We start from the raw sequence: 144179 nt of genomic DNA on the forward strand, positions 1-144179 counted from the left end.
GTGTTAGGGCATTGAGTTAAGGAAAAGAAACTTTCTTTTTGCGTCTATTGTGTGAAAGGGAAGAGAGAATTGTTATAGCGGGAAGAATATCAAAGGGTTCAAGTTACAATTGCATAATTTGGCAAAGGAAGGAAGAGGAGAAAAGATGGAGAAGAGATCTCCAACAATAGTCCCATCACCTCCAACACATAGGTATAACTCTAAATCCTTTGTTTACTGAATGCTACTCTCTTAGAATAGGCTAGGTTTTTTTTGTTTAAACAAGTAAGTGGCCTTTCGATCAACTATGTTTACTTGATATATTTGCATCCAATTGTATAATAAATTGATTGTACCAATGTGCTAATCTCTTTTAGATTACAAATTTTAAGCTTATAAATGCCATCAAGATACATAACATGACTGGATTCTTTCTAGAGTATGCAAGTGCAGATGATCAACTTGTCGGCTGATTATTTACATAGATCATGCCAACATGATAATCTATGAAATTTTTCAAAATTCATCAATGTCCAACTTGAACAAGCATACACTAGAGTTCACATAACCTTCCCAAAAGCTAACTTGCAAAAAATCACACTCATAAAAGGTTTATGCAATCATCATTTATGCATAATCTAACAATCCTTTGGTCAAGTGTGGGGATACCTCCCATATATAACGTTACATGCCTTGAGTACTTAATAAAGTGCCACCCTATGGCTTTAAATGCCTCACGCCATGATAGTGACTTGGCACATGATTGGCCCCACCACCACCTACTAGGCCATGTGGCCTTAGACCAAGACCCTCCACAAGGGTTGCAAGGTCACAAACACATTGACTACCCTACAAATCCCATTGGCCACCTTGCTTGGGACATAGGTACTTGGCCTAAGAGACATTGATTCCATGGTCATCCTTGCATGGCACTTGGCCATCCTACTCATCTGAACAATCCTAGAATCTCCATTAAAACCTTGGCCCCACCAAACCAAAACCATAAAGCACCATTAAACTTTGTCAATGCACATGTGTAGATCTACATGCATAGTTGATGGTGTAGCTCGATAATATATAGACACTTGAATCCACTTAGCATGCTACTAATCCATATGCATGCCAAGTCAATCACCTTAGTCATGCACACACCACCCTAGTAGCACTACTATCACATGCACACTCTTTACACTTATGCATTTATAATCACTTAGGTCCTCGGCACACTCTAAGGATACTTAGGCACAACATAACACTACACATGCCTTGCATTAGCACAAGTAGGAATGAGCGCCATGTAGTTCTTTGTGCTAGACACATGCTTTAGGGCACCACATTAGGGTATGTAGAACCCTTAGGATCATACTCGTCACATTGAGTTGGAGCACATCTCCCTTGCATGACAAACCCTAGGCCACATAGCCTTAGTACATCACATGAGGAAAGAGATTAAGACTAAGGAGCTTGTTAGATATCATTTTTAAACTGTAGATTGGTAGCTCTTTGCAAGAGCTTAAGGATCTCATTGAGAGTGTAGGAAATTGAAGGCCAAAACCTAAAAGTCTCACCAAACACATAATGTTAGAACCTTAAGAGATTGTAAGCCCAAGTAAAAGCAAACCACAAACCAATAGAAGACCAAGCAATGTGCTCAAAGGGACCTTATGAGGTTGTCACTAAATATTTTATGTAATGAAATCCCAAGGTATGATGCAATTCTTTGCCCTCTAACAATTATTAGGCCACTTACATCCCTCTTAATCCCTATGCTGACATGAGTAACAATTCCTTGAAAAGCATCCCCTCTATCAAGGTCAATACTAGCAATCATGAGGCTAAAGACCTAATGCATTGGATGTGAATCCCTTAAGCATAGAAAATCCTACTAGGACTTAGTTGAAGTGGACCCTAGTGGCAAGGCAAAAGTTAGGCTTCCACGTGCTAATTTGAAATGGACACAAGTATTGACCATAAAACACAACAAGTTACCATCTTTGAGTAGACTAACAATAAGAGAACACCTAACCACAACAAGAGGTAATGGTAGGACAATGATTGTACTTAAGAGAACATTATGGAGTTTGTGGAAAAGTTACTTGTTGACAACACTTTTGATTAGAAAGCAAAAAGTCAGTCTAAGCACAATTGCATAGTAAGTCACATTTGTCACATTGAAATACTATTTTCGGAAAAAGCAAAAGCCCAGTGGTGCACACAATGTGAGAATGTGCAACAGAAGAGGAAACATAAACATAGATAGAGAAGGGAAGAGGAAGAATGCAATGGAAGGAGAAAAACTACACTAAGCTAAATAAAAATTGAATATGAAAGAGGAGTGATCACTTCTTGCATGCACGCTAAGGCATCCATGAGGGAAATGGATCATGCTAATGATTAAAGACAACATTGAAAGATGGAGGAATGACCTGGATGTCAAAGTGTGTTGGAAACCTGCAAAACAAAAAGATATGCCAAATGTGGGGATTGCATATAAATAGTAACAGTAGCCAAAAACTAGCTCATGTAGAAGCCATAAATGCTAGATGACTCCATAAAAATTCAAAAAAAATGCTAATGAACATTATAAATGAGAGCATTGTGTTAGAAAATGACCAACTAGTGTGAACACACCTAAAACCTGACAGAAAAAGAAATGCATGCTCTATAGAGCTACCTCCTCCATCAAATCACATGATAGACTTAGTACCAAAGCTCCTAATGTCCCCATCTATGAAGCACATAGGTAGGATGTGACTATGCATGACAAAATGATTGCTAATACACCCTCTTAGATCGTGGATGTGGTAGATGGCCAAAGAAGATGGAATGGATCCATGGGTGGTAGAAGAAGTGGTAAAGCTAATGGTCCACCGATATAGTTTGTCAATGAAGAAGCTCCTAATGATCTTCGGAATCCCCCTTTGAAACACAAGGGGCTAGGAGATCCATAACCGCATGGCCAATATCATTCCCCCTTGAAAGGGATGGGAAGTATGGGGGAACTACTAGAGGAGATGGTGTAGGATGGGATGGAACTTGTGGGAAAGATGGTGCACAATTAGGAATGGCTGCAACTATAGAAGACTACATCAAAGGACCTTGTACAATGACAGGGAAATGGAGCTTGTAAAGCCCTCTCTCTTGCCAATCTATCACCAAAATGGCTTTGAAAGAAGAATTCTCAACAAAGATAGCCTTCTCAAAAGCGACAACCCAAGCACAGGTCTAGTAAGCCCATGAATAGAGAGGAGTAGAAAGCCCAAGTTTGGAACATGTAGGGTTTCTAAAATGGAGCTTGATGGACAATCATGCAATAATAGCAAGGTTCCAACACCACTAATAGGCATTGATGAGATATCACTGAAAATGGATGGACAAAGATCCTACAACAAATCTCCTTGAGGAGTCATATGACTCGAAGCACTACTATCAATGAGCCAAGGCCTATCTGAAGATGAGGTAGATGCAAAAGAATGCTCCTCCATCTCATGGATATGAAGGAACACAGATTCATAAGAAATTACTGGTCTAGAGAAAGCGGAAGACTCAAATGCTTTAGCTCCACCCTTTGCTTCCAATCACAAAGTTGTGGGTATTTCTTTGAACACTTCTTTTTAAGTCTTCCCACGATGTGGGTATGTAGGCTTCTTTGAATATGTATCAAAGCCCAAAGAAGTCTTCGTAAATTTTTCCTCCTTCATGTTGTTCATGACCTTCTTGTCCTTATTGTTTCCCATTCTTGAACTTGTAGCAAAATATTTCCTAGAGCCAAATCCATGCACTCCAATCTCCTTAAGAGGCTCTTCATGCTCCAAAACAAGTGATGCCAACTCCTCCCAAAGAATAGTCTCTTGTACCATCATGGAGTCCAATAAACTAGTGTAGAAAATATCAAAACTTGGGAGATGGTAGATGAGTAAGAAGGATAATCACCATATCATATCCTTTGAAGATATTGTCTGATAACCTAGGGATGCAAGCTCATCCTAGATCTTCTCCATTTCGTTTATGTGCTCATGCAGAGAAGGGAAATCATCAATTGAGAGCATTCAAAGTTTCTTCTCTAGGGTGATGTAATGGGCAAATGTTTTTTGATGGTATAAAAAGGCTAACTTTATCCACACTTCCATTGTGGTATGAAGTCTATGCACATGGACAAGGATAGAATCCTATAAGCTTATGAAAGGAAAGACTAGGATCTAGACTTGAGCTAATTTCTTAGAGTGGCTTGGTTTATTGTAGAACCAATGTAGGGATCCTCCACTGGACGTGGAATAAAGATCGGAACAAAATCTCAAAGATTAAAGGTGTCAAGGATGCACTTCACTTTACATGACCAAAGGAAGTAGCTTAACCCATCAAGGCAATCTTCTTTTGGTAAGGAAGGAAGCATGAGCACCTGAACATAGGAGGTGCCATCATAGTTATATGAGGGTGGAAGGCATAGGCCCTATGGGAAATATAGAAAGAAGCAAAGGAGAGAAGGGGGCTTCGATCTTCTTGATCTAACAAAGTGAGAACAAGGATTTGAATGTTGATCTTCACGTCACTCTCTATGAAATTCTGACTGGTGTGATTGTGTATCATGAGAAGAAGGGAGAATTCCAAACTATTAAAAGCATCAAACTGATGGTAATCCATCTTTGAAAACTTGTAAATACACTAGGAAAAATTACATTTTGGTGTCAAGTGAAGGGAGGGAAAATTACCTACACCATGCAAAAGGAAGTTATACTTGCAAACTTCATAGAAGGCCAAAAAAATATAGAAAATCTATATTTTTCATGATAAATCTACTCCAAATAGGAAGTGGAGTGTCGTCTTCTCTTTGTAGCACCTCTAAGTCCTCACTTTGGTGATGATACCATGTAAAAGTGCACAACAGAAAAATAAAATGAACACATAGAAAGAAGTGAAGAGAAGATTGCAATGGAAGGAGAAAATTAGCACTAAACTAAATGAAATTTGAATAGCAAACTAATCAATCCCTGCACATATCCCAAGGTGTCAATGAGGGCACTGGACCACATTGATAACAAAGGATAGCACTACAAGATGACGGAATGACCTAGATGTCAGGTGTGTTGGAAACTTATCTAATAGAATGATATATGGGGGTTGCATATAAATAGTAACAACCACAAAAAACTAGCAAACTTGCTTATATAGAAGCCACAAATGCTAGATGACTGCATTAAAAAAATGAGAAATATGCTAATTGCCATCATAAATGCTAGTTACCCTAGCTTGGACATTGTGAACATAGTCCAGACCTAGTGAAAAAGAAATGTATTATGTTGGAAAATAATGAACCGCTATGAACACACCTAAAAATTGACCGAAAAAGAAATGCTTGTCTAAATAGAGCTGCCTATTCCATCAAAACACATCAAAGTTTGAGTGTTAGAGTTCCTAATGTCCCATCCAACTCAGGCTAAGGCTCATAGGTAGGAAGATACACATGATTGCTAACACATAATACATGTGTTGGGGGTAAAGGCACCTATGCCTAGCCGCCTATGTATTACTACACTGAAAATACTTGCACACCTGTACCTTGCAGTCCGGTGATGGGTACCTACCCATTAGTAATTCCATGACTTGACAAAAAGGAAATAGTGCTTGAGCCTTTTTATGAGCAATTTGCATCATTATCCATAGCAATCATGATGTCATCTCCTATTGGATGTAGTAAGTAGTAGTGTTTGTGAGACTAGTTGTGTGTTGTGTGGCGTTGGGATCAATGATCCAACAATCATTTTCTTTGAAGGGTGAACTATTTTTGCACAAATGTCTTCAATACCAACCCACTATTCAAGCTCTTTTTTGAGCATTAGTGTTTGTTGGCCGGTCGTGTCGATTTGACCTCGTCATTCCTCTCATCTACATCTTTCTTCCAACAATTACTTTGAATGTGTCCAATATTCTTACAATAGAAGCACTTCATATTCTTCTTCTTCTTCTTATCTTTTGAAGAAGATGAGGAGGGTTTACCAGAGTCCTTACTCTTGCCTTTCTTTATATTTATAGAGAAAGCAACATCCTTTTCCTATACTTACTACCTTAGTTTTTGTTATAGTTCTTCCTCTTGCAAGATTGAATATTATTCCCCAAAGTTGAGCAAAGGAACTTTGACCTTGTAATTTAGAGAAATAACCAAAGCATCAAATTATGTGCAAGATCTTCACTTGCACCAAATTTTGGAGGAGCATTCCAAGGCATCTTTGTGCAAGATCTTCACTTGCTATCGATATTCATTTAGCTTCCATTTGGTCTCTGAAGTCCTTGACTTGAGTGATGAACTTTTCACAAGCTTTAGTCTTAGACATATTCTCTAGAGCTAGTTGATTTTCAAGATTTGCTTCCTCCTCTCATTTTTTAATTCCATACTAAGATTTGAGAATTCCCCATGCTTCTAAAATAGTATCAATATGCTTTATCAATATAGGTTCAAGTTTTTGATGCTAATCACACTAACACAGGGCATCTGCATCCCTTTTGCTCCATACCATCACTTCATTAAAGTTGGATTTTATTGTTGCAATCTAGGCATGGAATGATCTACAAATACCAGCCTTATAACATAGCCCACATGTAAGCACTTAAGATTTCCTTCTTGTTAAATATTTGTAGTATATAGTTTGTGCAATTAAGCGTCCCTTCACTCCACCATGTTGGAAGTCAAACATGAGAAGGTGCGTTTGCAAAAAAAAAAACAAGGTTATGCAATCTCTCTATCTCTTATAGTTTACTTGCTCAAAGCGTAAGCTCTCATACCATAAAAGAAAAGAGAATATAATAAATTATAAGAAATTTGTAAGCAAGTGATGAATAGAGAATAAAATGAAATACTTTGATAATTCTAGATGATTACAATAGATATCCAATGCTTGATAGCCAGATGCTTTTGTTAAGAAGCTCTAACAGCACATAGAAAATAAGAGAGAGCAAAGGCTATGTATACAAAAGCATGGCCAAAGCTTGTAAAATGAGCCAAAAGTTGTTACGCGAAATAGTATTATATATGTGCTTTTTCAAGCACGCAACCAAAATTGACATAACCAAACACATATATGATAGGTCCATGAATCATGCATAATAGTCTAACAACCCTTTGGGCTCGAGAAGGGCAAGATGAAGGGGGAAAGGGCCACCCCCTTCCCCTAAGGTGACCCATCACAAAAGGGGCTCTACCTCTAGATGCACCTCCCCCCAAGAAGTTTGGTGGGAGAAACCATTCCATGACAAGCCCTCCAAATAAGGACCTTATGTGATAATGACTTCTACATGTGCATGTATCTAGGTTGGTAGTGTGTTGACCTCCTCTAGGGTTTGCCCTCCAAATAAGGACCTTATGTGATAATGACTTCTACATGTGCATGTATCTAGGTTGGTAGTGTGTTGACCTCCTCTAGGGTTTGTCTCTATCTATTTGGCCATCTTTTGCCATCTTCCAATGTTGAAATTGGAACCTATTAGTAAATATACTTCTCATAAATTCATTTTCCTCATATATATGGGGGCCTCACAAAAATAGAGTAAGTGATTACCTACATAGTTACCTGAGGCATCAAGCATTGATTTCCAACAAAAAGATCAATCCAAGAATAAAGATAGATGAGTGAATGATGTGCATGCTTCTTCCAACCCAAAAGATAAATCCATGTGCAAAGGAAAAGGAGTAGCCAAGGACAAAACTATAAGAGAATAAGAGAGACAAGGACAAGAACTAACAATGGGAAGCAAAAAGACCAAGGAGCTAAGACAAAATAGGATGAATCTAAGAAAAGGAAGAAATGAAAGAATAAGGAAGATACTAAATCAACAGACCCCAAGGAAGCATCGGAGCTCTAAGCCACACTAGAAATGTCTAACATAGAGATATTGTATCTCCACACCAGCTTTAATAGCAAGAGAGGAAGAATTACAAGAAAGCCATACATATATCATATGAGGAGAAGTTGTCAAAAGAAGGAAAAACCTTGAATAAAAATATGAAGAAATGATTCTTATGATGTAGGGCCAAGATGAAGCAACATCAAGTAAAGTAACACGCAAGGGCAAGGATCCCATGGGGGAGCCAAAAATTGCTTATGGTGTGCCTCCAAAGAGCAAAAACCTCCTTAAATGGACTACTGCCCTCACTTGACTCACATGCTTAACTCAACATCTAATAGCAATAGTGGAAAGGCTAGAAAGTTCAATCCCTCCTACACCCATTGAGCCCATTATAGATTTTGCACCAAGACCAAATTCCAACATGATCTAATCAATGCTTTAATTCCATGAAAGTTTGAAGATCCCATGAGGAGTTTGATCAATAAGAAATCTAGTTCAAGGAGGCAATCAATGAAAAAGAGTCAACGACCACAACTTTGAAATAAGCACGGGAGCAATTACAAGAAAAAGAAATTGAGAGATAGAGATATATAGAAGTTTCTACCATTGAGTTACAATAAGCCAAACAAGAAATTGAAGAATTAAAGATAGCTCTAGCTCATGTAGAAGAGGCAATAGGGGCCTTAAGATAGGAAAAACAAAGCCCCTTAGGTGGCTTAAAGGAGACTTAATTAGGGTCAACATCAAAAGTTGGACATAACTTGATGACAAAACATTTCATATTTGTAAAAGTTAAGTGAGACTGGGGACCACCCCTATGCAAATGGTAATATCACCCACAACTCATTAGAAGGCCTACAATTAATGTGAGGGTTACAAGCTTGCTCTGTGAAATATTTTCTTAAACTAGGTCTAATTAAACTAAGCTATATGCATAATTCGAGAGGACCTATCAAAATAGTTGCAAGAAGGGGTGGACTACCCAACTTTAAGTGGGGAACTCTAACCTTACCCACCTTCAGGAAACCCTAACCCTAACTCTAATTTATATAACATGTAAAAGTGAATAGAAAGCTCACTTTTGTATGCAACCTTTGGAGCTCTCACTCTTCTACCTTTTTGTCTTTCTTGTGCACCATTGCTTGAGAGAGAGAGAGAGAGAGAGAGAGAGAGAGAGAGAGAGAGAGTGTGTGTGTGTGTGTACGTGCGTGTGTGAGCTTGCATGAGGGACTAGTGAGGGTGAGGCTCATGCTTACCTTTTGCTTCCTAACTCCTTTTCCCCTCTAGCTTTCATAGCTTGTTGGGTAAGAGGTTTAGGTTGATGAGAAGCTCTCCTCGTTCCTATGCTTCTTCTTCTTCATAATCTCTATCTTCTTCGCTCAATAGTGGAGTTGCTTGATGAGGATGTGAAGGAGTTGAGGCAGCAACTTGAGGAACACATCATATAAATTGTGAGAGCATCTATGAGCCTTCAAGATTTTTAACTACAAGGGAAGATAAGTTAGTGAGTTTACTACAACATTGAATCTCCTCGTTTCTTGCTTTACGAGGAGTGTGAGAAGAAGGTTTGATTGTTTTGAGTGAGAGTATAAGCCAACAAAGTAAGAGATAGTTGAGTCATGGGAGAGTTTAGACCTTGAACCAATAAGAGTATTTTTCCAATGTCCCACATTGAGCTCTTGTTGAGCCTAACATTTTGGTTCTATTGTTAGGGAATATTAGGAACTCAAATCATCCAAGGTGCTCAAGAATGGTGAGGAACTGATCTCCTCCTTGTGTGCCTTGCTTACTCTAAAACATGTACATCTAGATTAGGAGATTGAATTAGTGAGGAATTGGTTTGGAGACTAGAGTAGGTAAGAAATCAGTAAATAAGAGGAAAGTCATGTAAGAGAGATACATGCTTTGTATTCAAACCATGAAACACATGATGTACATGATCGTGGTAGGGAAGGCTCGGATGTTTTGGACTCATTGCATGACAACCATGGAATTGATGATGTTTAGGATAGTGGCAATAAAGGCATACTTGTTGAAAATTCATTACACGAGAGCCCTAGCACACATGATGGGGAAAAATAAGGTAGAAAAGTCATGCACGATTGTCAAGATATTATTGTAACAAATTCATTGTCATCGCATGGTTCCAATGCTCTAAATAGTGTTGCTAGTCATAATCGTGGCATGCATGTTGAGTAGAATCATGCTAATGAGGAAAAAAAATCTTTACAAAATATTGGTATAATGGATTCTTTGTCATCCCATGGTTTGTAAATACCACATGCTAGAGACAATGAAAGTGGTAGGTAGTAGCTATGACTTGTATGGAGCACAAAATGAAGGTGGTAGTAGCCATGACTTGCATGGAGCACAAAATAAAGGTGGTGTGCTTATTTCTTGTGATGTCTTGGAAAACTCTCAGAATGTGTTTTTGATGTGTTAGAAATAGCTGGAGTCAACACAAAGACATGCCATAGGGAGAGAAACATGGTGAGAAAGATTCCACATCCTCAATTGTATATAAATAAAAACCCATTTAGATTGTACATTATAATTTTCAAATAGGAAAAATATCAAGCACATAATAGGAGTCTTGACTCACCTATGGCTTGACCTATTACCTTTAGTCACTTGTACTTGTACTTCCTTCCTCTACACCCCTTCACTCCAATGACCTATCACCTTGAGCCACTTGCACTTCTTGAGTCAATGTTCCACACCATTGAGAACCCTTGTCCAACCTAATCAACAAGTCACAACACGTGTAGAAAGATAGATGAAGCAACATTGAGAAACAAAGTTCACACATGCAAGGGGTAGGATACAAAGGTCCATATATTTATTACCTTTCATATTACTTAAGCTTCCTACCATGTGCATGGATTGGTAAGGTCTCTTTTGGTCCTTTAGGACTTGTAGATTAAGGAATTCTTGGGTCACTCTCTCTATCTTATGGTTTATTTTTCCTTACCATTTCCTTGATTTTCTCCTAACTCAAAAAGTGGATGCAAATCTATAGAGTTGAGCCCTACTTCTTTGTAGCTTAAGAACTCTAAAAATTCAAGCCATTCTAGATTTGCTTCTCCATGCATTGAAGGAACAAAGATTTGCTTTTGATAACCTATCCATTGGTAATGCAATCTATTATCGCATCTTCTAAAGCTCTCCTCTTTGATTTATACTCATGAAATTCTTCTTCTTTCATTTCTTTGTTTATAATTCTATCATTACATGACCCCATCACAAGGGTTTATGATCTAGAATGGACATTTGTGTACGATAATATTGGAAACTTATCTCACACACTTTGCCCAACAACTCTTTTAAGGGCTTAAGATTGGCTAGGGTATTGTTTTTCATCCTTACCTCACAAGAATTCCAAGGCTTTTACTAACCCAAACATATTTTGATATATTTGGAAGGGCATTCCTTCTGTCCTAAATCCCTAAAAGGAACTCATCGTAGAGACTGGAACTGAGGGCATTTGATCTATTTTAGCCAAGTGTGCAATTACCACATCTTCTTGAGCTCCTATGATCAACCTCTCACAAGCTTGCCTATAATCAACCTCTTTCCTCAATGGTAAGTCTAGAGTTTCAAGCATGTGCATCTAATGTTCATCTTATCAAAAAGGGATATACTTTTTGAGTAGTTAAGTATTGTTGGAAGCATTGCAAAACTTCCTTTTAGATATTATAGATGAAATTTAAAATCACCTTCATTGTCTTCCAAGTATTCATCTATATTTTGACTATGTTGGTTTTGTTACCAAAAAATAGTAAGTCGATTGTCCCGATCTACTATTAATCTTGCATTTTGCATCTAGGATCTTGCTAACAAAAGTTTGTTACTCCTTCATTACTACAAAAGCAAATGAGAGTTGCATACCCCTCAAATATTGACTCACCAATCCTTGAGGACTCTTACATGTTTTGACAACCAATCAATTTGTTGCAATGAAGCTAGTATAATTTCTTTATCAATGAACTTTCCCCAAGATTAAAGCACAATTTCATTGACAATGTTGACACACACACTCACATATCTGTGTTCCACTTTTTGACGGTGTCACCTAAATTGGGTATAATAAAAGAATAGTGTACTTCTTGGATCCTTCCTAGGAGGTATTTCCTCCTTAGGGCTCCATGGGTTTTACTAGGTGTGTCAAGCTAGGAACATCACACTAGGATATGATCCTTGTGGATTACCTTCTACTGTTGCTCCTTCAAGTCCTATCCATGCTTTGAAGGCTCTCTATAATGTTTTATTACCTTTCAATAGCATTCTTAAGGGCATGGATATGATTGCAAAGCCCAATGGTACTATGATGCTTGAATCTATTTCATCAAAGCTATTGATTTTGGCTATCCATGAAATATGGAATTGCCTTTAATGGTACATTAATAAAAATTTCTTCACTTGATGGGTCAAACATGGACCTTCCATAGGGTTTTTGATCCTATGGGAATCAATGGTGGTGTGTTGTGACAAAGATTCTTGAAGTACTATAGCCCAACTCTAGAGCTTGGTCTTGAAGTTCTTTTTGAGCTTCCTTGACCTAAGGCTTCACTTTGTCAATTATCTTCAATTGATTCTTAAGGTTATGATATTCTCCTACCTTAGCACTTTCAAGTTTGTTAGCCTTGGGGGTTTGTGTTCTTTGCATGTAAGATGTCCCTTCTTGTTTGTAACATTATAGCATTGCACTCTTAAGAGAGATTTTAGTTATATCTCATCTCCTCGATTTTGTGGCACCTTTCTTTCCTATCTAGGATTTGTCAATTACTAAAGGTCCTAGAAGGGTTTCACCTACCTTGCTTTGAGATCTCGTCATGATATTTAAGGGTATTGGACTTGGATCATTGTCTATACACCCAATTTTGATTAAGAGCACAAATTCTACTTAAGATTAATTGGACTTGGATCATTTCCTTTATAGCAATCCAGATTGTAGTAGCTTTACTTGTAGCACGTGATCTTAAAAGATTGAAACTCATCAATGACAAAGCAAATAAAATAGTGGATCTAGAATGTTGCTACACTAGAACACAAAGAAAGATTGATCCCAAACCATGGTGCCCTTTTGGTATTCATTTATCATTTTATTGAATTGTTGGTGCACTAGGACACAAATAAAGATTGATCCCAAACCATGGTCCCCTTCTAGTATTCGTTTATCAATTAATTGAATTGTTGGTACAAGAGTTGGGGAGACCTACTCATTGGAACTTTGATCTCATTCTTTGATGCCAACTCAATACATCTACTCAATAGATTTGTAATGGTTAGGGAATGCCTCCAATTCCTCTCACGAGCAAAGACATAGAATACTAGATACGAACATATCTAGAATATCAATTGAGGAATGTACAAAAGGATAAAAAGGTTGATCAATCCCAACGCTACACCTTGTCAACTTCTCTTGCACTACCAAGAAAGACTAAACTTGTCTCGAATCATAGAAGGCTAACTTATCCCAATACTAGATCTTCTCAACTTCTCTTGCACTACCAAGAAAGCCCATACTAGACAAGAACTCCACTACCACACTCCACACTCCTGCCTTCATGTGGAATCTCATAATCTTGTTAAGGCCCTTCACAATGGTTACGATAAAACCCCTCTAATAAGATTTGTTGGAGCAAATCTCTTTTAAATGTCATGGAACACTACCAACAAAAATATAGGCCCTAATAGTATTAGCATAGGTGAGTACTCACATCCGCAACAAAGCCACACAATCTTGACTAGAGAGATTATCAATCCTCCAAACAATCAACTCCTACTGAATCAAAATCCTATATATACAACTTTTGAGAATGTATGCCATTTCAATCCATGTACTAAATTTAGAATAAAAGCAAGTTTCAATCAAGGATATATGCACATACAATGTATGTAATCGATGTGCTTAGAGAATGATATATCTCATATGCGCATATCACTAGATTTGGTAGGCTTTCCCATCCATTGACAAGCATCACAATGTTTGTAGTAGTCATAGGCATCCTTGTGAAGGGTCAACCACCAATATCCTACAAGCAAGGCCTTTTCGGCTATCACTTCTCATGAAAAGTGTCCTACACAAGGCTCGTCATGACATGCTTTCAACACGATTCCAATCTTGTCTCCTTCTACAATACATCTTTGTAGTACTTCATCCTTGTAATTCTTGTATAGAGTGCCACCTAACAAGGTGTAGGAACTAATTCCAATAGAAGCTTCTTCTTCTCATGGTTGGAGATACTAGGGGGATATTGTTAAGTTGCTAAGAGGTTGGCTATGTCTACATACCATGGAGTTACAGTTTTGACTAGAAAGAGGGAGGCATCAAGGAGGTCTGGATCATCTTGCTCCTCGTCATTGCTGTGAGGGGATAGAATACCACCACTCTAAAGTATAGAAAAATACATCTCTAGATTTAGGATTGAAAATGTGCTTGATCACTATGCATACAAAGCTCCTCTTTTATAAACATTAGGCTATGCATGGCCTTTTCTACCATCTAAGATTTCTCTTAATTTAAGTGGCCCTTGAGGTTGAACCTTAAAACTGTGGACAGCTGGTGAAAAATAAAATTTGAAATTTAACTTCACTCCTAATTTTATGTGTGTTTATAGCTTCATATGAATGATAGCACTTTAAAAGCTCTTCATAAATGTTACACAAGATGGTGCAAAATCTGGACAAGTTTGTTATTGTTCTACAAAAAACAGGGGGGTGGGCTCTAATCACATATCAAGTTTCAACCACAATGTGTTGTGATTGAATGATAAAACGCTATATACTCTTATGCCTCTTCGTCTTGGAACAAGAGAAGATGCACCTAGCAAAGTGAGGCATAACACATACGCACTTTACAATGAAGCCTATCAAGTGAAGCTATCACCATGAATCCAAAGCTTATGGTTATGGGCTCCCTAGAACTCCAATGTGACTGTTGGATTGGCTTGCTTCAACGACTTAACGCAGACGACTACTTACACTTGATTCCAATTTTCAATCAATGCTTTATTTTAGTGTTGACAATGTGCTTTAAGAGCTCTAGCAATTGTGCTCTAGCTCTAGCTTTGAGAAGGGATGGTTGCAAAGTTTGATATGTGAATGAGGTGAAGTCACCACCGTGCAATAGTAGTAGTAGTAGTAGTAGTAGTAGGCCAACTTTGCTTTACTCATGATGCAATATTGCTCGCTCGCAAGTTGCTGCGCGATAGCTTTGCACATTCCTAGGGGGGTCCTTTGTGCAATCACTAACTTATTCTCATGAGCAAAGTTCTCTCAACTTTCAAGAGTAACGCTATCCATCTTCCCTTTATAGCAATAGCTATATCTTATGTAGTCCAATGCTTTTATGGCTCCCGCTTTCATGTTGAGGCTTGCATGGTAAAGATATTCATTTTAATGTTCCTTAGTGATCTTGTTATGAACCAACTCAACAAATACGGGTGATGGTTGGTCCCATCATCAAGAAATTTTCCATTGAGTACCTCAAGCTGTCAAACCTTTTTCCTAAGCTCTGTAGTAGAAAAGTGCAGCGCACAGTAACGTGCTTCAACGACCTATCTATTCCAGTGAAAGAGTTTGTTGGTCTCTGCAGGGTAAATGGGAAGGGGCCAGTGCTATGGCTGCTTAACCTGGCCTGTTCCGATGTGGCGTTTCAGTTATAATGGCCTTTGCAGCAACACATTGATCACAGCTTCAAAGAGTGCCACCCTTCCACAGTCGAGCAGCTGCAAGACTTCATGAATGTTTGAATTAGAAATCCCTGAGCACTTTGATGTCATTCCTCAGGTGTTTCTGAAAATTACGGATTGTCAAGCCTGTTTCTCAATTCATGACATCCATTTGGGATAGTGTTAGATCCAGGATTGGCCTGTCTGTTTAGGATGAGCAACAAAACGTCACTGTCGTCTGGTACTTACCTGTCAAAACAGCAGAAAGTAAGTCAGCCCTTTACCCTTCAAACACACCGATCTATGCATATTAATACGTGGGGAATTATAAAGATCCAGTACCCACAAGGTACATTCTTCACCTTCACAACCATCATCGCATTTATTTTGAGCTCTCCTATTCCCTTCAATATCGCATCGCAAGCATCGTTGCAGCATCTGTGGCGTTTTTATAGTACTCTATTTCTGACTGCAAGAGACAATATTGCATAGGTTAAATATTTGGTCTATCATCACTTTCTGTTAGCCACAACGTACTTAAGTATTGTAAACTTTAGAACTCTTTTTTTTAACGTTCACAACTCAGAGATGTGCACTTTCAGGGCTAGAACTCCCTTGTGCAAGTCACATGGATGTGTTGATGTATTGGAAATTAGGTTTGAACCAGTTTTGTCTGTTCAAAGTTTTATGCCCTTCTTCCAAGCGCACACATGCATTCATAGCAGTACGTGTGTGTAATGAATTTAAGTAATAAACTTCATGATGAAACATCCTCTGCTGCTGCTCATTGCAAATAGGCAACATCAACTTTTTAGTTTGTCACGAAGCTCAACCTTTTATCTCACACAGAAAAAGATATGGCAGACATTTTGAATGGGACTAAGAACATTAAAAAGAGAGCATACATGGCGAATTGCGATGATGGCATCTGTTAATGGTAGGCCTAGAAGTTGTCTGAGAACTTTATCATTCTCAAGGGCTGTTACAGATTGCTCAAGTGAAGTGGGCAACATTGGCACCTTTCCTTCTTCCAGCAAACTAGGGTCCACATCTGCCAGAAGACAAAAAAAAAACTCAATACTCTGCCTCAATCCAGGGCTTGTCAAAACTGTGTACTGCAGATGTGTCGGTAGCAGAAACCAATTATGTACACAGAATGTAAGTCCACCTCCATGAGAATTCTAGCATCCCAAGTTCCCACAGTTAGCTATATAAACAGGTTCCATTCCTCAATAAGACCCTCGTGCACACAACGAAACTTTTGAAGCAAGCAAGCAAGAAACTATCCAGTTTTTATATGATCTATTCAAGGACCAAGTTGACCACTAACAAACACATAAGAGTTAGTAATAAACCTATGGGTTCTGGAAGCGCCAAATGTGACCGTAAACCATCGAGGCCAGCAGCAAGAATAGCTGCCAGACCCAGATGAGGGTTCGCACAACCATCAAAACTCTTCAGCTCAAAGTTACTGACTAAGTTACTCTTTGTCCCTGGAGGACATGCAGCCCGTAAAGCAGCTTCTCTGTTTTCTCTTCCCCAGCAGTGATGTGCACCACTCCATGTTTGAGGCTTTATTCGATCGTAACTGCAGGAACACAAATACAGCATCGCAATCAAGGAAGCCTCCCAAAGAAGAAAAGCCAAATGCACTACCCTGTTAAAAATGATACTTACCTGTTTGGCAAAGGAGCTGTCAAAGCAAGAATGGAAGGAAGGTGATGAAAGACACCAGCCAAGAACTCTTGGCCTAATTTCGAAATTCCCAATCGATTATTGTCCTCCATATCAGCCATGAAAACGTTCTTGTCTCCTTGCCATATACTCAAATGTACATGAGATCCTGAACCAATATCATTAGGGAAAAACCTGGACAATCCAAACGCAAAACTCAGTGTTATTACCTGTAATCATTATATAGTTTTATGCTATTGAAGAAACAATATGTTCGGTCTTACTTGGGTAAGAACGTTGCTAGAAGCCCATGTTTTTGCAAAAGGGCCTTAACAGTCTCTCGAAGGAGCAGCACATCATCTGCAGCTCTTAAACATGATGAGTAGTGAAGTGCAATCTCAAACTGGCCGCCCCCTGCTTCTGCATGCAACTGTATGAATCACAAGATAAAGTTAAATATCAGTAACTCAACCGTGAAAAAATACAAGCATTGCAGTGGAAGATAACAGCTTTGCTTTCTTGAAGCATTATTTTGACACAACAGAGTTAATAAAACTAGCAGATTCAAGAAAACGATCGAATAGTGTGACTATATCCTCAACTCTCACTACAGATGGAACGGTCCTCCTCACCAGGTATTGGAGACAGGTCACTAGTTTCGGACATAAGATGGCAACTGTACTATTAAAGTCACGAGAATAAATGCTGTATTGAACCCAGTGCACAAATGCACGCTTTCTCCTGTCCTCAGGACGAATCTTGACAATGCTGTATTGACTTATACATTTAGGGAACTAATATGAGTCAGTTCTCATACTTAGAAGAAAGAATCTTAATGAAATCCTTGTTGAAAAAAAGAAACAATTCAAAGATTCAAGCTCAAGAGCATTACTAATAGCCAACTCTAAGACTCATGGCAGAAAGATGAACAGAATCAGTAAAAAGAACTTCAGTAGCTGAGTCCATGTCAATTTATGATGCATGCAGATGTAGTAGGATTCATGCTTTTTTGTCACCTGCTCAATTTTCAGCCCCATCAAGCCAAGAGCTTCCGAAATCTCCAGCATCATGCCAGAAGCAGCATCAAAGGCTGAAGATGAGCAGTATGGAGTGGAGTCCAAGCCCACCCACTTATCACTGCCCCTGCTCAAATTATTAGGTCCTAGGTGAGATAACTATCTGATTATACATCAACAAATTTATCAGTTCTCATACTTGAGATAGCCAACTGAAGTCCTGCTCATTATTATGTCTTAGGTGTGACAGTTCAAAAGAAAATAAGAGAAGGCATCGTCAATAAGCTTCTTATACCTACTTTGCACTTGGCTTTAGGATGTAAAATTCTTTCTCAAAGCCAGCCTTCAACACCTACAATCAGCAGACCATTGTTGGAAACTATTAGGTATATCAAATCTTGTGACCATAAGAAATCAAGCAGAAACTCTAATGATTTTTGACTTACCAGTCCAAATTCCTCCAGTAAGACATCAGAAAGACGTTTCAGAGTGGATCTTGGACAATATTCCCATGGAGTCCATGGAGTTGAATGCATATCAACAAGAACTAACTCTTCTTCAAGTGACCTGCATGCATAAATATTAAAAGAGCGCAACACAGTTAAGGTGACATCCTCTGATGCTAAGTCCAAATTCTTATGAGCAGAGTCTATGTCTTAAAAAATGCTGATACCATGGCAATACAAGTTGAGTTGCAATGTCAGGCATAAGCCTGATTTCTCCAACAGCAGTGAGGCCACTTCCTTCAGCAGGACCATCAGTATGTGAGGACATCCCCATGCAGCACATTGTCAGACCCACACCATGGCCCTTTATGATGCTTTCATATCGTTCTTTGGGGACAACCTAATTATTTTGAACTTTTAAAATCATTCTCAATGTTATTGTATCACGTGAAACAAGCAAGGAAAAAAGTATTCGAAATATACATTCCATATGCTTGAAGATGTCAGTGATGGAGCTACAGTTTCCTTCTGCCTTTTTCTATTCTGAACTTAATCAGGCTAGAAGAATCAATGCCTAGCACAATTATTGAAATTAGCAAGACAAATCTTCATCATAAGACAACAAGAACACTATTTATGTAGTGAAAACTGATGGCAAGTTGACAGACAGTTTGCAGAGAAATGTCACCGCAAAGAGTTGGGGTAAGAACGGTTAAGACTCAAGAGATGGTGGATAGCTGATACATGTATATACGAGCATGCATTATGGACACAAACAAGATCTCAATCAAACTGAAACAATCAAAATTGAATTGGATCACACATTTGCCAGATGTTGACGGCTGATATTAGGATGTACATCCACACATTAAACACACACCATAGTTGATGGGAAGTCCAAAAACGGAAACAGCAACAGAAAATTTTGAGGGGGAAACAAAAATGCCACATCATCAAGAAAGGGGATAAAAGGGAGGGAAGGGGATTCATTCTTAGACCATTATCACAGTGGTGGCTTTTGTTGGGCAAATCATGATTGCTACAATGAGAGTAGAGTACAATCTATTTACTTCACATTCCAATATCTATTTTGTGTGGAAGGGAAGGTTGAGAGAGAGAGAGATGTGTTACAGTCTATTGTGACACTGTCAAGGACTGGAGTGCCTATTAACTTTAGAGAGAGAGAAGTGGAGAGAATAAGAAGGAGAGAGCTTGATCTAGTGTGGCTGAGTTTTAACTTCAAAGATAAATGGCAGCATAATATTCATCATGGAACGTGTAAAGGCTTTGTGGCCATATTTGCACCCATTTTCAAAAACTGCATGCCCACACTCTGGGCAAGGGTTGGGCATTCATCATTGGGTGTGTAACCAGCCTCGGAGTAGGGTTCACCACTCATTATGGATGGTGGCTTCTCTTCGGACTATTGCAAGACTTAGCCATGTTTCTCTTAGCCTCATCTCCATCCTTAGTACGATAGGTCTCTTTCAGTTAGATATAGTCAAATTCAAGCAAATGGACTTTTCAAATCTACATTGGATTAGATAACATTTGCTTGACACTTTGTGCTTTTACACTCTATTGTGTACTTCACGACAAGGTGTTGTCTGCAAATGTAGTACAAACTCAGCTCTTGTAAGTCTTTATGGCCTTCTACATATGTTAATTTCTTCTTCTTCCTCCTCCTCTTTATCTTGTAAAGAAATGCTTGTCTATGGAATACAAACACAATTGCACGAAAAACACATGGACTAATAAAGAAAAACAGTTAGGGTTAGGGTTAACACACAAACAATGAATACAAAAGATGAAAGAAATCTCAATAATGAATGAATAGATACAATGCTCAATGCAGCAAACACACTATGCAAGGTGAAAACTAACCCCCAAATTCTCATGTCTTGAGGAACATGGTAGAGAGTATGAGCAAAAGAGTGTTGTACTTTGACGGATCCCAAACATAGCAAACAACCTCCGAAGGTATCAAACAGCCACAAATGCAGCTCAGGAAGACTAGATCAATGATTGACGAGCAACAAGCAATGGAATTCTGTTGAAGAAGAGCAGGCAACAGCTGTAGCACCAAAAGCTGAGAGAATGGAGAGGAAGCTGGAGAGAGACAAGTTTCAGATTTTCATCGCCAAATTTGGCTGAAATTTGATGCTGCCCTCTTGTGAATGATTGACTTACTGCAGCCCACTATCAACAACAGCCCCACGTGCAATCACTTGCCCTTGTGGATCCCAAACTAATTGTCACCTACCCTATAGACAGCTAGTATATATCAGGTATTAAATTATACAACTTTTGCCTTTGACACCCCTGTCATCTCAGCTTCCTTGGTCCATCGTAATTCACATTTGCACATTTGATTAACAACTTAATCAAATAGCAAGCAAAGTATCAAAATTTCATGTCCTTGTGACATGATGCCTAGTCAAGAAGGCCTCAAATTCATGCAATATCTATGATTCATCATACAGATTTCATTTCACTGATATAAGATACATTTATACTTCTGATGAAGAATTTCAAGTCATTGGTGAAAGTTTATAGCTTTCTAAAAAGATAAGTTCCTATGTTATTAAAGATCAATTTCTTTTGATAAAGAAGTTGTATGTCACAAAAGATTTCAGACCTAAAGTAATGTAAGAATATCATGTTGCTCCCTACATAGCTCGTTGCAGTATTTTGGCCACAACCCAAGAGCTTCAAGTGTATTTCTTCCCACCAAGCCTTCAAAGAGATATTCATCAATTTGTTAAAGAATATATTGTGTTGAAAGATAATTTTTGATCGCCAAAATCTTGCAAAACTTTTGCAGCCATTACCAATTCTAAGCCAACCTTGGGAAAGCATTTCAATGGATTTCATCTTTGGCTTACCAAAATTAGCAAATGGCAATGATGACATGTGAGTACTATTGCCACGAAGCCAACCAACAATGGAAAAAGTATTTGCCTTTGGTAGAATATGCCTATAACAGCATTGTTCATACTTCAAGTAGAGCACCCTTTGGAATCATGTATGGTATACCACTCTTATTACCTATTCTCAAAACAAATGAGATATTTCATGCTGATGAGTTCATGCGTAATATGGATATAGCTTTTGCCCAAGTCAAACAAGCTATTCAAAGATTCAAGAAAAACAAGAGAAAGCAACAAGAATAACCATAGAAGATACTTTGTTTTTCAAGGAGAAAAGTAGATGTGTCTGAAATAATAAAGCTTGGCTAAGAAAGTCTAACAAGCCATTATCGAAAATCACTAAGGTAGTAGCAAAAAATTATGGGCATTTCAAGTTAGTTAAATAATTAATGATGTTTGTTACAGCTAATAACTTTCAAAGCGTTGGAGATCCACAATGCTTTTCATATTCATTTTTTAAAGCCTTACAAAGGATCTCCACCATTGGAACATGTAGCAAAAGAATCCACTTGAAGTAGATGAATTGAAAGAGATACTTCAACCAGAACAAATAGTCTTTCATACAATCACGAAACAACTTCAAAAAGTCTTTGTTGAAATTTACATTTTATTCTCATTTATTTTCTAAATGGATGCCAGAAGAGTATTTCAAAGATTATCTCAAAATACTTATAGCTTATGAAGAAGTTGTAAGATCAGAAGTACTTACAAGTAACAACTTGAGGATAAAATAGATTCAAGAGGGAGAGAATATAACCTTTATGCATCAACTATTATCAAGTTTAATACTTATGGACCATGAAATGTGATTTATTTGAGTATCTCAACATATGGTTTAATGCTCAACTTTCATTTAAGAATGGCCAAATGTGATTTATTTAGGTATCTCAACATATGGTTTAATGCTCAACTTTCATTTAAGGATGGCCATGGGCCAGAATACCCTATAGTTACATTTGGTTCGTCATGGACAAGATGCCCAAGAGGAACAAAAAAGTTTAGTCAAGTGATCAAATACACAAAAAAGGCCAAATGACTAAGACTTTTTCCACTCAGGTGATCAAATTGACTAGAAGCCCACATAATGAGTGGTTTTAAAAGGAAAAACCAAATGTTCATGATCAAAGCAACAAACCATGTATTGGTGAACCTATATAGTAAAGCTCTCTATAAACCAAATTTGGCAACTCTGAAAATTTGAAAGGTTACTAGTTTTAAAAGTTACTCCAATGGAAATTCAGAAGATAGATAGAGAGAACCCCTTTATAGGATTTTCTTGAAACGAACTATGGGAACAAAGTGTTGGAACCATATACAACAAGGATTTACGGAAAATTTAAAAATTAGGATTTTAAAACCCTAATTTGTGCATATATCTGGCAATTAGCTGATTTCATTATCTTATGCTTAGAAACTGCTTCTCGAATGAGTATTAGATAGGAGTGTACAAAGCATGTGACTAAAATTTCAGTATTAAAACTTCTGGAATTGAAGAGAGAGACCTCTAATATATAGGTGTGAGACTTAGGTGCTCAAAAGTGAAAACTGGGGGAAAATGTTTGTTGAAAATGACAAGTGCTAAGCAAAATGACAACTGTGGGGATACTTATCACTTTCAAAACAACATGTCCTATTCTAGATGCCACATGTCAACTTTCTAAAGAAAGAAGCTTCCAAACCTTGTACTTGAAAAATATCTCAATTGGTTGAGAATTTGAAATAAGACAAAATCATTCCTTTGCAAAATTCCGAAGCCTTTTAGAGCTGTCCATCATTGAGAAGCGAAGGTACTAGCTCCCTAATGAGCATCAAGTAATACTATGAAGCCTTGCTTTGCTGAACCTGACTGAGCCTGATCCAAAGGCAGCTCTAATTTGAAAGCATCAAGATAAAGCTGCAACAATTGAGGATGGTCTTTGGCCAACCATTGCAGTCTTTGACCATAGATTCCCATATGCAGTCTTTGACCAACCATTGCATGAAAAATGATGCCACCACCTAAGTATCCTTGTTATCCCATGTTTGCATTTGTGTGAATACCTTACTACCCATATTCCCATGGATTGGCACTACCAAGTTGGCTGTGCATTTGTACTTGTCCCACGAGTACTAACTGTTTGTACTCATCACCAACTCCCAATGGAGGCTTAGGCATTCCCTTCTATTCTTTTGGATGTCCAGAAGCTCTAGAAGCTGTATTATTCTCTTTGCCTTTGCTATCCTTCTTTGGGGCATTCAAGAATTGAGTAAACTGAGGATCCTTTGCCAATTCAACAAAGAGGTTTGTTGCTGTCCTCATCCCATCTTTGAAACTATAACCAAATTCTTCACCCTCTTGCTGGTCATCAATATCTTGAGGCATGGAAGTCCCTACATTTGGGTCATTTCCTACATTTTCAGCTAGATATTCATGCTAAGAAGCTTGTCCAAGATCATACACTGCATGTCATCCTTCAGCACATGAATGACCAAACTGAGATTCATCATTACTGCTTGATCCTATATCACTATGTTTAGAGTCAAGATATACTCACTGTAATTAGCAATTGAGTACAATTTCATCAATAATGCAAAGCTTCTGACTTGGAATTAGGTGCCTCGAGCCCACCAATTCAAAGGATTTAATGGTATCTTGGTAATGGAACCATGAAACCCGTCTTCCTTCTGTGGAGGGGTGGTAACAACCTGACTATAACTTAGTTATAGCAAGCAATGATTAATAAAATGCTAACACAGTCTTCCTTCCATGGAGAGGTGGTAACAACCTTATTGTAGCTTAATTACAGTAAGAAATAATTAATAGAATGCTAAAACACAAACATTTACCAATCAATCTTGGACATTGGACACCTTCTTGGCCCCAAAACTTGCACCCATTTCGGTATTTCTTTATCTTTAATTCATAGTTGCATTCGTACTACATACAGACTAGTTCATTCCGTATGGTTCATACCGTACTTTACAATATGTATCCGTACCAATTCGTACCAAAAAACAGGTTATCTTTGTCCTATGAAAACTAGGCCACGTAATATCTTCAAACTCCCAAGCCTTATGTTTATTATCATAATTTCAAGCCTCTCTCTCTCTCTCCCAACTTCCAAGATGAATATGCAATTCCAAGCGTATCTCTCTCTCTCTCTCTCTCTCTCTCTCTCTCTCTCTCTCACTCTCACACACACACACACACACACACACACACACACAAAAAGAATGAAAAGCCTCTTTGTCCATCCACCCTACACTTTGCTTTGTTGTCTGATGTATGATGTATTACGTATACACTCCCATTTATCTTCTAGTAGCACATTACGCATGTTGCGCATGAGGTTTTGTCTTATTACCCTCACATATCCATCCTATTAACTCAAGTGACATTGCTATGTTAGCTCTAAACATGTGTTCTTGTCAGAGAGAGAACTAGGGAGAGAGAAAGAGGAGAGAGAAAGACTGCAGAGAGAGAAAAACTGCAGAGAGAGAAAGAGAGAATAAGAGTGACGAGGAGAGAGAAAGACTAGATTTAGAGAGAGAAAGACATGAAAGATGAAGAAGCCATGGAAGCTGTAAGCAAGAAGAGAGAGAAAGATTGTAAATGTATTGATTTGTCAAAAGATGTGAAAAATTACTTCTTCTCTCCTTATATACCAATGTCTGTGTGACATGGCATATTATTAACATTCTAACTATTCCCAACTTCTTACAATCCATCCCTTCCCAAAAGTTTTTGTCCTAAAAAACAAACCTAGAAAGAGCTAAAGAAGAGATGGATAGAACAGAGTACTACTCTGTTTTACAGCTTTACAAATGGGAAATGAATGAAGAATTATCATTACAAGGGCTGAATTTGAAGAACCGAAAGAGGACCCAACTATATACATGATTTGAAGAACTTCAGAAGCAAATGGAGCCATAGAATCTTCAACAAATAGTTCCAGAAGAAAGTAGACAGCTTGCTGAATAAACAGTCCCTGCTGGACCAAATCTGCCATAACTTTTGATAGAAATGTCCAAATGAGATGTACCACGTATCAAAACGAAGCTCTTGAAGAGTACTTTAAGCTTATGTAGATAGCTTAATTCTGAAAATGAGGTATGATAAAAACTGTTCTAAAACAGCGTGCTGTCCTGAACCAGTCTACATCAATACTAGCTCCATAAGCAATAGGATTCAGCCACCAATGTATCCCTCAAGTATGGATACTCATCCAATATTGAATCAGGTCTCCAAGAAGCCTCTTCAGAGGGTAAACCTCTCCATTTAATCAAATATTCCACAATGGAACGTGATCGAAGCTTCTTTTCACGCTTACCTATAATAGCCTCTGGGATGTACTGAACAAGACCATCTTCATCAATAGGTGGCAGCTCATCAACTATATCCACCGGATCACCATAATAGGGCTTGAGCTGACTAACATGGAAGACGTTATGAATCTTTGTAGCAGAGGGAAGCTCTAGTCTGTATGCCAAATCTCCAATTCGCTTAAGGATCCTGTAAGGGCCATAAAATCTGTGGGCAAGCTTATTACTGGATCCATCTTTCAATGTAGAGTACTTGGATTTGGGCACCTTCAACAAAATCAGCTCTCCTTCCTGAAACTCTAAAGGCCTCCTCTTCTCATCAGCATACATCTTCATCTGATCTTGAGCCTTCCTTAGATTCACCTTGCATTGCTGAAGAAGGGTCTGCATTCTTTCCAACTCTTCCTTCCCATGAGGGTTGATCTTTTCATTAAAAATGACTGTGGGTAAGGGCACCTTGTAACCATACAAAGCCTCAAAGTGTGAAACTCCTATGCTCGCATGAGTGGAATTGTTATAAGCAAACTCAGCCAGGTGTAACCAAGAATCCCATGAGGTTTGGACATCATAGCAAAAATGGCGAAGATAAGTCTCCAACCATTTACTAACTCTCTCTGTCTGTCCATCAGTTTGGGGATAATAAGCCGTAGATGGAGCCAACTTAGTACCCATAGATGTAAATACCGCTTGCCAAAAGTTACTCATAAACTTTGAGTCCCTATCATGGACAATCACCTGCGGTAATCCATGTAATCTGAAAACATGCTCCATAAACTGATTGGCCACTTGAGAAGCAGTAAACTGAATTTTTGTTGGGATAAAATGAGCTGCTTCGGTGAGTCTGTCAACCACTACATAAATACTATTCCATCCCTTCTTGGTAGTAGGTAAGCCAGTGATAAAGTCCATAGTAATATGAGTCCATTTACCCGTAGGAATAGGCAATGGCTGCAACAAACCTCCTGGCTTATGGGTGCTATCCTTATTTTGCTGACAAGGCATACACTTCATAACGAAGTCCTTGACATCTTTCCACAGTCCTTTCCAATAAAAGCTCTTGCTGATCTTATCATAAGTCTTGAAAACTCCCAAATGTCCAGCTAAAGGCGAAGAATGTAACTCCTCCATAATTTTCCGCTTGAAAGAAGAAGTAGAGGGAATAACAATCTTGCCCTTCCACCAGATAAGACCATTTTTAAGCTGGTAATGCGAGTTTTCTTCCATAAGACCTTGCTGTAATTTTTGAAAGATTTGGCTGAATTCCTCATCTAAGAGATATACCTCTTGTAGCTCTTCAATCCAATCACTATGTAGTTCTGTTATGGCTAACACTTTGCAGGCCCACATACGAGAAAGAGAATCAGCCACTATGTTATCTTTGCCCCTTGTATGAGTGATGTCAAAGTCATAATTTTGTAATGTTGCTACCCATCGTCGTTGCTTTGGAGTGAGATTTGACTGAGTAAGGAAATACTTGAGTACCCGATGATCACTATGTACTCTAAATCGGCTACCATATAAGTAATGGTGCCATTTCTTGATTGCATGCAGGATAGCCAACATTTCCTAGTCATAAACATTCATGGCCATCTCCTTATCTGTAAGCTTACGGCTTTCAAATGCAATTACTCCATGCTCCTGAAGCAAAACAGCCCCAATGCCACAGCCACTAGCATCACACTGTATAGTAAACTCTTTGGAGAAATCCGAACATACAAGGATAGGAGCAGAAGTAAGTAATTCCTTTAACTGGTTGAAGCTGCTGTCTGCAAGAGCATCCCAAAAGAAAGCCTCTTTCTTCAACCTGTCAGTTAAAGGGGCTGCAATTGCCGCATAATGCTTTATAAATCTGCGATAAAATGAAGATAGACCAAGAAATCCTCTAAGAGAGGTAGTAGTAGTAGGCATTGACCAATCTTTTATGCATTGCACCTTCTTGGGATCAGTCTGTATTCCTTTTCACTAACTATATATCCCAAGTATTCCACTTCAGTCTGCATGAAAGAACACTTCTTCTCCTTCGCAAAAAGCCTATGATGTCTCAACACATCAAAAACCTTCCTCATATGTGACAAATGATCCTGCAAAGTCTTGCTATAGATCAAAATGTCGTCAAAGAACACCAGGACAAACTAAAAGAGGAAAGGTTGCAGAATCTTATTCATCAGGCTTTGAAAGATAGCTGGAGCGTTTGTAAGCCCGAATGGCATCACCAAGAAATGGTAGAGCCCACGATCAGTCCTAAAAGCAGTCTTGACTTCATCACCCTCTCTCATGCGAATCTGATGATACCCTGATCTCAAATCAATCTTCGTGAAGAATTGAGCCCCCTTAAGCTCATCAAGCAAATCATCAATCCTGGGTATAGGATACATGTTCTTCACTGTTATCTTATTGAGATCCCTGTAGTCAATGTACATTCTAAAAGATCCATCTTTCTTTTTGACTAACAGGACTGGGGATGCATAAGGTGAAGAACTTGGTTCAATGAATCCCATTTCAAGAAGCTCTTTGATTTGCTTGGCTACTTCCTCTCGTTCACATTTTGATAGTCCGTAAGGTGTCTTATTGATTGTCTTTGAGTTGGGTTCCAAATCAATGGGGTGATCCACCTGTAAATACCCTGTAAATAACCTGTAAATTCCATGTTTTACCCTGTTTCAGCCCTGTAGGTACTTGAGTCGTTGGAAAGTCTTCAATCTTCAATCCTCCACTCGCTGTACCTGTGTGAGGGATAAAACGGCATGACAAGCTCCCTACACGGGCTCCGAATCACCGGGAGGTGGGCAAAGTTCCCCCCGGGTCGGTTGGTTGCACCCCTTCGGGATCTTCGATAGTGAGGGAGGGTCACCTCTCTTTTGTCCCACTATCTCCCCCGGCATCCACCTTTTTCCTCGGTGGGAATATCAACATGGCAGAGGCTAGTGTGCTAAGCAATCAGCATGATATGCAGTTCAAAAATATCCATTCAGCCTTTCATGAGATGCAATTGATTGAGATAAGAAAACTTGAGATAGGAGAAGGGTTTTACCTATGCAATTCAGTGACTCACTGATTGCTAGTACTTACCCTTTTACAATTATCCAATTTAGGCAAAAGAGAATCAACCAATCAATTGGATTAGAGTAAACAAAGGCACCAATCAATGTATTCAGTCAATAAGATTCAAGTGTTATGCTGAAATCTCAGATTGAGGCCTTTAATTCACTGATTGAAGCTAATATGCATTAGGCAAGCATTGCATTCATGAATAGATGAATTCAAGCAAAGGTTGGCTGAGAATTTGATGAAAATGTTCAATTCTTTAATCTCTCAGTCAAATGGCTTAAGCTCAGCAATTGGATTAATGAGAGAGATTAAAAATTGAAGAGAAATACCTTGACATGGCTGAAAATGACTTGCCAAATGCTTGTTAGGGCTTCCGGTTGTCCAATGTTAGCAAAATAATCCATAAGGCTTGCTTATCTAATGGTTGAGACCAATCTTGAAGCTTCAAATGCTTGAAATTGAAGCATTAAACCCGTTTCCCCTAAATTTTTGCTCCATAGAAGCTCTTGATTCTCAATCTTTAGCCATCCCGTGCTTAATCCTTGCAATTTGTTGAAGAATCCTTGCTGAAATGATTCCACGGGCCAAAAGGATGAAGAATCTTCAAGAAATTATCAAGAAATGGAAGCTTGGGCTGAAGCTTTCATGGCTGCCCATGGACTGTTCACCTAGGGTTCAAGAGAAGCTGAGGAATCATGAATGGAGCTGAATCTTCCCTTCTTACTGAAGATTTCTCTTGCCAAGGATCAGGAAGAATGTCAAGAGCTAGAGATGAAGCAGGCTGAGCAGGGGCAGGGCTGGAATCAGCCTGAAAATTGCGCCGCAATTTTCGGGGCTGCTTCTGGCCTGAATGCTGGCTCAATCTTGAGCAATCTAGTGCTCAACCTAAAGCTCTTGCTGAGTAGGATCTATTCCAAGTGGTTTTTGGTCAAGAAGATCAAAGGTGAAAGAGATATGAACAGATCTTGGAGCTGAACTTCCATGGAACCTGCAGGAATTTCCAGGAAAGGGGAAAGAGAAACCCCTCTTTTCAAAGTAACCACAGTTTGTTCTCAAACTAAGCCCGGTTAACCATCTTTTACCCTAGTTACCTTCAATTTTGCATAAAACTTGGTGACGTCCAGCCATTTAAGCCTTTACCCGCCATATCTGACCTTGGATATCTCCAGATGTAGTCATTTGCTGACTGTAGTTGTCCTGCAGCACTCCACTAGTCACTGTCTTGTACCATTTTTGTCTGAAATTGGTTTTGAAATAGGAAAATGGGACTGAAATTAGGAGAAAATAATGGATCCAAGATTGAAGCTCTGATACCACTTGTCAGAGAGAGAACTAGGGAGAGAGAAAGAGGAGAGAGAAAGACTGCAGAGGAGAGGGAAAAACTGCAGAGAGAGAGAATAAGAGTGACGAGGAGAGAGAAAGACTAGATTTAGAGAGAGAAAGACATGAAAGATGAAGAAGCCATGGAAGCTGTAAGCAAGAAGAGAGAGAAAGATTGTAAATGTATTGATTTGTCAAAAGATGTGAAAAATTACAACTTCTCTCCTTATATACCAATGTCTGTGTGACATGGCATATTATTAGCATTCTAACTATTCCCAACTTCTTACAGTTCTATTGTCTGTAATCCAAAATAACCAAGTTTTTTTTTCGTACTAATATCATACCGTACCTTATAAAATCCTAAGGTACCAATTAGTACCGAATTTATCGTACCTATACCATATTGTACTTTTCGTACCTGACAACCCTACTTAAAATACCATTGAATTCGAATACAATGGGGTTCCTTCAATCCCCTTCGCAATCCAAAAACCCCCTGCTATCAATAATGATCAGCAAGTCTTTAAATTGGTTGCCATTACCAATTATTTTCCTCTCTCTAGCACCTTTCAAACCTGCATTTACACCTCCTGCTGCTAGTCAACTAGTTGTTGCTTTGTCCAGTAGGTGCATTCATCAATACACCCCTCCTCTAGCTATCAACCTGCTATTTACAGCTCCTTTGCACAATTTTCAGCTTCCGATCGGCGGTACACTACTGTGTTTACCAGATTTCAAACATAGAGCCAAACCGGTTCACCCCCAAGCCTGGGAGCTAGCATTGTACCGCATCCCAAGAGTAAGCATCCCATACCACCAACCTATACTGTCCCAGTCTACACAAATGTCGAAAAATGAGTCTAAGGTCACATAGTAGTGATCACACAATGGCGTGCACAATAGCACCTTGAGTCCTATAAATAGTACTTCATTCCCTAACCCTAAGGTTCCCCTAGTGCATTCACATTAGGTCACTTTATGACCAATGATCACTGTGTGACTAACTAGTGACCACTATGACCAATGCTACTAGCGACCATCTAGATGTCCAAGGATGTAAAGATTAGAGGAAGGTCCGAAAGGTCCACCATCTCTTCTTGTGTCAAGGGCATAGTTAGCAACATGCCCTCCAATACAAGGTGGCTATGCTTGGGAGGCTCTACCAGTCATTTATGTGTTTTTCATGAGCTCTTCCCTTTAATGAATGGATTTTATAGATTCCCAAATATGTTTTTGGCATCTAGATACACATCATGTTTTGGGAAGACCTCTTTCTAGTGTAACTAACCACAAAAAGTGTACTTTTTTTGTGCCTTTTTAGTCATATTAAGATCATGGTCAATATTTAGCAGATCTAGATAGCTTTTGGTCATGTTGGGATCGTGAAAAGCTTTTGGCCAATCTTGATGAGATAATAGTACCCCATGATGGTATCTTTCACATGCATTATGGTTTTTAATTTTCTATCTTCGTGTTTGGAGAATATAAAACATGCTTTCCTTAAAGATGAAATCAGCATACATCAATTTGCATTGCGGAAACATGAACCTTAGGAGTTTTTGAAGAAAAGAAAAACATGGGAGTTCTTGGAGCTCAAATGCCTACCAATATAATTGTTGGAAAATGGCAGCTAGCTATGAAGAGAGAGAGGAGAGACAATGACAACAAGAGAGTGAGCTGAAGCAAAAAGAGAAGAGTGTACTTGCTAGAATGAAAGATAGACTGAAAATACAACTTATAACCAGCCTTCCACCAACTAACTAGAGTTAGGTTTATTTCACTCTAGAGCCTAGTGTCACTAATTTAAGTTTCTAAGACAATAGGTGTACACATCTTACATTGACACTTTAATAAGTGTCCACACCACACAAATTATATTGGGTGCTGCCCATAGAATCGGCAAATTCTAACACCCCCTACAATGCCAATGTGATGAAGTACAAGGATGATCAATCATCAAAGGGTAACAAGTTTAAGGACTTTCGAAAAGCCTCAAACTTCTCGCGTGATAGTGTCTTGGTGAAAATGTCTGCAACATTTTTCTGTGTAGATACATACATCAAGTTGATCTCTCCTACATAGCATCTCTCTCTAACATAATGGTAATGCACCTCTATGTGTTTCGTGCGAGTATGAAACACAGGATTTTGTGCTACTGCAATAGCACTCTTGACTATCAGAAAGAAAGGGTGTAGGACCCTCCAATGGTAAATGTAGATCAGCTAACAATCTGCGCAACCATACACATTCCACTGTTGCCGTGAAGGCTTCCCTATATTCAGCCTCACAAGACGAGGTAGCCACTGTAGGTTGTTTTTTGCTTAGCCATGAAATGCATGAACGGCCTAGAAAGAAACAGTGTCCACTAGTAGACTACCTAGTGTTTGCATCACCAGCCCAATCTAAATCATAGTAAGCCTGTAATTGCAAGTCTCCCCCCCCAGGAAATGATAATGCATGTGACTGAGTACCTTGCAAATATCTGAAAATCCGCTTAACATCTTGCCAATGTATGGTATGTGGGCTATGCATATACTTGCTCACTTGAGATGCTGCATACTGAATGTTAGGGCGTGTGTTGCAAAGATAAATAAGACAGCCAACAGTGGCTATAAATTGCAACATCAGACATCTCTTCACCATCATGCATAGACAACTTTAAGCCTAGCTCCATAGGAGTGCACATAGGTTTGCAATCTTGCATACTAAACCTATGTAATAGCTTATCCACATATTGTGACTGTGACATGATGATACCATGCTGATTTTGGGTGAATTGAATCCCCAAATAATAGTGTAGGCAGCCTATATCTGACATAGCAAATGCATATTTTAATTCAGCCTTAAACTCTGCAATTTTTTCTTCTGTAGGTCCAGTGAGCAACATGTCATCTACATAAAGAATGATAATCTTCAAGTCCCCCCCCTCATTCTTAATGTATAAAGTGGGAGCAATTGGACTATTTTTGAACCCTTTGCTAGCCAAATAAGCATCAATTTTGGAGTACCATGCATGAGGAGCCTGTTTGAGACCATAAAGAGTTTTATGCATCTTGCATACCATGTGCTCTTTCCCCTTAACCACAAACCCTGGAGGTTGTGACGCATAAACATCCTCATGCAAATCCCCATTCAAGAATGCTGTCTTAATGTACAACTAATGTACTTTCCAGCCATAATTTGCAACCATAGCAATCACACATCTCACCGTACTCATACGGGATGTAGGAGCAAACGTTTCTTCATAATCTATGCCCTTCTTCTATGCATAGCCCTTTGCTACCAACCGTGCTTTGTACCTGTCAATTGTACCATCAATCTTGTGTTTGAGTTTAAAAACCCATTTTGTGCCGATGGCCTTCTTGCCAGGTGGTAAATCCACAAGATCCCATGTAGAGTTAGTGGCAATAGAGTCTAAGTCATCTTGCATGGCCTGCATCCAATGTACATCTTGCTGAGCTTCGTCCAAGGAAGTAGGCTCATCATCATCCAATGGTGAGCTCATAAACACATGCTCATCACAATCATCTACTTCCGTAAAATCAATCAAATGTGTCCCCCCCCCCCCCTGCATCATTTGTTGCATTTCTGGCAGTCCTTCTAGTGCATTGAGGTATAGGAGCATCCATTTACTCTCCTGGAGAGTCTGCAACAGCCATCTTGGGACTGTTTTGGCTGCATTTACAGCAGCCCTTTCATGTTGTACTACTTCTTCCACTGCATGTGGCAAACCATCATCGATACCTTGCTGTTCAAAAGCATATGATGCAGCAACAGCTTGCTGTATTAAGTCTGTCCTGCCATTTACAACAGGCACGGACTCCAAAGTAAGTGGCAAAAGACCCTCAAAGACATCACCAATGTCATGGGTGGCTGGCATTTGAAACTGATCATATGAAAATGCAGCATTTTCAGCAAATAGGACATCCCTACTGACAAAGACTTTCTTCGTGCGTGGGTCGTACAAGCGATAGCCCTTGCTCTCTAAACTGTAGCCAATAAATATGCATTTTACAGCCTTGTCATCAAGCTTCCCACGAAGCTCTTTCGGAACATGTGCATAGGCTATACAACCAAACACCCGAAAGTAGTCTACTTTGGGTTTCTTGCCATGCCAAGCTTCGAACGGTATGATCGTCTTCAATGCCTTAGTGGGTGCACAATTCAACACATGATTTGCACACTGAAGGCCTTCTAGCCAAAATTTATGAGGTAGCCCCTTGCTTTTTAGCATACAACGAGTCATCTCCACAAGAGTCCAATTCTTCCTTTCACCAACACCATTTTGCTGAGGAGTCATTCTAACAATGGCTTGATACGTAATGCCATGATCAAGCAAATATGTCTCAAAAGCATGACACATGTACTCCCCCCTCCATCTGTGCAAAGTGTTTGCACTTTTAAGTGAGTTTTAGCTTTAAGCTTTGCAACAAGATGTTTGAAATGCATAAACACATCGGATTTTTCCTTTAGCCCATACACCCATGTATACCGAGAATAGTCATCAATAAATGTAACAAAGTACTGATGACCTCCAAGTGCACATGTACTCATGGGACCACAAATATCAGAGTGAAGAAGCCGCATTTTTCGGACAACACACAAGCACCACCCTTTTTGAAGGCAAACCTATGCATCTTGCCCAAAATACATTCCTCACGTGCATGAGGAGGTGGAATCTCCACTGGAGGCAATGCATCTACCATATGACACCTCTGAAGGGTCATCAAACTCCCAAAGCTCATGTGCCCATAGCGGGCGAGCCATAGCTCGGCATTTTGCATAGTGGGCGAAAGAATAGTGATTGCTAAAGCATCATGAGATTGTCTATCATATGTATCCAACAAAAATAGACCCTTATGTAGGGTGTCGGGCAGCCTAAGTACATAATTCATCTCTCTATCTCTAACAATGCATTTGTCATCCTCAAAGATGATGTGAAAGCCATGCTTATTAAAAGCAGAGATAGACAACAAGTTCTTTGTAATGCCAAGTACAAACAAGACATCTAGAAGCATGAAATCACAACCATTTGCAACAGTAATAGTGATTGTCCCAATGCCACATACATCATAACTGTTGTTGTTTGCACATGTAACACGCTTCCCAGTAGGGGTTGAATGCAAAGAGGTAAACAAACACTTCCTGGAAGTGATGTGCTTTAACGCCCCACTATCAAAATATTATGTTTGCTACATTTCAGCAGCATTAAATGCTGAATCAGTCATTGAACAATCATAACTGCATGTGAGAAACGCATAGTCCTCTATAAAGTTAGCCTAATTATCATCATCACTAAATTTGATCGCTGATGTTTCTTGGACAACCAAACCAGAGTTCTTTTTCTTCTCTTTGGCCAATCTCTTTCTGCATTCATCGATATAGTGACCAAGCTTCCTGCAATAATGGCATTTCCCCTTCTTTTTAGTCATTTCTGTGTCTTGGAAAACCTTATTTGATGGCCGTCTAGCATTAACCTTTTGCTGATTTTTTACATTTTCCTTGACTTTTCCTTTGCCTTTGAATTTGGAAAGCATAGCCACATCACCTGAACGCAATGCCACATTCTTCTGAGTTTGTTCCTCTTGCAGCAAGAGGCCTTCCAACTCCACAAATATAAGCGGTTACTGCCTCCCTCCTTCCCCCCCCCCAAAAGACAACATCAAAGAGGTGTGGAAACCAAGATATGACTCTAGAAGAGAGTTCAGTGTGATGTTTACCAATTCAACATCTTGAATGACCTCATCAACATTGAGTAGCTACTCACACAAATCCTGTATGTGAGTAAGATACTCTGTCATGCTATCACCTTCATCCATGGTCACATTGGCCAACTCTCTGCGGAGATAGGATATCCTGGCCTCATTGTGTGCTGCAAACATACGCTCAAGTACATCCCATGCTAATTTTGAGATCTTACAAGACCAAATGTGCGGAATAATTACCATTTTCACTAACAAGGCAATCAAAGAAAGTGCCTGTGCATCTTTTGAGTTTCATTTCCTCTGATCCTTAGCAAGAGAGAGAGGAGAGGCAATAGCAATAGCAACACCAATACCACCACGAGCAGCACCAGCAACCTATCCTCAAGGGTTACGCTGAGGTGTCTAAGGTGCAAGACCTCCTGGTCGCTGCAAATCACCTGTAACATAGTCCCAGAAGTCCTTCACCACAAGAAGGTTACGGACCATAAAACTCCACAGTGGGTAGTTTGAGCCATCAAGTTTGTTCTCCTGAGTGAGAACACCAAGGATGTTGCTCTGACCATTATTCCCTTGATGTGCCATGCTGTCAATGATAGACAAAAATCTACAGCCAAATACTTCAATGCTGAAGTATAGAGTATACTCCTCAGAGTACCAAAATCCCCCGTGGGATTAAGAAACAAGTACCAAACCATCACTCAAATGCCAAAGTGTGCACAATGCCACCCAAATCATCACACTCAGCCAATAAATTACAGAACTATACTGTTGTACCACACCCGCCTCAAAATGTGTGCCCACAAAAGTACAAAATACAACTTAATGCTGATTCTTACCAAAATTTACTAAATTTTTTCAAAATTCTTTGCTCAATCTGACTGTAACAGCAATTAAATGTTGTTGTATTACTTGTTACTTGCCTTGGAGTGTGTTGGCCAAAAGCCCCAAATTTCTTTCTAAAATTTCAAAGAAATTGAAAAAATTTGTACCTTATAGCTGGAATTTCTGTAAAAATGTCACCTCGGGATGCGTGTTAGCATTGAACAATAGCTGAAATCTACCTCATGATGCGTGCCGGATCCAAATTTTTGAAAAGCCCCAATTTTTCTTGAGCGAATGTGGAAGAAATTGCGCAATGTCTATGAGTTTGGTAACAATTTGCGCAAAGGGCCTCCAATCGAGCAAAAGCCCTAAATTTTTGGTGGGAATGTCCAAGAAATTGAGAAATTTCTTCAAATTGGTTATCAATTCAAATTTCGGGAGTAAAAATTGGCAAAAGCCTCAAATTTTTGGGCAACACTAGCTGAGATTTGAGAAGACATGGCTGAAATAGACTGGAAATTCCAAAAATTTTGAGAAAACCCCAAATCAGAAAATTAGGGTTTCTACACTTTTTAGGGTTTGCAGACATTGGCACGCAGAGCTGAAAACAGCAACAGCTCTTCCAAAACAGCAGTTCCTTGGGCTACGTGCGAGGCCGCGTGGGGGACTGCACGTTGGAGTGTGTGAAGGACTCCACGCAGGCTGAAAACAGCAGATCTGGAGCAGATGACTGAACTGGACAGATCTGGAGCAAATGGACAGATTTGGAGCTAATGGCTGAACTGGACAGATATGGAGTAGACAAGAGACGGCTCAGCTACAGCTCCTCCTCCACTTCAGCAACACCTCACAGCAGCTGAAAACTCTTCCTCGAGCTGAGAACCAAGCTGGCACCAATAGGGCCTTGGGCAGGATGGCATCGGCTGATGGTGGCTGAACAGAATCCGTGCGTACGAGCTGCTCTGATACCAAACGTTGGAAAATGGCAGCCAACTATGGAGAGAGAGAGGAGAGACAATGAGAGCAAGAGAGTGAGTTGAAGCAAAAAGAGAAGAGTGTACTTGCTTGAATGAAAGATAGAGTGAAAGTACAACTTATGTTTAGGTCAAGGGTTGACCTAACCAGCCTTCCACCAACTAACTAAAGTTAGGTTTATTTTACTCTAGAGCCTAGTGTCACTACTTTAAGTTTCTAAGACACTAGGTGTACACACCTTACATTGACACTTTAATAAGTGTCTACACCACACAAATTACATCGCGCATTGCCCATAGAATCGGCAAATTCCAACAATAATGACAAGCCCAATGCACTATAGAGCATCATTGGTGATTGCATTCATCCTTTCGCCATGATCTACCTCCCCTATTCTCTTTTCTTGTGTCTATACACTACCCATAGCTTTGGCCTTAGAGCTTTTATGTATACTTGAGCAAGCCAGTTGCATGTATCTTCACAAGTATGTTTGTCTTTTGCAAACTCAAGTATGAGTTGTGCTTGGATTTGTGGAAGGCTTTATCCACAAATTAGTCAAAGCTTTATCATAAGATAGCTCATAGTAATTTGTCAGCTCTTTCCTAGTGTTGGGTAGAGCTCAAAACCATGGGGCTTTGTCTTTGTGCTCTCTTTCCCACAACATTCCCCAACTCCTAGCCAGTATGAATCTAGGAAAGGCTAAAGTCACAATGTCAATGCATCAACTATTTGGGTCACCACTTTAACACCAAACATCAACTACCACGGTGATATAATTGAGCAAGTGTCCCCCCTATGTTTACCTTGGTTGAACAAGAACCCAGCACAATTGTGTTGCTGCCTCTTTTGCGTGAGCATGTAGAAGTGTGTGATAGGAAAGCACCAAACAAAAGGCATGAATGAGTTGTGTACGTATTGTCAACACATATGATGACAACAAAGATGAGGGCACATTAGAGAGACCTAGCACATGTGGAGACTACAAAGAAATGCAAATTTCCAACTCAGCCTAGTGCAGATGCCTCTATACATAGGGCCTAGGCAACCAATGTTATTACAGTGGGCAATCAATAATATGGCTAGTTGGCAAGTAACTCTAAGCAAAAGTGGTCAAAGAAGCCCAAGTAAGATGGAACACACCAAAGCTCCTAATGTTACCAGCTGATTCCATGATGGGGTTGGAAGCAAGAGATGGATACTCACGACACACTACTAATACTTTGCCTTAAATGCTAGATGTATGTGAAGGCCTAAACCTGAAGTACAAGTAAAGAACACCATCTTCAAAAAGATCCCATAGGGCAAGGTGGTCCCCTCTGCAGAGGTCATTAGGCTGATATTTGTACAAGTTTGTAACATTGCTACTCCAAGAGACTCCTGGTCCAAGGAGTAGTCACAAAGAAATCACATCACATAGACACCACTGATGCCTACAAACACTAGGAATGAAAACAAAGCCTCCAGACGAGAAATACAGGTCTCCAGCCATGCATTCTATCTAACAGTGTATGCTAGGAGGCAAAGGAAGGTGTCCTGCTCGTCTCCATCCTGGAGAAATCATCTTGCAGGATGGTGCCATGCTGTCTGGTGGAAGAGAAGGGAAACCCAGCAAGTCCGATCCCCTAAATTGTGCGATCGGTGACCCATGCACCACAACTAAATGCAGCTCCAAATAGCCTCATTGTGCTGTCAAGCATCTAAGCCAATTGCTATTCACACTTACTAGCTAATGCCACACATGTAAGAGGACAGACACCAACAGGGATGTCAATATATGGATGGATGCGGATGTAAAAACACCACTCCTGTGGCAACCATATCTGGATGTAGCAACCTGTAGTCAAAATGCAGCAGCAAGAGTATCATTTCTTTCCAGTCAAAAGATTCCACCTTCAGGTGCTTTAATACCATGTCAAAGTACGCCTGCCCAGAAGAAGACATGAAAGCAGTAAATTACATTGCATAGATATGAAACATGTGGCATGGAAGCTTTGATGGGGAGAACCAGCTCAAATGGAGAGTGGAGGAAGAAATCCTTCAACTGTCCTATGGTAGGATGTCTGTACATACAGGCAACCTCAGTTTCTAGAGTAAATGGTCACTGAATATAACTGCCATGGAAGTGGTCAAAACAGCACCAAGAACAAGTCAGAGATACTAATGTTTCCCACTGACTTGGTGAAGGGCTCACAAGAAAGAGATGGCTGTCCAAAAAATATCACTATTACAATGTTCTATGCTTAAATAGCACTCTGGGTATAAGTATCATTTTGATACACTAAATAAAATAGCTTCTAATTTTGAAAGATAATATTGCCTTCAAGAAATTGTGAATGGTTAGAGATGCATGGGTCAATCCTACACCTGAAGTATATACTATGGCATTCAATATGAACAAGTGTTCACTAAACCTTCAAGGACGTCCAAACAGCACCTCACACAAGAAAAATCATTATGTTCTAATGTTCTTGAATACCGACACTTTTGACATAACATATTAACGTTAAGGGACCAGTTCACACCATACACTTACTCTGCATCTCCTTTGGCCTGACCCATCACACCAAAGTAATCGAACTTGTTTAGTGGTTGAGACATGTTTAGAACTACTCTGTAAATCATCCCGCTGGCACACACTGTTTGAGTCTTCAGACTCATTACTTGCTAGTTGCAGTTCCAGCTTATAGAAGGCTATCGCATTATTTCCAAGGATATCATCTGCAGCTTTTAATGCTTCCTCAAAGGCAAGATCTCCACCAGCACAAGACTCGCTGAGTACATGTAGAAGTGTTGCACGAGCCCATTTCACTCCTTCATGTCATAAACTGTTGTACTCAGTCAAAGGACAGGCTGAAAAATGACTACTTATTTAGCACAGTCATACAAGCACAAAAAGTAACATACCAAGAAAATACGTCTCAGGAAATGCATATCCATCAGTGCTGAACATTATCTGCACAATCAAGTTAGGGAAAAAGTAACACAAAGCCACAGCTTATTATACTGGTCTGTACTAAGTCTAAATTGTGCTTCGAACTTCTCATACCTTATTCAGTGGAGCCAACTCAAATAGTTCACTCACAGCAGAGTGCATACCTGAAACACTCAGTTTAGGTACTGCCAACCCAAAGTCTAAAAATACCTGCAGTAATATTACAGCTATTAGCACCAGAAGAACTTGCTTGATTTTTAAAGTACAAGAGTATGCAATAATCTGTCAAGTAATACCTGTGAGTAAACGCTGGCTAGGTATGATGCTTCCTTTGAAAATGGGTAAGATGCGTGAAGTAATACCAGACGACTCTCTGAAAAGCGTTTGTCTTCTAGGACAGGACGGAGGTGAAGAGGGTTTGCCAACCTTAGGTCCAGTTCTCTATCTCCAAACCTTTTTGAGGAAAAATAACATCCAAACAGATAAAAGTGAGTTGCACCAGCATACAATCAGACGAACAACCTTGTAGAGACTTGCTCCTTATCCTCATGTTCCAAACAATAGTAAAGATTAGCATTGCATTTGTTTGTCAAGAAAAAAGAAGCTCAAGGAGGCAAAGTGGCATTAAATAACATATGGACCACCACCATGGCTTTGTGTCCCACTTTCTTGTCGTTCAACCTGAACCTGGGCTGTAGTCGGTGATGGCAGGATATTCTCATTTTTATTGTTTTCCTGCTCTATTTTTTGGCGTGGTAATATAGCAACCCTAATAGAAGAAGCTTTAGCCATTATAGAAGCGAATAGCAAGGTACACTTCATGTGTTAGACAAATAATCGTGAGTGCTTTACCCAAGAAACCGATAGTTTGCCTGGAGTTGTAACTTCACTTGCAAGATGTCTTGATGTTCTTTTTGAGCTCAAACATGCTTTTCAGCTGATTAGCCACCTACCATCTGCTGTCCAGCCATCACCGACTACAGCCCATCACTATCCAGCCCTAGGCGGCCTATTTTCAATAATCATGAGTGCATTACCCAAGAAACCGATAATTTGCCTGGAGCTGTAACTTCACTTGCAAGATGTCTTGATGCTCTTGTCGAGCTCAAACATGCTTTTCAGCTGATTAGCCACCTACCATCTGCTGTCCAGCCATCACCGACTACAGCCCATCACTATCCAGCCCTAGGTGGCCTATTTTCAGCCATTGCTTGTTGTTTGGAGGTCTCCATCTATTGCATCATCATAGCACCTGATCAGCTTACGTTTTTAGTATCTGGTGCCAAGCGACACGTTGTTATCATCTCTCCCATCGAATGACTACTACAGTACTTGCGTTTTTGTTGTTCAGTAGGCCACCTATATCAGCACACACCTCTTGTTGTTGCCTGACAATTCTCTGCCTCAAGTGATCAGTTTTTAGCCTTCTCTGGTCACACACCACTGTGTTTACCAAATTTCAGCCTCTGATTGTTGTGTTTGGTGACCAGCCTGCTGCCCTTCATTATTCAGCACTCTCTCTCATCTCCAACTAGTGGTTATAGCACTCCAGATCTGTCTCCAGTGGACATCCCTCTCCAACACTACATTGCTCTACCCTTGGGCATTCTATACACTCTTACATTCATTTACAGCATTCATTCACTTCAAAGTTTCTTGTCTCTATGTTTGTCTTTGTGTTTGAGTTTTGAGTTTTGCATTTTGTGTTTTGCGTTTAGGGTTTGAGTTTTGCTTGTCAGTCTGAGTCTTTATGTTTCAATCTTGGTCGTACATGCCGTGTTTCCTCAGTGCAAACCCTAGCATATCTTCACAGTTCTTTTACTACAGGAAGACAAGCTCCCTTGCTCACAGGCACACTGCATCAAGAAGTACTCATATGTGGATCCTTTACGTACTAGAAATATTTGTGATCTTATACCAATGGCCTGAGTCGAGGGGTGTGTACCTCAATTGGACCAAGCCTCATTTCCGCCTTGAGAGACCATATGATAGGTGTCACAAGGCATGCTCTATCAGTCACATTTCGTAAAAGTACCTACCAACATTGATTCTAGGCTTATTGGAGGTAACTTCAACAAACTAGATGTTACATTTTTTAACATTCAAGATGGGTACCCAAGAGATTGGTCACAACCTTGGGTCATTCAGTGAATGCACCCTTAGACTAGGATGGTTAAGGCCTTTGTTGCTCATTTAATGTACATTGTGTATGATCAACATGCATGGACTCTAGACCCAATGGCTGTCACATGACTACACCAAGATGGTGTGAGCTAGTGGTATGGGACACCAACCCTTGTGACGTGAGTCTGACCCGTTATATTGCTCGTCCCAGACTCAAAAGTGAGCATGTTTGGCTCTATGAATGGAAGGTAAGTGTAATGTCCATTCTCTTACGGTTATTTCTACATGGCTATGGCTCATATTGTGTGCAACTTGGATCGTAGGAGCCTGGAGGATATTTCAACTTGTACCAAAGCAATAAATTGTTCTTTTATGCAAGATCCAACAACATACACAAGACCATTGGAAGGTCATTGAAGAATATGTTGACAAAGTTGAGATTGGCATGCAATTAGGACTATTACATACAAAGGTGGTAGGCATGGGCGCACTAGTTGAGTCAGTGAAAGCACAAGTAGGATGAGGTGACAATGCATCAAGACATGACACAACAAACCATGACAAGTCTAATGGGTTCATTGTTGACTTAATGATATTGGCTTATATCATGAAGCAGTGGAAGCCTACAAATCTGTTGTAAAGGACTGCACAACACATGAGAGAAGGGAAAAGAGAACCACTACAAAAGAAACGAATAACATTGCAAAGAGAACTCAAAAGAATGCTCCCTGCTCAAGGAATGGAATCCATATACCAAGAAAAGAGACAATACAAAAACAACACTAAGTCACCAGCTATAATGGAGTGTGTCTTCACTCAGGCAATGATACCATGTGAGAGTCCGCAATAGAAGAGAAACACGAACACAGAGAGAAGTACAAAGAGAGAGAGAGAGAGAGAGAGAGAGAGAGAAAGCAGAAGATCAAGGAAGAATACACCACTGACTGAAGAAGAATGTTGATACAATGGGGATGGGCTAATCATTCCCTGCGCTCAGCCCAAAGCATCATTGAGGGCACCAGATCAGGCTGATGACAATGGCAGCAACAAGCACAGAGAGTTGGAGTATCAAAGTGTGCACCTGCAAACGGAAAACTAAAGACTAAAGAGTGTGTGTGTCTGCCAAGTGGAGGATACAATTATAAATAGCGAAAACACCAAACAACTGGCCAACTTGCTCTTGTTAGGACCATAAATGCTGGTCACTGAAGAGAAAAATGCTAGAAAAATAGAGGAGACCCCGAAAATATACCAAATGACAATGACAATGTCCGGTAAGTGTAGGCAACGACTGTATAAAGCAAAAACTAACTTAAGAATGCATAGAGAAAGCCGACAAATAAAGAAAATGCACCGAAACTGCCAAAGCTCTTATGTCTCCATCAAACTCTGACAAGGACTCACAACCAAGAGATGGTAGACTGGCATGACTAACATAGGCAAGCTAACAATCGCCATCAACACCTACACTGTCGCCATGAGTTTCCATCTATAACCCAATATCAATCTGCTTGCGTTTGCCTCTTCCTTCCTTCTGCAAAATCGCTAGGTTTTCTCTCTCCTCTAGAGTTGCATTTGCTACATATTCTCTCTCCTACTGCCTATCTGCATCAAATCCAATCTTCCCTAGCTGCATTTATTGGTGTTCAACACACAAGGGCTGCCTTGCTGCATTTCGAGATCCATTCACAGTATGACACACTGTCCAACTCATAACCTCTACCTTGATCCCAAAGATATGACAATTCAAGGTTCAATATTGATTACATAGTGTGCTTGCTGCATGAGCATTGTATATTTAGTAGTCATCCACTTCATTACATATTATGTTCACTATCTTTGAGTTATCCTAACTCTAACTATGTTTTGTGTTATCAGTTTGTGCTTTGTCATACGATTGGTTTTGTGTTTTCTCTGCTTCGAGCATTTCTTCATAACAACTACTGCACAAAAAGATAAAAAAAGAGGATGAAAACACAGATGTTGAGGATCAAAACACAAACAAGACAGGCATTAGATACAATCGTCCAGGCTGAAAACTGATCCTTGCAGCAAAATGCAGGTACAGCTGGTCAAAAGCGCAAGTGTCTGGGACTGAAAACAGGCTGAAAATTGGAAACAGGTGGTCACCCAGGCTGAAGGTCAGTCACAGCAGACAGTAGATAAATAGATCAGTATGAAAATAAGTAAAATGCAGGCGTGCAGCAGAGGAATCAGCACCACATGAGCTTACATGGACGTTTGATACCATGTCAGCCCCGGTACAGCTGGTCAAAAGCGCAAGTGTCTGGGGCTGAAAACAGGCTGAAAATTGGAAACAGGTGGTCACCCAAGCTGAAGCTCAGTCACAGCAGACAGTAGATAAATAGATCAGTAGGAAAAGAAGTAAAATGCAGGCGTGCAGCAGAGGAATCAGCGCCACATGACCTTACATGGACGTTTGATACCATGTCAGCCCCGTAATCCGAAATCTGATACCATGTCACAAGTGGGTGCAGCAATGGAAGCATGTAAATCTGTTGGAATGGACTGCACGACACAAGAGTGAAGAGAAAAGAGAAACACTGCAAAAGAAAAGAACACTACAAAGAGAACTCAAAAGAATTCTCAAGAAATGGAATCCATGTACTGAGACAAGAAAATACAAAAACAATAGTGAATCATGGTTACGTGGGCACTGGCACCGGCTCCCTCTCTGCAATGGAACCTACTGTAGAAGTATGCAGAGTGATGAATGAGGAGGGAACCGTTAGTCCTATAAATAGGACAAGATCATGAACTGGTCAGCCAGATTTGATGGTCCTAGAAAATGCTGGTCAGCCATAAAATAATGACTATAGGCCTCAAAATCAGGCACCCAAAAAAAAAAAGGACAAATCAAATCATGGCTGGTAAAATAATGCCCATACCATTGGAACATGCACAAACTCACACATGAACTGACAAATCCGCTAACAGCTTACACCATTTAATCAAACTTTAATGGGCAGAGTGCCCATAATTTATCCATCTAAAAACATTTTTTGCATAATTATTATTCATTTTAAATTGAAGGTGGGACCCGAGAGCCATGCCCAATATACTACCTATCATGTCAACATATCCATGATCCTCCCTCTATCTATGCACAAACAACCACCTGGCTTGCTCTTTTCACCTACTTGCCTAGTTGCACAGCAGCTTAATTAACCCCACCTTCTATGCATTAATGCGTACATCTTGCTCACCAAATGGAGGAACAGCAACACATTTTTAGTAGACATGGTGTAGTTATATAAGAACTCAAGGACACCATATCCAACTCTTTGGTTAAAGGTACATGCCTTATCATCTCTTATCCAAGAATTAGAGAGGAAAGCCAAGACAAATGTCCCTTCTTGCAAAGCTAGTATTCACTTAGGGCCTCCAAGGAATACATTGGATTTCAATTAATGTGTTGAGCAAATAACAGCCATAAAAATGGCTGAATAAAACGCTATATATGTAGCATCCACATCTCCGAGAGTGATTGCAGTAGCATGCAAAATTCCTCAAACCCCAAAGCTGCCCAATCATCCTCTTGTAGACAAGCTTATCCTAGAAGAGAAAATGCATATTGTCAACTGCCTAGACCTCCGTAACCTCCTGGATGATGCTGTAGCTTTATCTCCCATAGCTCATCTATCATTATCAGAGACTGCCACCTATTGAGCCACTAATATTAGGGTTTCCACTCTCAGATAATTATGGTGCACAAATCCCTGATTCAGCCTCCTTAAAACAGCCCCAAACAGAAATCAATGCAAATTTACCAAAAATAAACAGCTTTACGTTTGATAGTATGACAAGGCTCCAAAATCCTCGATAAATAGGAGTCTTGTGTTTTGTGCATCCCTCATCCTCATAATTATTGGTCTCAGCTCTCAGCAACTAACCTCCCTCCCAAGCTCCCTCACATTCCTCTCATACCCCTTCTAGAGGACATCACCAAATAATGGAGGATCTTCACCGGCTGCTACCATGCACACATAGAGCTGTCCAGCCTGCCATGACCATTGTATACAGCAGGTGACATCATCCCTCAGCTGATGACTGCTTCCAGATTGCCCCAGCTGCTGCATTTGACCGTGCCATTATTGATCAGCTCCTTGTTGCCCACCTGCCAACAACTGCATTTTGCAGTTTTCAGAGCCATATACCAGCCACTAACACTTTTTCAGCTGCATTTCTGTTCAAGACAGGCTGTCTAGCAGTCAGCTTGATTGCTGCCCTCAGTCAAAATAATTGCATTTTCCACCATATTTGTGTCTCAACTGCTGGACATCTGTACATTGCTGCCTTCATCAGTAATCATCATCCACTAATAGATTTCATACTGCTGCTACTTATTCGGCATCTATTTGCATCCATCTCAAACACTCAGAGGTACATATAGTATAGGTGCTTGCATGCCAAATATGATTTTCCTTCTATGGCACGGTCCATGAAATCCCAGCAATTACATGTTGGATTCTTTGCAATGTGCACATCATAACACTCATGCATGACACTTGAGTTAGCTATCTCTAGTTTGAAAACCTCATGCTTCAAGGCCTTCACCACTATGTGGCCCTTCACAGTTGCATCTAGAGCCAACGCCGAGTCTACCCTTTTCTCTGCAGCCTGTGAAAGACCTCTTTTATATCTCCACGAGCCCTCATTAGCATCCGCCTCTTGTGCCGCCTTTTGTAAAATAAACCCACCACTCTCCAACATGTGGATTTCTTCTACGGTCAAATTAGTGCCTCGTGCCACTGGCCATACTTCTAGAACCTTGGGTGGTGCATGTTGACTGGAAGAACAAATGTTCCATGCATGGTCCACACTATCATTACAAAACCACATGAACTGGCACTGTTGTCATGGGATTCTTTGCCCATGGTCTAAATATAAAACTTTTATCCTTTATATATATCACTTAGTCACTTACAATCTAGACATGCTACATAGAGACTTGCCTAGTGCAATAAGTCTTAAAAACCTAAGTCCACCAGCATATGGCATGGTTTAATAAAGATGGGGGGCTCTCTGCCTTCAAATACATGAAAATGCACTACAAACTGATTAGCTCTTTTAAACAGCCCCAAAACATGTAATTACCGAAACGTTCATTAAACACGAAACATGTTCCTTGAAAGCTTCTATGTCCCATAGGCGAAATCCTAATTTGAGAAGATCCTCCTGCATCTATAAATAGACAAGCTACCCACTATTCAACTCATCCCTTTTATCCTGAATATGATGTTGCCTATCTGAAACAGCCCTCAAACCACTGTCCCATACTGTTGTAGCCTCTTCTAGGCATGTCACCAGCTCATGAAGGGTCTCCAGCTGGCTGGAAATGGCCTGTCAAATGCTGCAGCAACAATGGCAACCTTCTCTGCGTGTGTGCGTGCGTGTTTGCACATGACTCTCTCCCTTTTTCGTAATAGGTAATTGTATTAATTACAAAAAAATGCAAGATGCAGGATGGCTCTAGGCCATTGTACATAAACTCCCCTTATAGAATATCAACTAAAAGAGTACAAAAGTGACGGCAAAGTAGCACAAATTGCCGTATGCCAAGGAACTAAATCCTCCCTAGGGAGAAGATCACCATGCTGCACAAGATCTAACTGCCAATGTAGAAAACCCTTGAGTTTGGATGTGTCCCTAGATGCCCGTAGTAGAGTCAAAGATGAAAGCATTCCGAGTGATCCAATTATGCCAGCAACTCCAAAATCTTAAAAAATGAAACAAGACCTTCATGTGGTTGCATCAGTGTGGAACAAGACCCTCTCTCTCTCTCTCTCTTTTTGTGAATAAGTGTACATTAATATTCGAATATTTACACCCAACTTGCAAGCCATCCAAATAGAAAGGATGAATACAAGATGTGATAACATGTTAGGCCTTTTGGTCAGCCAAGAAAATCTTGTGAAGCAAGTCAAAACCAAAAGGCTACTAGAAAATAACACATAAGTATCATGTTGGTGGCAAGATAATTGGAGTAGAGCAAGCAATATCCAACCAAGGAGCAGCCACATCAGGGAGGATAACATTTGCTACAATCATGGAAGAAATCTGCCATAAGAAAAATCCTCAAACACGGGCTACATGATAGATACGCCAAATGTGCAGAGCGCTGTCCATCTAAGGAATCAGAAAAGGCAAGCACAATCCAAATGCAAAGAAGGTAATGAAGGTGTCTTACCCAAAACCCAAGAACAAATGGACATTTGCTACTACCGAGTCGCTGAGGTCCACACACGGAAAACTAAGCTCCAAATCTATCTCACCAAAGAGCAAGAGATAAAAAGGTGAATTTGTGTGTGCATCTGTGTGTGTGTATGTGTGTGTCTCTCTCTCTCTCTTTTTCATGAAGATAATTGAATTAGATAGTGAATATTTACATCAGACCAACAGGTCAACATTCTCTCTCTCTCTCTCTCTCTCTCTCTCTCTCTCTCTCTCTCTCTCTCTCTCTCGCGTAGCTAAACCCCTAGTCGCGACCACCCCAAACACTACATCTCCTACTGATAGACGTTATCGAGATACAACATCAGGAGGCATCACAGTTGACAGAGCTACAACACTACACAGAGCACGACGCCCTAGAGTACCTACATGGCAACATAGGCGTGTCCATATGCACCACATACGCATCACGCTAGCTCGGCACAGAGGCAGATTGGCACAATGACTCAGTCAGAGGTAGCTTGCAGAGTCTTGGTGGATTCCATACACTGAGTGGGAGATACCCTACACTCTTGATCTTTTTAAACTTAGGTCTTTTTCCAACTTTTTCAGTTTTTTTAGTTTCCATACATCTCATTCCAATATACCATTTAAACTTACACATAAATTCTATCTCTTCTTATTTGGTGAGAGATGATGATACCAGTTGTATTGGTTATGGTCTCATAGGCCACTCTGGCCTTTTAGAGACGTTAATAGATATCTCTCTCTCTCTCTCTCTCTCTCTCTCTCTCTCCTAGCCTCAAAAAGGTTTTCCCACTTGCATGGGCAAGTTTTGCCAAGCGGTAACCTTCTAATCCCATTTCCAACATTATCCAACTTCTTAAATTAATTTTCAAAATATTAATTCTGAAAATCAATTTAACAACTATTATTGTGCCAAAAAAAAAAAAAAACACTAGCGAGTACTTAAATTAGCTAAACAATTTGTCTTCCAAATATCTCTGCGCAGCTATTAACCCTTAGATAGGCATTAATTAATTAATCAATGCCCAGTCTCTAATGTCACCACTAACATTAGTGGCCAATAAATTAGTCTATGCCCAAATCTCATACCAGGTTCCACCTAGTACTCATCAAGCATAACTTATTACAACATTTGCCTTTGGCATTACAACTGATACCTCAAGGTCCTAGGTCCCACATGATGAAACGATTAACTTGCAACTTAAATGTACAAGTCACCTTTGCACATTTGACTATTTAATCAAATGCTAAGCAAAGCATTAAAATTTCACGTCCTCGTGACATCATCACTCCTCTACAAATTTCAGCCATCAACCCACATCATTCAGTGGGTGTTTGTCTAGCCCTCGTGACTACTACCACACCTCCCTCAATTTTGGCACCTACCTTGTTGCTGTCCTAGCTGCTGCATTTACTGTTGGCACCTACCTTGTAGCTCCCCCTGGCTCCTACATTTACTACTGCTACAGGCTGCCCTGTTACACAACACCCTAGGCAACAATGTCCATCTTGTGTTTGGCTACTGCATAAGCCACCCAGCACCTAATCGCCCTCTACTAGCCACCTCCAGCTTCATATTGACAGCTGCATGTTGGTTCCCAGCTTGTGCCCTTCAAGTTTCAGCTTCAACTAGTGGTTACAAACCTCAAAATCCATCTTAAGTGGACATCTATCTTTGACTACACTCATTGCTCTACCTTTGAGCATCTTCTATATTCTTTCCATCATTTACAGCACTGATTTGTTCACTTAAGAGGTCTCTTTCTTCTCTGTTCGTAATTGCGTTTTTGTGTTTTGCATTTTAACGTTAGTTTGAGTTATTGTGTTTTAGTTATGTTCCTACATTTTGTGTTTTCTTGTTGCAAACCCTAGCATATCTTCACATGGTATCAAAGTTGATGCTCTTGTAAAGAGTATCCTATGGCTATTGTGGAGAGGTTGGTTTTGTGTAATGCTTCACCTTCATCTTATTCTTGGCCAAATACACATTTCAAGAAAAATGAGGAGCTCCAAGAATACTTGCACATCAAGTATGGTCACAACTACCACTCTCCAACTCCTAAAAACATTGCTCCTAATACATCCGATCGGTTGGTGAGATTGGTCACCTCTCCAATCAAGAGAACATGTGGCGTTTAGTGTCAAAGTGTAACAAATGCGTAAGCGTATGACCAGACTTAAAGAAAATAAACACAAGAGAGGAGGAAGAGAGAAAAGAGACAGTAGAACACAGAAATCTGCAATAGATGAATGCTGAAATGAAGGCGGCAAACGTGTCCATGTGAAAACCAAGCAAATGATGACCAGAGCAAGCCAGGCAATAAATAGGCTAAAAATACAAATAAAATAATCAAGTAGGCCAGATTAAAACTGGCCGACTGCTGCACAAAAGCAATCACTGAATAAAATAATGCATAAAATGCTGTGCAATAAAAACAGACTGCCACGTGGCATTCTATGTGGCCTCTCTGGCCTACCCAGCTGCCCAAATATGCTGGAAATGACCTGAAACCTGCATAGAACTGTCCGACTTGAAAATGGGAAATGTGTGGCAGTGCCTAAGAGCACTAACTATACAACAATAAACTATCAATGCCTATCCAAGGGATGAACAAATCTCTAACACCCCCTCTTTGATCCTAGACGGGGCATAAAGCTTAAGGAGCTGGAGTGCTATTGAAGAATGGTTTGAGGAAGAGCTTTCGTAAACAAATCTGACAAGTTATCCTCCATCTTGCAATAAACCACTTCTATGGTCTCATCCAAGATCCTCTCTTGAATGAAATGGTATTGTATCCCAATGTGCTTCGACCTAGCATGGAATACAAGATTCTGTGCCAAAGCAATGCAACTCTCATTGTTGCAATGCAAAGTAGTAGGACCTATCTGAGGACAGCCAAGCTCTCCTAGCAATCACCAAAGCCACATTGTCTCACATGTGGTAGAAGAAACCACTCTATACTCCGCCTCTGTAGATGATAAGGCAATAGTGGGCTACTTCTTACTACTCCAAGAGACAGCACATGTACTCAAAGGGAGGTAATGTCTCGTTGTTGATCTCCTATCGTCAACATCTCCATCCCAATCTAATCCACCTAGCCTTGTAGAACCAAGGCCGAATCTCCTATACTTGCTCGATAATAAATACCTAGATCAGGGGTCCTCATGAACAGTAAAATCCTTAGAGCAGTCTACCAATGAACCAAGTTAGGTTCATCATAAATCCCACAAGCAAACCTACACAAAAACAGAAATCAGTACAGCTATTAAGAAGCCATATCAATGACCCAGTCAATTGCCCGTAGTGGGTAGCATCCGTCACCAATGAATCTACATGGGTCATATTGTAGCCTTCTAGTTCGGATCCATGGGACTAGAAAGAGTCTTACATCCCTCTATCTCAAACATAGTCAAAAGCTCTTGCACATACTGATGTTGGGAGATGAAAATCCCCCTCAGAGTACTAGATTTCATGATCTAGAAAGAAGTGGAGAAGATCCATATCCATCATCTTGAACATCTCGTGTAGTGCCTCCTTTGTCTACTTAACCTTCTGGGCATGTTCACCTATCAAGATGAGATCATCCACATAAAGCATGAAGGATATGTGCCCTCTAATTGAGGTATGGATATACAACTCGAGATCGACAGAGGAACGTTGATACCCTAACTTCCCTTGGAGAAACAAGTATATCTTCTCGTTCCAAGCACAAGGAGCTTGTTTGAGGCTGTAAAGGGCCTTCTTCAGCATATACACTTTGCCATTCAATGAAAAAAAACCAAGACACTGCTCAACATAGATCTCCTCCTTCAAATTTCCATCAAGGAATGCAAACTTCACATCAAGATGATAAACCGACTATCTGCTATGGCTAGCTAGGGCAAGAATGGCCCTAATGGTAGCCATCCAAGCCCTACGTGCAAAGAATCATGGAAATCCATTTAACGCCAATCACCTTCCTATGAGCAGGCTAGAATACAAGATTCCTTAGCCTTCTTTCAAATTTCAATGTTGTGACTGCAAAGGCTCCATGAAGGTAAGACTCCCTATCCTACATGACATGAGATATCAAACAATAGTTGGTACAAACAAGATCAATGGAGTGTGGTTGGTTCCTTTGAGATCGCCGCAGGCCATCCTATGGATGCTGCTCCTTAAGAAGTCTCTCAATCCCTACATTAAAAAGTATATCACGTGCCCAACAAGGAGGAGGCCAATACTCCCCTCGTTGCTTTGCCTCTATCAAAGTCTTTGGAACATCCATCAGTGTCATCTCAACGAGTCAATCTGGTGGTGAAGCAATTTTCTCCTTCACTGATAGGGGAGCTACAAGAGACATAGGCTCCAAAGGTAGTGGATCAAGTGCCCAACTATCATCTTAATCTCCAAGTACAGAATACTCAACACCCCCCTTTGCAACTGGAAACTCCACAAACCGAATATCTCAACTCATTTATATCTCTTGTGAAATGGAATCATAAAGCATATATCATTGGGACTACATGCTATAACCCACAAACACCTACTGTTTGAAAGCCATCTCAAACTTATCCCTCTATTTCTTCAAAATGTAAACATAAGCATCACACCCAAACACCTTGAAGTACGAGACATCCAGCTTTTGACCAAAGTAAGCTTCAAAAGATGTCATACCAACCACAACCAATGTAGATGACTGATTAAGGATGTGAATGGTAGTGGCCACTACTTTGGTCCATAGACACTAAGATATCTACCGATACTCCATCATAGTCCGCATCATCTCAATCACACTATGTTCTTCTAATCTAACATGGCATTCTCTTGAGGTGTGTTCATGTTGGCGAATTCCTGAGATGTGGTATTCGCTATGTGTAATGAATCGTAGCTCCACTAAAGCATTGGCTGATTATACGCCTTGTGAGGCTTGGAATGGCCAGAAACCAATGGTATCACGCATTCCTGTCTTTGGTTGTTTGGCATATGCTTTGATGCCACGGCCACAATGATATAAACTACAAGACAAGGTTGTCAAATGCATTCTTATTAGTTACAAACTACAAGACAAGGCTATCAAATGCATTTTTATTGGTTACAGTGCAAAAAGTAAAGGGTGGCACTTTCATAAATTCTCCACAAACAATATTTTTGTTAGTAGAGATGTGGTATTCACTGAACTTGTTGGTCAGCCCTTCATGGACTGCAAAAATCAGCCCAATGTGGGGCCTATGGACACGTTTGATAGTTTGTTGCTATTGTTTCAACAAAGTGCACCTAACTTCAGTCAATTTCAGCAACCTATTGAGGGCTTCCAGCAACAAAATCAGCAACCAACACATGCTGAACAATGGCTGATTTTCAGCCCATTGATCAAGGCATTGCTAATGATGAAGTGGCTGATGAGAGGACTGCTATTTGGGAAGCTAAAACAGTCCCTAGATGGCTGTTAGATTATGGGACAGCAAACAATCCATTCCACTTCCCAATAGAACTAGAGCAGCCACTCACCATGCGCAGGGTAACTACTACATGCAATGAGAAACCTGTCTCTTTTCATGGTGCTTTACAAGATGAACATGGGATAGCAACTATGCAATCAATAATGGGCTCTATTAATAAAAATGGCACATGCGAGTTATATGACTTGCTTGTTGGCAAGGGTGCTACAAGCACAAAGTGGGTTTACAAATTAAAACACAGATATGATGGTAGCATCAATCGCTACAAGACACATGTTGTTGCCAAAGGGTATGCATAACAACATGGGATTCACTATGATGAAACATTTGCACCCACTTCATGTATGACCACCATTTGCAATGTCATTGCTTTGGCTGCTCATTTTGATTGGCATGTGCATCAGTTGGATGTGAAGACTGATTTTTTGAATGGTAATCTGCATGAGGAGGTTTATGTCACACAACTCCATGCTTTGTTTAGAAAGGCTCAAAGAGCAAAGTATATCGGTTGCATAAAGCCCTCTATGGTTTGAAACAAGCACCTAGAGCAAGGTGTGAAAAATATAGAATCGTATGTGTTAGGTTAGGATTTAGTATCACGTACACCCTTACACACACTCAAGTGAACAAGTGAGCAACAAGATATGAGTGCTAGAATGTCACATCCACTATGTGAGAATGATATAAAAGTACAACCCCTAAGGTACCAAATACCACACTCATTGATGGTCAAAGATGGTGCTGAGACACTCGGGAATGGAAGTTGCCTAGCCAATTTAATTATTAGCCAATCAGATTACTTTTCAAGACACTAAAATAATTATCAAACTAATTTTCAGTATTTAAAGACTAAAAAATAATATTTAATTATGGATAATGCTGAAAAAACCATTTGGAAAAGCTGCCACTTGTCAAAAATGCCCATGCAAGATTGAAAAACGTCTTTAGAGACTGGAGAGAGGCATTTTTTGAATGGTAATCTGCATGAGGAGGTTTATGTCACACAACTCCATGCTTTGTTTAGAAAGGCTCAAAGAGCAAAATATATCGGTTGGTTTGAAACAAGCACCTAGAGCATGGTGTAAAAAATATAGGATCGTATGTGTTAGGTTAGGATTTAGTATCATGTACACCCTTACACACACTCAAGTGAACAAGTGAACAACAAGATACGAGTGCTAGAATGTCATATGAGGAGGTTTATTTGCATGAGGAGGTTTATGTCACACAACTCCATGCTTTGTTCAGAAAGGCTCAAAGAGCAAAGTATATCGGTTGCATAAAGCCCTCTATGGTTTGAAACAAGCACTTAGAGCATGGTATGAAAAATATAGAATCGTATGTGTTAGGTTAGGATTTAGTATCACGTACACCCTTACACACACTCAAGTGAACAAGTGAACAACAAGATATGAGTGCTAGAATGTCACATCCACTATATGAGAATGATATAAAAGTACAACCCCTAAGGTACTAAATACCACACCCATTGATGGTCAAAGATGGTGCTGAGACACTCGAGAATGGAAGTTGCCTAGCCAATTTAATTATTAGCTAGTCATTACTTTTCAAGACACTAAAATAATTATCAAATTAATTTTCAGTATTTAAAAACTAAAAAATAATATTTAATTATGGATAATGCTGAAAAAACCATTTGGGAAGGCTGCCACTTGTCAAAAATGCCCATGCAAGATTGAAAAACGTCTTTAGAGGCTGGAGAGAGGCATTTTTAGTGTATTTAGCTTGCAAGAGAGAGAGAGGAGATACTACTAATCTGAATTGCAGCCATTGGAGGACCTTTTGAGGCAACCACGGACAAGAGAAGACCAATCAACAACAGGTGACAGCATCTACACGATGTTGAGACAAGGCAGCAGTAGTAAATGACTGATTTTCTTCAGTTCTTTGCATCTACAAGCTATTGAGACAGGGCAGCAGCAATAAATGACAGATTTTCTTCAATTCTTCGCGAAGAAAGTCTCAATTTTCTCTCTCCTTAGCATTCTCTCTCATCTCCCAGCCTTCTACACCCTTGCTCCCAAGATTACAGCATTGAGATCACCAAAGGCTGAGAAATTTCAGATTTCTCTGCTGTAAACCCTAATCTGCAACAGCAAAAATTAGAGTTTAGCAACAACTTCGGAAAGTGTGTCAAAAATTGGAAGCTCCAAGGCTTGGATTCAACACGGCTGAAGCTCTTTTTAGCCTATTCAAGTGGAGGGACCAACAAATCATTGAATTTGGGGCATTTTCCATCTCCATCAAAGCGGGTGAAGGCCAATTGATTGCCCGAATCAAGGGGCAAAGCAGATTGAAGACTTGTTGGTCATTTTGGACAGCAGGGGGAGTTGGAATACTAAAAGGGATTGGGAGAATCCCACTATATGTCAACTTCTTCTTCAATTAAGTTAAATAAATACCAAAAGGGGCGCCAGTTTTGGGACTAACAGGGTGTTCAATGTCCAAGATTATATGGTAAAGTGTGCATTTCGATTTTGTGAATTTGCTAATTGCTGTAAATAGTGCTTAATCAAATTATTTACCACCCTAAGGAGGAAGGCTGATTACAATTCACACAGGGAAAAAACCCTTCCTTAACTAGAAGGCAAAATGTCACATTCACATACCCTCATAGTGAACAAGTGAAAAACAAGAGAGAAAAGAGTGTTGAATGTCACACCCACTATGTGAGAAAGATATAAAAGTACTAAGTACAACACCCACTTATGGGTGTTCAATGTTCACACGGGGGAAAAACCCTTCTCTAGCTAGAAGGTAAAAAGTGCATGTGAATAAGAGAGCGTTCACACCAAAACTTAGGAGAAACACGATAAGTGTAACAAACCCCCCTTGAGTGAATGACATGAACGTGTATAGGGAATAGGTAGATTAATCCCTAGATGATATCAAGCCTAGAGCCTTGCGAAAGGCTTCAAACTTCTCTCTAGAGAGAGCTTTTGTAAACACATCTGCCAAGTTGTCCTATGTAGGGATATAAACCAAGTCAATCTCCCTTGCATAGAAGCGAGTCCCGTCAATGGGTGTGGTATTTAGTACCTTAGGGATTGTACTTTTATATCATTCTCCATAGAGGATGCGACATTCTAGCACTCTCTTCTCTCTTGTTGTTCACTTGTTCACTGTGAGTGTGTATATGTACGTGCTACTAAATCCTAACCTAACACATACGATCCAAGCGAGTCCATATTGCCGTGTGCTACGCTGAATGAAAGATAATGCCCACAAATGATGGACGGTGCCAAGACCAAAGATCTTGTTTGAGAATAACTAGTGCAAAATCATACCAAGCACAACTCTCTAGTGCATCTGTTGCTCAATGCTCAAAAGTAGACTGTGAAGGATCAACACACATATTAAAGTCACCCATGAGCAAACAAGTTCTATTAAGGGACAGACTTGCTTTCATGCAATCCCATAAGTCACAAACCCCCACCAATAAAACGTCACCTTCAAAAAAAAGCCAAATACATCATTTTTTACAAGCATTAACTGAAATCTTTCCTGAACAACCATAAGGACGTTGGTGTAATGCATTGCAATGCCCCCAACATAAAACAATCGAAACTCATAACATTCAATGATTCTACCTGCTTCACTATGACTCTTATGCTCAACAATACACAATGCATCCCACTTATTCTCATGCAAAATATGCCACAAGTCATGTTTGCTACAAGAGCAAATCACATGTACATTCCAAGTGGCCATCTTTGTAAGCTTAGCAAAAGAAATAAATTTTGAGGCTGGTCCTACCTCGATGTCACTTTTTCTACCAATGCCTCAAATCCCATCGTCTAGAAAATCAACTAGCACTACAAAGGTATTTTGCCTATGACGCTTGTCCTCATTTTTAGAGGCTGAGCAGAGGTATTGGTGGTCCATGATGTAATTACTTTACTCTCCTATCAAAAGTGAGATGTGTCGTTAGCTCTCGTGATCACTCAACATGTGATTGCAAATATGCAAGTGGCTTAGAATTTGCCTTTTTTACTCCAGCTTGTCTCATCAAGAATCAAAGATAGCACAAGCTACTTACCTGTGGCCAAAGTTGTTTGTATAGGCCATTCATCAATGGCCATTGGATCAAACATTGTGCCAAGCTACTTACCCTTGGCCCAAGTTGTTTGTATAGGCCATTAATCAATGGCCCGTGCATCAACCATTGTGCCAGTGTCCATAGCATGACCGGCACTTGCATCTTTCTTTTCTGGGCTACTCTACCGTGAAGTGGCCAAGCTGGCAACAAGAGAAACTGTGACCAGCAAAGGTATCCCATTTAAGCCTAAATCATAATGGATGCATACCATTGCAATTCAACATTAACCAATTAGGCCTCTTCCATGCAGTGTTCCACAACATGCACAAGTGATTTCTATTTGCTGCCCTCGTACTGGTAGGAACCAAAACAGTACCAATTACTGCCATTGCATCCTTTAATAGAGGCCAACAAACTACTGGGCAGTTTTCAACCTCAACCCATATTGGGCATTCCTATCAAAGTAAATGCTGAAAAGACATGGGTCTCCATGGCACCACATGCACTAGCCATCTATCAAAGAAGAGAGGTAACTGACCCAAAAGATCATCCTGATTCTTCATCGATCTCAGCATGACCTCATAGAAGCCCCAAGGACCCACAAATATCTCTCCAACACAATCCCCCTACAAGATGGATGTCATGCATTGGCGAATCCAAGAAAGCACTAGAATTTGGCCAATAAAAAAGAGAATGACTCCACACTCAAAAAAAACAAAAAAGGAGCGAAGCACCTTCTGCATGTCCACGAGTATCCAAAACATCCTCTATATCACATTGCAGGTGATCATGATGATTATGTTTAACATATTCACCCAGCAAAGAGTTGGCAAATTCCAACAAGTGGGCCCAATCTACGTCCTAGAAATCCCCAAATTGGGTGGTCACTTTCACATAAGAGCACACGGGGGGGCCCTCCCCTCTAGGGCACTCAGGACCCGTCATGGGTTCTCATCTGCATCATTCGAAGCATGTTTACAGCAAGTAACAGCTGGCTGCACCTCAGAACACGATACCATTTCCTCAATACCTAGTACCATTTCCTCTTCCTCATTAAAATCCGGTCCCAAGGCCTCGACTACCTAATCAATGAAGGCAGTATTCAGTCCAGCCATAGCATAGGCTGATCACAAAATATCTGCGCAGCTCGCTTTTAGACTGGCCAGCAAGAGACAACCTTTCTCTATCTGCGTGTGCTGATTCGTCTCTGCAGCCCACTTGACTGAAGTCTGTACCACTGCAGGCCACTAGGTCTGTACCACAGCAGCCCACTTGACTACAGATCTGTACTACAGGGCCTATGCTGAACTTTTCTCTCTCTGATTATGGTCGGACAATCCACCCGAACTGAAAGGCATGGATTGAGTGCCTGCTTTGACACCTATCCACAGCCTGTTCCATATACAGCCGCCCTGCAGGAATCACTCACTCACCTGGGCTGAGTGCACTCAAGCAAACCACCTTGACCGAAGATAGGAGCTCTATGTGTTGAGCAAAAATATGCACTACTTGCTGATTAGCCTCTTAAACAGCCCCAAAACACACTAAAAATGCTCTTTTAGAGTAAAACCCTAAAACGGGGAGCGGTTCGAGAGAGTTCAATGGAAACCCTAAAACAGGGAGCAGTTCAAGTGAGTTTAGTGGAAACCCTATTTTTTGGGCACCCTTCCACATCTATAAATTAACAGGCTGCCCCATTCAGCCATCATCCTTGTTTGCAGGTTACACCAGCCCACACATCCTCTGCTGCTGTTGGCGCCCAGTTTCCAACCTGCAGCCCGCCTCCATCTGCTGTCCAACCATCATCGACTGCAGCCACATTATCTTCAGCCTGTCCATTGCTGTAGGCGACAGCTCTCAGCTGCTGGCGACTGCTCCAGACTGTTGTTCAGCCTGCTGCCCATCATCTCCAGGGTTAGCCAGCCTGCGTTTTCAGCATTGCAGGCCCTAACACTCTCAGACACTGTTTCAACCTGCTATTTACAACAAACTGTGCACAATTTCCAGCCTCCGATCGGTGGTACACTGCTGCATTTACCAGTTTCCAGCCTCCAAACTACTGCATTTTGGTAACCAGCCTGTTGCCATTCACTATTCAGCACTCCTACACTCCGACTAGTAGTTACCTTTGTGTTTCTGTCGCAATCATACACTCTGTGTGTCCTCAGTGCAAACCCTAGCAGTTTCCTTCACATGGTATCAGAGCCGGTGCTCTTGTGAAGAGCATCCTATGGATATTGTGGAGAGCTAATCTTTGTGCGAGGCACACAATACGACTCGTAACCGAATCACAATGTCCCAAACACCTTCTTCTCCAGATCCTATGATGTCTTATCAGGCTTCTCCATCATTGGAGGCCCTAAGATGGCATTATGGACTCGGTGAGGAGGACGACACTCCACCTTCACCAGATTTCACTAACATGACACAGAGGAGGACTTTGAGGAGTACTATCGCAACAAGTATGGTGATGTTTACACACCTCCTACCAATTTTGCTACCACATCCGGACCGGTTGGTGAGGCTGGCAACCTCTCTGATCATGGAGGACATACGGCACTTGGAACGTCTAGTGATCCATCTTCATCATCTCAGCCAGGTCCAATGTCAGGTTTGTACAATTCTTTTGTTTTGCATGAATCAAAACCCTCGCATGTTTCTTCTTTTCAGGTACAGGATCTGGATGGCTTTGCGTATGTGAACTTCAATAGAGGGGGCTCACGAAGCAAACAAAATTTAGGTACATCTACAGCTTCTATTTCATTTGAGCATATCACACACACTTTTCACTTCTCTCCCATCCCACCCTCTTCTATATCACACCTCTTATCATCTTTCCAAAACCTTGGATTACACTTCACATCTGCATCACATACCCTAGGGTTTGGATATTCCCATAGTGACAGGAAACGGCCGGAACGGCCCCCTGGCACGTGGAATCGCCGTCCCCGGAATGTATCCGTCATAGACCGCGTTTCCAAATGATGGAATGTTCCCTGTCCCGTTTCAGACAGGGAACGCCACGTGGCAAAACTTACCTGCGCCCGGTCGCGTCTTGCTCCTGCCTGCATCCTGCCCCCAGCCACCTTCATTCTCTTCCTTCTTCTTCTTTCTTCTCTTCCTTCTCTTCCCTCTCTTCCTTCTTCTTCTTTCTCTTCTAAGTTCTTTCTCCTCCCACCTCCAACCTCTTCCTTCTCTTCCTTATTCTTCTTTCTTTTCTTTCTCTTTCTTCTCTTCCTTCTCTAGGTTTGGCGTTCCCGTTCCTACTTACTTCATGAATTTTGATTTTTTAAATGCCGTTCCCGTTCCCACGTCCCCATTCCCTAGGTTTGGCGTTCCCGTCCCCGTCCCCGTTCCCCGTTTCATGTTTCTATGGATCATCCATCTCCGCTCCTAGCACCTTTTTCCTTCTCTTCCCCATTCTATACCTCTTTGCACCATGGTACTTCATTAGGGGGAATGCCACCCTTTAACACAATGCCTCTCACCTTTTAGCACATGAGCATACCCATAACTCCTGGGACGATTGTGATGGGCATCCCCCTCACTATCCCCAGCTTCACATCTCCCACGACCACTCATACACAAGGGTTTTCATCCTCAGCTTATGGTGCGTCTTCACACTCTCCTTGGGTTACACCTACGCAAGGATTCCCATCTTCTACTCACTGTATTCCCGTCCCACCTCCTTGGGTTCCTCATGTGGCTACCATACCCATGCCTAGTCAACCCATCCCTACCTATGGATCCACCTTGCACACAACATGCATGCCTGGTGGGCACTCTAGGGCCCATTCCCAAGTGAACTCCACTCCCCCATCCTACCAACACTAGACTTTTTCACACTATACATCTCCGTGCACTACCACTCCAATTGCAACGGCCAAGAATGCATTCATTGATAAGACGCGTTGTAATGGGAAATTTCACCACTTCGTTTAATTTCATGCAACAAGTGCTTGAATCTCAAGGTCTTTGGGACCTCGTCATTGGTCTAGAGCCTATGCCAGACCTTCGACTAGCTCACCCTGATCACATCTGTCAATGGAGAGCCTGCAATGCCACAATCAATATTGAGCTGATGCAGGGCTTGCTTCCTAAGTTTCACTCTCAGTTGCATCACTTCCCGCTCGCGTCAGAGCGTTGGAGCCACCTTCTTGACCCCTATGCGGCTCGTGATCGTACTTGGCACATCAATCTCGACTTTGAGCTTCAAGAGTTCTCTATTAAGAAAGGGGATGATCTGAAAGTCAAGCTGGCTGAACATAGGCGATTACTTGCCGAGTTCGCCACTACTGGCTCTCCAAAGTCAGATGACGATCAAGTTACATTCTTCTTGAATAAGTTGCCCGACAAGTACTTCAATTTCATTCAACACATCATCTCCCAACCTAGATTGCCAACCTTCTACGAGTTCGAGTGCCAATTCTTGCGTTACGCGAGGTTGTATGCTCAAGTCCATAAAAAATCCTCATCACAGTCTTATTCACAGCAAAGGGGGTTAGTTGCCTTTTCTTCAGGAGGGACAACCACTAGTGGCAAGAACTCGCTAGATGCGAAGGCAAGCCAATCAAAGGGTGCTTCCTCAGATGGAACCAAAGAATCTAGACCTATCTGGCAGCAATGCCCTAAGAAAAACCGGTTTTGCACACATTGCCAAAGAGCAAGCCATGTAAACAAGGAGTGTCACTCCAAGGCCCAAGGTCTTCCACCTAAAAAGCCTCAACAGACCGCTGTGACTGCACAGTCTAGTGGGGCTACACCTTCCGCTCCTGCTTCATCTGCTCCTTCAGCACCCATTGTTGTTGTTGCTGGACATGTGGCTCGAGTACAGCCTCAACGGCCCATCTCTTTCACTACCCCTGAGGGATTGGCTGATTGGTCTACAGGTTCCAATCCCATTGCACTTCATGCATCCATCTCACCTTCCTCTCCACCTCGTCAGGCGTTCCCCTGGCAGAGCCCTCCTACTAGACATATGTGATGGTGGCCACCTTCTTCGACTCGCATACCTCTAGGTCCTTTTGGATACCCTAGGTCAGGGTAGCATTCATTTTTCGCACTCTTAGAGTCGAACCCATAGGATTCATTATCCTTAGTTTTTCCATTTTTTTGTCTTCTGTTGCATTTACTCACACACATACATATTCATTGCATTTATTTTGAGTTAGATTTTCTTTATGTTCTGTTTTGCCTTAGAGCATCTCACCACTAACCTCTGTGTTTGCAGATTCTCATCTCTTTTGCAGGGTTTTTTCTTTCAATGTAGGGCTAACTTGCAAATTGCTTTGGTCCTCCCTGGGCGAGAGACGTGGGAATGCGCACCATTCCATTCATGGTTTCATCATCCTAGGAGTACTTGGTCTTCTTCCAGCATGGCGGTTTTCCCTCTCGAAGCAGATCGTGCAGCATCTCTCTCAATGCTATCATGGCGGTAACTTCTCCCTTACTCTTCTAGCGGGGTGCTTCATCCACTTCGTCAACTTCATCTTCTTTCATTTCTTATGGTTCTCGACACCATATGAAGACCAACATCAGGCTCCTCTTCCTTCTTCGGCTTCTACATCCAGGTTGAGAGGGGGTTCCTACCCTTCTTAGTATTCTACAGGCTTCAGCACTTTGTCTTAGATATCGGCTTCTTCCCCCTGTTGTACCTTACCCTTTGTATTGCATGAATACATCATCCTTGTACTAGGGCGCTTGGGCAAGTGAACAATTTTCCCACGAGAGACGCTGTCAAAGTGGCACCTGCTGCATGAGCATTCTTCAACATGTAGCATACTTTGCATCTCATTGTGCAGAGCACCACTTGTGCCGATCCTAAGTTGTTTCCACCGGTGGCTGTTGTTACCACACCACCATCCTTCTTCATCACATGGATACCTCATCACCTATTTCTCCTCATCATCGATACGCTGAGTAGATGGGTTAGCTTGTACTGTTTTGTGATGTGTTGGGTGTACCCTCCCTACTCCCATCTTCTAGGTCACTTTTACTCAATCAGCCGCATCCCATCAAATTTACTTTACTTATTCAAACAAAAAAAAAAATCCATGTAGTTCCATCCGCCTTTGTAGGGCTTGATAGTCATTGGGCAACCGATGTGCACCATTTGTCCAATGCCCTGTCCTCTCTGGGGTGACTACTTGAATTCCCTTGGTAAGATAACCATCACCTCTATAGTCTTGGTAGGCCACTAGATAGCCAACGTGCACCCTTTGTCCAATGCCTTAGCTGCTTTGGGGTGAGACGTCTTGGGGCACATAAACATCACAATGGCTGGCCTAACCTTTCAGCTCAATTTTGGGCCTGAGAGGGGGTGTTGAGCTAAAATATGCATTACTTGCTAATTAGCCTCTTAAACAATCCCAAAACACACTAAAAATGCTCTTTTAGAGTAAAACCCTAAAACAAGAAGCGGTTCGAGAGAGTTCAGTGGAAACCCTAATTTTTGGGGCGCCCTTCCATATCTATAAATAGACAGGCTGCCCCCATTCAGCCATCATCCTTGTTTGCAAGTTACACCAGCCTACACATCTTCTGCTGCTGTTGGCGCCCAGTTTCCAGTCTACAGCCCGCCTCCATCTCCTATCCAGTCATCATCCACTGCAGCCACATTATCTTCAGCCTGTCCATTGTTGTAGGCGACAGCTCTCAGCTGCTAGCGACTGCTCCAAACTGTCCCAGACTGTTGTTCAACCTGTTGTCTATCATCTCCAAGGTTAGCCAGCCTGCATTTTCAACATTGCAGGCCCTGACACTCTCAGACACTGTTTCAACCTGCTGTTTACAGCAGCCTGTGCACAACTTCCAGCCTCCGATCAGTAGTACACTGCTGCGTTTACCAATTTCCAACCTCCAGACTGCTGCGTTTTGGTGACCAGCCTGTTGTCATTCACTATCCAGCACTCCTACACTCCGACTGGTGGTCACAAACTTGGGATCCATCTTTGGTGGATGTCACACTCCAACATTGCTCCACCCTTGAGCACACTGTATACTCTTACATTCATTTACAGCATTCATTTACTTCAGAGTTGTGTTCTCTCTCTCCCTTCTTCTATTTGTGTTTGAGTTTTTGTGCTTGAGTTTTGAGTTTTGCATTTAGGGTTTGAGTTTTTGAGTTTTTTGTTTAGGGTTTGAGTTTTGCCCTCTGTGTCTGTGCCTGTGTCTATCTCTTTGTGTTTCTATCGTGATTGTACACTCTGTGTGTCCTCAGTGCAAACCCTAGCAGTTTCCTTCACACTGTGCACCTAAATGACAGCTCCTGCACACAGTCCTCCACCTGCTTGCATCTCTTAGCCTGTGCCTGTTTTGCTGCCTGAATATAGCACCTTCCCCTCTCTCCTGGAGCACTTCAGAATCCCCCGTCTCCTGCATCTCAGAATCTTGTTTCCTGCCGTGCATCAGACCTGGATTTAGGCTTGCCACTGCCTGCCTGCACATGCATGCGCGCACGCGCTTTTCCTAATATTGCCAAAAGCATGAGTATTTTTAGCAAGAGAGAAGCCTGCATACTTTTACGGCACGTTAAACCAATGTCAGGAGCATCCTAGGTAAGAATATGTGATCTGAAATGCATACCAACTCCCCCAAGCCTCAATTCTTAGAGCCACTTAAAAAAATAGAGTGTGGTGTAACAATAGAGCTTGCTTTTTGCTTTAATCACAACATGAATTAATGTTAACTCAATTATCTTTTCGCAATATGGCAAAAAGCACGAGTACTTTTACCAAGAGAGAGTCATGCAATCCTTCTCTCCCTTTCCTATATAAACCACCTCTATGAGGTCACTTCTGCAATACTCCAAATTAACCTGCATAGCTTCTGTCATAGCTTGAGGAGGGAAGAAGTAGCCTAGTCTACTCCATTGCCACCCTCATCTCATTGATTTTACTAATCTCCCCTCCTCCTCAAATCTTAATGGTGCCCTGTTCTACTTTGTTTTCTTCTTCAACTCACCCTTCTTATCGCTCTAAGTTAATTTTAAAAGCCATCTCACTTATCTTACACACCTTCTATTTCTTCTTTGTAAGCTTAATGATATGGCAGGTAGGCTTCTTCCTTTAAATGTAGCTAATAAAAGCATAAAGAAGAAAGAGAGACTTATAACTTCATCTTTTGCATATATTGATGAATATTCAGTGAAAAACCAACCAACTTAAAATATTTACTCCATGGCCACACCTCAGCAAGATGAATAGAGAAATACCCTGTATGTACTTGTAGAGGAATGCCATTTGATGTTGCCACCTCCAAACCACACAGGAACACAAGATCCCCAAGATGTTTATCTGTGATACGAACTGATCCTCCACCAGCTGAAATTTTCAGAAACAATACATTAGAAGAAGCCAGCCAAGTTTCAAATTCTTTTTACTACCTTGTTGCCTTTTTTGAGCCGATCATTTGTTGCGTCATTAAGTAGTGACATAAAGGTAAGTGAAATTACCTCTCAATACTTTTTCAAGTCCCTCTTCTGCAGACTGTTTTGTGACCAATGGATTTATATCAAGACCCCTACGGTATGCAGCGATGCTCTTGAAAGCAACAACTTTCTTCGAAAGTGTAAGGTGATGTGGATTAAAGAGCACAACTATCTCTGAAAGCTATTGACTATGTTTTGGATTGCTTACATAATATTCTGCAAGTTTCATAACTTCACAAACCACAAGGATATTCATTCAGACCTGTCACAAATTTTTCCAGAAAGCTGTCCAGAGTCCAAACTAAATTGCCATGAAGACCCTGCCGTGCACAGCATGTAGGTTTAGAATTATGAAAAGCAACAACACACAATAACAATCTATCATGTCATAAGCTGATTCTTTACATACAAACACTGAATTATTCCCAATTCCCAAAATACAAGTGTTGCAACTAATTTCATTTGTGTAGGAAGCATCTAGTTCATAAATCTTATGATCCAAGTTACATGCTTTTCCTGATTTGAAGCAAGTGGATAGATAATTTACAAAAGAAAACCCATATATGCTTACATGAAGGCGTGCTCATAAATCCATTCAAATAAACTGTTAGCCTCCTATCAAGTAGATGATATTCAACGGCCATAAGCTTCTTTTTCTGAAACCATATAGCATGCACTCGGTCTTCTTGTAATAACTACTAGGGAGCTTTTCAAGCTAATGTCATTCTTCTGCTTGTGGGTACAAGGAACCAACTACAAAGTATTGTGAAGATTTGCTAGGGTTTGCACAAAGAAAACACAAAATGTACGAACACAGCTAGAAAACAATAACTCAAACAATAACACAAAAACACAAACACAAACAGAGAAGAAAGAGAAATTGGAAGTGAATGAATCAATGATGTCAATGAATGAGAGAATGTACAAAATGCTCAAGGGCAGAGCTGTCCAACAGTCGGTGGCTCTTGTGGGAGCAGGTTGAGGGAGGTGTCGATGTGTCATCCACCAAAGACAGATCACGAGCGCAATAACCATTAGTTAGAGCAGAGACTAATGAAAAAAAGTGCTGAAAACACAAAACCGGCCTGCTGTGATACAAATGCAAATCAGGCCAATGCTGGAAATGGAAGGGCAGCAGGTTAGAAACCAAAATGCAGCATTCTCTAGAGCTAGAACTAGCAAACACAACAATGCAATTTCCTGAAGATGATGGTAGCTGATCACCATCAACAGTGGGAGGGTGAGTAACAAACCACATAGTAGCAATCGCTAGGGGCTGGACAGCTAATGGAAGAGGGATGATAGCCAAAACCTACAAGACAAGGATGGATTGAATGATGGACAGTGTGTCTATTTATAAATGCAAAAGAATCCTCCAAATTTAGGGTTTTGCTTATGGGACACAAAAACTCTCTGGGACCACGCATTATTTAATGAAACTTTTGGTAATTTACATGTTTTGGGGTTGTTTTAAAGAGCTAATCAATTTGTAATGCATTTTTTGCTCAATGCCCCCTCGCAAGGCCCAAATTGGAACCAAGAAGAGATTGGAAGAAAAGCTCAAGCCCATTTTTACCCCAATACATCCCACCCCAAAGTAGCCACAACATCAGACAAAGGGTGTATGTCAGCTGCCTAGTAGCCTACTAAGACGACAGAGGCAATGGTTATCTTTGCAAGGTAGCCCAAGTGATCACCCCAAAGAGACCAAGGCATTGGACAAAGGGTGCTCGTCGATTGTCCACTACCCTACCAAGATCTACAAAGGCAAATGGAACCACATAGAACTTTTTTTTTGGAGAAGATATGGTTTACAACCTATTAAGTAACTATGCCCCCGGAGGAAAAATGAAAAGGGATGGTTAGATCCACCACATCGCACGCGCGCACGTGTGTGTGTATGTGTGTAACAAATAAGCTATCCCAACCATCCATGGATATCAGTGATGAAAAATAAGGGAGAAGAAGTATGTAGGTCTAGTAGTAAGGTGGTGAAAGAACCACCAGTGGAAATAGCTCATGACCAGCTCAGGGGTGTGCTTCGCACAATGAGATGCATAGAGTAATGCTACGTGATGAGAATGTGCATGCCACAAGTGCCACTTGAACAATGTCCCTTGTGGGGAAATTGTTCACTTGCCCAAGCACTCCTTTACAAAGATTTTGATAATCATGCAATGCAAAGGAAAGGTAAAACAAGGAAAGGAGGCCAATATCGAGGACAAATACTAAAACCTATAGAATACCAAGAAAGAGTAGAAACCTCCTCTCAACCATGGATATCAATGTTGAAGAAGAGAAACTTGATGTCAGTCTTCGTATGGTGTTGAGAACCATGATGAATTAAATGATAAAGATAAAGATAGACATGACATCCCTTAACTGGAGCAACCAAAGAACAATCAACCATCTGAGGAGGTGAACCATGCCCATACTCAATCTTAAGAGAGCGCTCCAATGCTAATCAAGTGGTGTAAGCAAGCCCGAATCTCAACCTCGAGAGAGGGCTCCATGCTAGTCAAGAACCTCCTTAGAGTGACACTACCACAACCGGAAGGAGTTGAGGTTGATTAAGGATACGAGATTGGATCCAGCCTTAGTGTGGGTAGAAGATCCTTAGCTAGTGATGAGGTGATTTTGGGTGTGGATCTAAGACCCTTGGCCTTTGAGAAACAATTGTCATCTACATGGCTAGGTTTTTGGAAAATGTACAGATCCTATTCTTTTTGGGTAAAAGTGCCAAGAGGGTCTTTGTGAGGGTGTGAGTGTACCACTCCCTTTTTCCTTCAAAGAAGAAGATTGACCATTGGCATTAGAACATGATCCATGTTGAGGGTCAATCAAGAAAGGCGAGACTAGGTCTAAATGTGGAGGTGATTCCTTTTCACTCCCTATCTTTCTTCAAAGAAGTCAAAGAAGGAGATGACTCATCAGCACAAGATGGGAATTTGTGTATTTGAGCAACTAAGGAGGGTAATACAATGTGCAGGAGGGTAATTCCCCACATAATAGGACCTAAGAACAAAGAGTAATGCACTTGGGGATGTGTAAGGCATAATGTTAAAGAGTGGCGTTTCCTCTAACAATGTACCAAGGTACAAAGCGATATATCTTTGAGTGTCTAGTGATGGCCTAAAGCCTTGATGTGCATCAAAGACAATGTGCGCTAAGACTAGATAACCTATTGTAGGCCTAAAGTAACAGTCTAGATTGAAAGAAAAGGAATTTAAATGTGAAGAGAAGGTGGGAGGAAAAGGCAAGAAATGTGAAGGTGAATGGGAAGCACCAAGCTCATACTCGGATGAAATAAAGAATAAAGGATTACCACTTGGAACATTGGAACATCTCTCAACATAGAGTTTTCTTCAAAACCATACCAGTACTAATCTAGGTCTCGATCATGACTTACAGTTGGTTCCTACATAACACAAGAAGTGGTATAGATAAAATCAAACTCACACAAAAATTGGATTACACGAACCTGTGATTGTGAAGAGTTTGAACTTTCGGCTGTGTCCCAAGTGGATATTGTTTCCTTAACTGAGAGGTGATCAGTCTCATCACTAATGGAGTCATTTGAGCCATCGTCCATCAAATACATGCCATTCTTATATCTTGCACAAAACCAAACTCTCTACAACAACCACAGGATACTCTTTCAAAGAGCATTGGCTCTAATACCATGTGAAAATATGCTAGGGTTTGCACAAATACACAAAATGTACAAACACAGCTTAAGCACAATAACTCAAACAATAATGCAAAATGCAAAAACATAAATACAAACAAAGAAGAAAGAGAACTATAAAGTGAATGAATCAATGCAAACAAAGAAGAAAGAGAACTATAAAGTGAATGAATCAATGCTATAAATGAACGAGAGAATGTACAGAATCCAACAGCCAATGGCTCTTATGGGAGCAAGTTAAGGGAGGTATCAACAAGTGTGTCCACCAAAGACCTTGAGCACAGTAACTACCAATCGGAGCAGAGGCTCATGAAGAAAACTGCTGAAAACACAAAAACGACCTATTATAGATGCAAACGCAAATCAAGCCAATGCTAGAAATGGAAGGGCAGCACGCTCGAAACCAAAAGGCCGCAGTCTTTGGGACTGGAACTAGCAAACGCAGCAATGTAACAGCCTGAAGATGATGGCAGATGATCACTAGCAGCAGTGGGAGGCTGGGTGACAGCAGTAGACCATGTAGATATATTCACTAGGGACTGGACAACTAGTGGAAGAGACCTGATGGCCAAAACCTACAAGACAAGATGGATTAAATGGTGGGCAACCTACCTACGGCTATTTTGAGAGGATTTTCAGAATTCTACCCACATAAGCTTGTAGAGTAGGTCTATTCACTTCAACTTAAGTACTTGGACAACCATATTCAAAGTTCGGATGTGAAACTTACGAAGAAAACAAGTTGCAACCAAGCTCATGACAAGACTACTGTCCTCAGGGGTTTTAATCATATTCCATTGCTTACAAGGTTTCTTGCTTAAGATATCTACTTGCCTATTGTAAGTGGATGCTTTGGGCTAACAAAGGGTATTCCTTCGGGTGATTATGAGCAACAAAGGAGTGATCTTTTGCCTCTATACATACTCATATAACATGGTTGAAGTCATGTTTTGAAGCCTATACAAGAATTTGATTGGATTTTATGTATTCCATCACTTAGTTCTATGCCTGGATGATGCAAGCAACCTTATGCTACATGATTTCTTGGGTTGTTCATAATTTATGAAGCTTATGTGATTGCATAAAGCCTATGTACAACACAGTGTTGTCCTAAATCAAGGTTATCTCTAAGTTCTCATCTCAAAGTTTTTAGGCAATCGTCCCATCACAGGGTATTGCGATCATACAAGGAGTGCATATATTGGACTTGCTTTGTTGTGGATCGTATGAATCAAAGGGCTTTGTGGCAACTTCAATCAATGTTTCACTATTCTCAAATTGATTCAATTTTCTCTTTTCTTCTTATTTGTAACCCTACTCTCTACATCATTCTCTCTTAAAGCCCCATGGTTAAGGCCTTCGACTTAATCCCCTTCGACATTTGGTAAACCCAATGTGAAGGCCATTGGAAGGATGCAAGATGGGTGATGCATCAAATTTGGGTCTGTCTGCAAGAGCAAGTGATGAAATGAAGCAATTGATTCAAACTTTTATATGTATTTACAGTCATAGCAGCAACTGCTGCAACAACAACAACGGATGTTGGCTTCTACAAAATTGGAATTTGTAGTGATCAAGGCTTTGCAAGTTATGGCAAATAAATTGAAACTGTTTAACGATTGTAGTGTTTTCAACTTACTTGCATCTATATGCAATGAAAATGGAATTTTATAGGATTGCACAGCTTGCATGGAGCCAATACTTTGTTTGACTCACCATGCATGAATTGAAAGCATGCATTATTGAATTTTATCTGAAGGATCCAAATTGGGCTGAATTTCAAAAGGCTTTACGAGGAGTTTTACGTAAAGGATGCTAATCCGGTTACGCACAGATCATTCCAAGAGTGGATAACTAAGCCCAACAAAGGACTTAGAGCCACTAAGCTGCTACATGAATTTGAAAGCAAATATGATCAATTGGATGTAGCAAAGCAACAAGCTCTAGAGGCACAAAAGATTGAGATATTTTTACAAGCAGCGGACATAGTTGTCATGTATGAAAGGTACGATACAATACGGTACAATAAAATATGGTACTAAATGGTACCTTATGATTTTATAAGGTATAGTACGATATTAGTACCCAAAAAAAATTTACATGATTTGTTTAAAACCATAAATCATTAAATAATAGAACACATGTTTAAAGTGTGTTGGGTGTAAAGTCCCTCCGTCTCCATGTATATAGTCACACAGGTGTGAACACACCCTTATTGTACCCTAACATATAAATACATTCTTTTATTCTTTGTGTACCATCGCGATCTGGTACACCTATCTCTGCATTCACTCTCTCTAACGCTCAGCTCTGCAGCTCACGCCTCACTCTCACACTCCATTGTGCACTCACTCCCCTTCAAACTGGTATTAGAGCACAGAGTGCATGCTTCTCGAGATCAAAGGCAGCTGACAAACAGCTCAAGGCAGAATGTCAGTCGAGCACCACTCAGGGTGACTGGCAGCTGCTGAGTGTGTGACCGTCGGGCAACAGCTCACAAGCGATAACTTACGGGCGATAGTTTACGGGCAACAGCTCACGGGCAAGACCAAGCGGTAGGTCCAGCATGACCAGCATGGACCAACGGGCAGCAATAGACATGATGGCAGGGACGGCAATGGACTTTGTGTCTAGCACGACTGGACTTCGTGTCAAACGCGACGACCTAGTGATAGCAACCTGGCACCAAAATGCGCACGCAGCTGGACAAACACCCCAGCGGGCAGCAACCAGGTGCGGAACAGAGACCAACGGGCCACTGCCCGCATATGCAACAACAACCAGGCAGTCACATCAAACGGGAAGTCAACAAACCCCCATCACTCCAAAAAAAAATTTAAGTCAAAATCTATTTTTTCTTTTTTGAATTTTCCCTTGGCTTAACGCGGGTTCGCACGCGTAAGCATAGTACGCAAATTTGTGTAGATTTCAGCCCAAAAAATTGGGGCTTTTCAGATTGAGTGTTGTTCATGCATAATTGAGGCATCTGCATCAGAAATTGCATACATTATGCACGTTTAAATTGGGGATTTCGCCAAATCTAGTGAAATTTCGCAACCTTGGACCCATAAAATTTGGGACTTTTGCTGTATTTGTGAAATTTCTATTCAGCTGAGTCAAATTGGCTGACATTCGTGCACACTTGGACCCGGAATTTTGGGGCTTTTGCAAAATTTTGTGAAATTTTACTAATTTTGCCCATTTTATGCTTTTGGAAACATGTATTAATGCAATCGAGGCAGATTGGTCAGTGAAATTTTGGGGCTTTTTGCTGAAATTTGTGGATTTTGGCAAAGTTGATGCGTGAAATACACTTTGGGAATATTACTAAAGCAATCTTGTTGCCATAAGCAGAGTGATTTGAGCATTTTTTATCTCCCACTTGTGCGATTTTGGAGAAATTGCAAAGATTTCGTGTATTAGAAGTTGATACGAGCACATATGTATGCAGTACACATGTTGGACAGCTCCCATTGAGTTGATGTATTGCTGATTATTCATGTTGCAACAGTTTTAGTGATCATTTGCAGATCTGGGATTGTTGCAGATGTATTTTTTGGTGATATTGCTGAAGTGGGAGTTACTTGGTAGTGATGTATGCATTTAATGTATGCTGAAAGTCATTCGTTCTACTGCTATACATGTACTTGGACTGAATCTTGCTATTATTTGCTGAAAATTTGGGCTGAAAGAATATTCAGCTCATTTTTGCTATCATAAATTGCAGCATTGAATTTCTGGTGTATTGCAAAAAAATGGCTGCAAATGCTTCTAGCAGTAGTGACACTAAATCCCTCTTTGAAATCAAGAGATTTGATAGCACTGGCTTTGACTTGTGGAAGGATAGAATGCAAGGCATTTTGTTTCTCAAGGACTGTGAAGATGCTCTCTTGGAGACTAAGCCTGCAGCTATGATAGATGTGGATTGGGCTAGACTTAACAAGAAGGTCATTGCATACATTAAGATGGCAATGTCTGATGATGTACTTACAGACATTAAGCATCTTGATACAAGTTATACCATATGGAAAAAGCTTAAGGACACTTATGAAAATACAACTCCTGTGAATCAAGTGCATCTTATGCGTAAACTTGTGAACATAGAGTTGGATGAGTCTAAGCCAACATCTGAGCATTTAAGTGCTTCACGGGGATTTTGAGTCAATTGCAGAACTCTTGTTTGGCGGCTTTTGATAAAAAATTAAAAGCTATTTTCTTATTGATGACTTTGCCTAACAACTGGGAATCTTTGGTTGTGTCACTTAGCAACAACCCCGCTTTGACTTTTGATAGTGTTAGAGGTTCAATCCTTAATGAAGAAATCAGAAGAAATTCTAGTGGTGAAAGTAATAGCTCAGCTTATAATGTAAGAGGCAAGTCTAAAAAGAGAGGTAATGCAGCCAGTAAAGGCAAAAGCAAGGGCAAACAGCAGGCTGTCACATGCTATCAGTGTGAGCGTAAAGGGCATAAAAAGCCCGATTGCCGGTACTTCAAGAAAGAGCAAGAAAGAAAGAAACGGCAGGGTAAGAAAAAGAAGGATGATAAGAAAGATGATGACAGCTCTTCCTCAAAAGAAGTTGCAAAGGCTAATATTGCATCTAGTGTGGTCATTGAAGAGCTTCCCGACATTGAAGAGATACTTGTTATAGCCTCATGTAATGATGCAAATATTATGGCAACAACAGGTGATATGCACATCACCAAAAAGGAGGTAATTGATGCCTTACTTTCAGCTCATGATGGGCTATCACAATCATGGATAGTGGACAGCGATGGCTCTTTTCATGTTACCCCCTCTTTGGAGCCATTTTCTAAATACACTGCTGCAAGTTGCCTAGGCAAGGTTTACTTGGGTATAACTATGCATGTGAGATAGAGGGTGTTGGCACCATTCATTTGGCCCTTGAAAATGGCCAAGAGCTGATTTTGCAGGATGTCAAATTTGTACCTCGCATAAAGAAAAGTCTACACTATCAATTGGGCAACTTGATGCTACAAGGTATTTTACTACCTTTGGTGGTGGATCTTGGAAGGTCCATAAGGGCTCTATGCTGATTGTTAAAGGCAACAAAAAGGGGACTTTATATTACTTGCATTGTAAAGTGTTACCTGGCAAGTTCTTGGCAATGGCTAAAGTCCATTCACAGATGGAGCTTTGGCACAAAAGACTTGGCCATATGAGCCAGAAAGGCCTTCAGGTTTTCTCCTCTATGGGGAGATTTAATGTAAAAGGCTCTGGTCTCGAATTTTGTAATGATTGCTTATATGGAAAATAAGTGAAGTCTCCTTATTACTCCAATGTCGTTAACAAGTCTAATGCTCTTGACTTGGTACACTCTGATGTGTGCACTGCCTGTTAATTCGTATGGGGGTGCACGGTACTTTGTTACTTTCATTGATGATTTCAGTAGAAAGTCATGGGTGTATGTACTTAAGAGCAAAAAGGAAGTGTTGGATGCTTTAAAAAGTTTCATGCTTTTGTTACCACACAGAAAGGCCTTAAGTTAAAAGCCATAAGAACTGAATGGGGGTGAGTATATCTCAAATGAATTTAACAAGTTTTGTGAGATGCGTGGCATTAAGAGGAAGTTGACAGCCCCTTATAATCCCGCGTCAAATGGCATGGCTGAAAGATATAATCGCACACTTTGTGAGAGAGTCAGATGCATGCTGTCCACAGCTAATCTCCCACAACAGTTTTGGGAAGAGGCTCTTAAAACAGCAGTTCAGAAGTGGGTGGGCAGACTGCTGAAAACCCGGCTATAAATAGCCAGAATCTGGGCGATCATAAATGGCAGGTCGGCTGCATTAAATGCAGCCGCCTAATGCAGCTGACTGTACTGGTACAGGTCGGACTGCCACTTGGCAGTCCAACTGCACGATCCGACTGTACGGCCAGTCTCTGATCCGCTAACACCCCCTCTCAAAGCCTGGGCAGGGCACAAGCCTGAGGGATCTAGAATGTCTCTAAAGTAGAGCCTGGGGAAGCGCCTTTGTAAACAAATCTGCAATATTGTCCTCCGTCTTCCGGTACTCCACAATAATGGTCGCATCCAGAAGCTTCTCTCTGATGAAGTGATACTGTATGTCTATGTGCTTCGTCCGGGCATGGAAAACACGATTCCGTGCCAAGGCAATGCAACTCTCATTGTCGCATTGCAGCAAAGTAGGACGAGGCTGGGGGCAGCCAAGCTCCTCCAACAATCTCCAAAGCCAAACACCCTCACATGTGGTGGAAGACGCGGCCCGATACTCCACCTCAATAGACGAAAGGGCTACCGTGGGCTGCTTCTTGCTACTCCATGAGATAACACCTGCACCCAAGGTAAAACAGTAACCTATTGTAGACCGCTTGTGGTCCACATCACCAACCCAATCCGAGTCGCTCCAACCTACAAGTATAAGATCTGAACCACCTGTGCCTGCTGGATAGTGAATCCCTAAGTCAGATGTCCCCCTCAAATACCGAAGTATCCTTTGGGCAGCCTGCCAATGCACCGTCTGAGGTTCACTCATAAACCCCGCCAAGAGCCCAACAGCAAAACAAAGATCAACACGAGTGTTAAGGAGCCAAATCAATGATCCAATCAACTGACGATAGCGGGAAGCATCCGCCATGGGAGAAGCTGAATGTGAAGTGGCCTTCCAATTCGGATCCATAGGAGTAGAAATGGTCCGACAATCCTCCATCGCAAAAGAAACCAAGAGCTCCTGTACATATCTCTACTGAGAGATGAAAATCCCCCTCTGAGACTGATAAATCTCATGGCCCAAGAAGAAATGCAGTAGACCCAAATCCGTCATCTCGAACGTTCGATGTAAAGCTGCCCTCATCTCTTTGACCTTCTCTGCATGATCACCTGTGACAATCAAATCATCAACATACAACACAAAAAGCACACAACTAGCCGCGGAAGTGTGTACATAAAGCTACGGATCGGCCTTGGAACGCCGATATCCCAACTCTGACTGAAGGAACGAATCAATCTTCTCATTCCATGCACGCATAGCCTGCTTGGGGCCATACAAGGCCTTCCTCAACCTGTAGACTTTCCCATCTAAAGATCCAAAGCCAGGAGGCTGCTCTACATAGATCTCCTCCTTCAAATCACCATTGAGGAAGGCCGACTTCACATCGAACTGGTAGACAGGCCATCTCCTATGGCCAGCCAAGGCAAGAACAGCTCGAATAGTCGCCATACGAGCAGTGGGGGCAAAGGTGTCATGACAATCAATCCCTGGGCGCTGAGCAAAACCTTTAGTAACAAGGCGAGCCTTGTGCTTGTCCAAAGAACCATCGCTAAGGTACTTGGTCTTGTAGACCCACTTGATGCCAATCACCTTCTTATTCGGGGGGCGAGGCACGAGATACCAAGTGCCATTCCTCTCAATAGCCTCCAACTCGGCTTCCATAGCTTTCTTCCATGGTGCGGACTGTAAAGCCTCCTTCACGGAGGTGGGCTCTCAATCCTGCATAACACGGGTCATCAAACAATAGTTAGAGCAAACAAGCTCCGTAGAATGTGCCTGGTGCCTCCGTGATCGCCGCAGACCATCCTGCGGTCCCCACTCCTCAAGGACCCTCTCGATCCCTGAATCACGGAGCGTGTCACGGGCCCAACGAGGAGGAGGCACGACCTCTCCTCGTCTCTCTCCATCAGCGGAAGACTCTAGGATATCCACCGGTGGTAACTCCTCGGGGGTGACCGGTGGAATAGTAAACTCTGTATCAGAAACAGAATCGGAATCAAAAGGCGCGGGCTTCAAAGGAATTGTCGCGGGAGCCCAACTCTCCCCTGGATCTCCAAGAACGGGATGCTCCTCACCCGCTGCTATGGCCGGAACCTCCACGAACCACACATCTCGACTAGTGTACACATCCCACTTCACGGGATCATACAAACGATAGCCTTAGGACTGAGAACTGTAGCCAACAAACACCTGTCTTCGGGAAGCTGCTTCAAATTTATCACAATGAGCCTTGGGAATGTGAACATAGGCATCACACCCAAAAACCCTAAAATAAGAAACATCAGGCTTAGTCCCAAAGTAAGCCTCAAAAGGTGTCATCCCATCAACGGCCGAAGTGGGGGATCGGTTAAGGATGTGGACTGCAGTAGCCACAGCCTCGGCCCACTGAAACTGAGGTGTCTGTCGGTGCTCCATCATGGTGCGCGCCATCTCGATCACACTTTGGTTCTTCTGTTCAAGAATGCCATTTTTTTTAGGAGTGTTGGTATTAGCAAACTCCTGGTGAATACCTTTATCTGCACAAAAACGAGAAAACTCATTAGAGACATTCACCACCCTTGTCGAATCGCAAGGTCTTCAATCTCCGGCCCGATCGGTTCTCCTCAAAGAGAAGCCAATCCTTGAAGTGGGAGAATGCCTCCTTCAACGCCAAGAAATAAGCCCATGTCATCCTGATGTAGTCATCTACGATCAACATAAAGTACGAGCTCCCTCTCAAGGACTCATTCCTCATAGGGCCACAAAGATCCGTAGATACAAGCTCCATCGCTGAAGTAGACCGCCGCGAAGCTTTGTTGGGAATCACATCCCGATGCTGTTTCCCACGAATGCAAGAGACGCATGGCTGCTGGCACCCTTGAACAAGCTGTCCACGTGACGCCCTCCGAAGATAATCATAGTTGAGGTGACCAAACTGAGCATGCCATAGCTCTGACTGTGTCTGAGAGGTAAGAAGAAGAGTAGAGAGCACAGTAGAAGACTTCAATTTGTAGATGCCGTTCTCCTCATATCCTGATGAGAGAACCTTCCTTGACCCACGATCAAGGACTCGCACCGAATCACTATCAAACTCCACCAAAAGTCCAAGGAAACAAATCTTATGAACTGACAGTAGATGGTACCCTAAGCCTGGCACATGCAAGACCTCTGAGGTATGGGTACCACCACATCCATCTGGAATAAGCTGCATCTCACCCCGTCCTACAATAGACACCTGTCACGGGACGACCTTAACAGGCGGCTATGAAGAAGACGATGAAGACTAGAAGAAAGCAGTTCCCTGAAAAAAAGAGCACAAGAGATCCGTTTCACCTCCCAACCTTGCCTAGTTCATTGCTGGCCACCCTCATCGTGATCCAATTGCCAGCCGTCAAACCTTGGTGAGTCCTACTATTCTTGGACTCTCTTTGGTTCTAGGCTCCCCTAAACCCCGTTCGGGCGCCCAAGACCCCAGACGGTCATCCTCGTGCATGTTTCCCTTAATTTACCTTATAATGTAACATTTCCTTTCCCTTAAGAATCAGTTTCGTCCTCGAAAACGATACTTGGAAGGTCTAACTATCGAAAACCTTTTCTTTAAAGTACTTACTCGCTCCCATGTTGAGCTTTCTACTAAACAATCTTTCCACTTAACCAAACATTCTTGATAAATAGTATTCCTTGTTCGTCTATTACGAACATTTAATATTCTTTCTGGTTCATGTGGATTAGATTGGTCATTTAATAGCTCCTCAATGTTATCATTTAAGATTAGATTATCCAAATCACCCAGCTTCTTCCTTAATTTACTGACATGAAAAACTGGATGTATTTTACCACCAGCATGTAGTTGGAGCTTGTAAGCCAGTTCTCCCACCTTTTTAAGTATTATGAAAGGACCACAATACCTCGGTGAAAGTTTTGGACATTGTCCCTTTTTTATAGTTTTAGTTTGTTCAGGCACTTTAAGATAGACAAATTCTCCTTCTTTAAAGGAGATGTCTCTTCGGTGAGGATCTGCATATGCTCTAGCTCGATTTTGAACTTTTTTAATATTTTCTTGGGCAAATTTTAACATATTATTCATGTCCTCAAAAAAATCCTTAGCTGCCTGAACCTTTTCCTGCATAGAGCTCTGGGCTGAAACCCATACATTAACATAAATGGACTATATCCACTGGAAGAGTGCATGGCACTATTATATGCAAACTCTACTGTCGGTAGATACTCTTCCCAATTAGTTTGCCTTTTACTTACATATGCCCTAAGCATATCTTCAAGGATTTGGTTAACCCTTTCAGTTTGCCCATCAATTTGCGGGTGATCCGCCGTACTCATGCTAAGTTTAGTATTCAATTTCCTAAATACCGCACGCCAAAATTGACTATCAAATTTTCTATCCCGATCAGAAACTATATTTGCCGGAAGGCCATACAATCGGTATATGTTCTCTACGAACAATCTAGCCAATTCTGGTGTTTTAACATCAGTTGAAGTTGGAATGAACCTAGCCATTTTGGTTAACCTATCCACAATCACCCACACAGAGTCATGCCCCCTCTGTATTCTGGGTAAAGCAACAATAAAGTCCATGGAGATACTCTCCCATTTTCCCGAAGGAATCTCTAGTGGATGGAGAAGTCCTCCCATTTTCAATCTTTTAGCTTTATTAACCTGGCATTTATTACATTTGACCACATAGTCAAGGACGTCCTTATTCATTCCAGGCCAATAGAACTGCCTTTTAATAAGACTATAAGTCTTATTAACTCCTGGATGTCGCGCGCTAGGGGTATCATGACACTCAAAGAGTATCTGGCGCCTTATTTCTGTATCTTTCAAGACACATACCCTACCCTTGTAGAGTAAATAACCATTATCAATGGTAAAATTCTTCCACTTGAATCCGGTTTGAGCAACCCCTAATGCTCCATTTCCTTGTTGAATATCCTTAGATATTCCTTCCTCAGTAGAAGCACTTTCATTTGGATCCCCATTTTTTATTGCATCCCATATGTTGGAATATGCCGGATCAACCTGGCATTTCCCTTTTAAAGATTCAAGCAAGTTGGAAGTGAACTGAGTAAAACTCAATTCATTAATGATAGGCATTTTGCTGAGTGCATCAGCTACTATATTATACTTTCCTTTTCTATATCTTATCTCATAGTCGAACTCTTGGAGGAGTTCGGCCTATCTGGCTTTATGCCCGTGTAAATCCGGTTGATCATTAAGCCACTTAATGCTTTCATGATCCGATAAAATCAAAAGTTTGGCACCGTACAAATAGTGCCTCCATTTCTTCATTGCATGTACTATTGCATATAGCTCCCTCTCATAAACAGAATAATTCTGTTTTGCACGGTCTAATTTCTTGCTTTCAAAAGCAACTGGTCGACCTTCTTGTAATAAGACCGCGCCTATCGCCTTATCACTGGCATCAGCTTCAACCACAAATGGTTTATTGGGATCCACAATTAATAGTACTGGAGCTGTAGCAATAGCTACCTTAAGTTTTTGAAAACTTTCATTTTGGTCTGTTCCCCAATTAAATCTTTTTCCTTTCCCTTTAAGTTGGTCTGTCATTGAAACAGCTATTTTGGCATAATCTCGAATGAATCTACGATAAAATCCAAATAAACCTAGGAAGATCTGCAGCTCTTCTAGGTTCCTTGGAGATGGCCATTCAATAATTGCCCTTACTTTTTCTAGATCCATGTTGATTCTCTCTTTCAGGATAATATGCCCCAAATATTTGACCTCTTGTGCAAAGAATTCACATTTAGTTTTCTTCGCATAAGGGGAATGTGTTCTTAACAGTTGGAATACTAATTGTAAGTGTTCCAAATGTTCTTCTTTTGATTTACTAAAGATCAAGATATCATCCAAAAAGACTACTACAAAATGTCCTAGATAGGGCCGTAAAACACTATTCATCAGCTTCATAAAGGTAGCTGGTGCATTAGTGAGGCCAAAAGGTATCACCAAAAAATCATAATGCCCGTATCTAGTACGAAATGCTGTCTTGGGAACATCTTGTGCCTTAATTCTTACTTGGTGATAGCCTGATCTTAAATCTATCTTTGTGAAGAATTTTGCCCCTTGTAATTGATCAAAAAGATCTTCCATTCTCAGCATAGGAAATTTATTCTTCACCGTTATTTTATTAAGTGCTCTATAGTCAACACAAAGTCGCATAGAACCATCTTTTTTCTTTATTAATAAAATTGGTGAAGCCCAAGGTGAATTATTGGATTGTATAAACCCTTTATCAAGGTAATCCTTAATTTGTCTTTCAACTTCTTGGTGCTGTGTTTCACTTAACTTATATGGTGGTTTAGAAATAGAGTGTGTATCCTTATTTGTGTCAATTGGGTGATTTATATCACCCCTATCTGGTGGAAGGCCACTAGGTAAATCAGAAGGAAACACATCTTTAAATTCATCTAACAAACTACTTAATTCATTATTTACATTCAACTCACAAACACAAGAAAATTATTGTTTTGTATTACAGAAAGTAAAAGTGTTTTATACAGAAAGAGACCATAACATATATACCTCACAAGCTTCCTTCTTTATCAGCTTCTGAACCTCAGTGGAACACAACAAAGGATTATCAGATACTTCATGTTCACCTTGAATGACAAAAGTCTTACCATCCCTTTCAAATTCCACTATATTATGATGCTAACTACGTTTTAAGGATGGTTCCAATCCCCATAGCCACTCCCTCCCTAGAGCAATATCAGCTCTTTCCATGTTCATAATTTGGAAATCAAGTTTATCTTTATATCCTTGAATCTCAATTTCCAAATTGGATACCATTGTATCCCATATTTTATTATCTTGACCTTGCATCATACGAACAACATATTGATGCCCACTCTTTTGTTGGGAAAGTTTCAATTTTTTGACAAGTGCATGATTTATAAAATTATATGTAGCAGAGTCATCAATCATGACTCTAACTCTCTTTCCAGCTATCAATCCATGCACTCTAACTAAATCATGTGGCCCAAAGGTAGGCTGCCACATAGAAGTTGACATACAACACTTGTGTTGTACATCCATGTGCAAGACCTCTAAAGATTTATACCTTTCATGCCCCTTTAATTCTAAGGTCTGCACTACATGGATTTGTTTTTCTTTTCCCTTGCCCTTGTCCTCATCCTTTCCTTTGTCTTCTCCCTTTTTCTTTTGAGGGCAATTCCAAGCAGCATGGTTAGGGGATAGGCAATTGAAACGCGACTTTTCTTTTTTGGCCTTATCAAAGTCATCAAGACTTAACTTTGGCCTCACATATTGTTTCTTTTCAAAAGGTTGTTTTTTACCCTTTAAAAATGGCATTTTTCTTTTAAATTTGCCCACAAATTTTGAGGTTTCCAATTCCTTAGACTTGGGCTCCGTATCAGTGAGACTAGTGAGTGTACCTGGATGCATACTATCTTCATTAATTAATGCAAATTTAATTGCCTCTTCCAGCGTCTTAGGTGAACTCCTTTTTACTTCTTTTTTACAGGCTTTATCTAGTCCCCTAATGAATCCTCTTGTCTTTTGAAATTCATCTATTCCTTCCAATTTGAGGATTATCTCACGATATTCCTCCAGATATGTCAGCGGGGGTCTTCCCTTTTGTCTGAGATAATCCCAATCTTCCCAATTTCTTTCCATTTCATTTTCAGGAAGGAATTCTTTCAAAAAGACGGATTCAAATTGAGCCCAAGTTTCACATATTTTATTTGCCTCCTTTAAAGTTCGCCACCATTTATATGCTTTGGGCCCCAAAGTTAAACTAGCCTCCAGTGCTTGGAGATGTGGTGGAGTATTTTTAAGTTTATGTAAATCTTCCCATTTTTGGAGGAAATTAAAGATTGTATCCTTATTTCTATCTTTTTCCTCCCCGTGAAACTAAGGGGGTTTCATATCTTTTAGAATTGGATTATCCCTCAACTTGTGATGGGGTTCCTTAGAATCTCGCATAGTCACATCTAAATCTTTCGATGAAGATGGGACATCCGAGGTTTCTATCTTATTTTTATCTCTTTCTAACAATAAAGTTAATTGAGATTTTATTTCAGTGGGTGTTAAATAGACTCTTTTGGCTGAAGCTTGGTTATCTATGGCCATATTTTAGTGCAGGAAAGATTGCAGACAACTCCCGTCACGGTTACTCACAGCCGTCGCCTCACGCTTTTCATCACAGCTACAACGTGTCACACTTTCGTGACGTGTCACGATCAGCGTTTACAGCTTCGTATGATAACCTTCAACGACTGACTGACGGACTGACAGACGACGCGCGATTGACAGACGACAGGCTCTGATACCAATGTCAGGCGACGACCTTAACAGGCGGCTATGAAGAAGACGATGAAGACCAGAACAAAGCAGTTTCCTGAAAAAAAGAGCACGAGAGATCCGTTTCACCTCCCGGCCTTATCTAGTTCATTGCTGGCCACCCTCATCGTGATGCGATTGCCAGCCATCAAACCTTGGTGAGTCCTACTATTCTTGGACTCTCTTTGTTCTAGGCTCCCCTAAACCCCGTTCGGGCGCCCAAGACCCCGGACGGTCATCCTCGTGCATGTTTCCCTTAATTTACCTTATAATGTAACAACACCGAAGAGCTATCTCCAATGAGAATCTGCCCATGCGAAGGTCGCAGCTGGGCAACACCATCTGATGAAGGAATCATGTGCCGGGAGGCACCACTGTCTACGATCCACTCTCGAGCCTGGGGAGCTGTCATCGCAGCATCAGAAGCATTCGGTGTAGAGTCCTCAATGACAGCTAGATGAAGAAACCCAGCTGATGAGGGTGCAGCCATCGCTCCAAAATCCTTCGTGTCCTTCTTGTTGGTGTCCTTCTTGTCTTTGTCAGGGCAATCCTTCTTCCAATGGCCAGTCTTTCCACAAATATGGCATGTGGATTCTTTGTCCTTGTCCTTCTTTGACTTGTTGTCCCCCTTCTTCTTCTTTTGGTCCTTCCCCTTCTTCTGAGAGGCTTAACCAATGAATGCCTCCGATTTAGAAGCATTCTGTCCCTTCAATTGCTCCTCTTGGTCAAGACCATAGGAACCAACTCTTCCCACCAAAGAGTAGACTCACGCCCCGAAGCAATAAGGGCGGAGTAGAAAGCACCGAATCGTGGCGGCAACTGGGACAATAGTGTAATCGCCATGTCTTCGGAGGAAATCGGCTTCCCCGCATTCTGAACCTGCATCTGAAGCTGTCGAAGCTTGTTGATGTGCTCTCACAACGAAGAAGACTTGTTCACGGACAAGGTCCGCATCTGTACCTCCAAAGAAACCCGCTTCATAAGGGTCATCCGATTGTACATCTGATCAAGCTCCAGCCATATCTCCCGAGCCACCGTCAAGTGCTCGATGTGGGCTATCACGGCTGTAGTACAAGACAGAAAAAGAAAAGAACGAATCCGGGCATTCAGTTTGTCCCAGTGAGACTGTGCCTTGGCCAACTCTGCACGAGCATCGGAAGAGAGTTTGGACTCATCTCTCATCGAGGGCTGGTCGATCTCCTCCTGTACAAGCTCCGTCAAATCGTAGGACTCAAGGATGGCCAACATCATCACACGCCAGATGCGGTAATTGTCGCCATCGAGCTTCTAATCTGCGGGAAGAGCCGGTAAGACAGGCACCTTCCGGTCCATGATCATCTGAAACTCCAAATCAATCTCTGTAGACATCTTCACCTATAATGCCTTTACAAAAGCAAAAGCAGCCCCCTCTGACTATGAAAACGCAGCCTGCTAGGGCTCTTCTGCGTCCCGAAACTTCTTCACCCGCCCGCCGGAGGCGATGAAAAAGCAAAACTTGCACTTGAAAGCTGAAAACTCAAACTTCCTCCTCGTCAAACAGCAGTAAACAGCAGCAAATCCACGACCTGGACTCCTTTCTCGCGCGCCCACACTCGCTTCAGCCTTGTTCCGAGATGCAACCCTCCTACTTGCCCTCAAATGCTAAAAACGCAGCCTTGTGTCGCGATGGAAGCTCTTCTTCAGGTTGGTTCTTCACTCATCCAGCCCTTCTACACTGCTCTGATACCATGTCAGAGTGCAGCGGTGCGGAAGCGTAGGACTGAGAGAGAGAGAACGCAGACAGAAGAGAGAGAAAGAGACAATGGAAGATGAAGATCTGCTGTATAAAGTGTGCTGTATACAAAGATATGCAAATATGTACACGGGCGCAGTGCGCTGGACTGCGTGTCTCCACCTCGACGATGCAACCTGCTGTTCACCTCGAAGTCCGCTGCAGTTTGCACGATCTCCTGTATGAAATCTGCGAACAGAGACAGAATATGCGCGAGCATCCAACCTGTAATCTGCGTAAGGCAGACTGCTGAAAACCCGGCTATAAATAGCCAGAATCTGGGCGATCATAAATGGCGGGTCGGCTGCATTAAATGCAGCCGACTGTACTGGTACAGGTCAAACTGCCACGTGGCAGTCCGACTGTACGGCCAGTCTCTGATCTGCTAACATGGTTGTGATGCCTTTGTGCATGTACCTGTAGAACAGAGAACCAAACTAGACATGAAATCCATCAAGGGCATCCTCATGGGATATGGAGATGAGGGCGAGATGGGTTATAGAGTTTAGCTTCCTCGAGGTAGGAAGATAGTACGTAACCGAGACGTAGTATTTAATGAGGCAAAGTTGCTAAAAAATGCTACACATGGTAAACTTGACAAAAAGAAGGTCAAATTTCAGCATGAACAGCCAACCATTCTTCATGTGAATAAGAGAATAGGTACTCCAATGTCTCTCACATGCACCCAAAGAGCAATCCTAAGCAAAGACTCTCATGGCTAAGGGTTGAAGGGTCTCCAATGCATATCCAAAGTTTTGCCACCAAAATAAAGACTTTACAAGTGACTCTCTCCTCCACAACAAGTGGGAGAAGCAAAAGCCACATGCCCTCTCTGATCTGCATAGCATCCTAGCTCCTCCAACACTGCATTGTGGTCATCCACAAGGACCACACGAGTCAAATAAGCAAGCTGGTCGTTACGTGGCATGAGGACATGTATTTTTAAAACCTCACTTAACATGTGGATTAATTTTTAATCACATGGTTAAGTAAATGTTGCACATGTGAGGTATAACTGGGGTTAGAGTAAATTTACAAGCCCGGGACCCGAGGAAACCACAAAATGTCAAAGGCAAAAGTTACTATAAGTTATGTTGCACAGGTATTTTGTGGTATCTCATGTCAATTGTTGGCCTAAGTCATTCATTTGGCCATAAGTGTCAGTTAGTGACACTAGAGAAGTGGCATTTAATGGTACCTAGCGCCAATCTGATTGTCAAAGATGGCGCAGAGACACTTGGGAATGGAAGTTGCCTAGCCAATTTAATTATTGGCCAGTCGGATTATTTTTCAGAGCATTGAAATAATTATTAGATTAATTCTCAGTATTCAAATACTAGAAAAACCATTTGAAAAGGCTGTCACTTGTCAAAAAATGCCCATAAAAGACTAAAAAACGTCTTTAGAGGCTAGAGAGAGGAATGTTTTAGTGTATTTAGCGTGCAAGAGAGAGGGAGGAGATGCTTCTGGTTTGATTTGCAGCCTGTGGAGAACCTTTTGAAGCATCCAAGGGTAGAAGAAGACCAATCAACAACAGGTGACAGCATCTACACGCTGTTGAGACAAGGCAGCAGCAGTAAATGACTGATTTTCTTCAATTCTTTGCATCTACAAGCTGTTGTGGCAGGGCAATAGCTGCATTTGACTGATTTTCAGTCATTCTTCGCGACAAAACTCTGAATTTTCTCTCTACAGCTTTCTCTCTCGTCTGGACTCGAAGATCTCAGTATTTAGACCCTTGGGGGCTGAGAAATTGCAAACTTCTCTACTGTAAACCCTAATTTACTTTTCAGGGCTAAAGGTGAATTTCAGCTAAATTCAGGTGGAGGACTAGCCAACCATTGAATTTGGGGCATTTCCATCGTCTATGAAGTGGGTGAAGACCAATTAAGTACCCGAATCAAGAGGCAAATTTTAAAGATTTGCTAGTCACTTTGGACAACAAGGGGAGTTTGGATTGTGAAGGGGATCAGGAAAATCCCATTGTAAATCAACTTTTTCTTCAATAAAGCTAAAGAAATGCCGAAAGGGGCGCTAATTTTGGGGCCAATCCGGTGTGCATTGTCTAAGATCAATAGGTAAATTTATATTTTGAGATTTGCATTTATTGTTTGTTGCTGTAATTAAGTTGTAATCACGGATTTACCACCCATCCACAGATGGAAGGCTCGTTACAATTACGACAATGACAACGGCACGGACTTTCTGCCAAAACTACTCATTAAGGCACAAGCGCTGCATAACTTTGGCCGCCTCTGTCTCATGCTCATCCCACTCATTTCATAGAGTGGACACCACTATCTGGCACAAGGTGGACCGCACCTCATAAAGATGCTCGAGCAACAACATGTAAGCAAACCAAGTCAAAGAAGGCTTCTTCAACTTGAGTGTGTTAGAGTGAAGCAATGCGGATGCGAATGACCAAGACAGAGTGAACAAAGAAAAAAGAGAGAAAAAGAGAGAAAAAGAAAGAGACAGTGAAACGTAGAAAATCTGACGTGAGAAATGTTGTATAAGGATGCAGAAATATACACGGGTGCAGAGAAAATATCTGTGTATGTCCCCACCTCAAAGATCTCAGTCTCTGTCGGCTTCGAGAGCAGTCTCCACAGTCTGCAACCTAAAATCTTTGAAAACCAACTAAGGAAGACTGCTGAAATCAAGGCCTATAAATAGGCTAGGAAAAACACAAAAAATAATGCAAGTCCGCTACACATGCAAGCTGGCCGACTATGCCACCTCAATTGCCACATGGCACTCCTCCTACACCTGTCACCTACTACTAATCAGTTGCTCCTACTACTCTTGCACAATACATCGCAAGCACCTTTACCTTTTCCGTGAAGAAGGTGACAACTAATGTAGCTTTGTGGACCATCCTCTTCACCCACTTGAGCTTCCCAATGTCCTCCATGAGCAAGTCCAAACAGTGACTTGTACATGGAGTCCACACAATCGTGGGAAACTTGGTCTCAAGCAAACGGCCCATGCACTGACAATTCAATGCATTGTCGGTGACAACTTGCACCATATTAGAGGGGCCCACCTACAACCACAAATTACAAGTAACAATACTTGGAGGTTAGAGAGAGAAAGAGAAAGTTAAGCCTTTCAAGTTTCAACTTTCAAGATTCAAGAATGAAGAGAGATAGGGGTTTGGGGGGAAAGAGAGAATCAAGATAGATATAAGAGAGAATAGGGAGATAGATAGTTATGCATAAATTATAATGAAAGAAAGTGAAATAAATTTAAAAGGCAATGTATACCTCAATGATAGCTTGCCAAATGTGGTGGTAGATGAATGTGCCCATCGTTTTCCTCCCCCTCTTGCCAGTATTTATGGCCCGCAAAGAGTAAGTGCCAAGTAGACATGAGACGAGTATGTGGATGATGCTCCGTTTCTTACGATTACTCCATCTGTCAGTGAGAATGGAGCAACCATACTTTATCCATGCGGCCCGAATAGGATCAAGGGCTCTATCAATCCTCTTCTCTTCATCAATCTTTTTCGCACTCAGGTCGTTGTATGTGACACTGGTCCATCCTTCACATGGACTCACATTTATTGGGGGTAAAGGCGCCTCCGCCTAGCCGCCCATGTATTACTACACTGACAGTCACCACCACTGCACACTGCAGGTAGCGGGCACCTGTCACTGTCACTTTATTCTTTATTCTTTTAGTGACAGTTTAAATAAAGGAAGGCTCGGTCACACATTGTGACTGTTGGAGTTCCCATTTCTTGTCTCTCTCTTTCTTGCGCTTGCTCTCCCGCCATAGCTCTCACATGCAAGCTTCGATCCTTCCCCCCTTTCAACTGGTATCAGAGCTTGGCTTCCCGACTCTTGAGCTTGATTCGTGGTATTCTCAGCTTCCCATCGACTCTCCACTCACATTGGGTCTCCTTTCCGACAGCCATATCCGACTCCTTCGAGCTCCCGTCACTTCCCGACTTCCTAAGCACCTTCCCGGCCCCTTTGGGCACCCCCAAGGCATTCACACAAAGGTATTGCTTCACTCTTTACAGGGTTTACCTCAGTTTTCAGCCCTCTTGAAACAGGGCAGCCATTACACTTCCAGCTCTCATTTCATATGTGGGCTGCTCTCCCCTTACTGGAGCTTGTTTGAGGCCTTCCTTGGCTTTAACCGGACCCCTCTGAAGCTTGGCCACCATTTTTTGCAGCCCCAAGACCAGCATTTACAATTGGCAGAATCACGCAGCCCTCCCATATGTGTCTTCAGCATTAACAGTCACAACAGCAGCTCCCCCCCTCCATTGGCACTTGGAAAGGCTCCATTTCAGACATATGAACATGCTTTGATGCTTGGTTTTGATGGTTGATGTGTTGGCATAGCATTTGGACTGATTTAACACTGTTTTGGGACTGTCATAACAGTCCACAGGCAGTTTATGACAGTGTTACACTGACATTTGATGCTACAGCCTGTTTGGCATTGTCATTTGATGCCTGGTTGGTCCCCTTTGATGCCCGGATATTAGGGGAATGTATGCCTATTGTTTGGCAACCATTTGGAGCTGATTTTGGTGCTGAAATTCTCAGTTTTGAACAGTAAATCACTGCTGTACACAGTTGAGCTGAAGTCATTTTACTCATGTATACTTATGCCTATGCTTTTCGGGCTATATTTCAAGCATATATGGTGATTATTGACATTTGAGACTCAACATAGAGCTTGGTTTTGATTCGGGATCGTTGGTTGAGCTTGAGCTCGCTTTGCAAAGCATTTGGATGCTCCGTCTTGAATGTACTTATGGCATGTATGTTGCTTATGTCTGACCGGTCTTGACATGCTTAGCCTATACAATTACTACATGCTAGTTACATTGTTTGGAACCTATTGCTACTGGAGCTTGATCTTGGCTTGACCTTGGATTCCCGGAGCTTATTTGAGCTATTTATTGGCTTGCCAGAGTTGTATCTTGGGATGTACTTGATGTCTTACATGCTTATGGATGCTACATACGGATGCTCTACCGCCTACATGTCCAAGATATACCATTGATGCTTGATCTTGGACACTTGTCACTGGTGCTTGTACATGATTTGTTCGAGCTTTGTTGCTTGATATTTACGGCTTTTGTGCCAGTGGGAGCGTCTTTGGATGCTTGACAGCCATTGAGCAGGCGGTCTATACTCTTTGAGCTTTTGAGACTATTTGGGATCTTTTACCCTTCAAGATCATGCATGGTTCATATGTCTTGGTTTCTCTGATGCTTATGAGCTGACTCTTTGCTTTGGGTCCCTCTCTTTGTGAGCTGACACCTACTTGTGTCAACTCTTGGTAGTGGCAAGAACACTTTGCCCCGTTGACTGGGGGGTGTGCCTACTCACTGGCAGATGTTTGTATAACATGTTTGGGTGTTGGATTCATGCTTATCGACTGTCATATGCCTATGTTATGCCCGTATGATGCCGGCTTTCGTCTTGGCAGTATCTGATTGACATGGGATCCGATTTTTGGCACTGTTAGCTCTCATTTACTGAAATCTGTAATTTATTACAACAAGCATATATGTATAGACTGACATGGATTTTTCATGCTGAAATATTCTGAAATGATGTACTTTCACTAGTACTTGGTGGGTAGCAACTTTGGTTATACTTTTCTCCCCATTTTCTCTCGATTTTGGTGATTTTTTTGTCATTTTCTACAGTAAACAGCAAGCAGTTTTGAACTGTCTACAGTCTTCCAGCCTGCATTATGGCTAGTTCGTACTGAACATGCTATTTTCAACATCACTAAGCTTGATGGTACGAATTACTCTTATTAGAAGAGCCAAATTTGGCAGGTGTTGGTGCAAAAATCGCAGATCAAACCTTTGAGGTTGAGCGGGCATCCGCCTGCAACTATGCTAGATGAGGAATGGCTTGAGCTTGATGAGTTATGTAAGTCCACTATTGTATTGTCTCTCACAAAACAGGTTCATTACAATGTCTTTGAGGAAGAACAAAGTGCATGGCAGTTATGGGATAAAATCAAGAATCTCTATGACAAGAAAAGTCAAGCGAGTCAAATGTATTGGCTAAAGCAGCTTATGGATCTGCGCATAAAGGAGAATGTGACTATGTCTGCTCACTTGAGCCAGTTCCATGCTATACTCAAGAACTTGACTTCGCAGGACATCACTTTTGCAAAGGATGTCACTCCTCTTTTCTTGCTTGGTACTCTTAATGAGTCATGGGATGTATTCCGCACTACATTATGTGCCTCTACTGCTACCTTTAAATTATCTGATGTTGAGAGTGCTCTTCTGCAGCAGGAAGAGGTTAACCATAAGAATTTGGATGCCTCTCGTGTGTTGCATGCTATGACAATTAGAGGCAGGAATGATGGATATGGAAAGCATGGCAGTGGTAGTGGCCGTGGACGGGATTCTCAGAAATCTCGGTCCAAGTCTCGTGGGAAGTCACATAACAAATCCCCTGGCAGGAATGCAGATGTTACTTGTCACCATTGTGGGAAAAAGGGCCATGTTAGGCCACAATGCCATGAACTGCACAATGAAAGGCGCAAAGATAAGGGGAAAGACAAAGTGCACGATAAGTCTTCTGATCGCAGCATAGTGCCTTCAAAGTCCAGTGTTAAAATTGAAGAGATCAATGTTATGCAACCTAAGGATATTGATGATGATGATTATATCCTTGCAGCTTCTTCTAGTGCTTCGCAGATGACAGAGAAACACTCTATGTATGCACAGTGTTGGCTCTTGGACTAAGGTGCATCCTTTCATGTGACACCTTGTCAAGAGTGGTTTCATTCATACCGTATTGTTTCGGGTTCTGTGCGCTTAGGTGATGGCAGCTCTCTTGATATTGTGGGCATTGGTAATATTAGGCTGCAGTTTCCTTCTGGCAGCAGTTTTGTTATGCAGGATGTACGTCATGTACCTGCTTTGACACACAGTCTCATGTCAGCTGGACAGCTTGATGACCCAGGATATCATGTATGTTTTGGAGACTCTGCATGGAAGATCACTCGTGGCAGACTTGTGATTGCGAGAGGTGCCAAGGCAGGCAGCCTCTATCCCTTGATTGTATCAGCTTCTTCCCTTGATCATGTTTTGTCTGTGGATTCTATCCCCCATATATCTCTTTGGCATGCCCGTTTGGGCCATATGTCTTTGAAGGGAATGAAAATGCTTTCTAGTTTGCAGTACTTACCGCCCCTTGATTATCCATGTTTTGATTCATGTGAGCATTGTCTTTATGGCAGGCAAACTAGGTCTACGCATAAAAAGTCTGGTAGGCCACGCATGAGTGAGCCCTTGGTATTGGTACATTCGGATGTCTATGGACCCATGCCTTGTCAGTCTATGGGTGGTGCCAAGTATTTTGTTACTTTTATAAATGATTTTTCACGGAAAATTTGGGCTTATTCCATTAAGCCGAAATCCGATGTCTTGGTTGTGTTTCAAACATGGCTTGCATTGGTTGAGAACCAGTGGTGCCAAGTATTTTGTTACTTTTATAAATGATTTTTCACGGAAAGTTTGGGCTTATTCCATTAAGCCGAAACCCGATGTCTTGGCTGTGTTTCAAACATGGCTTGCATTGGTTGAGAACCAGTCTAGGTTCTCTGCTAAAATGCCTAAGGACAGATAATGGGGGTGAGTATGTCTCACGTGCTTTTGAGCAGTTATGTGATGAGAGGGGTATTAAGCGTCAGTTGACCGCCCCCTATCCCCCCCCCAGAATGGTTTGGCTGAGCGGATGAATAGAACCATTCAAGAGTGTGTACGTAGTATGCTTAGCCACACACGCCAACCACAGAGCTTTTGGGCTGAGGCAGTTAGTACAGCTGTGCATATCATAAACAGATCACCTTCTAGTGGTTTGGATTTCCAAGTTGCCGAGGAGGTATGGATTGGAAAACCTCCCTCTTATGCGCATCTCCGTGTCTTTGGATGTGAGGCATTTTTCCATGTGCCCAGGAACAAGAGAAATAAGCTGGATCCTGAGTGTCAAATGCATTTTCCTTGGTTATGGGGATGCAAGCGAGATGGTTACCGTCTCTGGGATCCGCAGTCATGATGTAGTCTTCCATGAAGACAAGATGCATAGACAGCCTGAGAGAGTTGTTGAGATCCGTAGGGTCATATTTCAAGAGGAGCCGAGAGCTCCCGCACAGCCAGTTGGATAGCCTACAGCTGCAACAGATGCTCATGGTCAAGGTGTTGGACAAACAGCTGGGCAGGCAGCAGAGCTTACCGTGAGATGGTCTACTAGAGACAGACGTCCACCTGATAGATTTCAGCTCTCGATGCATTACGTCTTGGTTACAAATGCAAGAGAGCCTTTCACTTATGATGAGGCTATGCGCAGGGGTGACAATCACTCCTGGGAGAGGGCTATGCAGTCTGAGATAAACTCCTTGCATAAGAATGAGACTTGGGATTTGGTTTCCTTGCCTAAGGGCAAGAAGGCTTTGCCATGTTAGTGGGTGTACAAGCTGAAAAGTACCCCTAGACACCCCAAGCCGGCATACAAAGCTAGATTAGTAGCAAAGAGTTTTAAGCAAGAGCATGGTGTGGACTTTGATGAGGCCTTTTTTCCTGTCGTTAAGATGATCACCCTGCGCTTAGTCTTGGCTTTGATTGCTTAGCTTGACTTGGATTTATACCAAATGGATGTCAAGACGGCTTTCTTACATAGAGACTTGCATGATGAGATTATATGGAGCAGTCTAAGGGCTTTGCAGAACCTGGCAAGGAGCACCTAGTGTGCAAATTGAAGAAAAGTCTTTATGGCTTAAAACAGACACCTAGGGAGTGGTATCATAAGTTTCATGCCATTATGTAGTCACAGGGCTAGAGCAGGAGTGCTATGGATCCGTGTCTTTATACGAAGAAAACCCGTGATGGTTCTTTATTGATTTTGGTACTCTATGTGGATGATATGCTGATAGCAAGGAAAGCTCATGATGAGCTAGATGCTCTTAAGGCTCGGCTCCAGAAGAGCTTTGAGATGAAAGATCTAGGACAGGCCGCCCACATACTGGATATGCGCATTAGACGCAACAGGCATCAGGGACTCCTCTACTTATCACAGAGGGAGTACATTCATAAAGTCCTTGAGCGCTTCCGCATGCAGGACGTAAAGCCTATTGGCTGTCCATTGCCTTTTTATGTGAAGGTATCACAAGTTGATTGTCCACAGACAGATGAGCAGAGGACCGAGATGGCCAAGATTCCATATGCATCCGCAGTGGGCAGTCTTATGTATGCCATGATAGCCACTCATCCAAATATTGCCTTTGCAGTTGGTGTTGTGGCACACTATATAGCTACACATGGCAAGAAGCATTGGGATGCCGTGAAGGGTATCATGAGGTACCTGAAGGGCACTGCAGATATGTGCATATGCTATGGCAGCCAGGATACAGGAGTCGTGGGGTACACTGACTCTAATTATGCAGGACATGCAGATAGTAGGAAGTCCACTTCCGGCTATGTATTCACATATGCTGGAGGTGCTGTTTCTTGAATGTCCAAGATGCAGAAATGCACGGCCCTTTCTACAACAGAAGCCGAGTATGTTGCAGCCACTGAGGCTTGCAAGGAGGCCATTTGGTTGGGTCATTTGGTTGCTGACCTTGGTATTGATGCTATCCCTACACTGCATTCGGATTCTATGAGTGCTATTCAATTAGCCAAGAATCTAGCCAAGAATCCGGTCTTTCATGCAAAGACGAAACACATTGAGGTGAGGTATCACTTCGTACGTGGGGTCGTTGAGAACAAGTCTATTGATCTTATCAAGATCTCGACTGACCAAAATCCTCCAGATCTGCTCACGAAAAGCCTCTCTACAGAGCGCTTTGTCTTCCTCAAGAGGTTGATAGGCGTGGGATGAGATGACGTCTTTCCTCATCCTGTTGTACCTGTGTACATGTTGTACTATCTTTTTCTTTTTCTTTTCATTCTTCACCAGGGCAGATTCGCCTTTAAGTGGGAGCTTGTTGGGGGTAAAGGCGCCTCCGCCTAGCTGCCCGTGTATTACTACACTAACAGTCACCGCCACTGCACACTGCAGGTAGCGAGCGCCCGTCACCGTCACTTTATTCTTTATTCTTTTAGTGACAGTTTGAATAAAGGAAGGCCCGGTCACACATTGTGACTGTTGGAGTTCCCATTTCTTGTCTCTCTCTTTCTTGATCTTGGTCTCCCACCATAGCTCTCGCGTGCAAGCTTCGATCCTTCCCCCCTTTCAACATTGGCAATGGCTTTTACCATCTTCTTCCATTGGTCTTGCTCTAGAACATTGCATGTAAGATTACACTCAATCACCGTGTGTGCAATTTCAATGTCTGCAAGTCGTTGCCTTTCCCTAAGAAAGACAACCAATCCACGCACATGACCGGGAGCTTGAGAGAGAAGGGATTGTCTCTCCGGTGCCGCATGAGTCTCCATGCGCTATCTTTTGCCGGAGCCGGATGCGGATATGGAGCCCCCACCAATGATGGTAAAGGCCTATCCTGCATCGGTTAAAGATACACCTACATTTGACGCTTCCTCATTAGTAGACATAGAAGTTGGTGCCGATACGCCACTTCTTCCACCTCTTGTGGATCCCATTGTCATCTTGGCAAGAATCTCACCCGCAATGTTTTGAGGGATTTCCTTGCATGGAGCAACTTACCCCACACCCCCCCATCTTGGAAAGATGTTGAAAAAACTGGTTGCACCAATTGTACAACGCTTCTCGCAATACTTGCACGTCCAATGATGGTAGTTGAACTTTTTTATGCCCCTCTCCACATGAATCACATACAAATTGAAGGCCTCGTACTTCTCACGAGCGACAGTGCCGATGACAGATGGAGAGGCCGGGGCGGGGGAGGGGGGGAGAGAGAGAGAGAGAGAGAGAGAGAGAGAGAGAGGGAGAGAGAGAGAGATGCTTCAGTCTTGACTCTTGAAACTTGAAACAAACTTGAAACAAAGGGAGAGAATTGGGGTAAAGTTGAAAGAGCAAGAGTGAGAGAGAGGAAATTGAATAGGCTTGAGTCTTAAGCCTTGATAGGGTGCAGCAAAGAGGAGAGAGTGAGAGGCTAGAGCTTTACAAATCACAAATCAATTCAAGTTTCAAGAAAGGTAGATGAGAATGGCAAATGCTTGCTGAATTGGTGTGGAAGTAGGGAGGAGAGACGCACGTTTTGTAGAAGGGTCAATAAAGAGGGGTCAAGAGTCAAACATGGCTGCTACCTGGATTGAATCCAAGGGGGGCTGGGAGACGAGGGCATAGCTTAGAAAGGGGGTGGACTAAAGTATCCAAGGCTTCTCAACCCCCCAAAAAAGAACACGCAGGAGACACATGCAAACGGAATGCCGGGAGCAGATACGATGGCCAATAAAGGCCTGTTTTGTTGCACAAAATCATATTGATACGTACTGTGCCGTATGGTATGAATTATACTGTGCAGACAATACCGTACGACGTACAAGTGCAACTATGGCAGTGGATCTTGCCTTACAGAGAGTTTGGAACATCTTTTGGAAGATCAAACAGTAGAAACTTGGCTTAAGACAAATTGGTATTATATAAAAAAAGTTGTTAATGCACTTGTGAAGAAGCAAAGAATAAGGACTAGATTGCATGTTGGGACTCTGCCTACTGCTTCTGGCAAGGCAATAGAATTTGCAATTAAGCCACCTATGCCTACGGTTGTACCTATTGTATTTGCAATGAAAGAGGGTGTCATGGATGAGTTAGTGAAGGGGATGTGCGACCTACAGCTGAAGGTTGCAAAGTTGGATGAAAAGGGGCAAACTGCAACCCCTAAGCCTCCTCGAGAGGGCTTTATTCATCAATGTATATAGTGTAATAATCATCGGTATGAGAGGGGTGATTGTGACATGTACCATGATGCATTAGAGAAGGATTTAATCTTTTGGAAGGATGGAAAAATTCATACTAAAGAAATAGATCTCCGTCCCTCTTTGAACTTTGGGAAAGGAGCAATGCAAAAATTATTGGATAATATGGCTACCAGAAACGCATATGTTGCATGCTACAACGTTTGGATTGCAAATAGAGAAAGTCCCAAGGTATGTTATGGTTGGTAGAAAGCCAAGATATAGTCTCATGTGATGCATGCACCTGAGAAGGGCAAAGTAACAAGGAGTAAATTAACTAATGCATGTACATGTATTCATAACATGACAAGATGGAACTCACCAATTGATTCCTTCTCAATGAATGCTTGTCTAGCTAAGTTACAAAATACAAATGTAATTGTGGAGGAAAAGAGAAAGAGAGATGAGGATACTATACGGGCTTCAAAAAGAGTAACATGTTAAAATCTTGAGCAACCTGAGGCTTCAGTTCAACCTACTCCTAAGCATATAATGGAGAATGCATCTCAAGAAAAGAAACAGGACGGAAAGAAAAAGGATAAATAGCCAGGCCACAAGCGACAATCTATTATTGAGATTGCAACAAATATAAAAAAGGTACTTGAAGAGCGTATTCTTAATAGCGTGGTAGTATTTACTCTTAGTTAGGGAGGTGCTTGGTATTGCAAAGCGTGACTTTCATGATAAAATTATTGACATTGCAAATGCTATGGTGCAAATAGAAGAAGAGTTTGGCTTGCAAGGCATATAAGCTAATTGTGTGAATGAAAAGGCTATTGTTTTGAATATAGTTGACACTAAAAAAGTGGTAGTTGAGGATGCAAAGATTGATGTATTGGCTGAAAACTCAATTATTTGCAGGGATACCTCAAAGAGGAGTCAAGTGGGTTCAGCATAATAATGATGAGTTGTCTAATGTTGCACATGTGTTTCTAGCATATGCATTGCCTAAGGATATTATAGATACAATGGTAGAGGAGGACGTACTAATTAAGAATGATGTGCATGCTTTGCTTGTAAATGTAGCTAATACATTGATAGTGATTGAAGAGGATGCTTTGACTATGAGTGCAGACAAAATTTTGCTAGGAAGTAAAGATGATGTTTTGAATGCGAATGCATAAGATACAAAAGTAGTGATTGATGATTTAGTTTTGTGAAGGTTACAAATATAATGCAATATATATATGCCAAAGATGATATATTACAAAGTGATTCCCAAACACAAAATAGTGAGATATTTGTCATGTAGGATACTTCTTTATGGTTGCTTGAGACGGAGAATTTATGCTTTAATACACACGATAGAGTAAACAAGGATATATATTTTTCTATGCATGACGTTGCGATAACTGTAGCTATGTTTGATATACCAAAACTAAGTAAACTAATTGCAAAAGGAAGATGGGAAGTGGTAATGCTACCTTTTGATCCTGGTGGACTTATGGCTTTCATGGATTTGGATGCTGAGGGAGACATGCTATTTAGATTGCATGTGCTTTTAATACTACATATGATTCGAGAGGAAGTGCTTGGGTTAACTACATGTTTATGTGGATGATGTGTATCTGGGTTTTTGACCTTGGAGATATCTCTATGTTGATATGCATGATTTTTTGAAAGATAAGGGAGATGCTATTTGGGCTATATGTGCTTTTGATACCCTATGATTCGAGAGAGGGAGTGCTTAGGTTAACTACATGTTTATGTGGATGCCGTGTATCTAAGTTTTTTATCTTGGAGGTATCCTTATATTGATATACATGATTTTCTGAGAGATGAGTATTTCATCAGAGTGCAGCCATGCAGAAGCGTGGGACCAAGACTGAGAGAGAGTGAACGCAGAAAGAAGAGAGAGAGTGAGAAAGAGAGTGAAACGCAAAAAATCTGCAGTGTAGAATGTTGTATAGGAATGCAGGAATATACACGGCTGCAGAGAGAATATCTGTGTATGTCCTCTATGATGTCACCCCACCTGCACACCTTGAGGACAGCAAGGCCTGATCACGATCTGATCTCCACGAACTGCTGAGAGTACCTGTGAATAACTGAGACTGTGCCAAAAGACTGGCTATAAATAGCCAAGAAAAATAGTGTCCAACATCAGGTCGGCTGCATTAAAAAATGTCAAAAACCTGTCCAACTGCTCAGCCTCTGTCTGACTGAACAGTCTGCTGCCACGTGGCACTTGCGACAGCTGACGTGGCGCCTGCAACTGCTGACATGGCACTCTGGCCGTACTGCTCTGCAACACTACTGTCCAAGGAATGATATCTCTAACATCCCCTCTCAGATCCTGGACAAGTCAAAAGTTTGAGGGATCTGGCATGTCTCCGAAGAAGAGCCTGGGGAAGCGCCTTCGTGAATAAATCTACAAGATTATCCTCTGTCTTGCAGTACTCCACATCAATGGTCTCATCTAGAGGCTTCTCCCAAATGAAGTGATACTGGATCTCAATGTGCTTCGTCCGAGCATGGAATACAGGATTCCATACCAAGGCAATGCAACTCTCATTGTCGCACTACAGAAGAGTAGGACGAGTCTAGGGGCAGCCAAGCTCCAACAACAATCTCCGAAGCCACACAATCTCACATGTGGTGGAAGACGCGGCCCGATACTCTGCCTCAATAGAAGAAAGGGCTACCATGGGCTGCTTCTTGCTACGCCATGAGATAACACCTGGGTAAAACAATAGCCTGTAGTGGACCGCCAGTGGTCCACATCGCCAGCCCAATCCAAGCCTCTCCAACCTGCAAGAACAAGATCTGAAGCATCTGTACCTGTTGGATATGAAATCCCTAAGTCAGAGGTCCCCCTCAAATACCAAAGAATCCTCAAGGCAGCTTGCCAATGCACCTGCTGGGGTTCACTCATGAACCCCACCAAAAGACCCACAACAAAACAAAGATCAACACAAGTGTTAAATAGCCAAATCAAGGAGCTAATCAGTTGACGGTAGTGGGAAGCATCTGTCAAGGGAGAAGCTAAGTGTGAAGTGGCCTTCCAGTTCGGATCCATAGGAGTAGAAATGGTCCAACAAGTCTCCATCTCAAAATTCACCAAGAGCTCCTGAATGTCTCTACACTAAGATATGAAAATCCCCCTCTGAGACTAATAAATCTTGTGACCTAAGAAAAAATGAAGAAGCCTCAAATCCGTCATCTCAAATGTCCAATGTAAAGTTGTCTTGGTCTCTTGGACCTTCTGTGCATGGTCACCTGTAAGAATCAAATCATCAACATACAACACAAACAAGACATGACTAGCCTCAGAAGTGTGCACATATAGCTGCGGATCCGCCTTGGAGCGCCGATATCCCAACTTTGACTGAAGAAACAAGTTAATCTTGTTGTTCCATGCACGTGGAGCCTGCTTTAGGCCATACAAGGCCTTCTTCAACCCGTATACTTTCCCATCCGAGGATCCAAAGCAAAGAGACTGCTCTACATAGATCTCCTCCTTCAAGTCACCATTGAGAAAGCTGGACTTCACATCCAACTGATAGACAGGCCATGTCCTATGGCCAGCCAAGGCAAGAACAGCTCGAATCGTCGTCATAGGAGCAGTGGGGGCAAAAGTATCATGGAAGTCAATGCCTGGGCACTGAGCAAAACCTTTAGCAACAAGGCGAGCCTTGTGCTTGTCCAAAGAACCGTCGCTAAGGTACTTGGTCTTGAATACCCATTTGACGCCAATTACCTTCTTGTGAGAGGGATGAGGCACAAGGTACCAAGTGCCACTCCTCTCAATAGCCTCCAACTCAACTTCCATAGATTTCCACCAATGGTCAGACTACAAAGCCTCCTTCACAGAAGTGGGCTCTCAATCTTACATAACACGGGTCATCAGACAATAGTTAGAGCAAACAAGCTCCGTAGAATGTGTCTGGTTCCTCTGTAACCTCCGCGGTCCATCCTGCAGTTCCCACTCCTCAGGGATCCCCTCGATCCCTGAATCTCGGAACGTGTCACAGGCCCAACGAGGAGGAGGCCAGATCTCTCCTCGTCGCTCTCCATCTGCTGAAGACTCGAGTACATCCACCGGCGGAAGCTCCACTGGGGTGGTTGGTGGAAGGGAAGACTCTGTATCAGAAGAAGAATCTTCATCAAGAGGCTCTGGCTCCGAAGGAATTGTCTCGGGAGCCCAACTCTCCCCTAGATCTCCAAGGACGGGGTGCTTCTCATCCCCCTCTATGGCTGGAACTTCCACGAACCGCACGTCTCGGCTCGTGTAGACATCGTACTTGACGGGATCAAACAAATGATAAGCTTGGGACTAGAAGCTATAGCCAACAAAACATGTCATCGCGAAGCCGCCTCAAACTTGTCATGTTGCGCCTTCGGGATGTGCACATAGGCGTCACACCCAAAGACCTTGAAATAAGAGACATCAAGCTTAGTCCCAAAGTAAGCCTCAAAAGGTGTCATCTTGTCAACAGCCAAAGTGGGAGATCGATTGAGAATGTGGACTGCAGTAGCCACTGCCTCAGCCCACAGAAACTGAGGTGTCTATTGGTGCTCCATCATGGTGCAAGCCATCTCAATCACGCTTCGGTTCTTCCGCTCCAAAATGCCATTCTCTTGAGGAGTGTTGGTGTTAGCAAACTCTTGGTGAATGCCCCTATCTACACAAAAACGAGCAAACTCATTAGACACAAATTCACCACCCTTGTTTGAGTGCAAGGTCTTCAGTCTCCGGCCAGATTGGTTCTCCTCAAAGAGAAGCTAATCCTTGAAGTGGGAGAAAGCCTCCGACTTCAACGTCAAGAAATAGGCCCATGTCATCCTGCTATAGTCATCTACGATCAACATGAAGTACAAGCTCCCCTTCAAGGACTCGGTCCGCATCGGGCCACAAAGATCCGTAGAGACAAGCTCCATAGGTGAAGTAGACCGCCTCCAAGCTTTGTTGGGAATCGCATCCCGATGTAGTTTCCCATGAATGTAGGAGAGACATGGTTGTTGGCTCACCACTGTCCAACAAACCTCGAACAAAGGAGCCTCGTGACACCTTCCAAAGGTACTCATAGTTCAGGTTGTAGTGACAGGTTAGGCACAAAGATCGAGACAATCAATCGTTATGCACAGCGAGAGACAAAGAGAGTAGAGTAGAGAGTGAGCATGTTTCTAGGTACAATGACGAGTGTACCACTAGGTTTTTAGATAGATATATACGTGTAAATACAAGTGCTAAGGGTGTGTTCACACTTGAGCACATTTAAAGGCACGAGGCCTTTATTCCCAACAACCTCCCACCTAAAGGCAATGTGCCTTAAGAGGAGAAAATAATCAGCTAAGTCTAGGTATGTACAAAGCTGAATTGTATATATCTATCCAACTCCCATCATGTGTCGGCAATGGGCAAACCCCTCTGCTGGAAGACCCTTCATGAAAATATCTACAGGGTTATCATCTGTATGCACTTTGACAAGCTCAATGCTCTCACTATCAAGTACATCTCTAATAAAGTGGTACTTCACCTGTATATGCTTTGTCTTTGCATGAAAGACAAGATTCCGTGCTAGCATAATAGCACTCTGACTATCACAATGGAGAACAAGTAACTCTGTGATGCCAAGCTCTCCCACCAAACGTGAAAGCCATAAAGCCTCCTTGCATGCCTTAGTGGAAGCCACATACTCTGCCTCTGTAGTAGACAATGCAACACACTTTTGTAGCCTGGAGATCCAAGAGACTGCTCCTCCTATGAAAGTAAACACATACCCAAAAGTAGACTTCTCGCAATCTGCATGACCAACATAGTCTGCTTCCCAAAGCAGATGCACAACTCCTTTGTGCCTTTGAGGTATCTCATAATACCTTTCACTATATCCCGATGCTTGTTGCCAAGGTTTGCCATGTATTTGCTAACTACTCCCACTGCAAAGGCAATGTCAGGACGTGTAGCAACCATAGCATACATCAAACTGCCAACAACTGATGCACATGGTATCTTGGCCATTTCAGCCTTCTCATCATCAAATGTAGGGATGTCCTCTGCATTGAGTTTCACATATGGAGGCAATGAAACCCCAATTGTTTTCCCCCCCTCCATATTGAAATGCTGCAAAACCTTGGAGATATACTCCTGCTGAGATAGATAGAGTGATCCTTTTGACCTATCTCTGAGTATTCGCATGCCAAGAATGTGATTTGCATCACCAAGATCCTTCATGTCAAAGCTGCCATGAAGACTTTGCTTTAGTGAGTTCAAGGCATGAGTATCCCTACCACCAATCAGCATGTCATCAACATACAAGACCAAGATAATTAGACTGTCATCTACTGCCTTCTTGGTGTACAAGCAGTGATCCACTTGACTTCTATGAAAGCCTTGAGACTGCATGAATGTATCAAACTTATGATACCATTCTCTTGGTACTTGTTTCAGCCCATACAAACTCCTTTTGAGTTTACATACCATCTTTTCTTTCTCTTTTTCGACAAACCCTTCAAGCTGCTGCAAATATATGTCTTTATGCAAATCACCATGTAAAAACACAGTCGTTACATCCATCTGTATGAGCTCCATATCTTCAATTGCAACCAAGCCCAAAATGGTTCTCAATGTAGTCATCTTGACTACAAGAGAGAAAATCTCATCAAAGTCAATTCCATGCTCCTGTTTGTACCCCTTTGCAACCAATCTTGCTTTGTACTTAGGTGAGGAACCAGAAGTGATCATCTTGTAAACCCATTTGCATGGAAGTGTTTTATGCCTTTTCGGCAACTGCACCAAGTCCCATTCTCAAGAGATTCCATCTCTGACAACATGGCTTTATACCATTTCTTGCTGTCCTATATGTCCATTGCTTCCTTGAAGCAAGACGGTTCACCACAGTCTGTCAACATGACATAATCAGCCACATAATTTATACTAGAAACAAATCTGTCAAGTTGTCTAGTAGCCCTAGATGATCTCCTAACCCAATGATCATTGCTTGCTGGCTGTTCCTGCAAATTTCCATTTTCAGCATGCTATCCTGACATTTCAGCCTGCAAATCAGCATTAACAGCTTGCTGTCCTGGCTGTTCCTGCACATGTAGTGGCTCATTATCATGGGCAATAGTTGGCTGATCATTTCCAACATTATTTCCTACATTTACAGATTCATTTACAGTAGGTATTCGCTGCTGTACAGTGGGCACATTTTGCTGTCCAAAAGGTATTTCTTCCCGAAATACAACCCTATGGACCTCCTCAATCTTTTTGGGCTGTTTATGCATGCGATCTTCCCGGAAGATAACGTCATTGGTGCGTACTACTTTCCTTTTCTCGGGATTCCATAATTTATACACCATTTCACCCTCGTCACCATATCCTAGGAAAATGCATTTACAGGACTTTGGCTCAAGTTTGCTGCGTTTTTCATTACGAATGTGCACAAAAGCCTCACAACCAAACACTTTCAGATGAGCATATGAAAGTGGCTTGCCTAACCACGCTTCTTGGGGAACTCCTTTATAGTGACGGGTTAGGCACGAAGATCGAGACAATCAATCGTTACGCACAATGAGAGACAGAGAGAGTAAGAGAGAGTAGAGCAAAGGACCACTCATAATGAGGAGTGACATGAAAGAAAGCACCTGAATCGAGAACTGTATGCATGTCATCATCTGTATCTGCAAGTAAAGCATGTGCACCAAAGTGTGAAGAGACGGACAGTACGTCACTCCCACTATCACTGTCATGAGTGATTACATTCACCTCTTCAATTTTTACACTGCCCTTCTTAGGTTGACTGTCTTTCTTCTCTTCCTTGCTATCATCTATCTTCTTGCCTTTTTCTTTCTCTTTCTTCCATTTGTAGCAATCACTTTTAAAGTGACCCTTCTTGCCACAACGATGACATTCAACATCTTTGCTACGTGATTTACTGCATCCCTTGCTATCAAATTTTCCCTTTTCTATGATCTGCCCCTAGTATGCAAAGCACTGGAAGACTTACTAGATGCATTGCTCTGCCGATTCATTTCTTCCATAAGTAGAGCACTCTCTACATCAACATACAAAAGAATCGCATTAGAATTGCTCATAGCAGTCCTAAATGTACCCGAACTCTCTGGTAGAGTGCAAAGCAAGAACGTAGCCTTAAATTCCTCATCAATCATGAACTTCAAGACAACCAACTGGCTGAAAATGGAGTTAAACTCACTCAAGTGAGTAGACATTACTGTACCCTCTTTCATACGCAAATCCATAAGCTTTTTCAGCCAATTCACTTTGCTTGCAGCACTCTTCTGTGCATACACTTCTTCCAGTCGAGTCCATATAGCATATGCAGAATCCAAACCTTCAATGTTAAACAGCAAGGCATAAGAAATCGATAGCTCTATAGTTGAGCGTGCAAGCTCATTTAACTCATCCCAATCGTCCTGTTCCATATCTGCGGGCTTTGCCCCTTGTGTTTTGATCGGCTTTGCCTACTTCTTTTGCAACACGATATTGTAGCAATGCTTTTGCCAAACCGCAAAGTTATGTGCTCCTTCAAGCTTCTTTATGTGCATTAGATTACTTCTGTCATTGCTGCCAGTCATGATTCTCAGCCCAAAAGTGACCAAAAAACAGCAAATGCAGGCCCAAAACTGTCACCCAAGTGACCAAGGTACAAACAAGTACCAACCAGCAATAAATGACAACGCAGAAGCACATATTTCAGATCTGTAATTAAATTTTCAGAAGCACCAAACCATGTGCTACAGCATTCCACAACTGATTACAGCTGTTCCAAGGGCATATGCATCACATTACATGAGAAATCCCAAATTTTAGCTGCAATTTCTGTTGTACATGTATCCACAGGCATAAAATTTAACTCGAACGGTCAAAAGCCCCAAAATTTTTGTGCCCAAAGCATCAACCACACATCTGCATTTTCTCTGTCATGCATAGGACAGGCCAATTTTGCCAAAATAGAGCAATTTCAGCAAAACCCCCAAATTTTACCGAGAATTGATGTCCAAATTGCATGGAATTCAGCTTGCATGTACATAAAATGACCAGATGCTGCACAGATTTTGCCCAAACTGCAAAAGCCCCAAATTGCATGGGGTCCAATGTGCATCAATGTTGAGAAATTGGGTAAATTTCAGCCCAATTTGTGCTTGTACATGAAAAGTCCCGAATGTCGGGGACAAAATGTCACAAAATTCCTGCAATTTTGAGACAAATGATCTTCCTCTGCATCACAATCCCCAATTCCAGGAAAAGCCCCAAATTTTCAGGCCAAAATATGCACAAATCTGAATTTTGTGCTTGTGCATGCGAATCCCCAAAGCCAAGGGAAAATTCAAGAAGAATTTTGAAGAAGAAAAAAAAAACGAATTCGTGACCCCGTTGACCTGCAACATTCTTTGTGACATGTCGCATGCAATCGCGTTGCAGAAAAGGCATCGCCTAATGCCACGGGAGCTGTCACCTGCAGGTCGCTGACCTGTCACGTACCTAAAGACTGTCGCCTACAGCCCGTTTCGTCTGGTGTCGCCTGCAGCCCGTTTCGTCTGGTGTCGCCTGCAGCGTGTCTTCAGACCTGGTCTGGTTGCTGCCTGCTGGTCTTCAACGTGACGCTGGTTCCCTAGTCGATGGACCCCACTGCCCAATCGCCCACACGCTAGTTCATTTTTCACACGACCTGAGCTGCACAGGCCTTTGCCTGAAGACCTATTCAATGATTGCCTGCATGACCTGTCGGTCTTGTACCATAAGCTCTGGTAACAGTTTGTAGTGACGGGTTAGGCACAAAAATCGAGACAGTCAATCGTTACGTATAGTGAGAGACAAAGAGAGTGAGAGAGAGCAGAGCAGAGAGTGAGCACGTTTCTAGATACAATGACGAGTATACCACTTTAGGGTTTTAGATAGATATATGTGTAAGTACAAGTGCTAAGGGTGTGTTCACACCTGAGCACATTTAAAGGCACAAGGCCTTTATTCCCAACACAGGTGGCCAAACCGAGCATGCCATAGCTCAGACTATGTGTGAGAGATAAAAAGAAGAGAGGTTAGACCTGTAGAAGACTTCAATTTGTAAATGTCGTTCTCCTCATACCCTGAAGAGAGAACCTTCATCGATCCACGATCAAGAACTCGAACAGCATCACTGTCAAACTCCACCAAGAGGCTAAGGGAACAAATCTTATGGACTGAAAGCAAATGATACCCTAAACCTAGCACATGCAACACCTCAGAAGTGTGGGTACCATCACGTCCATCTGGAATCAGCTGCATCTCACCCCGTGCAACAATAGACACAGAAGAGCTGTCTCCAATGAGAATCTACCCACGCGAAGGTCGCAAATGGGCAATACCAGTGGGAGGAGGAGTCATGTGCCGGGAGGCACCACTGTCCATGATCCACTCTTGAACCTGGGGAGCTATCATCGCAGCATCAAGTCTTCGGTGTAGGGTCCTCAATGACCGCTAAGTGTAGAAAAGCAGCTGATGAGGGTGCAGCTACCTCTAAGTGTAAAAAAGCAGTTGATGAGGATGCAGCCACCGCTCCAAAATCCTTTGGGTCCTTCTTCTTGGTGTCCTTCTTGTCCTTGTCGGGGCAATCCTTCTTCCAATGACCGGTCTTACCACAAATATGGCAGATCAATTCCTTCTCCTTGTCCTTCTTGGATTTGTTATCCTCCTCCTTTTGGTCCTTCCACTTTTTCTAAGAAGTGTGACCAACCAATGCCTTCAATTTGGAAGCACTCTGTCCCTTCAATTGTTCCTCTTAGTCCAAGACCATAGGAACCAGCTCTTCCCATCGAAGAGTCGACTCCGACCCTGATGCAATAAGAGCGGAATAAAAAGTACCGAATCGTGGTGGCAACCACAACAATAAAGTGATTGCCATGTCTTCGAAGGAAATAGGCTTCCCTGCATTTTAACCTGCATCTGAAGCTGCCGAAGCTTGTTGATGTGTTCTCGAAGCAAAAAAGACTTATTCATGGACAAGGCCTGCATTTGCACCTCCAAAGAAACCCTCTTCATCAAGGTCATCCGGTTATACATCTAGTTAAGCTCCAACCATATCTCTCGAGCCACCGTCAAGTGCTCGATGTGAGCTATCACAGATGTAGTACAAGACAGAAAAAGAAAAGAACGAATCCTTGCATTCAATTTGTCCCAATGAGACTGGGCCTTGGTCAACTGCACACGAACATTGGAAGAGAGTTTGGACTCGTCTCTCACCAAGGGCCGGTTAATCTCCTCCATCACAAGCTCCGCCAAATCATAAGACACCAGAATGGCCAACATCATCACGCGCCAGATGCAATAATTGTTACCATCAAGCTTCTGATCTGATGGAAGAGCCAGTAGGACAAGCACCTTCCGGTCCACAATCGCTTGGAACTCCAAGTCGGTCTCGATAGACATTTCACCTACAATGTCTGCATAAACACAAAAGCAATCCCCCTCTGACTGTGAAGACTCAACCTACTAGGGCTCTTTCCTCCACTTCAGACCCTTCTTCAACCGCCGAAGGCAATTAAAATGTAAAATCTGCAATGGAAGGCCTAAAACGCAACCTTCAACCCCCTCAAACAGCAGCAAATTCACCAATTGAACAACTTTCCCGCGCGCCTGCGCTCGCTTCAGCCTTGATCTATTGCGCAGCTCTCCCGCTCGCCCTCGAATGCTGGAAACACAACCTTGTGTTGCACTAAAATCTCCTCTTCATGTAGGTTCTTGACTCTGTTCGTCTGTCTGTCTTCATCGCTCTAATACCATGTCAGAGTGCAGTGATGCGGAAGCATGGGACCAAGACTGAGAGAGAGTGAACACAGAAAGAGGAGAGAGAGAGAGAGAAAGAGACAGTGAAACGCAAAAAATCGTCAATGTAGAATGCTATACAAGAATGCAAAAATATACACGGGTGCAGAGAGAATATCTCTGTATGTCCTCCTCTATGATGTCACCCCACGTGCACACCTCAAGGACAGCAAGGCCTAATCACGATCTGATCTCCACGAACTGTTGAGAGTACCTGTGAATAATTGAGAGTGTGCCAAAGGACTGGCTATAAATAGCCAAGAAAAATAGTGTCCAGCATCACGTCGGCTGCATTAAATGCAACTGATTGGATTTAAAAATGCCAAAAACCTATCTGACTGCTCAACAGCCTCTGTCCGACTGAACAGTCCGCTGCCACATGGCACCTGCGACAGCTCACTTGGCTCTTGCTCTGCTCATGTGGCACTTTGGCCGTACTGCTCTGCAACACTGTTGTCCAAGGAATGATATCTCTAACATATTTGGCCTTTTGACCCATATGGGTTGTATAGTGTGGCACGTGCTGAAGTATATGCAAGTTTAGAGGGGGTGGATGTCGTATGGTTACACATTCATCAAAAGAAAAGCAAGGAAAAGATGTCTATATAAGTATTTTAGATATATGCTTAAGGGATACTTACTCATGATCCTGACATGTTTTTGTAGAATCAAAACTGGTCCAACATATAATCTAAGTTTCCATCATTAAGTTCTATTAACTTAATGAGAACTTTGGATGGATCTAAACATGTGCAAGGAGTTACCTTGAGTTCTACAAGGCATCCAAGCCTTTTTTTTTAAAATTAAAAACAATGCATTTTTCAAAAAGTGATTGGCTATTCTAAGAGAATTTTCAAAATTTACCCATGTTGGCTTATAGATAAGTCTATTTGCTTCAATTTGAGTACTTGGACAATCATATTCAAAGTTCAGATATGAAACTTATGAAAAAAAACGAGTTGCTGCCAAGCTCAGGATAGGACTGCTATTCTCAAGGGTTTTAAACATATTCCATTGCTTACAAGGTTGCTTGCTTAAGACATCTACTTGCCTACTATTGGTCAATGCTTTGGGCTATCAAAGGGCATTCTTTTGATTGATTTTGAGTAGCAAAGGAGTGATCTTGGTTGATTTTGAGTAGCAAAGGAGTGATCTTTTGCCGGTGTACATACTCATAGAACATGGCTAAAGTCATGTTTTGAAGCCTATGCAAGGATTTGGTTAGATTTTATATACTCCATCACTTGGTTCTATACCTGGATGGTGAAAGCAACCTTATGCTACAAGATTTCTTGGGTTATTCATGATTTATGAAGCTTATGTGATTACATAAAGCCTATGTATAATATGATGTTGTCCTAATTCAAGGTTATCTCAAAGTTTTTGGACAATCGTTCCATCACAAGGTATTATGCTCATATAGTGAGTGCATGTATTGGACTTGCTTTGTCATACATCAAATGAATCAAAGAGCTTTGTAATAGCTTCAATTAATATTTCACTATTTTCAAATTGATTCAGTTTTCTCTTTTCTTATTATTTGTTAACCCTACTCTCTACACCCTTCTCTCTTAAACCCCCATGGTTAAGACCTTCGACTTAATCCCCCCCCCTCCCGACACCGTTTAATGAAACTTGTGGTAATTTACATGTTTTGGGGCTATTTTAGAGAGCTAATTGTTAGCAGAGTATTTGTCAGCTCATGTGTGAGTCTGAGCTTGATCTGGGCTGGGCATTTTTATTAGGTATTTTAGGTTTTTTTCTGGTGTGGCATTTTATGCCAGTGGAGCATTTTATGCACCAGTCGGCCAGCTTTAATGCTATCCGACCAACATTATTGCTCCCCACTTTTTCAGCCTATTTATACTCAGTGGCTCCTCCTCAGTCAGTCACTTCATTTCACCATCTGCAGACTCTGTGGAGAGAGGAGCCAGTGCCAGTGCCCACGCAGCCAGTGACTCACTGTTGTATGCGACTGTCTCATGTTCAGATATATGGATTCCATTTCCCGTGCATACATCTGAGTTCTCATCTGTATCGTTTTCTTTTCTTTTCTCTTTTGGTCTAGTGTTTCAGCAGTTTATTTCAGCACATGTTTATGCTTCCACCGCTGCTCCACTTCTGACATGGTATCAGTTTTCAGGATTTGTGTTTCTGCTGTGTTTTCTTGCTGATTTCAGGACTGTTTTGTACCCCTGCTGATCAAACGACTGCTGTCGCAGCCAGGCGACCTGTTTTGGGGCTGTTTTCAGCCTGCGTTTTTTGCAGTTTTGCCATCACCTGCTGCCTACGCACCCTCTACTGCCTGCGTTTTTCATCTACAGCTGCTGGCGCCAGTTTTCTACCTGTTTTTCTCCAATTTACAGCCTGCGTTTTGCTGATTCAGCATCTCTCGTGGCTGGGTGACTGTTACTTCAGGCCATTTTCTCTGTTTTTGGCAGTTTTTGACTGATTTTTTAACTTTCTGCAGCAGATTTTGTCTTCTATTGATCAGATTTTGGGTTCTATTGCATGTGAACTCTCATTTTCTATAGTCTGTGCTTGTGTTTTGGCTGTGTTTCCTCTCTAAATTCCATCTCTTCTCTACTTCTCTTCTTATCCTCTCCATATGGCTCCTCCGTGCACTTCCACTGATGATAAGTTACATGGACCTGATTATCTCACATGGAGTGCTGTCATGAAAGCTTGGTTTGTGCAGAAGCGGTTATGGTACATCGTCTGTGGAGCTACTCCTCGTCCTCTCCATCCTTTTCCTCTTCCTGAAGACTTTGATGAGAACAACCATGAGGAAGCGGTGCTCACATGGGACTCGGACGATGCCCGTGCTTACTCGGCGTTGCTTCGGTGTATTTCTAAAGCGGTCTTACCGGCGGTTACCTCCTGTAGGACGTCTCCTGAAGTATGGCAGAAGTTGCAGCAGATGTACGAGGCACCTTCCACCATGCGGGCCGTCACACTTTATGGCCAGCTCCAGCAGATGAAGTTTGAGCCGAAAGATACTATTCAGTCTTTTCTTCTTCGTGTTACGCAGATACAGGACCAGCTTCGGCACATGCAATCTGCTCTTCCCGAGGTGCATCTTGTCGGGACGGTCCTCTACAAGCTCCCCCGGGAGTTTGATGGAGTGGCCAATGCTTTGCGGGCGCAGACATCATCGACTCCTGTCAGTTTTACACATATGACCTCGATGCTTCTTAAGCATGAGGCATCCTTGAGATTACAGGGGCGGCTTCCGGCACATTATGGAGGTGAGGCTTATGTAGCTTCAGAGAGGGGTGACGAGAAGAAGAAGTCGAAGGCCCAGTGTTACCACTGTGGCAAGAAGGGACATTTGCGGAAGGACTGCAAGTAGTTAGCGGCTTCCAGGAAGGAGCAGAAGACGAAGCGGGATGCTGACTCTACCGATGAGTCCTCTCCTTCATCAGACTCCGACTCCGATCCTCCGACCAAGGTGAAGTCCAAGGCGCGGAAGGGATCCTCTTCTTTGGATCGCGGGAAAGGCTTGGTGGCCCCTTCCTCGGCTGCTTTCTAGTGGTGGTGATGAGGTCATCCCTCACGACTCTCTTGTGCCAGAGAGGGAATGTGAGCGGGTGTTCAGATGGGGCAGCCGCGCCTCATCTATATTTTTATACAGGTGCACAGGTTCCAGAGAGGGACGTCCCTGACGCATCGACTTCAGTCTGGCGGAATCAAATCCTGGCACTGGGATTGACATCCAGGTTCATGCTGAGTTGGTTATCTGACAGAGAGCGGGAGGCTTTCGTCTGGAGCTCACATAAGGGGACACTTTGGCGGTCTGGCCAAAGGTAGGGACTCCATGGTCACCTATGTTCAAAGACATTTTTGACAGGCTGGTCTTGTATGCTACTGCGAGACATTGGTGATGGACACAGAGACATGCTATGCTCTTCTCTATTTTCAGGTGTTTGGTACGATCGACATCGACATCAGGTTCTCTCCGAGGCACCTTGGTGGTGGCTTGATCACCCACTGCTTGGGTATCCATGGTTCTACTTGGTGGTTCTATGTTGTATAGTTTCTGATTCCTTTTCATTGTACTATTGTCTTGTATCAGATCACTCATGATCTGAGAGAGGGTGTTAGCAGAGTATTTGTCAGCTCATGTGTGAGTCTGAGCTTGATCTGGGCTGGGCATTTTTATTAGGTATTTTAGGTTTTTTTCTGGTATGGCATTTTATGCCAGTGGAGCATTTTATGCACCAGTCGGCCAGCTTTAATGCTATCCGACCAACATTATTGCTCCCCACTTTTTCAGCCTATTTATACTCAGTGGCTCCTCCTCAGTTAGTCACTTCATTTCACCATCTGCAGACTCTGTGGAGAGAGGAGCCAGTGCCAGTGCCCACGCAGCCAGTGACTCACTGTTGTATGCGACTGTCTCGTGTTCAGATATATGGATTCCATTTCCCGTGCATACATCTGAGTTCTCATCTGTATCGTTTTCTTTTCTTTTCTCTTTTTGTCTTGTGTTTCAGCAGTTTATTTCAGCACATGTTTATGCTTCCACCGCTGCTCCACTTCTGACACTAATCAATTTATAATGCATTTTTAGTTCGACATGTATGATTCTTCTCAACAAATATCAAGCACCTTCTACATGGCACAACGCCAAGTCTCATATGAGAGAGCCTCCTAAATGGTTGTACGCTAGCTCTCCTCCATAATCCTTGTCATAATAGTATATTTCACACACAATGGATACCCCTGATCTTGCCAATACTACTAGAGACACGCTAATCTCCAAGGACCAATGGTAGGGTAGGGAAAGAACTAACTCATGATTCCTCCATAATCTTCTAAAATCATCGAGATATAGTGAAGCACCAATCCCGATCTTGTGAGGGAGATTATGGGGAGCCTCACATACCTTTGAGGCTCCTGTATTCGACAAGGCCTCCATCTCATCAAGATCCCCCTTTGAAACAAGAAGAAAGGGAGAAATAGACACCTTTGAAGAAGATGGTATAGGATGGAGTGGAGAAGAAGAAGGAACTGATGGGAGTAGGAAGAAGAGGAAGGTAACCTAGAAACAAAAGAGCAGTGCACAAGGAGCTAGTGAGGAAGGGCCATGATGAGAATAGAGCAAAAAACATTGGATATGATGTTACACCATCAATAGAAGACACGGGAGGTGAGAAAGATTCATCATCAAACAATACATCTCAACTCACCTCCACCTTTTGTAAGTTAGGGTATAAGCGCAAGAAAGATCGTGAGAATAACAATACTTTGAACTTAACAAATTTGATCAATTATCACCATGATAATTAGTGTGAGAGAGAGAGAGAGAGAGAGAGAGAGAGTTGAAAGAGAAACCGGCCCCTCCCCATTTGCACGAATTTATTGAAACAAACCACGTGCACGAAGTGCCTAAACCATATACAAAAGGCCTGATTTGCACAATTTTGAAAATTAGGGTTTTGAAACCCTAATTTCTGCAAACTTTGAATAGCAAGCTGATTTTCTTCTTTAGTGCTTGGATTAGATCAAACTAAGCAGAAAGTGCTCCTTGGATGAGAGATAGATAGGAAAGTACAAAGCATGTGGCAGAAATTTCAACAAGAAAGCTCATTCCAAATGAAAAGGCTGAAATTTCAATAAGAGAGCTCATTCCAAATTATAAGAGAGACCTCCAATGTCTAGGTGTGGGGCTTGGGTGCTCAAAAGTGAAAAGTAAAGGCTACAAATGGCAAATGTTTACTAAAAATGACAAGCGTAGAGACACTTGTCTCTTTAAAATGACACATGTCCTATTCTAGATGCCACATGCCACTTTTCTAGTGAAAGAAGCTTCTAAACCTTCTATTGTAAAAATCTCTCAAAAAGTTAAAAATTTAAGATAGCTTCTAAAGACAAAATTGTTCCTTTCAAAATTATGGAGCCTTTGACACAAACAAAATTTTCATTTGAGCAACTTTCAAAAATAGTAACCTCCTAAATTTTAGAAGTCCCCAGATTTAGATTCTTCAAAGCTTCATTATATAGATTCACCAATTGATGGTTTGCTTCTTTGATTATGAACATCTAGTTTCACTTTCTAAAACCACTCATTATATGGGCATTATATGGGCTTCTAGTCAATGTGACTAACCAAGTGTAAAAGTCTTAGTTATCTAAGCTTTTTGATACATCTGATTGCCGGCCGACTAAACTTTTAATTTCTCTTAGGCATCTCATCAATGGCAATCCAAGTATAATTATAGGGCGTTCTAGCCATTGGTCACCCTTAAATAGAAAGATGAACATTTAACCATATTTTAAAACATTTAAATAATACAAATTCCATTTCAAAGTACATGGATATCAAATTAATTTAAAATCATTGAACCAATGTGTCTTGGTAACAATTGATATAAAAAAGGTTTATTACATAGAATTGAAGAGGAGAGCCCTTGGTATGAAGGCTATAACCAACAAAAATATGTTGCTTAGACTTGGCATCTAACTTGCCTCTCTGGTCCTTTGACACATGGAAATAAGTATCACATTCGAAGATGGAAAAATACACGATGGAGAGCTTTTATTCAATATAGATCTCAAAGGGCATCTTTCCAAACATTGCAACTGTCGGAGACTAGTCACGATGTGTATAACAATTGTAATGGCCTCAACCTAGAGGGTATATGGAAGCCCTATGTACTCAAACATGAATCTTGCCATCTCTAGTATGGTCCAATTTTGTGGCTCCACTAGACTATTCTCCAATGGAGTACCTATATTGACAAACAACTTATGAATGTCGGCCTACAAGACCTTCCAAATTCCAAGGAGCAAAACTCACCTCCAAGATCAATATGAACAGCTCATACCCTGAAGGTGAATTGATTCTCCACTAATGTCTTCCACTCATGAAAAAAAAAGAAAACCTTTAATTTGTGTTTCAATAAGAAAGCCCAAACATATATCAAAAATTAATCTATAATCACCATCAAACAAATGGCCTTGCCCAATGAAAGAGTGCATATTATACTCAATAAATCTGTAAGGGCAAGCTCCAAGGGAAAAGTAGCATGACGTGACGCTACTTGGGCAAAAGGTGCCTATGTTACTTTCCCTCAAGGCAACTGAGTCAAAGCAATGGAAACCAAGTAAAAAAGTCTCATAATCCCTATATCAAACTTTGATATCTAGCCCATTGAATGGTGTTAAAGTTGAGATGACCGTGACGGGCATTGCCAAAACAGCCCAAACTCCAAAGAAGAACAAGCTCCTAAGCCACTGAGCTTATTTAGCCCATCATGTGCTTTAGAGTTTGTTGAGGAGATTGGATTTCATTGCATTTTGAGAGGCCAATTTAAAGATAATGAAGGTTAAAGAGCATCTTTACACTAAACTCAACATGAGATATTCAAAGACTTTTCAAGTAACCCAAAATAATCAATGAGATGTCTTACAAGTTAAAGCTACGTAATCATTGGAAGATTCATAATGCTTTTCATGTGAGTTTTCTTAAGTCTTTCCACAGTAATGGACTAAAGAATATTGCTAATAAGATACACATAGAGATTGAAGAGCCAAATGAGAGCTTGATTCTTGAACCGATATAGGCACACAAGGAAAGGAAAGTAAAGAGTAAAATTTCCCATCACTTTTTGATAAAGTTTTATCACTACCCACCAATTGATGCAAAACGGATGGACGGTGACAAGAAAATTCACCTAATTTGCTAAAACTTTATATTGATGCCTACCAGTTGGAGTGAACTTCAGTCATGGCTGAGTTAGGTTCAGCACAGTGCAAGTTTTAGAGCATTACCTTATGCTCAAGAAGGGTGGTGCTTCCACTTCCTTGATACGAACAGCCTCAGCTATCTAGAGATTGCTCAGAGGTTCTTTATGTTTCATCTTGTATTGTTTGTTAACAGCATGCTTCATACTTTATCATCTTACGATCCATTACAACATAGATAAAAATCCAGCGAGGTAAAGCTGTATGGTACATTGACTTGTGCAAATCACAGCAAATGGTGCCCAACATGCGAATTGTGAATATGTCAAACAAAAAGGACAAAATAAAACAACATCGCATCCAAAAATTAAGAAATGGAACTCCATAAAGCAAGGCCAAATGATTACCTCGCTTAATATATCTTCGGCTAGTGTTTCAATCCTCAACACTCTATATACATTGGGGAAACGATGTTGGTGCCACTCGAAATCATACATATTCGGTAATTTCAGTCCATCGTCAATAAGAACTGCAGAAATATTTGAAGCTTTGATGCATTTGGAAAATAATGATTCATCACTAAGTGATCTCCGATGCGCTTCAATGCTTTCTAAGGATGCTTCACATCCATAGATTCTTGCGATGTCCCTCACGCTTCTCTGTAAGCATGCAAGGGCAAAAAGGTCAGCCTTGAAACGTCAAAGCAGAGAAATATGCAGAAGTAATTCTGTTTCCTTTCAAATCGTAATAGGATCCAGCGTCTGTCATGGGGATAACTTCTATTGGATTTTCCTCATCTGCTCTCTACTTTTCTCATTTTCTGACAATTTTTAGTGATCAGAAGCTCCCTTCGTATGGCAATCAGGAGCCCAGAATGTGCATAGAAATTCAGTTTCCTCTTACTCTGAGCAGGATCCATCCACTGTTAAAGGCCTATCAAGAAGAAAATTTCTATCCAATGTTGCCCAGCTGCTCTCTTAATTTTCCCCAGCTGCTGACATTTTGTGTGATCAGAAGCTCCCTCCGAATCTCGATCAGCAACCTTTGTCTTTGGGAGGTTATGGAGGTGGCAATGTCTTACCTTGAATGAGAGAGTGTGAGGAATGTCCCACATTGCCTCGTGCTCTGCTTCGGAAAAGCATCGCAGGAAAGGGAAGGATGAATCGAGCGAGACAAGGTTGTGAGCATGGGAGTCAACGAGAGTGGCCGAGTGGAGCCGCTCTCTGAGAAGAGAGCGTTGATGCTCTGTGAGCGCCATGATCTCTCTCGGAAGCAGTCAGGGAGCAATGTAATTTTTAGCTAACGAAAGAGAAGAAAGGTCTTCCAGCCAGTTCCAGGGTCCGCGGCGGAGCGCATTATCCCACGTGCCAGCTGTGAGATTCAGCGCATCGTTGCGCGTTCCGCCTTTGAAGCCCCGACTGAAATGGTTTGTGGGCACATGCTACCTACCTACGTGGCGGACACTTTTTCTAGCCAATAGTTGTCTACCTCGCTAGCAATCTATACTTGTTATATTATCTCGGTTGTACGTTCCAACCTACCCTTTTTTTTTAACCTCCCTTTTTCAATTAAAATGTCTTCTTTCTACACGTGATCTTTCCCTCTCTCTTCTACCTCCCCTTTTTAATTAACTCTTCTCCCCCGTCCCCCTCTCTCTCTCGTATGTAAGGCTTAGACTCTCTCTCTCTCTCTCTCTCTCTCTCTCTCTCTCTCTCCTTTTTTAATTAAAACCCCCCCTCTCTCTTATGTGTAGAGCATAGGCTCTCTCTCTCTCTCTCTCTCTCTCTCTCTCTCTCTCTCTCTTAGATTAAATTTTTTAATTATATATTTTTTTAAAATTTTAATTTGTAAATTTTTAACATAGTTTTTCACATACTTTAAGAGGCGAGGAGGAGGAAAAAGGAGATAGAAGAAGAATAATAAGAAAAGAGAGAGGAAGGGGGAACAAAGAGAGAAATAGAGAGAAAAGATAAAAGTTAAAAGAGAGTGATAGAGAGAGAGAGAGAGAATAAAAATTTTAAAAGAGAGAGAAGAAAAAAAATGAAAAAAGAGAAGAGAGAGAGAGAGAAGAAAAAAATGAAAAAAGAGGAGAGAGAGAGAGGGGGGAAAGGATAGAATATGAACAAAGAGAGAAAAGATAATAATTTAAAGAAAAAATATAAAAAATTAGAGAGAGGAGAGAGAGAAAGGGAAGAAGAAAAAGAAAAAAGAGGAAAATAGGGAGAGAGGGTAGTAAAAGAGGAAAGAGAAGAGTCTTTTTTAAATTTAAACTTTTTTGAGAGAGAAGGAAAGGGAGAGAGAGAGAGAAGAAGGGGGGGCAAAGAGAGGAAAGATAAATTTTAAAAGAGAGAAAGAAGGAAAAGATTGGAGAGACGGAAGAAGAAGAAAAGGGGAGAGAGAGGGGGAGGGAAAGGGAGAGAAAAAAGAAGAGAGAGAGAATTATAGAGGAAATATCAAAATTAAAATACAAAGACAAAATGAAAAAATGAAAAAATAAGAGAGAAGGAAGAGGAGAGAATAAAAGGAGAGAGAGAATAGAGAATGTGAACAAAGAGAGAGAGAATTATAAAGAGAGGAAATATACATTTTAAATCAGATAATAGAAAAAAATAAAAGAATGAATGAAGAGAGAGAGAGAGAGAGAAGAAGAAGAAATGAAAAAATAGGAGTGGGAGAGAGAAGGAAAAGAGAGGGGAGAGGGGAGAGAAGAAAAGAGGAGAGAGAGAGAATAAGAGAATTTCACATTTGATGGGAGAGAGAGAGAGAGAGAATAAAAAATTTAGAAACAGAGAGAGAAATGATAAGAAAGAAAGAGGAGAAATGGATTGTTGAGCTAAGGTACTATGCTACTGCTTGCCCTTGAAAAAAGCGGCCTAGTATTCCGTGCATACGAAATGCTAGTTAACACTATGTGTGTATATTAGTTGATCTTTGATTAGTGACATAATCATCAACACTAATAGGTTATTGACACAATTAGTTAATACCAGATAACATGATCTTTGATTATAAATATATAAATTGATGCGATCAACACAAAAGACATCTGAATTTAACAAAACTAGCACAACTAATTATAAATATTAACTTTAATTTTTAGCAAGCCAAATTGATTTTAGTCGATTCTATCTTTGTTCTCCTCCACAGAGTCAATATCTCCAAATATCATTCTCACATTTGCATTCTCTTACTCTCTCAAAACATGGTTCAAACAACATTGTCCCTTTGAGCTACTCCTCCAGGTTGGTTAGATCCCGATGTCAGCCTTGTTGATTGAGCTCTTTGAAGTACCTGCATGGTATTATTGATAGTTAATGTAGCAATCTTTACTAATCCATTTCTCAAACTATTTTGATGGTGACAAGACATGCTACTTTCTCTCTCAAGCTTCGTTTTGGTTTCACATATCCATGCATCATCAAAACTATCTTTGTGCACAATACACATATTGTGTAGAATAAGGCATGATGCTACTATCTTTGGAACATTTTGTAGAAGCATATCACATCTCTTCAATAATGTGCAAAATTGAGCTTTAAGGATTCCAAAGTCTCTTTTAGTTGGTATACGACTACTTAATTGTATATAGTTCCAATAATAATATTTTGGAGATAGTCCATCTTTACTACCCTTCTGAAAGATAGAGCTCAAGTGGACGCACATAAGTAAAAGTAAGATTGAAGCAAGATTTATGGTAGATGGAGCAAGAGAGAGAGACATCGTATATGCGAACTCTAACAGTCACAATATATGACTAGCTTTCATTATTCAAGAGTCGTTGACTAAATAAAGAATGAAGTGACAATGATGGGTGCTAGCCACCTATAGTCCACAAGTATGTGAGTATAGTGTATAGTGAGTAAATGTGGGATCCTAGCTAGGCATAGGTGCCTTTACCACCAACAACCTCCCACTTAAAGGCAAACGTGCCTTAGTAAGGAGTAAAATTAAAAAAGAGAAAGTACAGCATATATATAGAGTATAATAGGTTTGGAAAAGACATCATCTCGTCCTACACCCATCAACCTCCTAAAGGAAGGCATACATATCCATTAGGAGACTTTTAATGAGCAAATCTGCAAGATTTGTATCTATAGGTATCTTGATAAGCTCAATAGACTCATCATCTATTACCTTCCTAATGAAGTGCTAGTATACCTCAATGTGCTTTATCTTTGCATGGAAGACCAAATTACACGCCAACCGAATGGCACTCATCAAATCTAAATATATTATAGGAATCATTGTCATACCAAGATTTGCAAGCATACAGCCTAACTATAGGGCCTTCTTGCAAATGTTAATGGCTGCAATGTACTCAACCTTGGTAGTAGACAATGATGTGCATTTTTGCATCCAAGAGATAACACCTCCAACACAAATAAAGACATATCCAGAGGTAGACTTTCTACTGTCTGCATATCTTGCATAATTTGAGTAAGTGTAGCCCTCGACTCCTATATTCTGGCTATCATAATAAATGCATATGTCTATTGTACCTTTTAAGTATCTCACGTTACCCTTCATGGTATCCCACTATCGCCTACCAGGTATAGCTATACAACATGCCACGACTCTCACTGCAAATTCTATGTTATGACAACTGGCTATCATGATATACATCAAACTACCCACTTCGAATACATATAGAACCTTAGACATCTCAACCCTCTCATCATCTGACTACAGACAATTGACCTGACTAACCTTTACATAAGAAGGTAAAGGACAGTCCATAGGCTTACTATCATGTATATAAAACCACTCAAGTACTCTATGTATATAGTACCTTTGGGATAAGTAAAGTCCTTTAGAGCGATTGTGTGTAATACGCATACCAAGTATGTGTGAGGCATGTTCCATATCCTTCATCTTAAAGCTCTTCTAAAGCTAAATCTTTAAAGCATCCAACTCACATGAGCACCCCCAACTATATGCATATCATCAACATAAAGCACCAAAATAATAAGGCTACTATTACGGGCCTTCTTTGTATATAAATATGGATCCATACCGTTGTAGAAATACCCCTGCAACTACATAAAAGCTTACTACTCCCTAGGTGTCTTTTTGAGCCCATAAAGACTCCTATTTAATTTACACACTAGGTGTTCCCTACCTTTCTTTGCAAAACCCTTGGGTTAAGTAGCATACAAATTTAATCATGCAAGTCCCCATGTAAGAAAGCCATCTTCACATCCATTTGATAATAATCCGAATCCATCTGAGTAACCAAGGCCAAGACCAAGCATAAGGGAGTCATCTTAAGTACAATAGAAAATATTTCATCAAAGTCAATACCATGCTCATACTTAAAACCCTTTGCAACCAATCTATCCTTATATGCTAGCTTAGGGTGACTAGGGGTACTCTAGCTTGTATACCCACTTGTATAGCAATGCACAATTCCCATCAGGTAGCAATCAAGGACTAATGACCATGTACAGTTCTTCTACAGTGAATCAAACTCAAACTGCATAGTCCTCTCCCAAGAATGAGAATCACCTCAGTACATAGCCTCCTCATTGGTAAGTGGCTTAGATGAATTTATCACCATGACATAATCCATAGAGGGCTCATAATGATCAGGAGGACGTAAAACTCTAATAGAGCACCTCAAAGTGGGCCATGGGGCCTATACAGCATGCCCTATTTGTCTAATAACATGATCCTACACAATAGGCGGATCTTGGGTCACTACATCATCAACTACAAGTTATCTAGCTAGTTGTATTGTAATAGGAGGCTCCTCTTGAAAGACAAAGGCAATAGGCCATCTCACCTCTATCTCTATATCTAAGAAAGATGCATTTAGTAGATTTCGAATCCAACTTATTGCACTTATCTTTGAGAATATGGTAGAAAGCCTCACATCCAAAGACCCACAAATGAGGATATGATAGAGGTTTCTTGGACCACACTGTTAAAATGTCGGATCTAGAGCATGGCAGGAGCTATGGAGGTTGGAAGATGAAGACTAAATTCATGTTGACATGGACAATGAGTAGACAACTGTTACACAAGTGAATTAGGTTCCAAGATGGAAGCTTGGACTCATAGAGACAATCTTGTGTATTGGATTGACAATGACACTAACTAAAAGAGGAAAGCATCATGATATTGTATTCATCATTGTGAAAGTGATAGTTAAGTACAATGCTTTATAGAAGTTGGGTTGTTCCACTCTCCTCTCACTGTGCATATGGGATTCAGGATATCTCTTCCTGGAGCATACATCATTTTTATATTTCTTAACACCCCCCTCAAATGATGAGTCCCTACATTTGCTGGCTTTTGCTCCCCCCTACATGGTGATATGGCCCGAGAGACTAGCTCATAGGCAGCCTAGTCAAGTTAAAGCTTGAAAATTTACATCTTTGGCAAGGGTTTTTACAAAGCAAATCCACTAAGGGAAAAATAGAGATCCATTATAGGGAAAACATATGAAAGATACAATGAAAATTCATTAGAATAATCTCTCAGAGTTGTTGATGGTAGCGGAAGTATTTGCTTCTTCTTCTTCTTCTTCATTCATGAATTGGTTCTAGTGGTGATCATTCTGTATCTACTATGCTCTTTTCTTATGGAAATATTCATTGGTTGTATGGCTAGTCTTGCCACAGTAATGACATATAATCCAATCCTCATTGTTGTTGTGCTCCAAGGACAAGGCTTTACATCCGCAGTCGCCGAATAATCCATCGAAAGGATTGTGAAGCTCCATCGTAAAAACTCTCCATTCGAACCTATGCTTGGATCAGAACATGAGAATGAAAGAGGTTACAATTTGTTGGACAATATAGTCAAGCCAAGACGATGATAGGTATTCAAAAGAGCTGATCAATATGAGTTCACATGCATCATATTATGAAATAATAACCATCTCATAGAAAGAATAACAACGTTCAGAATGGATGAGATAAGCTGGCTGAAAATGAAATGAAACTCGTTCATATTAGTAAACATAGTCACACCCTTCTTCATGCGAAGGTTTGCAAGCTTCTTTAGCTAATACAATTGAGATGCATGGCTTTGCTTATCACAAATCTTTTTCCATAATGCATTAGCACTACCCTTAGTGTCAATGACATTAAAATACATTTTCTTTGATAATGGTAGAATGACAATGCACTTACACAGCTCATCAAGTTTTGCCCAATCCTTTACATCATAAAACTAATGCTTGATGTGCTCCAACTTCAATGGTTTAACTTGTCTCTTCTACACCAAGACTTGTCGTATCTATGTCTTCCAATATTGGAAGTTATTGCCATCAAGGTTTTCAATATTGAAAATAGCACTGATGAACCTACCATTATGGTTGCATACGTCTACAAATAACAAGGATATGGAATACTAAAAATTCATCAAAACATCCCTGAAACTAATTCCAAAGGGTGGGCAAAAGGGCTAGAACAAATGAGGATATAGCTATTCACAACATGCAATCAATAGAATTCCAAAGCAAACTGTTTGCTCTCCAAAAGAACGTTAAAAGCTATAATTACAACATTTTTGAAATATGACAGTAGTATATGTCAATCCAACTATGGAAAAATAGCCAAGAAAGCAAGCTTTCACTACCAAGAATATCCGAGTAGCAATTGGGACACAAAGAATGCAACGAACACAATGACTAAGCATAAACCATCAATACCCAAAGACTGTCACAAACTCAAAGTGTCAGTAAACCATACATCCCATAAGCATATAGATCATGAATGTAGAAGATCCCAAGATAGAGATCCATCAAATACACAATTGACTGAGCAGAGAGTAATGAAGCTCAATACATAACTAAGAAGCATGTATACATCATTGATAAACTCCTGACAGAGGTAAGTGTTAGTATCCAAAGCATACGAAATAAAATCAACCTACAAGTGGAGATAACTACATCCAATAGCATACAAGAGATCATATATATGAACCAAGAGTTCCATTATCTCAAAGAAGCAAGCTATGCCAAGTACAAGTGCCTCCCACTAGAAGCAAATGCGGAATGCAAAGTTAGCAAGCAAAGCTCAAGACATACACATCAAAGCATCGTGAAAGCCCAAGCATATCACGAATATATCTGAGAGCATAAGTATCCAATGAAGCTTCAATACATGTTAAGTGAGTAAGCATGGAAGCTCAAAGCAATAGACCAAAGCCCAAGTACATCTAATGTAGCTCAAATCCAAGTGCCAAAGCATGTCATAACCATATCTGAGCTCACATATTAATGCTAAACATCATAGTAGAGATATAGTATATTTGAAATACCATGTAGACACAATAGGTATTTAAAGCATGAAGCTCACAATTATATGCTTGTTGCGTAACTATTATTACAGTATTAAACACTTCAATGATTGAGCTAATCAAGCTCTAATCATCCCAAAAGCCTTTTTGGAGCATCAATGTATCATTCAAACATTGCAAACATTTTCCATAAGTATCAATAGAGCATAAACCAATCAAATGCTTGCTATCTAAATTAGAACTATTCTATTCTATGTAAAAAGAGAATTGAAAATTGTATAGAATCAACTCTACGAGTGCCCAAATCTATATCTCTCATTGTGCTCTTCGTTTCTAGCTATAAAATATATGAATTTGATATCATATGCAAAAGTTACAGGCAAAATACGGAAGTGTATTCAAGGTACCATAGCTATTTATGACTTTTGCAACATGTCTTGTATCCACTCAAATTGGATAGAATTGTTACTTCTTGTTAGAATATCAAAGTGACACCATGGGAAAGTGTGCACAAGAGGGAGAAGAGATCTCAAAGTATAAGAAAAAAATATTGCTTAGTAAGTTGCTCACAAGTACAATAAGGGTACTCTCTCACGCACTTAGAGTGACCCTTAGGGTTGTTTAAATAGCCTCTAGGTGGCTAGGGTTAGGGATTCCCGTGCCCTCTAGTCCATCCACACTCATCTACCCTTATCCACCCTTGGATATAGTGGGTTCACATGCCTATCTCTCAACACCTCCCCTCAATGTCAGAGTAGCATCGGATTACAAGACATATTGATGTTTTCCCCCTTAATCAATGAGATGCCTTTGCAAATCAAGCTACAAGAGTGCTTATAGGTAGAGGATTTATAGATTTAGAAGAGTTGATCATTAGGTGTTGTGGAGACATAGTTGGCCTCCAATTCTTTTGGTACTTGAGGGATGGTAGAGCATTTACTGGTGATATGCCCTGTCTTCTTACATTTTTTGTCAGGATATTTTTTCCATTTGTTGTTTACAATATGTCCCTTTTTATTGCAAAAGGAGTGTTTAGTGGAAATAATATGAACCAAAAGTTGATCACGTGTTGTTGAAGTAGATACATGACCACTACTACCTTCTTTTTTATTTATTTTTCCTCATCCAAACAAGATTGCATGGTGCTTTCCAAGGCCGGATTAGGGATATTTATGAGAGTAGTTGCAAGGATTGGGAATATCTTCTTTACAGCTTTCAAGAGAACGACAATGGCTTCTTCATCATGAATTTGAGCTTGAACCGAGGACAACTATGCCATGAGCCCCTTCATATGAGAGATAAATGTACCCAAGTCTTATCCTTGCTTGTACTCTAGGCTTTAAAAATTGATATTGAGGAAAATTTTAGAGTTCTTTTCTCTAGCCCCATAAAGCTTTTCAAGCTCATCCCATTTCTCCTTGGCAGTGGAGACTTGGAAAATGTGATGAACCAAAGATTCATCCATATGAAGCATGATTATGGCTTGGGCTCTTTCATCAACTTCTACATCAGTAGGGTTGGATGGGTCAATAACTTTGGTCTCTTTAATGAAGGGCGAGTAATCCCACTTTGTTCATTTTGTACTTCACTAATACTTGCCATTGATGAAATTATTTTCCATCGAACTTACGGATTTGAGGTTTGACATTGCAATGCATAGGCCATGGCCATGATATGAAAGTCTTATCAACTGTAGTAGGCAATGATAGTGTTTAATCCTTTACACAACATCCAAGTAGTGCATAAACAAATGAAATAATGTTTACATTAATAAGTAACAAGCTCAAATGTGATGTTTACCATGATGAGATAAGAGATGATGAAAATGGTCTATGTGTTTATAATTAACACATAGCTTTATAATGGTCAAAATGGGATGATGGTACTTCAGCACTTATGAACATGCTTAAGGTAAAAAATCTTTTAGATTTTTGAAAGTAACCAACAAATAGTGATAAGAAAATTCAATACTAGTACAAAGAAGCACTCATTGCCAACCATAGTTGGAGTATTTTGACATTAACCCACTTGCATATTGGCTTGAGAAGCCACCTTCGATTGAAAATGCTCTGAATTTGGAGCCTGTTGATTTGCAATGAACTCCACGGAGGATCAATTGGTGATCAAAATCACTATTAGTAACTTCATTGAGAAGAAAACTTTAAAAGGACCAAGCTTAGAAGCATTGGCTATGGCTGCCTATAAACACACAGTTAGGGTTTTGCTCTGTGTGAGTGGGAGAGATGGAATTTTAGGAAAACTTCTGAGGTGGAGATAGCCCACTTGGGGGGATACAAATGCCTTATGGTGGTGATTGCGGTGATTGCCTTGATTATGCCTTCTACAGGTCGCACCATCGATCCAAACTCCATGCTGCAAAATTTGCATTAGATTTTGGAATTTCGTCAATGCTAACCTCTTACAAGCATAATGCCATGCTTTGCTATGCCCTGAGCAAAGGAAGAGGTCTCTGGAAGAAACTAGGGCATGATATGCTCTCTTTTGCTTTTCCCAGGTTGTCTAACAGAGGTGGGTATGGCAAATAACTATGGAGGTTAAGAGGTATGATGAAGGAATAAAACACTCATGTGCACTCAAGCTAAGATGTGGATAGGGGAAGCTTGATGGATTAGAGATAGATTTGATACTATCTTAAAATATCAGATTGATAGCATGGAAAATTGTGCATAGGAGGGAGAAGAGAGCTCAAAGTACAAGAACAAAATCTTGCTTAGTAAGTTGCTCACAAATACAATTGGAATACACACACACACACACACACACACACACACACACACACACACACACACACACAAAGTGACCCTTAGGGTAGTTTAAATAGCCTCTGGATGGCTGGGGTAAGGGTTCCCCTTGCCCTCTAGTTCATTCACACTCATCTACCCTTGGATACGATGGATTCACGTGCCTATCTCTCAATACTTCAAAGCTCAATAAGCAATCAGCAAGGCTCGACTAAGCCCTAGGAAGCTCCTCGAGAAGCTGGGAGTAAGCGGGAATAAGTCAGGAGAAGGAAAGACTCAATGGATGCTTGGGAAGGAAGAAACAATGGCTACCATGAAACCTTGAGTTGAAGCTTCTTTATGGGCTAAAGAAAATGATTAGTGAAGCTCCTTGAGTCTAAGCTCAGATACTAGTTGAAAGGAAGCACACAAGTAGAAGTAAGAGTGAAGAAAAAATTACGGTGGATGGAGCAAGAGAGAGAGAGAGAGAGAGAGAGAGAGAGACATTGTATGTGGAAACTCCAACAGTCACAATGTGTGACCGGCCTTCCCTTATTTAGTATTCATTGAAAGAATAAAGAATAAAGTGACAATGATGGGCATCCGCCTTGCAATGTACAAGTGTGTAGGTATAACGTACAGTGAGTAATTTTAGATGACCAGACACAAGTGCCTTTACCCCCAACACCTTAAAAGGAGGTAACATCTAAAAGCATGTAGAATAAGCACAATCATCTACTAAACAATATTGATCCAAAGCTCTGTTTGCACGTATCCTCCTCAAATGCTTTCTTTTCCTCTAAGTTTTCCTTTTAGCCATATCACTGAGAGACTCCTCTATCTTTTTGTCCTTCTTTTAGTGTCCTCCTTGGGTGGTCACTTGATCTGGCTTGGATTTTGGAGGCTTATTGGAGACAGTGTCTTCCTTAGTACTCGTGTTCAAGGTAAAGATGATTGTGCCTATGCCACCCTATATTTTCATCACACATCGTGATCGTACACCTATACACTATAGGTGGCAAATGAACATCACTATCACTTTATTCTTTATTCTTTTAATGATTATTGCATAAGGAAAGGTTGATCACACATTGTGACTATTGAAATTCCCATATATTGTATCTATTGTGACTATTGTGATCACACATTGTGACTATTGAAATTCCCATATATAGTATCTCTCTTTCTTGCTCTCTTGCTCCATCCACCATAACTCTTGCTTTGCTCTTGCTTCCACTTGTGTGATTCCATGCATGCTCTATCTTTCAATTGGTATTAGAGCAAACCATTTGAGAAGCTTCTTCGCCCTTTGCTTCACCTTGGATTTAAAGCTTCAACTCAATGTTTCATGGCAACCATTGCTTCTTCCTCTCAAGGTATGCATTGAGTCTTTTCTTCTCTTGGTTTATTCAAGGTTACTCCTCACTTGTTTAGGGCTTCATAGGGCTTAGTTGAGATTTGTTGAATGCTTATTGAGTAGAGAAGCAACCATTCTATCTATTTTGAGTGGATACAAAGCATATTGTAAAAGTATTGGATAACTATGATAGCTTGTCCCCACTATCGTATTTCGGCCATAACTTTTGCATGCATTATCAAATTCAGAAATTCTATAGCTACAAACAAAGAGCATGACGAGAGCTACGAATTTGAGCACTCATAGAGTTCATTCTATGATGCTTTTTAGTCTCTGTTTCACATAGAACATAATAGTTCTGGTTTGGACAACTAGTACTAAATTCCATAATGCATGTTTAATGCTTTGAGGATGCTATTTTGGTTCTTGCCTGAATGGTATGGTTATGCTTTTGGGATGCTATTTTGATTTTTTAAAGCTTGATTAGCTCAAATTTGCATATTTTTATTTTTATCATATTAATTTAGATAGCAAGCATATAACAATGAGCTTCATGCTTTGAATACCTATTGTGCCTACATAGTATTTCGGGTATACTACATGTCTACCGTGATGTCTAGCATTGATAAATGAACTTGGATATGGTTATGATGTACTTTTGCAATTGGATTTGAGCTACATTTGATGTACTTGTGCTTTGATCAATTGCTTTGAGCTTTTATGCTTACTCACTTATAGATACTGAAGCTTCATTCAACACTTATGCTCCCATATATATTTGTGATACACTTGAGCTTTTCATATGCTTTTATGTATATGTCTTGAGCTTTGTCTGCTCACTTTGCATTTTAGATTTTCTTTTAGTGGAAAACACTTATACTTACTTGACAAAGCTTAGTTCTTTGAGATAGTGGGACTCTTGGTTCATGTATATGCTCTCTTGTATTGGATGCAGCTACCTTTGCTTATGGGATGTTTTGATTCCGTATTCTTTGAACATCGATACTTACCTCTATCGGTAGTTTGTCAATGATGTATATACTTATGGGATGTATGGCTTACTCACAATTTGAGTTTGTGACAATCTTTAGTATTGGTAGTCTATGCTTAGTCATTGTTAGTTGCATTCTTTGTATCTCGGTTGCTACTCGGATATCCCTAGCAATGGGAGCTTGCTTTCTTGGCTATTTGCCCATAGTTAGATTGACATATACTATTGTCTTTATTTCAGCATTGTTGTAATACAATTTTCAACATTTTCTTAGAGAGCAGACATTGCACTTTGGCAATTTATTACTTGTAGAGCTGGTGGACAATTTTATAGTTTGGTCTTCCCTCCTATTTTGCATTTGTTTTGGCTGAGTTTTAGGGGCTAATTTGCAATCATTTACAATAACCCATGCTCTTGGATTTTACATTGGTATATTATTATTATGACCAGTTCATTGAATGATAGTGCTATTTTTAATATTGGAAAGCTTAATCGCACAATCTTCACTTATTGAAAGATGCAAATATGATAGTACTGGTTCAAAAGTAGTAGATTATGCCTATAAAAACCAAGAGTGTAAAGCCCAAAGGCATTGATCATGATACTTGGGATGAGTTCGATGAGGTACGTAAATCTACTATTATATTGTCATTCTCAAAATATGTCTATTTTAATGTTATGGCACCCGAGGATAATGCTCGGTACTTATGGGAGAAGATATGCAATCTTGATGAAAAGCAAAGTCCTACTTCACAGATATATTGGTTGTTGAAACAACTCGTGGACCTTCGCATGAAGGAAGGACTAGTGTGATTGCTCATTTGAATGAGTTTCATTCCACTTTCAATGAGTTGACTTCATAGGGCATTAAGTTTAAGGATAATCTTCATCCCTCGTTTTGCTTGTGACACTTCTTGAGTCATGGGACACTTTCCATACTACCATGTGTGCTAATATGCCTAAGGATAGTTTTGAAACTCTAGGATGTCGAGGGTGCATTACTCATAGAGAAGATAAACATAAAGAATGTGGATGTAGCACGTACTTCTCATACATTGACTATTAGGGGGTAGACATGATGGTAAAAGTGATAATGACCGCCATGGTAGAGACTCATAGAGGTCTCAGTCTCACGAGCAATCTCGTAGTAAGTCCCATGGTTGTAAAACCTCTCCTACATGTCATTATTATGGGAAGCAGGGTCATGATGCGTGATGATAACATGAGGAGAAAGGCAAAGAAAAAGTTGAGAATAAGTTTGAGGATCATAGCATTGCTCGTAGTAAGTCTATTATGAAAATTGAGGAGATAAATATCTTAGAGCCTAAGTATCATGATGGTTATATATTGGCAGCTTCTTCTCTTTATGCTAGTCAATTGGCTAATGCCTTCTCCACTTTTTCTCAATATTGGCTACTTGATTTAAGGGCTTCTTTTCATGTTACCCACATAAGGATTGGTTCATTCTTATTACAATATGATAGGTTCTATGAGACTAGAAAATGATTTGGCATGAGATATATTGGCATTGGTGATGTTAGACTATAGTTTGCTTCATGCAACACTTTTGTTTTGCATGATATACACCCTATGTTGGCTTTGACCAAAAGCCCACTCTTTGCTAGACTATTGGATGATGCAGGGTATCATGTATCTTTTGGTAATTCTGCATGGAATATTACCCACAATATTCTTGTCTTTGCTCGAGGTACCAAGGCTGGCAGCCTCTAAACTGGCTTTGGTTGTACAATTAGATTTAGACCTTTATCAAATGGATGTAAAGGCGGCTTTCTTACATGGGGACCTACATGATGAGATTTATATGCAATAGCCTAAGGGATTTGAGAATAAAGGTAAATAATACCCAGTGTGCAAGTTGAGAAAAAGCCTTTGTAGCCTTAAGCAAGCACTTCAGAAATGGTATCACAAGTTTGATACTTTCATGCATTCACAAGGATATACACATAGTGATATAGATCTATGTCTCTACAACATGAAGAAGGCTCATGATGGCAGCCTTAGTATTTTTATGTGGATGATATATTGATTTCTAGGAGAGCTCATGATGAGTTGGATACCTCGGAAAGTCAGCTCAAGAAGAGTATTAAGATAAATGACATGGGATATACCTCACATATTCTTGGTATGCACATCATGCATGATCGCTCTAAGGGGATCCTTTACTTGTCATAGAAGGATTATATATTGAAAGTCCTTAAGCACTTCCATATATAGGATGTTAAGCCTATTGGCTTATCACTTACCTTCCCATGTGAAGGTCAAGCAGGTATATTATCCTGTGTCAGATGGGCAGAAGACCAAGATAGCCAAGATTCTTTATGCATCTGCAATGGGCAGTTTGATATATGTCGTGATAGTCACTTTTCTAGACATAGCATTTGCAATAGGAGTTTTAGTGTGCTATATGGCTACACTTGGCAGATGACATTGGGGCACTATGAAGGGTATCATGAGGTACCTGAAAGGCATTGCAAATATAAGCACTTTTATGGTGGTTAAAATACTACAGTCGTGGGTTACACTAACTTTGACTATGTAGAACATGTAGATAGTAGGAAGTCCATCTTTGGATGTGTCTTCACTTTTATTAGAGGTGTTATTTCTTGAATATCCATGGTGCATAAATGCATTGCCTTATCTACGACTAAGGTCTATAGAGTATGTTGTAGCGATTGAGGCTTGTAGGGAGGTCCTATGGTCAAGCTATGTGGTGACAAATCTTAGTATTACTATTACTCCTATATTGCATTCAGATTTTATGAGTGCTATTCAGTTGGCCAATATTTTGGCCTTCCATATAAAGACAAAGCACATTGAGGTATACTATCACTTCATCAAGAAGGTGATAGAGGATAAGTTTGTTGAGTTTGTTAAGATCTTGACTGGTGAGAATCTTGCAAATCTACTCACTAAAAGTCTCTAAGTAGAATGCTTGCCTTCCTTAGGGGAGATGATGTCTATTTCTCATCTTGTTGTACTTTAAGTATATTTGTACTTTGTCACTTTTTCTTGTCCTCTCCTCACTAGAGGTACATTTGCCTTTAAGTGGGAGGTTATTTAGGGTAAAGGTGTATGTGTCTATGTTGCCCTTTATTTACTTTACACACCCTGATCAAAAACCTTTACATTGTAGGTAGCGGACGCCCATCACTATTACTTTATCCTTTATTCTTTAGTGACTATTGAATAAAGGAAGGTTGGTTAGACATTATGATTATTGGAGTTTCCATATATATGCTCTCTCTCTCTCTCTCTCTCTCTCTCTCTCTCTCTCTCTCTCTCCACCATAGCTCTTGCTTTGCTCTCAATTCCGCTTATGTACTTCCACTTGAGCTCTACCCTTCAACTTGCACTTGGATCATTAGAGATAGTTGCATTATTGTCTTCAAATAAAGATACACTACTCATGGCCAATGCATCTGTATCACTAATAATTTATTCACAATTCCATATATATTCATTTGCAAAATTATACCATTGGTAAGTGACCTTACGATCATTTTCTAATATAGTATAGTGGGTCTTGTTCCCTTTCTATATGACACATAGACACATCCCCAACATTTCTTGTGTGCCTTACTATCCCTGTCAAACTCTCGAAACAATGATGGAGCCCGAAAAGGAAGACCAATAAAAATGAAGAATCTATTGCAAAAAAATGTATATTGTCATAGCAACAAGCATGTTCTTCATACTTTAATCAACCGCAAGAAGAAAAACAACATCAATCTTCACAAATCTTCATGCAACATCATATAGTAATTCTTCCATGGATTTATCACGACAAATCTTTAACATATTCTTCATAGAAATCATCAAAGAACCAAAATGATACAAAAGAATGATCAACTTTGAATGTAATTTATCACATAGTATTCATATTTTATCATCTTCATTTTCTCATAGAAATTTGGTTATCTCTCATACTCTATCTTTCTCACATATTCTCTCTCTCAATAGTACATTGGAATAACCAAGAATTACTCTCAATAATCCTCTCTTGGACATGGATACCACTCCCAAGAGGTATGTCTAATATGAAGAGTCACCAAAGCTAGTACAATGTCTCTTGGAAGCTCACTACTATCACTATCACTACATTCTTCACTTCAAGTCTTCTTCAACTACTTCTTCTACTTCTTCAAGCTATTTTGAGCTTGTATTCTTCCTCTTCCAAGATTGCAAAACATTCCCCAAGCTAAACATCCATCCATCAGAACACATACAGAAGCAAACAGAGGCTTACTAAACAAATATAGAAGCTCTACAGAATACTACAGAAGGTCACAAGAATGCATGAAAAACCTTACAAATCAAACCAAAACTACTTCAAACCATCAAAAACCTTCTAAATGATTTCTCAAAAGACTCATTCACAATCTCAACCTCACAAACAAAAAGAAATCGTATCAAAATAGAGGCAAAACAGACCCTATCAGAACCAAACAGATTCATTACAAAACCTATCAGAATATCCAAAAACCATCATGAGCTTCTCAAACATAACCTATCCCAACACACTCCAAAGCACTTCCAACACATCCAAAATCAATCAATAAATCCTCAAAATCAACCATTCAGCCCACAAAAACAACAAAAATTAGCCCCCAAAAAAGTCAATTTAGCCCTTAATAAATGATGCTAGTTGTGTGGCTACCTTAGACCGAATACCCACTCCTTGCCATTGGTGGTTTGGTGAACTTTACATTCATAGACCCTCAAGCGTGAATGAGTTATACTATCCATGCATCCTTCCATTGAGTAAATTGGTTTATTATTGTTATTGTTAGATGTTGTGCATAGGATGGGGTTTCTTGTTTCTTTCTTTTTTGCACTCTCTTTAGTTTAGGAGGATTTGGTTCACCAGACTTAGATAAAGTATGTTGTGGGTGTTGCTTGTTGGCATTTTCAGCTTGTGGCATTGTTGACACTTGGGTCTCAACAACATCAACCTCATCACATTTGACTTCAGTTAGATCACAAGAAGGTGTTGTTTGCAGTCCTTCTAGAGGTGATGTGTGCTACAGGGGCCATATTGAGGATTATGTGGTATTGGTTGCATAAATGCATTATTGTGTGGTTATGGTTTCCTCTACACCTAACTATCCCGGTCATTGGAATGGTGAAAATTTGAGGAGGACAAGGGGTGATCAAAGGAGAGCAGCTTAGAAATGCATTCATGAGAATGCTACCACCCACACTTTGGCTTGGAATGTGAGGAGTCCAAGGTGCCACATGATAATACATTAAGTCATTTGCTATACATTGGATTTTGGCTCACTTGAGACATGAATCATTGAAACTCCTCCATGGGATTACTAACTTGTGAGTCCATTCAGTTCTACCTTACACATGATGAACACTATATTATTGACAAGTGTATTAATTAAAAACATGGATGGAAAAACTTTATTATTCAAGACGAGTTTTGCAAATAATTCACATGTACAATCTATTACCCACCATCACAAGGCTTAAAAGGGATATATTGCCACATGTAAAATTTGTGATGGAACAATTTTCCACTTAATGATACACAAGATGTTTCAAATAGTACACAAAGTTCAAATAATTCAATGCTATAAATGAGATCCACTACTCACTAAGCAACAATTCAATTTAATGACATGTATATAGAAAAACCTAATCTCTTGCATATTTGTATAATCCAAAGTGCTATGCATTATGGTAGTATATATATCTACTATCATATGATAGCTATATAGATAGGTATATACTACTATGGCATATGTGTACTATGATATATAAATAGGTACGTACTCTCATATGATAGGTATGTAGATATGCATACATATACACTATGGCATTATGCATAATCTATGTATCATTTTGCACATCAATTTATGCCTAATCTATACATCGCTTTGGACATTGACCTACATATGACAAAGATTTTTCACATGCTACAAAAAGTTCAAATTATGTGACATGTAAATGAGATTCACTATTCTTCAAGCAACGATTCAATTTGATGAGATGCATGTTAAAAAATCTAATCTCTTTTGTACTTGTATAATGCAAAGTGCATATGTATTATAGGAGTATGTGTATCTATACATTGGCATATGAATTTGATGCATTATACTAGTATACATATGTATTTGTACTATCATATATCGTATGTATAAATAACAACAAAGTTGTTATGGGAGAAAAGGAAGAAATTCCCTGTCATAACAAGACTTCCAAGAAAAGGTGGCACACACCCTTGGATGGAAAGTTGGCTGTGGAAAAGATGGTAGCATCCCGCAGGCTAGGACAGCCAGATCTCTAGCATAACTCTTGCAACAGAAGTTTCAAAGATGCCTTCCTTGGTGCGCTGGATCCAATAACCCCATAAGTGCTTCTGATTCCTCCAACAAACGATTTTTCCATTATGTAATCCAAGTACCAGACTTATTCATTGACAAACCTAGAGCGATGTGAGCTTTCATCCTAACCGGATGGGGATGTGAGTATGGGCTACCCTCTATATTTATCAATAGAGCGTGAGACAGAGGGTGGGATGAGTGACTAGTCCTTGCCCTTTATATTCAACATAGAGACCAAGTAGAAACCCTATTTCCTTGGTGTTCCTTTTGGGACTCCATAAAACCAACCATTCAGCCCTAAAAAACAATAAAAATCAAGCCAAAACAAGTTCATGAAAGAGCTCAACTTGATCTTCAACAACAATCTTTAGGAAACACCATCTAACCATGACCCCATCTTATAACCTGCATCTAATAAAGAATACAACGAAAAAAAACCCTTTATCCATTAACACATCTTATGAACAATAAAAAAATCATGAAAAACTCATAAAGGATATAAGAGGTTTTGCATCTTTTCATTTTCAGCTATCCATCCAGCATCACCATCACTGCAAATCTCCAAAAATACAGCTCTGGAACAAATAAAAAATCCAACCACCATGAACCCATCGCATATAAATTAACACACAACATAGACACTAAACATAAAACAACCATCTTTATGGCACCTCCAAAAGAGAGATATATAATTATGAATCATGAAAGATACATCCAGAGATATCAATGAATATGATCCCTCTTGAAGGCTTTGTGATTGCAAAAACAGTCCATGGATAAGGATTCATCCACAAAAGTCTTTGGAGGATTTTGGAAAAGCTAAAGGCAACACATCCTCTCTAGCAAGACAAGATATCTTACATCCAATTGTTGGGAATAAATTTTTACATTTATATTCATGCACAACTTTGAAATAGCCTTCGGATCATTATGTGAATGCATGTGCATATACACCATGTACTAAGCAAAGTGAGCCGTCAATCTCATTGAAGGATCTATAGATTGAGAATGTTGTTGACCAAAATGTAGATAATTTTGATATGCTTGACTAGCAGTCATCCACTCCCCTAGAATCAATGGCCAATTAATCTAAGGTCTAGTAAGAGAATCAACTAAACTTCACCCCCGTCTTCTAGGAATCTTTTGATCAAACCCTACATATCTACTAACCAAGTGAAGGGGATGGGAAATAGAAGTGGTAGGAGATGGAACAACACACTTGTCCAACATGGCAGGGACCACGTAGTAGCACCGAGGGAGGTAGCTTTATTGTTGAAATGTTGGTTAGATTGTCGATAGCGAGGTATACAACACTCAATCTCGACAGTCACTCATGCGGAAATGATAGATCAGTCACTCACACCATGGCACACGTCACTCGAAGAATAATGATTGAAACCCGTAGCTCACATCCAATTTAGGAATCGACAAAGGGAATGGTTCAGAGGGAGTATGCCAATGTGCACAGTTGATGGTGCATCAGTGTGCATCCCAACCCATTTAGCATAGGTGCAAGAAGGAAGGCTAGGGAGCCTTATTGTGCAATGCACCAAAGAGAATGAGGTGGAGAGTAATGGAGAAGGAGACTTGGTCCATATGTGCATAGGGAAACAATAACGTACTTATCTCCAAGTGTTGAAACATCCCTCAATCCTCACCTCTCAATTGTTGATGAAAGGAAAATCAATCATGTTCAGCCCCCCCTCTGTCTCACGCTCTGTTGATGATAATAGAAGGACAACCGAGTTCCTCACATCCTGTTAATTGAATCCTCATGACCACTTGTGCAAAGGTTGTTATGCCTTGTGTGCAATTGATGGTGCAATTGTGCATCCCGCCTTATGCTAGCATATGGTGCGAGAAGGAAGGCTAAAGAGCCTTATAGTGCCATGCACATGAACAATTTTGTGATTTGTGCATTGAGAGGCCCATCCTGTGCGTGCAACTCTCCATTCACACATTAGTACTTTTTGTTTAATGGATATACTTATGACGGCATGTTCATTTTTAAATAAACTTTGATGTATCTGTAACGCACGAAGCACGTGCTAAGTGAACCACGGGTTGATTTTAGTTTAAAAATATATGTGCTTAGTGCGAGAAGCCCGTGAAAATGTATGTGGATTATAGTTCCTTTTAATAATTAATCATGATTTTGGAAAAACCAAAATAAAAGAAAAGGAAAGAAATACCTGGCAGGGATGTGTATGTAACTAAAAACTTGATGCACTCATCTACTGATGTGATGCAAGCACTAAATGAGTGCAACCACAACGAAAGCCAACAAGCAGGCCGATTGGCTAGAAAATTGATGATATAAACTTAAAAAATGAAACACCATATAGAAATTTTCAACATGCGTTTAATGTGGTGATTAGATCGTCAACAACAAATCCATGGATATGGTCTAGAATGTGTAATCTTAGATTGGTGTTTGTTTGTTTTATTATTATTATTATTGGTTTATTTATTTTTTTAAGTTTGAAAGTTATAAGTAAAATTTTTTAAATAAGTTTTAATTCATGTGGTTGATGTAGGCATATTGGTGTGAAAGTTAGAAGTTTTTTGTTTATTTGAATTAGCAAAAGTGTGGTTAAAATTAAACAGAAAGATCCACTTGATTTTTCATAATTTCTTGAAAATTTTCATTTGTTTTTCGGATTGTTAAAAGATTTTTGTGAAAAATGGACTCACTAAGAATTAATTTCTTATGAAAATAATAATCTTTCAATGTGTTTAAAAGTTTTAGCTCATCTCAACTAACCATAATTAAAGAGGAATTTTTTTACATTTATGAAAATTTATTGGGACTTTTTACTATTTTTCAGAAATTAATGAAATTTTGATGAAATTTTATAGTTTAATGAGATTTGTTTATATTTTTCTATTTTTTCAATGGCATAATTAGCTACTAGAAATTATACGATTTTTTTAAAATTATTTTCGAGATTTTTGTACTATTTTTAAAGAAAAATTCTCATTTATTTTTATTTTTAATTTTTTAAAATTTTCTCTATGTTTGAAATGGTCAAAACATGAAGGAAATGTGTTTAAAATTTAGGAAATTTTTAGATTTTTTTTTATATTTAATGAATTTTTAATTGATTTTTACACGTTTTGCCAAATTTTTAATGAATTTCGCGGGTTTTCTAATTTATGGGAATAAAAGAATCAAAGACAGGACAGTGAGGTATTGACATCATGTGCATGCGAACGGCAGCTCTGCGGCACGAGCGAAACGAGACACGCGTCCTCGCGCATGAATGGGCCCTTCCAGCAAGCAGAAAATCCAAAACCCGCACTAGCATGCAAACGGCCACAAAGGACAACGCCACGGAATCTCAACACGGAGGCGAGAGGCGAAACTCGAAAGTAAGAGGATAGAGGGTGTGAAAGATGCCTGTGGGGGGGTGGTGGTGTTGTTTGGTTATTCTTTGCATCTTCTGTGGTATGGTTCAAGTGGGAAGGGGGGCTTGCGGGGGGTTTCTGTGGGGGGGTGATAGGAAGGAGGGCATGCGGGAGGGATTCTATGGGGGGTGGTGGGAAGGGTGTGAAGGGGTGGAGTAGGGGGGAGGAGGTGGAGTGGAAGAGGTGAAGGAGGTGGAGGTAGTGGGGGGCGGAGCCAAAGGGAGGAGGTTGAGGCGGCCTAGGTTAGTGGCAGAGCCAAAGGGAGGTGGAGGCGACCTGGGTCGATGGCGGGCATATGGCCCGACGAACGAGGAGGCCGCAGGGGGTTGGGAAGAGGGGCGAGGCAAAGGGCGCTGCAGGCAAGGAGGGAGGCTTTCACAAGCAACGGTGATGGCGGGGAGAGAGGCTCGAGATGGTGGTGGCCGCAAGAAGAAGGTGCTAGGGGAAGGAGAGGAAGGAGAAGGGGAAGGAGGAGGAGAAAGAGAGAGAGAGAAAGAAAGAGAGAGAGAAGAGAGAATATGAAAATTGGGGGGGTGGGGGGGGGGGGATTTTTTTTGTGTGTGTGTGTGTTTTTTTAATGTAATTAAAAAAATTTAAGAAGAAGAACAATAAAAGACAAATGTCTCCCCTCGGTCCTCACTCGCGCATCTGCGCGGGTGGGGAGCAAAAAATTGTGTTGTTGGGAACGTTTATGAGTGGGGTAAACCTATGCGACATCATGACGCAAAATGAGAAGAAATTTAATTATGAAAAATCAGTCTGCTAGAATGAAGTGCAGAAAGAAGGAAAAGTGAGCAAAACGACGGGCTAGATAGGCCTATCACATCAAAATGCCATTCTGACAGAGATAGGACCATTCACGTGAAAAAAACATAAAAACATACATGAAACAGGAAATAAAATTTAATACAAAAAGATCCGGTAGTCGAAACCCAGAAAGTGAACACATAAAATGTCTACAAGAAGAGTTCGGATAGAATGGAAAAGATCAAACGAGGTTTTGGGGACAGTAAGGTGTGTTCGCATGGGAAAAACAACAAAAACACAAATAAAAACGGAGTCGAAAATGAATACGGAGAAATCCGTGCAAGGGAACGAAGGGCAACACAAAGGAAAAATATCAAGGGAAGCGAGTGAAATAGGTTCTTCTGGTCAAAACACAATTCTGATGGCGTTAGGGGGCATTCACATGGAAAAAAAGGGGAAAAAAGAACATAAAAACGCACGCAAAAAGTAATAAAAGAAAATCAATAGGTCAGATCGAGAGGGAGGGAAATTAAAATCATGCAAGGGACCAAGCCAAACAGGGTTAAGCAATTGAAATTAAATTCGGAGGTAACTAAGGTAGATTCACATGGAAAAATAGTCAAAAACATACACAAAAATACCCAAAATTACAGAAAATTTAATAATGGACAAATCATACATCAGAATTATTGGAAATAAGAAGGAAAAATACCCAAGGGAAGATATAGGTCAAGGCTATTACATTAGATTGTAGTTCTGTTGCAAAAAATGTGTGTTTGCCATGAAAACACGTGAAATTGACAGAAAATTCTTCAAAAATTAATAACACATGATCCGTGGCTTGGAATAGGGGGTTGTAAAAAGGAAAAGTGGCCATGTCAAAGGGACAAACAGGACTATCAGGTTGGATGGGGTTTCGAGTGAATGCAAAATATGTTCACATGAAAAAACATCAAAACAAGGAATAAAGGGAAACAGAGATGGAACGGCCTCGGAAAGGGGGTAAAGGACAACGGGTAGGTGGGGAAGGGACCCCATCAAAGTAAAAGTAGGACATGGCATACATGCATGATCAAATCATGGTAGATGCATAAGGATATGCAACATAAATGCGCAAGGATGTGTCCCCACACTTAAGACCTTAATGGGAAGGGTGAACCGAGCAACAATGACCTAGAACCACATAATAGAACAATCGTTGACATCCCCACACTTAAAACATGACCGTCACTGAGAAACAAAAGGTGTAGGGTTAGAAAAACTTGGCCCATACTATCGAGAATTGAAGTTGACTGTTGATGTCATGTGATGTGTCGCAGTCAGCTATTGCAGGAGGTACCAAAGTGTCTTCATAGCACACGTTTAGCGTGGCTGGGACCACGTAGAAGGACCCAGGGAGGCAGCTTTGTGGAAGGAATAATGGAAAATCGTCGATGGTGAAGGATAGTGCACTCAGCTCACAATCACTTGAATTGGAATAAAAGAATAGTCACTCTCTCCACAACGGATATCACTTGATTTAAAAATGATGGAAACCGAGTCTCACACCCGGCTTAGAAAGCAACAAGGGAGATGGTTTAGAGGGAATATGCCAATGTGCACAGTAGTTGATGGTGCATTAGTACATCCCACCCCGTGTGGTATAGGTGCAAGTAGGAAGGCCAGGGAGCCTTGTAATGTAGGGTACAGAACATGGTGATGTGTCCTGGGGTGATAGCAGAGATCCATCCTATATGTGCATAGGAAAATGAGAACGTACCTGATGCCAAATGTCGTAGTGTCCCTCAATTTGCACCTCTCAATAATTATTTGAGGAAACATCAGTCATGCTCATCCCCCCCTCTGTCTCATGCTCTATTAATAGATACAGGAGGGCAGCCCATTTCTGAAACCCATTGATGTAATCCTCATTGTCACCTGTGTAGAGGGTGTATGCCTATGTGCAATTGATGGTGCAATTGTGCATCTCAGCATATGTCGGCATATGATGCAAGAAGAAAAGCCAGGAAGCCTTATAGTGCCGTGCATCGGAATAATTCTATGCTTTGTGCATTGAGAGGCTCATCACGTGCATGCAACTTTCCATTCACACATCTCACCTCTCTGTTAGATATAAAGGGCTAGGACTGGTCACTCACCCCACCCTCTGTCTCACGCTCGGTTGATGAATATAGAGGGCAACCCATACTCACATCCCCATCCAGTAAGGATGAAAGCTCACATCGCTCTAGGTTTGTCGATGAAGATCAGCTTCGGCTGGTTGATCATGTTAATCATAGATTGGTTGATGAAGAGGCATACCCAGGGAGGTAGCCAACAAGTTTGATACTTGAATTGCATGTTGGAAATGTCATCTGTTAGAGGAGTCAGAAGTACTTGATGAGGTTACAGGATTTAGCGCACCAAGGAAGGCGACTTTGGGAATGTTTGCTACAAGAGTTCATCTAGAGATTTAACTCTCCTAGACTACGGGGTGTTACCACCTTTTCCACATTGAGATTCCCATCCAAGGGTGTGTACCATCTTTTCTTGGAACGGGGC

The 144179-nt window shown here is 41.0% G+C and overlaps 2 protein-coding genes across 5 annotated transcripts; both read right to left on the reverse strand.

The window, feature by feature from the left end:
• Window positions 1-15101: 15101 nt before the first annotated feature.
• LOC148035105 (uncharacterized) lies at window positions 15102-119187 on the reverse strand. Of its 4 annotated transcripts, none has more exons than XR_015691158.1 (19): window positions 118876-119187; window positions 118202-118453; window positions 67189-67257; window positions 66962-67076; window positions 66722-66830; window positions 40961-41117; window positions 40779-40874; window positions 40637-40685; window positions 40266-40543; window positions 18855-19027; window positions 18628-18748; window positions 18481-18533; window positions 18182-18308; window positions 17450-17595; window positions 17169-17360; window positions 16847-17079; window positions 16397-16542; window positions 15838-15960; window positions 15102-15740 (listed from the first exon to the last, which is right to left on the reverse strand). XR_015691158.1 is itself a non-coding variant. In XM_087680070.1 (19 exons), exons 1-18 carry the CDS (start codon window positions 119050-119052, stop codon window positions 15898-15900), a joined length of 2556 nt encoding a protein of 851 aa, XP_087536196.1. In that variant the 5' UTR covers window positions 119053-119187; the 3' UTR covers window positions 15102-15638; window positions 15854-15897. The 4 variants fall into 4 exon arrangements, 3 of the variants coding, with proteins under 3 accessions (XP_087536196.1, XP_087536195.1, XP_087536197.1); XM_087680070.1 differs by having other exon boundaries at window positions 15102-15638; window positions 15854-15960; XM_087680069.1 differs by having other exon boundaries at window positions 15854-15960.
• Window positions 89249-100566, reverse strand: LOC148035106 (uncharacterized). The gene is made up of 4 exons (XM_087680448.1): window positions 100505-100566; window positions 100317-100395; window positions 89733-90053; window positions 89249-89512 (listed from the first exon to the last, which is right to left on the reverse strand). Exons 1-4 carry the CDS (start codon window positions 100564-100566, stop codon window positions 89249-89251), a joined length of 726 nt encoding a protein of 241 aa, XP_087536574.1.
• Window positions 119188-144179: the final 24992 nt, after the last annotated feature.

Source organism: Lygodium microphyllum, chromosome 6 (assembly GCF_053477565.2).
Source record: "Lygodium microphyllum isolate KBCC chromosome 6, Lygodium_microphyllum_v1.1.10, whole genome shotgun sequence".
NCBI classification, from domain to species: domain Eukaryota; kingdom Viridiplantae; phylum Streptophyta; class Polypodiopsida; order Schizaeales; family Lygodiaceae; genus Lygodium; species Lygodium microphyllum.

Coding starts and splice junctions, on each gene's coding strand:
- LOC148035106 (XM_087680448.1), bottom strand. CDS start 100,566: ATGTCAGCAGTTGCAGGCGCCACGTCAGCTGTCGCAAGTGCCACGTGG. Junction 90,054..100,316: donor GCTGTCCTCAAGGTGTGCAG/GTGGGGTGACAT, acceptor ATGGGCGGCTAG/GCGGAGGCGCCTTTACCCCC. Junction 89,513..89,732: donor TTTGGCAAGCTATCATTGAG/GTATACATTGCC, acceptor TTGTGGTTGTAG/GTGGGCCCCTCTAATATGGT.
- LOC148035105 (XM_087680070.1), bottom strand. CDS start 119,052: ATGGCGCTCACAGAGCATCAACGCTCTCTTCTCAGAGAGCGGCTCCAC. Junction 67,258..118,201: donor CCGAAGATATATTAAGCGAG/GTAATCATTTGG, acceptor TGTGCACGGCAG/GGTCTTCATGGCAATTTAGT. Junction 19,028..40,265: donor CAGGCCAAAGGAGATGCAGA/GTAAGTGTATGG, acceptor CAAAATAATTAG/GTTGTCCCCAAAGAACGATA.